Source organism: Larus michahellis, chromosome 8 (genome assembly GCF_964199755.1).
Source record: "Larus michahellis chromosome 8, bLarMic1.1, whole genome shotgun sequence".
Lineage (NCBI taxonomy): Eukaryota > Metazoa > Chordata > Aves > Charadriiformes > Laridae > Larus > Larus michahellis.
In genome coordinates, this window is record NC_133903.1 from 32499804 (window position 1) to 32621699 (window position 121896).

The 121896-nt window shown below is 40.1% G+C and overlaps 2 protein-coding genes and 1 long non-coding RNA gene across 8 annotated transcripts; 2 read left to right on the plus strand and 1 right to left on the minus strand.

Annotated features, from left to right (window-relative positions):
- Positions 1-14895: 14895 nt before the first annotated feature.
- On the minus strand, positions 14896-27779 carry ATP6V1G3 (ATPase H+ transporting V1 subunit G3). The gene is made up of 3 exons (XM_074598586.1): positions 26496-27779; positions 18559-18659; positions 14896-15346 (listed from the first exon to the last, which is right to left on the minus strand). The coding sequence occupies exons 1-3, from the start codon at positions 26575-26577 to the stop codon at positions 15173-15175; spliced, it is 357 nt and encodes a 118-aa protein (XP_074454687.1). The 5' UTR covers positions 26578-27779; the 3' UTR covers positions 14896-15172.
- A 2714-nt stretch (positions 27780-30493) lies between these two features.
- LOC141747817 (uncharacterized) lies at positions 30494-42881 on the plus strand. Its single transcript, XR_012588815.1, has 3 exons — positions 30494-30614; positions 36083-36171; positions 42775-42881. It is a non-coding gene; the product is annotated as an uncharacterized LOC141747817 (long non-coding RNA).
- A 13443-nt stretch (positions 42882-56324) lies between these two features.
- PTPRC (protein tyrosine phosphatase receptor type C) lies at positions 56325-120286 on the plus strand. 6 transcript variants are annotated; one of them, XM_074597802.1, is made up of 33 exons: positions 56325-56432; positions 56518-56635; positions 90041-90136; positions 90973-91068; positions 91434-91460; positions 91918-92055; positions 92868-92954; positions 94328-94360; positions 95088-95303; positions 95893-95997; positions 96848-96994; positions 97887-98030; positions 99454-99615; positions 102431-102624; positions 105013-105073; positions 105816-105924; positions 107138-107169; positions 108327-108442; positions 108985-109075; positions 109168-109244; positions 109475-109511; positions 109937-110034; positions 111004-111129; positions 113089-113246; positions 113736-113871; positions 114551-114700; positions 115143-115233; positions 115598-115731; positions 116641-116775; positions 117098-117220; positions 117637-117815; positions 118495-118630; positions 119404-120286. In XM_074597802.1, the coding sequence occupies exons 2-33, from the start codon at positions 56569-56571 to the stop codon at positions 119674-119676; spliced, it is 3774 nt and encodes a 1257-aa protein (XP_074453903.1). In that variant the 5' UTR covers positions 56325-56432; positions 56518-56568; the 3' UTR covers positions 119677-120286. The 6 variants fall into 6 exon arrangements, with proteins under 6 accessions (XP_074453903.1, XP_074453904.1, XP_074453906.1 ...); XM_074597803.1 differs by lacking the exon at positions 90973-91068; XM_074597805.1 differs by lacking the exons at positions 90973-91068; positions 91918-92055.
- Positions 120287-121896: the final 1610 nt, after the last annotated feature.

Sequence of the window (121896 nt, forward strand, 5' to 3'; positions counted from 1 at the left end):
GCCATGCTGAAGAGAATAGTTTTCTCCTTTTAAGCAGCTAGTTTTAAACAGATTTTGTCCGCGTTGAAGCTGGGAGAAGGGTATATAGGGAAACCATCCCATATCGATAACACGTGTGAATGAATTATGTAAATTTGTTAGTATTGCTGCTGGCCACTTGCTCCTTGCTATGAATTGTGTAATACCAACTTTTTTTTTTTTTCTTTCCTTTAGAGCAGAGCAGCAATCATGCATTGCTGTATTTCAGATTGACTACCAAGCAGGGGGTGGCTCTTGTTTCGTAACTCACTCTTCTGTTATAAGCCGGCAGAGGAGACTACTTTGGTGAAGACATTGCAAATGGCCTGTAGACACTTTGTCACCAATTAAGGATCATTTCTAGTACCGGTGGGGGTTAGAGGCCTCAGGTTTTAATTAAGAGCCCACAGTCCTTGATATCACGCAAACATAAGCTAGTGTCTTGCTGTTGCACGGGAACAGCCCTGTATCCATGGAGAGCATCAGTGGTATGGAAGAACCTCCTTGCGAGCGCAGAGGTTTGGCAATGGGACATTGTTTGCAACCTTTCCTGCCCTGATGTTTTTCATCTAAATAAATAGCAAGGAGAAGTGGGACAATGGATTCATTGTACCTGAAGCTCTTTGTAAAACGGAGCACAGAGAGACTGCCCATTACTGCACTTAGTTTTCCAGTTTTAAATAATTATTATTGTCGCTCCCATTTTACAGGCAGGAGGTGGAAAAACTAAGTAAAAATTCAAGATGAAAATAACGATGTCTCTGGCAGAGCTGAGAGCTGACCACAAGATTTCTGAGCTTTGTACCAATGCAAAGGATGGTCGGAAGAGGCAGGGTGGTGGTGGCTGCTCATCAGCAGGAGGAGGCATACAGAGCTACACAGGGAAATGCATCCAGCATCCCCATGTGCTACTGCATCAGAAGTGACAGGGGACTTCCCCAATCTACAGCCAACCTGAAACGTTACTCCCCAGAAGTAAGCATTTCTTATCTGCTATAATGAAACAGTAAGTTGCTATAATTAGATTCTGAGCTTATTTACCAAGACTTTGAAACCTTGCTGATCGCTCTTGTGCAAGCATTTAGACTTTTCCCAGCACAAATCTGGGAAAGACAATATCAAGGTTTAAATTGTCCATCCAACTCAGACCAGGAGTTTGAGCACAGCTGTCTCCATGTCAGTCTGTGAGGATACGGTAGCCATCGGGCTGCTACTGACCGAGCCCATCAGTTCAGTTTCCCCTGTTCAAGGTCTTTCCTTGCCTGTGCAAAACTTAACTCTTCCCTGGCGCTAAGGCTGGAGCTGAGGTTGTGTCTCTCGGGCGAAACTCCTAAATCTCTCATTACCATCTTCCCAGCCAAAAAATGTTTTCCTGGTCTGTGTAAGCTGGAAGAGCATCCGGAGGAAAAGATGCTCCGGCGCCAGCGCCCGCAGTGATTTGGGCACAATGTTAAGGGCAGGCATTGGCTCAGGGCTCCCTCCTGTCCCTGGGGAGAATGGTGTAGTTACCAAGTTAGCAGTGTGCAAGTACCCTACGTAACCTCCTTCGATTTATGGCAAGCAATTATTTTCCTTTCCTATTGCGACCGCTTGGAAGTGAGCTACGCTATTGCAGCAGGAGGGCAGGCAGGAGTTATGCTGCTGTGCAGAGGGAAAGAGTGAAGGAAAAAAAAAAAAAAAGAAAAAGTTGGACTCAAAGCAATCCTACTGTTGTTTTCCAGTCCGGACTGGAAAACAGGCTGTAAAGTGAGCGTGCGGCCGGACATGCAGTTGCATGGCCCATGATTTTTAAAAGAGCTGCAACTGCCTTTGCAGGTTTTCCCTCAGTGTGTTGGTGCAGGCGGCGAGACCTCTGCAGGGACTCGCTCCAGGTCCTCCCCTGTGCCTCTAGCAGGTGTCACGGGGAAGCCTGGAATATCTGAGCCTCAGGGATGATTTAATTCCTTGATTCTGCACTGTCATTTAATCTCCATTGTTCTGCCTTTTCCCTGCGAATATGGCTTCTGACAGTACGTTTGCTGCCTTCTCCATCAAGCTCACTTGTGCCTTGCTCTAGGGACAAGTGACATAAAGCCCTTCTTGCTCAACAAGCGAGGCCCCTTGTGCTGCCATTACAGAGCTCTGACTGAATGCAAAAACCCAAGCTGGTATTGCTCATACTTAATCAAGTGTGTCACTGCCGAAGGTATTGGTAATTCCTGAGTTGTGTCTGCTAGGCAGGCTGGGAAAATAATAAGGAATGGCCAGGAAGAAAAATCACTTTGCGACAGCCAGACGTGCAGAGCCTGAGATGGCAAAAATTTACAGCATCTCCTCCTTGGGCCTGAGAGGAGATGAGGACTCCATGCAACGCAAGGTAGGCTCATCTTTTTACTGTTCTGCTGCTTTCCCCTCTAAATTTTAAACGTCAGAGTTTTCGCTTCTGTGCCATGGTTGAAACTGTTGATTGAACTCTCTCTTCTGTTGGCAAAATTTCCGTGCTTCACGTGGTAGAGCTATTGCTTCTCAGAGCAATACTTCTGTTACTGCAGATTTTAATTACCACTCATTGAGACCAAGATAAATGGAGCTTGAAGTCCACAGCATTAAAGCTATCCACAGACAACCTGACTGTGCCTGTTACTGTGCTTAGATGATGTCAGCAGCGTACTATTTACTTAACCTATAAATGTCACCGATGTGATTTGTGCTGCTGAAGAAGATTTGGGGAGAAATTCTAACACGCAGCAAAAGAAAGAAACCCTTAAGGAACAGATGGACAGGCAGGATTTTCACACTTACTGTTCATATGTAAGAGCACAGAGAGCCCATATTTGAGGCAGCAGATTTTTTTGCTGGGGGTGAGCACATCTTGCACATCCCTTAGCAGGAACGGGCCTTCTCTCTGCACTTCACACCCGCCAGCGAAGCCCTGCGGGAGGCCGGGGGGCACGAAGAGGTGCCGGGTGGGTGCCAGCTCTGCGCCTGTCAAAATAGTTCTCCTGACAGCGCAGGTTGGGATGAGCGTGGCCGGGCCAGGAGCAGAGTAAACACCCAGACACGCCAAACTGCTCCTTTGAACAGAGCTTGCCTCCTGGCAAGTGTGCGCTGCAGGCAGCGAGGCTCTGCTGCGGGGCCGCTGGCTCACACCGCGCTCCGTCAGGGATGCTGGGCGCCGAGGGAGAGGGTGAGGCTGCCTCTGCCAGCCTGTGCATCCCAAGTAGAAAACTTGCTATTTGGGTGGAAGAAAACAAAGTCTCATGAACTCTCCTCCACCTGTCTGCTCTCAGCCTTCAAGTTGCCAGCGGCCTGTGGTTAGCTGGGTGGACTCATGGACCCCCTGCGCGCGGTTGTACACGTGCTGCAGAGTCAGAACCGCAGGGGGTTTGTCCCTGGAGAAGAAGCCCCAGGTGAGGCTTTCCTAATGCCAGGTCAACCTCTGGGGCTGGCTCCTGGGTCCTCCTGCCAGCCGGGGGAGGCCTTCTCCTCTGGAGGAGACACGGCTGTTCAGAGCAAGGGAAGGACAAAGGAAAAGGTTGGGTATTTTGGGTTTGGGGTTTTTTTTGGGTTTTTTTTGGGTTTTTTTTGTTTTTTTTTTTTTTAAACTCTCACAGGAGGTCATGCGACAATACAGGTCAGTGACAGGGCAGGGCTGGGGACGTTTCGGCTATAGCTGCTGTTTGTGCACAGGGGTGTAACACAGCATGCTCCACAGCCGATTTTATTTTTGGAGGGGTGGAATGGGGAGAAGGTTACACCCTCTGAATTTAATTCCCGATTTATGTATGTCAAGTTGGATGTATGCTTTTTTGCCTCTCTCTATTTTTTTTTTCCTTCTTTTTTTGGGATAAATTTGTACTTCAGTCTGGTCTCCATCCTGTTTGGTGAATTCATGGTGCCATCTACTGATTAGAGATGGAACTAGCGCTGAGTTCTAGCCGCGGATGGCATTCTGCGCTATGTATTTGAAATAAAAATTTAATTATATGATTAAACAGCAGCTTTAAACATGGAAAGCACCAAATACCTGGGATTTTTATTATTATTATTTTTTCCTCCAGAAGAGCTCAGTACCTCTAGATCGCCCTGACTCCTCTGGGATACGTTCCTCTCTCTGCAGGAGCCTCAATAAGAGCAGCGCTTTGGAAATCTTGCCCCAGATGTACAGCAGAGCCCCAAGGATTTCTCCTTCCCCCTGTGCTCAGAGCATTTGTACCCCTCTGCCGCTGCTCTGCTGCTCAAAATGAGAACTAGTTTTCAAAAACATCTTGAGCTTTTTGGAAAACTGGAAGATTATAGGGTTTTTTTTCTTCTTAAAAAATAGCAGTAACCGAAACCAACAGATGAAAATGTTATGTTTTGAGCTTGTTTGTGAAGCAGACAAATTCTTTCCCCTTTTATCTGGAATCGGCGATGTTACACAATCTGATCGCATGACCAAATCCGCAATTTAAAAAAAAACAACAAAACAAACAAACCACCAGAAGGCAGGCGGGGAATTCAACTCAGCCGTCTTTATGGAGGATATTTCTGAATTTCAGATTTCAATAAGCTGCAAAGGTTTTGATTAGAAAATAAATAAATAAATTGGTAAATACTTCGCTGGTTCTGGTGATGGTATGTGAACAGGGATGAGCTTTGCTCCTGCAGATCTCTCCTCCAGCTTTAAGTACTATCTCATGCTATTATTGTCCCTTCCGTGCTGACTGCTCCTTCTCTCCCAAACTATGTTTCTCCTGAAGCATCCTTCTCTTCAGGAGCCTGTTTCCCACCCCCAGGCAGATGCACAGCATCACCAACCTAAGAACCTGGCAGTCAACCTGGGAAACAGGGTATAGGGCTAGAGTGAGAGATCCGGGACATCGTCATCCCCAGGTGGCTCTTGCCTTTTGAAGGACTCTCTATTGAGGAGCGAGCAACAGAAAATCTGTGGGAAAAATACAAGCAAGTAGAAACATATTAAAAAAAATGAGTACTTCAAGGAATGCAAAACAGCTGAAAGGCTTAATTCAGATATATTGGCTTTGCTTCTGAAATACCTAGTTATTTTTCCTTTAGAAGAAAACGCAAAACATATCCTAAAGGGCAAACAATTTCCACATACACCTTTAAAGCGCAGCCCCTTTTCTGTCCTTTTTCTCTAAGCACAGTGATTGCCCGTAATAGCTTGCCGATGTTCCTAAGGTTAATAGATAAAATAGATAAGAGATAATAGTGTTCCGTGTAGTGGTGCTTTAGGGAATACTGTGAATATTGAGGTAATTGGGAAGTCTGAAAGGGGGGGGTCACCGAAGAGGAGTCAGGGTAAGATTAGAAAAGCTGAGCTGCAGATCTCGGGAATACTTGATGAAGGTCAGAACTAGAGGCCGCTGGATCACTTTCTCTTGAAATACTGAGTCAAATAAAGAAAGAAGAGGGCAGAACAAGAGCAGTACCCATTATTTCCGACATCTAATTATTGTATAGATATTGTTATTTTAATAAGATTAGCCAGCAGTAGTGGCAAAGCAGTAGACCCTTTCCTCCTTGGTGTATCTGATATTAGTCTGCCCACCTGGGAGTGCAGTGGCACGCTTAGAGAGAGGCATGCTATAGTTGGGCATGAGAAATCCCAGGTAGGTTAAGAAATAACTTTGATGGTTTCCTTCTCTCCTTGGACAATTAGGTTCAGCTTTGCACAAGCTGTTAATGGCAGGTGGTGGGGAGCCAGCTACAAGTTAAGAACTGGCTCAAATCATGCTGTAAATGGACAACCAGTATTTATATGAAGAAAGTTCGGAATTTGGAGGGTCATTATTTTTAATCCCGGTCAGACCTGTTAAATTAAAGTCTTTGAGTAAAAAGCAACGCAAGTGGGATTTTTTTCTTTTTTTTTGGTTTATAATAGGCCTTTTTTATCCCACCCTGGCGATAAACACAAGGAATATTCTTGCTTTCTACTGAATGTGAGAGGGATGGGTCAGAATGACCCACTGCTTCTCATTTAGAAAGGCTAATGCCCCAGTTCAGCCTGCCCCCCGTTCTAGTCTAGGCTGATTCTATCAAACATTTTATTCAAGTTGTAAGCGATTTGGTGCAGGTCATCATAAGCAGGCTGTAAACAATTGTTGCATGATACTTCAGGGAAGTCAGCTTCACGTGTGCAATATTGGGCAACGCTCTGAATGTCTCCATTGGCGCCCAAACACGTGCAGCGGGCTGACAAACCAGCTCGAGCCAGGGATCCCTCGGTTTGTGTAGGGCTTGGCACAACAGAACCACGAACTCTTTAAGTCAAGATCTGGCCCTCTTACAAACCCATGCGGTTGGAGGGTGCTTGCTTTCCTTCCTAGGTCTCTGTTAAGATTTCAGCTCCCAGCTCTTTCATTGGCGTGCTGAAGCCTGAACTCTGGTAGTAGCCTACAAGCTCAGCAAATGCTTGTGCGTGTGCTACTAATGTTTTTCCTATGGAAGCGTTTGTGACTGCTGCAGTGCCGGTTTACCGGCTGACTTCTGAACTTGGTTGCTGCTAGTACCCGGCAAGGCTCCAGCCTCGCAAGAGCAGCTGAGCGGAAGCAAGGCAGTGAAACACCAACTCGGACACGCTCGCTATGTTATACCCGCCTTCAAACTGATCTTCACCTCTCGCGGACCTGAAGTTTACAAGGCAAAAGAATAGTTAAAAGAGTTGGAACAAGTCGCAGGGGGGTGAGAAAACAAAGAGGCTCATTAAACTTTATGCCTGCATCTCACCTATAAACAGCATAGTGCAGTTTTTGTTAATGCTTTGAATCTTAATTACATGCTGCCTTAACTAGTACGTATCTAACCTTATCTTTTTCCAGCTGGTATTGGAGAACGAATCTCAAGTTTAATTTAAAATCTGCACAAGATTTTCAGGAATGCTGGAGTACGTGTTTGTGCGTAAGATACAAGTTTGCTCACCATTTCAAGGAGTGGAAAGATATTTTCATTCTGAAGCACATCAGGGACTTGATTTTACTATCCACAAAGCAATTAATAATGTATTTGTGTGTGTGTGTATATATATGTTATATATATTATATATATATGTTATATATTTTTTTTATATATATATATGACTGCATTCAGTGTTTGCTGACAAGTCCACATGCTTCTGTGCAGAACATATTTCTTTCTGAATATGAAATCTTTCTTAACCACCAAAGAGTATAAATATTGGTCTTGGTGCTTGAACGAGTCACATCTCAAACAAGTGAATCACATTTTTAAAGCACCATGCTGTATTGTGGAATTACTGGATTCCTGTGCAGATCAAAGCTGTAACAACTTTTCCTGTTGCCTTGCACATGGCCGTATCCACTTGTTCTGCCCAGTATTCCAGGGGATATCACAACGTGTTTCAGAATAAGTTCTTTTTAAAGTTAGTCTCATTGAAGAAGGTGCAGCATCACAACTTAAAGCTTGAGCTGATTGAAAAACTTTTCATGGAAAATTTTCTCAGAAAATGCCAATTTTACTGAGACACAATCCTGCTTTGAAATTCTCTTTAATTCTTCGGTGTACTCTGCAGCCCGTTTCATTGACAGCGGGCTATTGTGGGAGTCAGAGTGACTGCACGCAGGCCAAGCACAAACAGTGACCGTGCTCATCATCCTTATTCTTGCACCCGGTAAGTCTAGCGCCTCCCTCCATCGCAAGGTGTTTTTCCTACTGAATCTGGTTTCAGGTAGGAGCAGAGGTGTCAGCAGAGCTGACATGCTGGGACGTTACGGAACAACACAGCACAGTCATTGCCAGAGATATACGCCGATGCAGAGCTCAGAACTTTTCACAAAACGGAGTTATTGATTGCGGCGCCGTTGGCATTACCTGACTTAGAGTGATTCCCAGCAGCTGACAATCAAGTCTAAAATGTTTTTCTCACAGCAGTTCTACATAACCAAAAGTTTGGGAGGAATATTTACAGGAAACCTGTAATTGCTTTGGAAAGCATTTTCCCCGGTCAGGTCTAAAAACCTTGACGATGAATATTGGCTAGTTTTAGCAGTGATTAAATGGAAACTGATGAACAATTCAGGCTTGAATTTGACACAAACAGGTAGGAAAGTAGTTTTTGTTTATTTTTTCCAAGGTACGTAAATAATTATGGTCAAAACTGGAAACTAAATGAATAATAAAAATTACATTAACTTTTTTAATATAAAGGATATGTATGGGACATATTTGTGCTCCTATACATACGTATCTAAGTAAAAATTGTGTATGTTAGTAGGAATTTGTGTATTATGGAAATGTGTGAAGATGCTGCAGATGCTTTATCTTGGAGTAAGTTATTGTCTCAGTGGCGCTTCTGTGGGTGACTCCAAAGGGTATTTAAGAAATGATATGGAAGAAAAAATGGTTTAAAAAAAGAGAAAAAAGTGCTGCATGTTAATTTGCTTACTCCAGAGCTAAATGGAAAAGTCATTAGGGAAAATAATTTGGACAGGTCTGGCAGCCTGTGCCACGAGAAATGTTTCCCGTAGGCCATGCAGGCAGAGCAGTTAAGTCTTAATAGGAAACAATGCTGGTTCTTTTCCTTAAAATTAATATTAGTAGATATGCTGTTAAGAAGTGTTAATCTGATAGTAGACACAATTATTTAATTTATTAAATGCCCTTCACTACTGCTAACAGCTGGGAAACTACGAGTAAGAGGTGAAATACATCCTCCTGATGCGTGGGGAGCCAGGGTTATAGAGTAGGTTATAAAGTAGTTCCTGAGGTTATTAAAGAGTCGCAGTGTATGCTCCTGGGATGGTAGGATAGCCGTGCTGGTGCGAGGCAGAGGGCAGCCACCGGGTGCAGAGAAGCGATGTGGATCCGAATTCACGGCAGGAGCAATTCTCATCAGCCCGCAATGCCCTGACAGCCTGTCCTGGCTGCCACGTCCCACTTCGGCTCTCTGACTGCCACCACCCTTCACCTCTGCTTTGTTTTAGGCACACATATAAATTATCCCACAGCCAGCAACAGGATCGCTCATGTATTTGCACTATTTCCTCCAACAAGTTAAATCTGAACGGAAAGAGGACTGCCACAAAATGCTAGATTTATTTTCCAATGTGACGCGTGCATGGTTAAATTACCATGTTATATATCTGTTTTTATCTATCCGTTTATTTTCTGTAATAAATCAGTGCCACAGGATTGTAAAATAAATATTTACATGAAATACATAGAGGAGGTTCTACAAATTAGGTTATATTGACATTGCTGATCTGTTTTATATTGATATTTATGCTATTTGGTTTGTTACAAGTGAATTCAATTATAAATACAGTGTTTCTTAAAGCAAAGTCTACTTAATAGCAAGTACTGACGTCATTTTTTCTGGCATGATATTTCATGGGAAGCTTGTTTTTAACCAAACTAGCAGTTTTTGGAGCACAGTTCTTCTCAAAATTTCTGTATTTCAAAAATACAGCCTGGACATCTGGGGCAAGAGGGACTTTCAGGAATCGCCCTGGGTCAGGTAATTCACTTGTGGCATGTCTTTCGTAAAAACAACAAGGAATCTCAGTAAGTTAATAAGCTCGCAAGTCATCAGATTTTCCTCGTGCAGTCATGTCCTGTAAGTGCAATAGAGTGTATTAATAGTACTCCGATGTAACATTTTCCAAGTGTTCCGTAGTAATACTGGTTGGGTCATGTACTTCTAACAAGCGCTAACATTCCTCAGGGAAGACTCAGGGTTTGAAGTGCCTTATACAACCATAAAATGCGGAATAATCAAATCTGTGAAGGACAGGCCACGGTGAACCTGGCAGGAATATATGACGCTTGTGTGTTGTGTAACTGGCGTTTCCTCTATTTCTGTGACGAACTGGAGGAAATTATTTTGAAGTATACGCACGGTATACGTGAAGCACAACATAACTTTACATAACGTTCAAGTTTCCTACTTAATCAACACATGAGTGTGGTGTGTTCCTGGAATGGAAAAAAAACTGGAATTGCTGCTGTCACCCCCAAATCTTTGCCCAGTATCCTTTCCTCCCCTTATGTCTATTTTCAGTAGCACCTGGCTCCCCATTCAGTTGTTGGATGGCCAGGGAATGTTCTTTGTCCCAGGGTATGGAGAAGGTGACGATGAGATGCCACACAGGTGTGATCCTCACAGGTTTGTCTTTTGGCGAGGACATCCTAGAGTTGGAACCTGACAAGTGACCGGGACTGAAGAAGAATTGTGTTTAGATAACATTTGATTAATCTGCATGCTCTTATATGTGAAAAAACAAATCTGTAGCCGAAAGATACAGAACACTGTCATACAACTTTAGTTAAGAGAAATTCCAGTCCAAGGTAATGGCCTCCCATTAAGGGAACCACAGGGGCAAGGGTCATTCTTTCTTTTTTAAGAACTGTTACTATTTCACAACAGCTATATCTTTCATTGATGGCAGTATAACCTGCCTGTCAAGATAGCTAATAGTCAATGCCACTGCAAATGTTGGAAGGTATTGCTTAGTAGCCTAAAAACGTGTTTATATTTCATCCCCAGGCTCGGTCTGATGTGTCACCCTGCCCAGATGTGTACCTGGAGTTCGACACAGCCCCTTGCTGCAGGGATGCTCAATAAATCCTCAGGCATAGATGTTTTTCCTGCTTTGTCTGCAGTTAAGGACGCTTCTGGGCAAGGCTGCTTGGGAAAGTCCGTATCTGCGGGTTCACATCTCCAGTGATCGTACATCGTGGCAGCCTGTCGTCACCTCTCCTGCTGCAGTTCCTGAGCTCTGCAACAGCAGGTCGTCTTGTCCCATCTTAGAGGGAGACATTGCTCATACTCCTTGAACTACAAAACCTTCTAATTCAGGGACCAAAATATTTTGTTCTGTAAAGAGCTTCACACATACACTTATACTCTATATCTGATCATTTACAAGAATGACTTACGTTTTACAGATTATATGAACTTTCAAGTGCATTTTAATATGGAAAAAATAATTGATGCAACTATATACAAGGAATGAAATCTGATTTCAGTTACTATCATAATCCATGTAATAGCTCAATATCTGGTTCTGAGTCTCCAAATCTCAGCTTCCAAACTATTCAGAAATTAATGTGAAAGTCAGTAGAAAGCCTCTACATAGAGCATAGTATTAATTCTTCATGTCTGTTTCATTTTATTTTATTTAGACTTGAAAGATATTCTATTTCACCTGCATGAGTTCAGATATCTTCCCTCATCACCCATGAATGGGAATCACATCACTGTGTCCTCATACATTATAACTCCAAGGAAAACACTCAGGGAAAAGAGCCAGAGAAATTCAGCCCAAATCTTGTCATGAGTTGTATAAAACAGTTCTTGTACTTTCCACTGGTCTGACCTTTTCCACTACTTGTTGTTAGAGGTACTTTAATCAGTGGATTTAGAATTTGTTGTATAACACAGCTCTTCTTTTTCAGACTGCAGAAGCATTGTTAACCCCTCTTGTAAGTCAGTGCGGAATCTGTCCAATGTGGGAAACTCCCCGAGTTTGTTGTTTCAGTCCTGATGTCTCACGCTGTGGGTGTTTTGCAGTTGATTTTGATGGGATCAGCCAGAGACCTTGAATCGTCTCCGTTCGTTTTATTGATTCCTGATTTGTTGATAATTAGAAGATACTAACTGAAATACTGAAAGTGCTAATCACTGTTGCTGTGTGGAGTTATCAGTGGGCAGGAGGATGATAATTACTCCTTCCAGAGTCTGCCTTCCAAGGACATGAAGAAAATCCCTCTGTCTGAAGTGGTGTCATGGTCAGGAAACCGCCGTTTCTAAAGGAAGAACATGGCTGGAAAGATGTAAATTTTCACAGGAGCCCTTCAGGGGTTTGCCAAGACCCTGATTTCAGAAGTGCTTATGAAAATAAGATTTACAACGGTACGCCTGCTATCTATATGTATTTTTCTATTTCTTAAATTTGCTTGTGTTCTGATATGTGAGATGTTCCCATTTTATTCGGCAATTGCATTGGTACACATTAGGTAACTGTGTGTCAGGGCACTGTGAGGGCTGAGGGCTCCCTGGGGCCCGGGGATGCTCCCCAGGGAATGGTGGGGCAGGAGCTGGCAGCTGGCACAGCCCATCCCACCCCAGCCAGGGAGCGGGGCAGGCGGGGGCAGCTCTGGGCACCTCCCTGGGGACTGGGACGGGCTGAAGACAAGCTGGGAACGTGAGTCACCATGAGAAGTCATGATGGGGGGAAAGGGAATGCGTGGTGAGGGCCCTTACGGGCATCATTGAACTGAATGGTTGCTCGCGGGTGATCTGACCGGTCGTTTGTCATCATTCATGGTAGGTGACTGCTAATACAGAGTAAGCATTTTTTACTTTTTTATGCATTGGAGCGCATTTTGAAATTAAACCCCCTTGCTTCTATTATTTCTTTTTCTTTTGTGTGGAATGATTATTTGCCGTTACCCTGAATAGGGGAATGTCACATACAAGATATGTTGTGCACTTGTAAATTCAGCAGGCATTTTCTTGGCACCTCAATATTCCATTGATGCAGCTGGTACTTTACATTCTTCCTGAAAAAAAAAAAAAAAAAAAAAAAAAAAAAAAACAAACAAACAAAAAAACAAAAACCAAAAACCAAAAAAAAACAACCCACGACAGTATCTTGCCAAATTACATGAAGTCTAATTTGGCCTTTACCTCTGCACAGCTAAAAGTGGTGGTATAACCACCCTTTCCCATACGGAAGTAGGAATGAACGTAGAAGAAAGAAAACGCACAGAGTGCTCAAAGCGTTCAGATTTATCTCTCAAAATCAAAGAGCTAATCATAACAAATTCTTTCCTTTTTCATGAGCGCTACCTCTTCATTCTGGCCGCAGTTCAAGAAAATAATCATGTTCCGAAAGCCCGAGCGCTTAAGACCCGATTTATATCTCAGGTATGCAGGAGACAGCAAGGGTTGGGACAGGGCATTGCCATGATCGCGGTGCAGTGGCACTGCGTGAGAGGTGGTACAGATGCACCGTCCCCTCCAGACAGTGCTCGTCCACGCTGCCGGTGACTCCTGCTGTCCCCCACCATGTGCTTGGGTTTTTGTCGAGGAGGGTGTATTCATGGGATAAGGTATTTTGACAAAGATTTAAATAAGAGACATGTTTGTAGCCGTCAGGACCAGAAGGGCAGAGTAGCCTTGAAAGGAAGGCAGAAGCTTTGCAAGAGCAGCAGTTGGTGACAGCAGACAGATTTTGTCAAGAATGAGGGAAAGGGGGAATGTCACAAAATGAAGAAGGGCAATGCAGGAAGACAAATCTTTATTTCACGTAATCTGGGTTGCTGGCCCCCTCCAAAGCTGCTTCTCTAGTTTACTGCCCCGCAGGCTGTGGCAATTCTGCTCTCTCTGTACAGGGGTGTGTATTGTTATCCCCGACGGCTGGTGATGGAAAGCCCACTGCTTTAGTTCTGCAGCTGAACCTGCAGCCTTTCTGTGCGTTTAGAAGTGATAACTGGTGGAAAGGGCGCTGAGGGGGCCCAGAAGGGAAAGCGGAGCAGTCCGGAACACTCTAGTGAGTTCTTGTGAGAGATTAGCGTCCACCTTGGTGACTGGTTAAGTTCACAGAAAACACGTGCTTCCCAGCTCTGCGTCACGCTGGGATTGCGGCCTTGACCCAAGCCGGAGGCCGGTGGCCTGGGCGATGAGTCAATCCCGGCCGCCCTGCATGCGCAGAAGGGTGCCAGCGCCAGCTCCTGCGCCTGGGCTGGGACCCGAGTTCCTTCATCCCCGCAGTAAATCCAAGCCTATCAGAACTTGATTCAAAGCACTCCTAAATAAATGAGCCTTTCAGCTGATGTCAATAGGATTTCTAGTCTCTTTCCCGTTCCTCGGCATCCTCGTGTCCCCAGAGAATACAATCAAGCACAGGAGACTGTAACAATCAGGGCTTGGAGATTATGTAGCATCCAGGCACAGCCTTGAGGAGTCATGTTTGCTGACATTAAGTTGACTACAGCTTTACGGTCATTTTACACATGACAGCGTGTCAGCTGTGTAAACCTCACTGGAACAGGAGATTGCCTATGACTAGCTGCTGTGAAATTGAAATGATTTGTCTGTGTCTACGTGGACTGAAAACCATGGCTATTGTTTGCTAGTCATTGCAATTTCTCAAGCTTCTTTTCTAATGCAGTGTAATTTTGTAGTGGAGACAAGGCATTAAGGGGGTTCCTGATGCAGGTGTTCGCCAGACCCCACTTCATCAGTGCCTCCCTTCAGCCTCCCATCAGATTTAATGGGCTTCACCTTGGAAGCACCAGATCATGTTGTATTTTACTAACTTCAGTAGAATTTATTCCAAGGGAAATCTGTGCCATTGCGGAGAGAAGTATTACTCAAGGTCACTTATGGTAACAGAAGTGAGCTCTAACTGTGAACAATCTGTGGATTAAGGTACCATTTAGCATAACTGGTGTAGAGTTTGAGCCTGTGGATTCCTGCGCTTTGGGTGTAACTGCATAGATAATGATGGAAGTGCTAATCTGCATCTTGAACCAAAGCAATTTTGTAAGTAATGATTACTCCCGTTCTCATTTTTCAGACTTACAACGCTATATAAAGTTTGTGGTGTAGGTAAACAACAGGACAATGCTACAAGTGAGGCTTTTGAACATAATGCTGTATAACTCAGCTATATTTTGCTTTAAATTAGTATAGAAAAAGTGAAAATGTTTCCACCTATTCTTTTTGGCCAAAAGCTACAGAGTTCCCATATGTTCCATAACCTGACCACTCTCTGTGTGACAAGGAAAACAGAAATACTTTATTTTAAGTTTTTGTGATATTCTATTTCACGTGACTTGAAGGCTGGGATAAATAGACTTTATGCAACACCACATCCTAGTACAGAACACTTTATAAGAGAAAAGGAATAAAGACTCCCACTGAAAAGCTGCCGGTGTCAAATAATCATTTATTCTGCTGTTGTTGACTTGTCCCCGTCTAAATGACAGGGGCTTAGCTACCAACAGGAAACAATACTCTAACAAATGCTTGTGAAACCCTCTATAATTCTTGTCACATCAAAAGCCTATGTGGAACTGTGTGCTTTTGACTTTAGCGTTCTTTTTTTTCTCACGCATAGAGAAACAATAAATGAGGAAATACTTATGCTTATCAAGAAAGAAGGCTATTTTTTACGAACATCCTTCCCCAGCACATCAATGGATCTTAAACTGCGTGTCTGAAGTTTGGGTGAACCTCAGGGTTGATGTCACATATCGTGCTCAAAAGCTTTTTCATCATGCTCTCCATGTTCTTGTGGTAGCTGCTAGCGAGGTTTCGGACGGTTTCCTTGGTTTGCTCTTCTATTTTAGCAGAGAGGTTACCTTGGGAGCCCATCACCTGAAAAGCAGAAGTCCTCTGAGCAACATAAAGGCTTATATATGACTATGTTTATTGTACTTTTCTTCATCATCTAGCATAAACATAATGCAACGTATCACAGTGCTTCCTAACAGTAAGGGTATGATCTAGGCTGAACTGTACGCATAAAAACAGGATTAAAGGGAACTCTTTCATATGCTCATTAGCAACGGGAATCTCCCCATGTAATGAAAGATTCCCAGCTCACTGTGGGAACAACTTTGTATGTGTTTTGTCTTTTATATCGCTCATTTTAATTTGTTTTCTATTTTAATGACTAGTCAACTAAGTTCTATCACCAGTGTGCTTCATTTGGCCTCACTGAGAACGAACATGAGCGCAGCTAAGGAGAAAAACATGGCAAAGCCTTCCTGACAATGCATAATTACAGTTTCAGAGTACTTGAAATGTCTTCGTCAGTTAGTGATGTATAACCCTCAACAGGCCTCAGACAAGGTCTTTTAATGTTACATTTTCTTATCTGGCGAAATACCAGACAGCTTCTGGCACAGTTAATATCAGGACATTCGCTTAGAATTTAATTGACTCTAGACTCGCTGAACATTTTAGCAAGGCTCTGTTATAAACAGATGCATGCGTTCCAAATCCGTGACTTTCCTCCCTCCTCCCCCACTGCCCCAACATCCCTTGAATTCTTCCCTTATGGAAAAGTCCTTCAGATAGCAGCAGAGAAATTGGTTTCCAGCTAAAGAATTCCATGGGGGAGAGCAGAAGACATTTCTGCACTCTGACAGAGTAAGAAAGGAATAAGTAACATATTCTTCTTGTTCCTGCCATGGTTCTCTGGGGTGGACTAGCAACTGAAGCTAACCTGGGATGTTAGTGGGATACCTAGAGGTTGACCAGAAACAAGGGAGGAGTCATTAGCTTTATTTTTCCATTGATTTCAGCCCAACTTAGTCCTTAAAAGAAGGAAAAGCAGCTGAGTTAAGATCCTTTGCGCAAATTACCTTTCCAATTCTATTTATCAGTATCTGACAACTTAGTAAGAAGTTTTTCCATAATCCAGATGTAAAACGTTTTCTGATTTGGAAGAAATAGAGGGCTTAGACATAATTGTAAATATCGGAAAAAGATTATAGTTTTCCATGCTAACTATTTTTAGCTGGCATTTTATTTTAGCTTTTAGACAAGTTGTAAGGATCTCATGTGAGAAAGATTGTACAGCTTAGACCAGATTTATGAAGCTGTTTTTTCTCCACTGGGGAAAATAACTTTCTAGAGATCCCAGATGGTTGCATATTATCCAGCTACTAAATACTTTTGAAAAACCTCAAAAAAAGTATTATAGTTTTAAGAAGAGCCTCTGTAGATTGGGAAGCTACGCTCTCTGTTCATGCTGATACTGTAACTGGAGATAGTTGGTTCTTACTCTTCTACATATTTTTTTCCCCTTTTCTTCTTCTGAATTTGAAGACCTTTTTCTTGTCAGAATGCAGACAATGCTCTGCTTGGTCTGTCATTTCTGCTGACCTTAAAGGTCTGTCCCTTATTTTGCCCATGCTGGTTTTACGCTAGTGTCATTCCAAAGTCGCTAAAACATTACACTGACTTGGAAGCCAAAAAATTCAGAGCTAGGCTGCACATCTCCAGAATTCAGTGATCTCAGACCCTGAGTACAAACACCACGAACACGAACAAAACTGGTTTGAGATCTGGGCTTAAATTTTGTGTATTTTTGAAAAAAAGATCTTGCGTATTGTCACTCCAACTTCAAATTAATCATTATTTTCTGTTGCTTCTGTTGTTCATTCTGGACTGATGTGGAACATCTCACAGTATGAGAAAATTTACCCTAGTTTAGATACAGCAATACAAAGTAAGAGGAGGAATAGCATTAAATGAGACAGGGACAAAGAATTAAAAATATTTGTGTCCAAACACTTGAGCCAGTAAACTGAACTGGGCATCAGACTTCCCTCTGCCCTGGCTTAGCTGGAACTCCTGACCGCCTTCCAGGCACAGGTTAATGATGATGACATTTGACTGGATAGATAAATGTTCGACATAATGGAGTCAGGGAACGTGAAGGAGGACTGCAATGATCTTGTACAACTTGCTGTCGTTTGAGGAGCAATATGTGCTCTGTCCTGCCTGTGTGAAACGTTCAGTCGACAAACAGTGCCCTTTCCCTGCAGCTTTAATTTTGCTTGGGATGAAAAACTTGAGTTCACACCAAGGCAACATCTTTTCTCTTCTGCTGTTTCAGACCTAAACCAAGAAGTCTGTCTTGAATGAAAAGGTGTACAAATTTTAGAGGTGTTTTTACTTTATTTTAGTGTCAGTAAACATCTGAAATTGTACCTATGAGACAATTCTACCTGGCCTGGCTGTGTGACAGCGTGTCTGGGGGCTGGCAGCGTGCGTTAGAGACTTTGTGGGAATATCTGTTCCTAAGGCTTGTGATCTCTGCTGGAAAATGTTTTATGTGAGGTGTGACTGAAATGGCAGTTTTGTAAAGCAGTTTTTATTTGACCTCTTTGGCTTTTTTTTTTTGGTGGCTGCTTTTGCACATGTAGTTTCCTTGCCTTTGCACAAAACAAACAGGGGAAAAAACAAGAACAAAAACAGAAGGGGAAGGTTCACAAAGGAAAAAGAGAATGGTTTGTGAACCTTTATGAAAATACTAGAGAAAACTGCAAGACGGCGTAAACATATAAAATGTACTATAATTCAGATATGAAAATATCGGCCAGACCACTTTTACTATGAAAACATAGTGAAAATCTCCAAAGTTTTGGTGATTTCAGTTTATCAACGATGCAGTCTTGTATGCAGTCAAAAAAGTCAGCTAAAGTAGAACAGAAATAGAAAGAAAGATTTTAAATCTTTGCTTTTGCTGAAACCTCCACCTTCCTGAAACCTCCAGGTTCAAGACAGGAACAAGTTCTGTCTGGAGTTAAAGAAAGAGGACCCAAAGGTATTTTTCCTTAAGGGAGATACATCTTCAAAGGACAAGCATGAACCAAATACAGAATCTGGAAAATTTTAGTGGCGAAAGTCCGCACTAAAATGCACAGAATGAAGCCAATACACATCATAGATGATCTCTCTGTTTAATCAGTAAGATCACGTTGGTTTGCAGAAGTCTCCATGTAACACTGAAGCGATTTGTTTTACCATTGAGCAGATTGACACTACAGAAGAACGTATGCAGGTTTCTTACTCACATTTGTTTGCTTGTTCCTAAATTCCTTCTCCCTCTGTAACCGGTAGTGGTCTATCTCGGCTATGGCTTCTTCTTTGGCCTGCCTCAGCCTCTTTCCCTTTCCTAATGGGGCAAGAAACAGGGATTTACTTCACACGTGTCACTGCATCCTAAGAGATTAAACTCTATAAATCAGAGGTATTTTACATGGCACAGTAAAATGGACAAAGCTTTGAGCAAAGTCAACTGCACAAGAATGGTCAGGAGAGCCAAAGTGATTTAGGTAGGGTACTTTTGGATTGAAAGCCAGTCACACAAGTACCCATCTTCTGAGACCAAATCCCTGTTCGAAAGCGTGTTGGTTTGCTAACAACACAAGTCTTTTTGCAACTACACATTTTCTCATAACACAAATGCTTTTTTTTCTTTTTTTTTTTTAAATCACAGCTTGATGTTTAAATAAATATCTATCTTTCCTTCATCAGCAATAGTAGCAGCCAGATAACAGATTTTAGTTGTCACTGATGGGAAAAGACGTTATTCTGTAAGATTTGCTGTATTGATTGGTTGCCAGCATCCTTTCATCCCACACCAACTGGATTCTGCTTAGAGCTGGCAGATTTCCAAAGTACTGCAAGATATGTCTTAACCACCACCAAACTGAGTTACAACCTTCAGGCTTTGTCCTCTTCTCCCCCACCCTTTCCCCCTAACATTGGTTGAATGCAGAGGTGAGTGATTAAGAGGAAAAAGGAGGACAATCCCTACCGATGCATAGAAAATATGAAAGTGATTAAAAAGTTTTTATGTGAAGCAAGTGTTGAATGTGTCATAACTAGCCCATGGTGATGCATCTCTGTCTGCCTGTTTTGTATGAAGTCGGTTAAATTGCATGGATCTCCACAGGACTCTGCTACACTACTTTGTGAGGAAAAAGGCTGACTGATGGGGCGGTAAACCTCTTGTGTTGAAAGTTGACGTGTTGTATTTGAGACACCTGGGCTGATGCTGATTTTTGGAGTCTCTTTTTGCTGTACAGCTAGAACTTTAGGAGTGGGAGGGGATAAGCTTGCTCCCTTTTCTTAACGGGAGAAATGTCTGATGGCTGAAAAAGCTATTGCTTAGCTGCTCAAATTAGGATATCACAAGAATGAGAGAGTGGAAGCTAGGCAACTAAAAAAGGCATCTTGATCTGATGCATGAAACATCCATTTACTTATTGTAAATACATACTTAACACCACTGAGCAGTACGAATATCTTTATGTGTTTATTTTTTTTTAAAAAAATCTTTCAATTCAAGCACGAAAGTTGAAAACAGTACCTTTTCTGAAATCCTAAGGAACATTCTCCAACTAGGCTAGAAGGACAAGCATTAGTAATTCTGACTTGCTTTCTCCAGGCTGCTACCTTGGATTGGTTACACCTGCGCTGTGCTTCTGAAGCCTTATCAGGTGTGGCATATAGCAATCTGGTTCCACTGCACATGGCACAATGAGGAAGCTGAATCTTGGGAGAAAGACTGTTGTTTTTGATACTTCTGAGGTGCAACAAAAGCCTGGGTAAGATGCTTGATCCAGCCATAAATTATTTGCCGAGTTGATGACTCCTTCTGAAGTCATTAGCTGCAGATGGGTGAGTAGAAGCAGGGAGGTGCCTGAAATGTGAATTTCCTTTTAAAGTCTTGATTCCTGGACTGTTTGGTATTGTGGGTGTGCCTACTGTGGGAACTGGGGTGTGTGATTGTATAAAGGTTTTTTACAGGAAGGAGCAGCCCGGTGAGGAACTAGATGGCTTTACCGACTCTCAGTTCCACCAGTGCAGCATTCTCTTGTGTGGTTAATTATATTTTTTGGAGTCCTTCTGCCACTGAGGCACTGTGCTTATGTATAAAGGGGCAGAGAGGCAGTTTAAAATCTAGCACGTACTTTCCCAGAGTTTGTATTTGTTTGATAAGGGCTGATCCCCTCAGCTTCTGCCACTCACTGTGTCAAGTCTTGGGCCCAGTATGTGTGAACTGAGATTTGTGTAAGAGCCTGACATCAGTCTGGACAACAAAGTTTGGTACGAGGTTTAGGTTTGTATTTTGAAGTTTCCCTTATTCTCCCCTCCAAATTTGGATCTGATCAGCCTTTTAAAGAGTTTTCCTCTTGGAGAGGAGCTGTGGGGTGATTCGCTGGAGCTGGAAGTCGGGGGGAGTGACTACAATGAAGCTCTGCCAATTTCACCAGCTGAGGAGCTGGATCTCTATAGCAAATTAAATTATTTCAAAATCAGTGGGATTTTAATTTCAAATTCCATCTGGGGGGCCATCTGTAGTAAATATGTTGCATATTTGGCCACCGGATAGTTAAATAAATCCATTTAAAATGCAGAAAATGGAAAGAGATTAACTGTAAAATAACAGTCCGTTTGCCTCTGACAATGTAGCTAGTGAACCAAAAACTATACGTATACATACGTGTCAGCTCTTGGCAGTGCACTGGAGTAAGCACAATGCACAGGGTGTCGCTGTAGGGTGGCAGCCATTTCATTTTTCCGTGATGCCTTTAGGATTGGCACAGCAGGAACCTGCTGCTTCCTATTTAATTAAGTGGAAAAGCTGTGAGTAAATTACTGCTAGTTCAACAACGTTGTGGACGGAATCGGCAACTGCCAACATATGCGATAGTGCATATGCTGCACCTGATTAAGTTAAGCAGAAACTAGAGCTTAACCTGCTGTTTCACTAGAGACAAACCAAAATTAATTAATCGGTCTGTTATTAACCACTTGTCTGCTACCTTAGTTGTGCAATATGGGATTGCCTTTTCAAAGTCTTCCTGATCTTCTGGATGGGATTCTCTGCAGAGCACAGCCGAGCTGAAACCAAACCTTACACGCCGAAGGGTGGCAGGGCATTGAAATCCATCCAAGATCATGCAAAAAGAGGGCAAGAAACACAGGAGGACAGGCAAACCAACCTGTCCCTACGACGTTTCCTCTAGGATCAGAAAGGTGAGGTACCGACGGCTCCAAGTCTGAAGAGACTTTTGCCCCTGTGGGGGCCAGGTTTGCTGCTGCCCCTTTGTCCCTCCTTCCCATCCTTGAAGATGGGGAGCCGCAAAGCAGCTGTGCTTTGGTCCCGGTCTCCTTGTCCGCTGTTGTCCACGATTACGGTAGCTGACAGTCTATAAATTTCTAGGCAACATGTTAAATTGGCTAAATCTTCACCAATTTTCTGCAACAAGCCAGCCCTGTATTAGATTGTCTTACCTAACCTGGGAAGGCATTATTAGCATGGAGAAAGGTTGTATTTTTCTTTCTAGGCATTACTGTGATGTTTGTGAAACACCTAGATCTGGTTAGATCCAAAAGAACTGGTGAGGTTTTTTAGGTGGTTGAGGGTTTTTAGATCTTGCAAGAAAAAGAGAGTAGAAAGCAAAAATGTTGCATTCTAATTTGCTCAAACACTGAGCTATCTTACTTTCCAAAAGCTGCCGTGCTAAAACTGGCTTTCTGTTTTCAAACACATCATCTAGGCTTCTAGCTGAATTTCTGCATAGAAATCACGTCATATGAAGACGTTGCCAAAAATTAATCATATTTTCTTTAAATAGGACCATTTCAGTCACTTCAAGAGTGTTAAATTTTCTGCAAAATGGGATTTAGGGATGTTCGTTTTGAGAAGACTATTCTGCACTTTTAATAAAATACAACAGAAGCAGCTGATCAGTACGTATAGCTTTTTCAGTAGATAAAATACAGCCTGGATGTTATCCAAGAGAGTGCCATAGATATAATTCTGTTTACAGCATCTTATTTTGATTAACATTTGTTTTTAATCTGATTTCCTGAAATCTTTCATCTGAGTTTTCATTTTATTAGGCACTAGAAATTCAAGCCAAGATATAAAAATCTTTAGGAAAACAAGTTTTGCTACACACAGTGTTCATGACACATTTGTTTCCCTTGTTTTACCCAAAAGGATTTTCAGGAATTGATGTCTTGGCTCTGACAGTGCTTAGTGATTTCTGGGATCTGAATTATGCTTGAAGCAAAAATGACAGATAAAGCAGTTCTGTCTATAAAAGGCCCAAGGATTGCAGACTGTTTTGGCTTGTGTTTAATCAGTTTAATAGTTTCAGCCTTCCATGTGTGCATTTACCAACAAACTATTAATAATTTGTCAGGTATAAATGACATCAGCCAACGATACAGTAAAGGTATTGCAAGCCAGGATAAAGGCTATTGAGCAGGAAGTAGGAAAAAGCTTGAACAGAGGAGCTTTAGTGCTATATTTTTGCTTTGCTTCATGTCCATAAATATAGCTTTATTTATTTGCTAATTTTTCAGTTGTCCAAAGTGGACTTTGCATTACAAACACCTGCACATGTGTCAGCAAAAACTCGGCCCATTATCTGTTTATATACAATATTATGTGTGTTGACCTGGCTATGTGAGTATCAACTGTAAACACTGGAGGGTTTGCATAAGGGCAGTTTTGCCTATCACGGTTCCTTGAAAACAGCTTTTCCTGGTTGTGTCCCATGAGCGACCTGCCTTTCGTTCCTCTCACGTTGCAATGCAAATAGAGTAGTGGGGCTGGTTGGTGCAGTGGTGTCGTGCCGGGGCTGTGTGTGGTGACAGAGGAGGTCACGGGTAGGGGGTAGCAGGGAGGGGACTGTGTTAGCGCTGCCTGGATGGTTCGTTGCTCTCGTTTGCAGCCCGGACCCGCTGAGTGCCCGGCCCCGAGCAGGAACTGCTGCTCCCAACTGGTACCAGGTGGATCTGGGCTGGTGTTTCCCAGGGCAAAGCAGCACGTCCTCGCCTTGCTTTGCTGAATTGCCTGTGCACAGATTAACTGATTGCGCTGGATATATTGGTTACGTTTTGTGTATTTCCTTTTGTTTTAATTTTTACGCTCTGAGACAAACTATGCAACCCTTTATGCTGATCTAACTTCAGAATCACTCTGGGAAGAGACTATTTGAGTTATTCTGACTTGGTGCAACAAGATTTGGCATGAAAAGAATCTCTTTTGTCCTTGTCCCAGAGTATTTAAGTTATGCTGGTATAGTTACATATCTAAGGTGGTGTAGTGACATTGTTATGAAAAATACTAAAATTAAGGGCAGCATGGAAATTTTCAAATTTTTAATTTGTAGATTCACTTGAAAACCTATTGTGATTCTGAATATAATAATTATTTTCTAGGTATAATTATTCTGTTAGATTAGCTATAATGCTTGGTTTGGCACAAAATCCAGGGTGGAGCAGTCCTTAGAAAAACCTGAATCAGGAACGTTAAGGCCTGACCTTGCTCGTGTGATCCATGAGATCTAAAATTCACAAGAGCTTTGCTGTTTGCACCCTAGTAGAAACTGTTGGCAGTATTTAAAGTGAACAAAAAGATCCACCAAAGTCTTTAGGCTACAGATGAATATGCCACGCCAGCAGTTATTTGAACTTTTTGCACTTGATCTGCTTATACCTAGGAATAAAATCTCTTAGGAATGCTTGAGGTTTTTCATGGGATTGTATGGAGCTGCTGAGGCTGGAAGGGGCCTCTTGAGGTCCACCCCAACGCCCTGCTCAGAGCAGGCTCGGCAAGGGCAGCTTCATCGGGGCCACATCCAGTGGGTTTTGTGTGTCTTGGGGTAGAGGAGACTCCACAGCCTCTCAGGGCAGCCTGTTCCTGGGTTTGACCTCCCTCACAGTTATAGAGTTGTTTTCTTACATTTAAATTTATGCCATTGTCTCTTGGCCTTTCAATGGATACCACTGGAGTCTGGCTGTCTTTTTATCCCTCTCCCATCTTTTTAACTTTTTTCTTTTTTTCCTTTCTTTTTTTCAGATTTTTTATATATGAGAAATTTTTATTTTCCTTCATAATTTTTATAAAGGCAAAAACCCAATGTTTGCCTTTAAAAGTAATAGAGAAGAAAGTCATACTGATGACATATTTTTACTCTAAATGTTTTTACTGATAACAAAATTCTAAATAGCTGTTTTTCTGTAGTTGCTCGAGTTACTCCTACCTCAGCACTAATACACTGGTAACGTAGGCAGTGTTTTAAGTCAAGTTTCTGACTCAGAGGTGTCTGGAAGATACTTTGTCTGACAGAAGCCCTGTGCTTATCACAAGCACTCTGTGTGGGGCTGAGGTGATGACAGGGCAGTGTGGGTTTTGCAGACTTGAGTAAAGGCACCTGTAACCACGTCTGGATTCCACAAGACACTCATCTTCGATCGTTACTTTTATGTTATAATGATGGTTTTTGGTTTTTGAGTTTCTTAATTTATGAAACCTCTTTTAACTGGCTGTTTAGAAAAAGCCAATCTGAATATTCTTTTTGTTTTAAAAACAAAAGCAAACCAAACCAAACGAAAAAAAATCAAAACCAAAAGTAAAGGGTGATGAACATCAAGCTATCAAAGCTAGAGGCCTGATTCTGCAGCTGGTGTTCAGACCAAACCCCTGCTCCCTCCACTGGGGGCTCTGCCCTTCCAGGCCGTATGTTTTCTTGCTCCTGGGAACAAAGCGTTTCCTCTGCTCGCTGTGAGAAGGGAACAACCATCCCACTGAGAGTACCTCGTCTGGCTACATAAGGGTCGAATCACTTAATTATTCCTTGCTTTCAAACATCTTTTTATGAGCCTTCTGTTTTATGAAGGTGGGAGATATTGGTTTTCTTCCCCTCACCCCATTCCTTTCGTCAGGCAGTGGCTGGGTGCTCGGGGAAGGGGTATTGCCTTCCTACTTATTTTCTGTGTGCTGTTGTACAAATTAACATGCCACGTTAATAATTAAAGAACACACAGCAATGCTGATTTCTGTGTAGAAGGGATATAGGCACTACACGAATTATTTTTATTCAGTTCCTATTTCTCTGTGGAAAACAAAATATATTCCTTCATCACACTCTTGCAGCACATGACATCTTCTTCATGCATTTTAGTTGAGTCCTGCAGGACAGTGTTGTTCCTGCTGCTGGTTCCTAAATCAAGATAACTCCATGAAACAGTATTAATATTTCACTGGTAATGCAGGTCAGTGACTCAGGTGGTTGGTACCTACGTTCAGGAGAATAAGGTCACCATATTTTGCGTTAAATGACTGGGAGATGAATGCAGAAAATGAAGGAAATAGATAATGGAAAGAGTGCCAGGAGAATTATTTCTTTGATTGAAATTATTCTAGCAGATACCTTAATTTTTATATTATTATTACTTTTTTGCTTATATTTGACTAGAATAAAAATACATGAATTTATTATTATTGGATATCTACGCATGCTTTGCCCTGGGCATTAAGCTAACAAGACATTTATTTTAAATTGAACATTCAATCACTTGCTGATTGCTTGTACCATGTAACAAGGCTTACAGGAGTGACCTATGGCAGTACTGACAGTTCTTGTGATTGTACTGTGCCTTTCATTACTATCATTTTGCTGAAGTTTTTTTTGTTTTCATATAGTTTTTTTGAAGCCCAATTGGGATTAGAAGGCAAGTTACCAAATCTTGTAAGTAAAGAGGAACACTGAAAAATTTATATAAGACCTCTAGAGAGGCACAGAATTTGGAATCTGGTCCTCCAGAGCTGACAGCCAGAGGTGTGTAGGTTTCTAATTTAAATACTTGAGGAAGGCTGTAACGACATTATTGGCATTGAGATAAAACAAGAATAAATCTAGCCGACAGGATGAATATAACAAAGAAAACCTTGTTTAATCTACTAAGGCACGTGTGTGCGCACACGCACAAGCACACACAGTTTTAAGCAAACTCCGAATGTTGAGGTTTGGTGAAATGCCTGCTGCAGTCAAGGCACAGCACCTTGTACAAGTGAGAAGAAAGAGCAGGAACAGCACAGCTGTGATGTACACAGATAAAACAGTGTTGTTTTTCTGTGAGCCACTGTAATTCTGAAGAGCTTACGGTAAAAAAGTACAGTAAAAGCAGGCCAGCTACTCACTTTTTTTGGCTTCCTCTAGTTTGTCCTTGGCACGTTTTTCTGCCTGCAGAAGCTGCTGGATTCCCTGAGACTGGCTGGTCATGCTGATTGCTGGGGCTGGTGCGCTTCTGCGGGGACCGGAGCTCAGAGGGAGTTTTATACAGCCGCCAGGCTCTTCCTCGTGCTTTTTGTTCTGTCTGTTATTACAACAGCCTTCCAGATTGCGCCAAACCAGCCGGCTCTGCCTGGATTGCTGCTGGGCAAAAAGGCCTGCTGGTGTAATCAGAAAAACACAGCAGCGAGGTTGAAAGGAATGTTCTCCCTCCCCAGGGTCACCGAAAAGCTGAAGTGTCCGATTAACACATTGGGAAAAGAAGAGAAGAGCACTCCAAGTGGCTTGTAGTTTAATGGGGATTTTTTTTTTTTAATCTTCTATTGTTGAAGCAGAATAGAGCTAATCTTGTCAGAGGAACCGAGGGAAAAAATAAGTGCTTCTTGGAATTTCTTTTTAATAAAACTTCCTATGAATGTGAAGAATCAGACTCGGTCAGCAAGTAGTTGCAGCTGAACACAGTGAACTGGTTGTAGGCTTCTGTTTGGTGTTACTTCTTAACATTCTTCGTTAGAGTTTTTTCACTTTAAAAAGAAATCTTCATTGGAAATTAATTCGTCAGGGACTAAAGTTTAAAAAAGTATGTGGTGGTTGAGGTGTGCTCTGTCTTTGATACAAGGGAGATGAGTGCTGTGGTGGGAAGCTGTGGGATTGGCTCGACGATACAGACTCTAGCAAGGTATGACTGGTGGTCGAGGTCTTGCTTTCGAGCCACTAACACATACAACAGCCAAACGAAGGTGCGAGCGTGGCCGTAGATGCACATCCTGTTCCCTGCGGTAGGAAAGAGTGTTTTGTGAGCTACTGCACGAGTGTGCACATTCATATTTTGAATCCTTATAAAAAACCACAACAAATCCCATTGTCAAAGATAATTCAGCCATTGCACAGGAGGGGCACATGTCAAGACTCATAATTAAAATAGCTTTTTTTTTTTTTTAAATATTTCATAGCATGAGTGAAGCATATTTATTGCAAGTTCTTCTGACACAGTTATGTCAGGACCAGACATCACATTCTGGTGTAAATGGGTTTTTCTGGATGCAATTACTTATATATATTTACAGATATATGTGTGTATGTATACTATTTCTGCATATATATACTAAAATACATATATATATGTAGATAAAAATTAATTGGTGCACTCTGTGAATGGCCCTTGCTGTAGGGCCCTTTCTTTTCTGGGGCTTCCTAGGGCAGTTGTGCCATGCTACTTGCTTGCTGCAAGGCTGTTACCTGGTTCTTATGAAGAAATGTGTACCGTTGTTATGAAGGTAGTTTCCCCCTGCCACCCCCCCCCCCCACACACAATAGCTGCAGTCATGAGGGAAAATGGAGGGAGAAGCCTCTTGCCCTGTTACTGTCTTCAGCTGCGCTCCGAATGACAGTAGCACTGAGACTTTGAAAAGGAAGTTGTTTTGTTTTCTGCTTTGTGATATTGTGGAGTCCAATTCCACTCGGGCTCCCTCTTGGGAGAACGCCTATTTCTTACAGCATATTAGTCACTGAGTCCCTTCCTTCATCCAGAAACCATGCGAGATGCCTCCTCATCTCCAGCACTAAAATCGGAGATCTGCTCTAGCTGCAAGACAGCAGTCACAGCGCTATTTTTAGAAGATTTTAATGCATAGCCTTGAAGCTTGTTTTATTCAGACATATGAGAGGAAGCGATGATCAATTGTACAGCAAACGTGAAAACTGTAGGGTTAGGAAGCCTGTTGTGCCACTGGGGCTCAGCTCCAAATGATCTGACCGGCAAAGAAAAGCAGAAGTGGAAAATGAAAGTAAAAAAAAAATGAAGAGATTTGGTTTACTTAGGGCAGGAAACTTGGTCTCAGAACTTTAAAGCAGTAGTTACTTAAAAATTAAATAGGAAGCGGAAATGTCAGGCTTGTCTCAGACATCAAAAGTATGTTCCAGGGAAAGGGTCTTGTCAAGCAAATCTCATTGCTACAAAAAATGTTACAAAACTGCTAGAAAACTGTACAGTTTCAGAGTTTCTGGACTTGGCTGAAAGCATCAGACCCTTTGATTTTTCGGAGCAGTTCTCGATGCTGTCATGATGTTACAGGGGCCTCAGTAATGATCTGAATTTTGATATTTACAATCTGTTAATTTTAATTAATATTTCACAGAAAGTAGTTCTAGATGATGAATTTTTTTAGGGAAAAGAATCCACCTTCGAATAGATTGCAAAGCTTTTCCATTGTTAAAATATTCATATATTTCTTAAGCAGATCGTTTGAGCTGTGGATGTCACAGTTCACATATTTCAATGTTTTTCTGAATCAAAACAAATCTCAGTTTATAATTTTCCTACTAGTTAGTTCATGTACAGTGTGGTGGTGTGCCACGCTGGCACTCCTCACAGCATCAGGAGGCACCGGTACACCTCTGCAGGGGAGAAGCTGATCATTTATTTTGTCTGGTGCTTATGCGTATTTTGTTAGACTCCACACAAAGTATTGCCACTTAGAACTAATTTCAAACCTTGCCTGATGATGATGGTGATGATCTCAGACTATGTCGACATGGCACCTCTGTGTGTCCCACTTCATGGATAATTCATTAAAATAAAGTAGGTTAAGCCACCAACTGACCAAACAGGCTCCTACTTCATCACACAAGCTAATAAGAAACTTCTCTGTGTCATAGTTGCTTGCTTTCTCTCCAGGCCAGCTCCAGACCCTATTTAATTAGGGAAGAGAAGCCAATGTGGTGACTGGTGATGGGGGCGAGGAGAGGTTTTACCGGAGGGGGAGAGGACAGAAAGAAGTTTGGTGGTTTCTTTCTTTAAAGATTCCTCTCTTTTCTTCTCAGCATCTTATCCAGCTATCTCAGTCCTCAGAATTTCCTGAGCCTTTTCTGATTATCCCCACTGACAGAAGGGGAAAACCAGGCTCAGTTCTGGCATCCTCGCTCCCCCAAAGCCGTGGAGCAAGGAAATGAAGAGTCTTACAAAGGATGAGAGACCCTGCTGAGCTTCCCCTGCTCATCCACAGCATAACCATCAGAAACACTCCAAATCAGGCATTTCTAGTTTAGACAGAGGCAGTGCGGCTGCTGCCTTCTCTCTGCAGCTGGACGGTCAGGGTTGGTGGGCAAGTTCACCCCAGGTAGCTCAGATTATTTTCTTTGGACAAATGTCTGCTTGCTGTTGCTCAGATTGAGCCTTACCTAGCATGAATATAACAACTTCTCAATCTGTCTGCCACTGAGCAGCACAGGCAGTGCTGTGGCATCCTTTTATTGTGGTTTAAGTGTGCGCAGGCTCTTCTGCATGTAGGAGGGCAGCAGGCAGAGTTTCCGCTGAAATGTGTTTAGGTTGAAGGTCTCCCATGCATTGCCTCTGTGGCTGTATTTCCCAAAGCACATGTGGGGTTTTTTTTTTTAATCACTTTTTTATGACAAAAAATATTCTTTCCAAATGAGCTGCTATGACTGCTAAGTAGTACGCTTTGTTCAGGCTACAGCTTCAAAGCGGTGACATTGATTGAATGATAAAGCGTTAAAATCAGCAGCGCGGCAGGCAGGGCAGCTGGCACGGATGCTTCTGTGTGTCAGTGCGTGCCTTTTGTTTTCTTGCTCTAGAAAGGCCTAAGTAAGGAAAAGCAGGGCACACACCTGCATGGCTTCCTGCATCACGATGGGGACCGCTTTTCTCATGAAAATGGAGCACCTTCAAGCGGAGTAAGATCTATCACGTTGCGAAAGAGTAGTGAGCTCCTGTCAGCATTAATGTCAAAAGGTCTTTGTGCATAAATTAAAAATTATGCAGCGAAAACCACCACACATTTCTCAAAATCATGGCCTTTCCTCTCTGAGTTCAGAAACCATGTTTGCTTATATAAAAAGAAAAATAGTTATGAACTGTGTACTGAAGTTGTAATTATGTCTGCAACCTAGGGTTCTCGCTACAGCATTTTCTGACGGTGACGTTCTCTCTCTGTTGACATCAACGCAGTTGACCTCGGCACCCTGAACTTCACCCAGAGGCCCGTATTTTTCAATATGGGAACAAATAGGTAAGAAAAGATGAATAAATATTAAAATATTGCCAGAGGTGGGTTGCTGCCATACTGTCTGGGTGAGCTTATTGACTGCTGGCCAAGTCTGGCGCGTTCAGCTGGCATAGCAGTCTGCCTACCCTATATTGAACACCTACCTGTAAACCAACTCATATTTTTTCCTAAATTTGGCCTGCGTCTAGCTATGAGTAATTATGTTTGTAACTATACTTGGTTTGGCATTCAGAGAAAACCGGTGTATTTAATTTTATTTTCTTCTCTAAAAATCTCTTCAACTCCCGGGAGAAAAATTTTAAAAAAGTATGTATCTTTATGTATCCCCCCCCCCCCCGGCCATGATAATTCAGGCAAAGTAAATAATAAAAAAAAGTGTGTGGGGAAAAAAGGGCAAAAAAGCGCCACAGTCTCTAAAACTTCCAGGTTAATTTGTAACTTGACCATCAGTATGGTTGTGATGATTTCCTGTTCCCAGTGTACGGTGTGTTCACGCCAGCCAGCATGTAAGTGCCCCCCCCAGCAGTTTGCTCACTCCCCCACAGGGGCATAGGGGAGATACTCAAAAGAGCAAAAGTGAGAAAACTTGTGGGTCAAGATAAAAACAGTTTAAAAAGCGAGGGGAAGGTGTGGGGGGAGGCAAAGTGATGCCAAGGCAGTTGCTCATCACCTCCCACAGGCAGACCAATGCCCAGTCAGCCTCCAAATAGCGGCTACTTTGGAAAGACCAAAATCCCCGGTTTTATTGCTGAGCCTGGCATTGCGTGGCATGCAATGTCCCGTCGGTCAGTCCGGGTTGCTGTCCTGGCTGTGTCCCCTCCAGCATCTTGCACCCCCAGCCTGCTCCCTGCGGGGCAGAGCGAGGAAGAGAGAATGCCTTGACACCCTGCAAGGCACTGCTCAGCAACACTTCAAACATCGCTGTGCTATCAACGCAATTGTAGTCACAAGACCACAAGGTGTGGGCTGCGATGAAGCAATTAACGCCATCCCAGCCAGACCCGGCACGCGTTGTTTCATTTCAAATTATGTTTCCTCTTTTTTCTTTTCCCAGTGTAGCTACTTGCTACCTTCTTTCCCACCCTTCTGCGCAAAGAGCGTGCCTCTTCCCTTACTACAGCCTCTTGACGATTTTTAGTGCTGCCGCCTTCCCCAAAAGAAGCTTGCAGCCTCATCAGTGTATGTGTGTGGGGAGGGGAGCGAAGTGGGGAGTCGTGTCAGTGTATTTTGAACTGTGTAGGCTAACCAACAACTCGCAACAACTCACAGCTCAACATTCTCTTGAAGAAAACCGAATGTGGTAGATCAGAAAATTTCAGTGCTGTCTCAAATTAGATTTACCAAGATCAACAAAGATAGCACAAAGAAAATAGTTCAGCTTTGCAGCCCAGGGGAGCCGAACCTGTAGTCCTCTGTGCTGTACCTATGTGCTGCTGCTTTGTATAGAGCTCAAGGTCATTCAACCAATTTGCTGACCTTTGACAAAATCTTAATTTTCTACTCAGTCATTTCATTATATTTCATTCCAGCTCTCAGCAACACTGGCTTAAACTGAAAGTGAATAAAGGGAATAAGAAGAATTTCCTTTCTTCTATAAAAAGCCCCAATACTACAATAGGAAGAAGGAAAGCTTGTTTTTTTTTTTTTTAGTCCTCATAAACCAAGTGATTATTTGGAAAGGTAAGACACAAAACCTGGGGTGGAAAAATGATGAATACTGGCAATCTGTCTTTCAGACCAGAGCAGACGTTGCCTTAGCTAAGCTAGTCCCTGTAAAATTTCCTGACATTATTCCTGATACAATTATGAAGGTGATGGGCGTGTTTTTCTCCTTATTTTCTGAGACCTGCTTTTGAATTAGTGTTCCTAAAACAAGAAACGCATACTTATGCTAGTACACATGGACATACATAAGCATGTATTTGTGCATTGAGATTTAAAATCTCAATTTCTTCACTTTTCAGTGCCTTCTAGGATTTTTGGTTTAATAAAAAAAAATAGTAGAACTTACCCTCTGTTCATAAAAGAAATCAGAACATTAACTAATTTTAGCCTATTCACCACTTTACATCATGTCGCCGGTATTTCTGTTCTCTGTTTCTCTTGCTCCTCACGTGGCTGCAAGAATAGCAATTCTTGCATGTCAGGCAGTTCCTCATCTTAGAGGGGGAAGGACTTTTCTTGCCAAGCTTTCATGCAGTAAACACACTTTTTTTTTTTCTTTCCCTCAGTAACCCATAGGGGTTTGAGTTTTGCTTTGCAGAAAGTAATTCTGCTGGTAAGAATCTCTGTATGTTTTCTGTAAAGGATTTTGTCCCTCTTCCAGGCTTGGAAAAAAGGTTGAAATTCACCATTAGTGTTGTTTTTCTTTCGAACACTTCACTTGCAATTAATTTCAGAGCTTAGCTAAACTAAGGACAGTTACAGCACATTGAATGTGTTCTGACTTTTAGTGTCAGACTTCTTTAAAAGCTGGTTGATTTATGCTGCTGCGTGCAGGATGTAAAAAATGCCAGCACGTCTGTGCGCAGCATGCTTCATGTTTTCCTACCGTGAGGAATTTTACTGCTTTATAGAGCAAGGACGTGTATCTAAGGCCTTCCTGATAGATTATTCTTATATTTTCAGGACTGCCACTGCAAAAATTGCATCAGATTATTTTCTCTAAGCCAGCTCTGGTGAATATTTTGGGCAATGGCGATGCATCAGATGGCAGAACTTGTGAAGGAAAGCACGGGAACCACAATCAGAGAGTTATAGCTAGCTAATGCCTACAGCTGACAGAAGAGCAGCACTGTCCATGGCCGCGGGGCCTCGTATGTTGAACGTGTTCAGAGAAGGGCAATGAAGCTGGCGAGGGGTCTGGAGCACAAGTCTTACGAGGAGCAGCTGAGGGAGCTGAGGTTGTTTAGTCTGGAGAAAAGGAGGCTGAGGGGAGACCTTATCGCTCTCTACAACTGCCTGAAAGGAGGTTGTAGCCGTGTGGGTGGCATTCTCTTCTCCCAGGTAACAAGTGATATGACGAGAGGAAATGGCCTCAAGTTGCACCAGGGGAGGTTTAAACTGGATATTAGGAAAGATTTCTTCACTGAAAGGGTTGTCAAGCATTGGAACAGGCTGCCCAGGGAAGTGGTTGAGTCGCCATCCCTGGAGGCCTTTAAGAGATGTGTAGACATGATGCTGAGGGACAAGGTTTAGTGATGGACTTGGCAGCGTTAGGTTAACATTTGGACTTGATGACCTTACAGGTCTGTTCCAACCATAACGATTCTATGAAGCTATTGCCACTGGATCCAAAGGCCACCACATAGATTGTCTGCTCTCGGTTAAATGCAGGAGATGACTAGTCTCACAGTAAGGCCCAGCAGAGACCCCCCTTCTCCTTGTGCTACTTGTGCCCATAGGCCACTAGCCCCCTGCTAGTCAGGCATCGAGCTGCCAGGGTAACCCAACAGGGAGGAAGATGTGAGGTGAGGGAGTCAGACAAGGGTTATGGGCCTGGCCTGAGGTAGGGGGATTGGGCTAGGAAGACAAAGCTGGCATGAGGCAGCTGCAGAGCAGTTGGGGCCCTCATAACAAGTTTTCAGAGGAAGGGTGAGGCTCTGCTCTAAACTTTGCTTTTGTCCCAGTGTTTGAGATTGTCCGTTGTGTGGGATGGAAAATAACGGGAGTGGTGATCCAGAGATAGGCCAAAGATGATGTGTATTGTTGTCCTGGAAGTGTCAGAGACTGAAAAGGAACATTTCTATCAGGAGTTGTGCTTTTAACAGTGCATCTTGGAGCAGGGGTCGCCATGGTAGAGCTCCTCGTATGTCTCCCTCGCAGCTCCTGTGTGAAGATGTTGGCTCTGTATTTCTGTGGCTATTGCACAGAAGTTTTATGGGTCAGACTTTGCGTGGGAGGTGCAAAGAACAGAGAGGAACAAAGTATTGTACAGTAGGGAACTTTTTGGAAGTTCCTTGTCTATCCACAGGGAGTATTTTCCGGCTCTGTGGAGAACCACAAGATTTCTGGTATCACGCAGCATTTTAAAGGGGAACGTCTGACCACTGATCTCTGCTGTTTTGAAGTCATCACAAGAGAAAGGCAGATTACTTTTTTTAAAAATTATTTATATTTTTTTAATATAAAATGGAACATCATTAACATGCTGTTAATGTTAATATGAAAAGTTTTCTTTAGTAAATATATTGTCAGACAAGCTGCTGGAAACGACAACAGGGACAAAATATTATCAATAATAATTTGATTATTATCGATCAAATTATTATAGGACTGAGCAGATGCCTAATTCATCTTTGAGAAGATGAATTAGGCAGCGGCTGGAGAAAGAATTGGAATTGGACTACTATGAAAGCAGGAAACTATTCTCTGTATTTCTGTATAAGGATATTGTGAATATTTGCATTGGTCTTTTTTGGCACCATGGGTAACAGCAGAAGCAGCATGGATTAAACCTCCTCTCATAGAGCATGGCACAGGCTACAATAGAAGTCTCTCAAAAGGAAAAAAAAAAAAAATTGCTTTGAAAAACCTCAAAAGATACATTAAAAAAAGAAGCTTCATGCTTATGGTAAGGTAACCCCTGATAAAAGGCTACGCAATATTGGCTCTCAAAACCCTCTTGAAATTAAATTAAATCTATTGAAATTCTTAGTAAAGACCTAACAAGTACTAGCTTTTATTCTGTCAGCGTGCCCTACTGTTCCTTACAAGCCACCTGAGATCTTCTTTTTAATAGCAGAGGTGATTGTAGAGATGTGTCCTAGAATTCAGAATATTACAGCAGTTCATCTGTCCATCTCCCTTATCCCCCTTTTCTAGGTAGGGCTGAACACCTTATGCCAAAGTACTGAGAATCTCAGAAATTGTTCTTTTTCTGCCTCTTTCTGGCCACTTGACTCCTCCTTGCCTTGAGAACAAAATCAACTCAGGCTTTAGGAAACAGCCTGTGATAGTACGGAGAGCACCGCCTTCATTTCGTAGGTGCTGGCAGCTCCCTCTCAACGCTGGCTGTTCAGGGCCTTGTGTCCAGTCCGACCTTCCGTCAGGCTTCTGCGCCCACCTGCACGCGTATCACTGCCAGCCCTTTCGCTTGCTGCTGCAGCTGCGTTTCTATGGACCCCACCTGAGAAGGAGGGGGATAGAAAGGGTGATGAAAAGACAAGGCTTTCCCCTTGCGGGGGGGAAGCACTCACCTGTGTGCATCAAATAACAGCATCAAGCTTTTTGGATGTTGTCCAAAGTCACTCTAATAGCAACAGGTTGATATATTTTTATAAATGTGCATACTATGTCCTATATACTCCATAAAAAAATAAGAATGTGTTATTACACTGGGGACTGTTTTGAAGCAGTACAGGTAGAACACTGTCATTCCTCTGTAACTTCCCAGTATAAATTAGCTCCTCATTGTAATATCTTTGATAGCAGTGTGGTGTTCTGACCCTCTCACGTTTCTGTTTTTGCAGTTCTGCAGTATGTGAAGCGCTTGTTATTGCAGCAGTGATGATACTGAAGAAATAACAAGGCTCTACAGCATAGAAAGTTGTGTCAGTAGGTATGTGAATTAAAGGGTGGGAGGGAAACTGGCGGTAAGAAGTTCAGAAACCTGGTGCTTTACAGTAACTTCAACTTCCTCTATACAAATTTTCGCTGTTTTGAAGTTTGCAGATTAAAAATATAAAGGGAAGACTTGGTTATGGGAACTTTCCCCCTCCCCAGACAGTATCTGATAGGCTTGTTACCAATAAACCAAAGGTTCGTGTGGAAATATACTTACGCCTGTGGCTAGATGTACACTGTGCTGTTACTGGGCTCTCAAATCTTAATAACATCTTAGCAGGTTCCCTTGTCAAAGAATCTGTGTTTACTTCAGAAAACTGACCTGAAAAATAATTTTGCAAGGGGAACCCTCAGTCTTCTCTGCAGAAACATGATTTGAGCATATTGAATCCCAGCAGCATTTGAGGGTGAGGATGCTTTAGTTCCTTGTCTACCAGCAGTTTGCTTGAGCTCTGAAGGACATTAGTGGTGCAGCAAAGAGGCATCCTCAGTCCCCAGAGGTGGGAACTATGGATCCTATGGCATGACAGAACCTCTACCACACAGTCTACAGGCAACCCATCTGTGTCCTGGTCTAGAGAGGATCCAAAGATAACCTAGTCCTTTCCTGTACTGCAGGATGTCTTTCAGGGTGTCTAACAGCCGCAGGCAGCAATGGGGAACAACCAGTGCACCCATGGTACTTTAATGACTGAAGTTCCATTTCTAGTGTTTGTTCAAGGGATGTCAAATGGGAAACTGCTGCATACATCTAGTCTCCAAATGCTTCATAGAGCTAGCATTGTCTAGCTTGTACTAATATCCATGTGGCAAAATGGCCAGGCCACAGTATTTCCTCCTATGAAATCACCAGCTAAATGTTTTCAGGCCTATGTTTTTCAGTAATGTTACTAAATCACAGCCTCTGCACAGAAACCTTGAAGTGTCAGACTTTGAAATTTCAGCAAATGTAAGTCTAAGTATTGGGAAATGGCTGGAAGATTTCATTGCATTTACTGCAGTGATTACACAGCCTCTTAATGCCCAGAGTTTTAGTAGAATATGAGTGGCAGTTGGCACTGTGTTTGGAGGAAACCCTCACATAAAAAGAATGTTTCAAAACAGAAATATTTCAGATTCCCATAAGAATGGAATGGCTGGGGGGAAAAAAGGTAGCTAGGGTCACTCCAGAGTGACATAAATGAAAATCTTTGCCTTACTTTTGAAATCATAAAGTAAAAAATTTCTTCTTCATAGGCTGCTCGTTCCAGAGGTGGGGTTTTTTGTTCTTGTTGTTTGTTTTCTAATGAAATGCCACAAAAATTGAAAGAATTTCTAACAGTTTCAGTATAGAATGTGCCTAGGTCTCTATTAGTGATTGACACTGACTTTAAAGATCACGTTACCTACCTTTACCTACAACTTGATTATTGTCTTGGGCTATTACCTTAGATTATATGCCAGGTTTAAGAGATTAGTTTTGAAAGCCTTTTTTTTTCCTGCTGCATAATTTGGTGTATCTAGAAGTTCCTCTGCTGTTTTTATATTATCATCCATGGTATCATTATTGACAAAATAAAGGCATCAGGAATACTTATATTTTGGAAACAAAATAAATACGGGTAATATTCTTATCTCCAAAACACCATATCAAATAGGCAAGAAATACCTATCCAAAAATCAAAAGATCAAATTGGAGTTTATGGCAAAAAAGAAATGGAAAACATAGTATTGATCATGGACGACAGGCTTTTCAGGAAAAAAAAAAAAAAAACAAACAACAAAAAAATTAAAGTGCCCCAAACAAACTTCATGCACAACTCTGCAAACTGCTTTCAATTATAGGTCTGTATGCAAATCTATAAACTCTAGATATTAAAAGAAAGCTGTATTCAGTTACTGATTCATAACTATCAGAATTCACCATCCAAGTGTCCACAAGAAGTAATGTCACTTCAGAGTCCTCGCATTTCAGAGCTAACTTGTTAATTATGCAGAGAATAATTAGGAGATACTTATGTATGTAAACTTCTTAGCTATGTAGATATTTGCAACTACAGAAGCTGGGGGTTTTTTCATAGCATTTGTATGCTGGGCATGATGTATAGAAAAATGGATTCTTATATTTTTGTTCTTCAAATACACAATGATTTTAAACAGTATGAAGCATTGAGCTAGTGTAAACTGACTGATGGTTAGTAATATTTTAAAATTATTTAAGATAGCTTTAAAAATGAATCAAAATTTTAATTAATTAAAAATTCATAGTCACTAAAGGAGGTGAATGGGGATGAATGCTGATATTGGGTAGCCTTACCTTTTTAGGTGTTCTTGCCACGTTGGAAAGCATTGCCAGATTAAAATGTAAAATATATTATTGTGTGCAGGCTGAACGCTACTACTATGTTCATAGCGGGGAGAGACTCCCTTGATGATGAAATCTAGAGAGCTGCTGAACAAAAATACCAGACACTTGTTCTACCACACTTTGCAGTGTGGAATTTTCTTCAGTCCTTACAGGCAGCTACAGATCAGGGAAGAATCTTCAGTGGAAATGTGGTGGTTGGTGCGTACACGTGCACACATGTGTTGATGAAGACCTCTACCAGTCCTGCAAAAATAGTTTTAAAGTCTCTCCCTATCTCCCTGAAGCATCCTAGGGCTAATTCCAGAGATAATGAGAAACATAAATGTGGGATGCAGAAGGCAGAAATATTTATGTATAAATCAGACGGGGGGGATGGGGGTGGGGGAAATGTTTTTTAAAAGAAAAAACAAACATAAATGCAATGATCGCTTTGAATTGCCTAACTAGACACTACTGCTTATCTGTGTCTTTTATCTTTTCTACCCTTCTCTTCCTGAAATCCAGTTTTAATATGTTCACAAAGTTGATTTGAAACATGCCTCAATAAGAGGCACTATCTCGGGGAACTATTACCTAATGATACCAAAGAGTATGTAGGTTTCAATGCGTTATGACTAAAAATAAGAAGGGGTGGGCTTTTTAATCTGGATAGCTATATGCGGAACAAAGTGTGTGTGCCTACATGTGCATATATGTGCCTGTATAGACACATATAGATAGTTATACAAATGTCAGCAATAGTGTGAAAATTTCAAAGCTTCTCAGATACACTGTAATAGATCTCTAGTGTTTATAGGGTGCATTTTAAATGCGGTGTTCCTTTCCATATGGACTGCATTTTCAAGCTCCTTTTCTTTCTACCCTTCACCTCATTGGAGTATTCATTTTCTTTGTGCAGAAGACCAGCAGGAGGTCTGTAAAATGACCTTTTTTTTTTTTTTTAGTAAGGACTACAGGATTTGGCCTATAGTTTTAGTGTAGATGAAAGAAATAATGGATTTCTTTGAAAAAACAAGGAAAATCAGGACCGTTTTGTTCAGTACTACACCACTGTTTCCAGTAATTGCCTTGTACAGTTTGCAAGTCTTTCCGCTTTATGTAAATACTTTAACTTCTGAAAAAATCCCTTATAGCTGTGAGGTGGGGCCTTTTGAAGGAGGTGTTCTTTTGAAGGTTCATGGGTCTCTTAAACACACATTTTTTTCTTCAAAGTAAATCTTGTAGACTCCCTGTCACAAATCCTTCTTGTTAGGAATTCTGCTTGAAGAACTGTTTGAATTTCAGTATCAGGTGTTTCAAACAAATACGTCTAATGCCTCAATACATTTTTCTTATGGTCAGTCAGTCGCCCTAAATAAGAAAGAGAACCTCTGATAATTTGAAATATATTCCTAGCAACCCTTTGAAGAAAAAAAAAACACAACCAAAACCCAAACCAATCTGAGGTTTTTATAGTTACTCCTGGAAACTAAGAAAGGGAAAGTAACTGTAAAGTAAACTTTAAATTTTTGAAGTTGTTGAAAACAAAAAAAAAACCCAAACAGGCCCACCTTCTCCCCACCGCCATTCTCTCCCCAGATTTCAGAAACCAACTTTTCACCCCTTGGTGAGCACTTGGTGAAACTCTTCTGGTTCAGATTTATGTAATGGTGTTACAGACTAACCTAGGTTAGCAAAGCTCTCAGGACATCATCTGCCTGGTTTCCTTGCTTAGAGCAGGGCTTACTTCAATGTTAGTTGCTCACAGCCTTTTCTAATCCAGTTTTGGCTCCGAGGATGGATGCTCCACAGCTGCTCGGGGCAGCTCATTGCACTGGATGTCTGTCCTTGTGAAATTTTGGTTCTTAATAGAGAGTCATAATTCTGCTCTATGCAATTGGTGCCTGTTCCTTATCTTTTCATTTTGCACCTTTGAGAAGTGTTTGAATCTGTCTTCTCTACAACCACCCACCAGGTAGCTGAAGACAGAGCAATAACATCCCCTGGAGCTTTTTTTTGGTCTAGACTGACAAGCTTACTTTTCTCATTCTTTGCTGCTTCATCATGTGCTCCAAATCCCTATACTTTTATAAATAAGATAAATGAGAGGTGCAAAACTCTGTAGCAGAAAACAATGCAGATAACATATAGGTAGGCTTTTGACTCCTAGATAGAGGAAATAATTCATTACAAGCATGTCTGTCATTATCAGCTTAAGCTGTCAAGTGAATAAGTTGTATTGTAAGTTTTCTATAGTGAAATCCTATTCTAGAAGATTTTATTGTTTGCAGGACAAGGGGTCTGTTTTACACATTATTCAGGAGTGAGGCCATAAGGTTTTAAAGCATTCACCTCTGAATTTCTTTCTGTAGCTAAGAACGGCTATTTTGTTTGATATAATTTTGAAAATTCCAATATGCTATAGTGCAAAGGTTTTGTAGGCTCCAAATACGCAAAGAGAAAAGGAACTTTTAAAGTTGGGTGTGGAGAAAAAGAATATTATAATCTCAAAAAAGCCTCATAATAAAAGCTAGAGGTTTTGCTGAGTGTCTCTATGCAGTTGTTGACATAAGGAAGTACATACCTCATCTTGAATTTAAAGCCTTTAGCTATAAGACAATTAAGGGAGCACACAGATTACTTGGAAGCTTGTCTGGTTTATGTGGAATTGTTGCAAGATACTTGCAGCTCAAGGGCACCGTCTTGTTGGTTGGAAAACCAGAGGGTGAACTTGTGTCTTGAAGTGCAGCCTTGTTTTTAGGCAGGGTCTCCAGGAAGGAGAATCATAAATCTGGAATGTCATAAAATCTTTTCCCAGCATTCAAGGTCAAACTATAAATCTAAGTTACCAGGTCTCCTGCTAGATATGTAATTTTTCTGGGTCTTAGAGCTTAAAGCTTCCAAGAAGTGACCCTTTAAAGGCTATCAACATTAATTTTAGCGGCAAACGTGAACATTAACCTTGCTGAGCTGGGCAATATGAGTTGCTTAAAACTCATATGACCAAACGTTTTTGTGTAAGATGGAACACAAAACGTGTTCCATGTTACACAAACATAGAGCATGTAAAGGATGCCCTTAGCCTGATAACCCTTCCAGCTAAAAATGACAACTATTTTGCAACTTTGTACATGTGTGCATACTCATGTACATGTTCCTATCTACACCTACACACACACTGAGGATCCTGTGCATCATTGCCCCTATGGAACCCTCCTTTGAACTTCCTAAATACTTTTAGAGCTGAGTGTTGGGCACAATAACCTGACACCTAGATGGAGCTGGACATAGTGAAGAACATTGTACCAGCGTTTGTGCGTTCTCTGCTGAGATTATTACCAGCATCTTGCTTTCATCTGCAGTGTTCTGAGTGATCACTGCGTCTTACTTTATGATCTACTTTTCTCCTCTGTTCTCCTCCTCCCACTTCCTTCCCACACACATTTGCATTTTTCGTCCAGAATGTGTGTGCTGCACAGATCTGGATCAATCAAAGTGTGCATTCCCCTGAACAGTGGTATGGTTAGGGGACATCCGGTGAAAAAAGACAGACTCTGTCACTGCTTGTCCCCAGCTTAGGAGGAGGACAACATAGATCTCTGCACTAGTAATATAGTATGTCTTCTAAAGATGAAAGTGTTCAAATTATTACAAAGAATGCTGCAGAAATGGCCATAAAGCAACAGCTATGGCTTTCTAAACATAGAAAACCCAACCTCGTGCCTCATTGGCTGGTAAGGAAAGGAGGAAATACTAGCAATTCAGTAAACAATAGGTAGATTGAAATGTACAGTTAAACTACACGCCAAAACACACTGACATAACACACATGCCATCAAACCTACTGCCGAAAAGGGGGATTAGGGAGGGCTATTTAATGGAGCATTTTGTTCCATACAACATGTTCAAGTCTTGTCTTGTCAACTGGAAGCCATCAACAAGCTGAAAGAGCTGAAAGGCAGAGCAAGAGATGTGCCCTCAGCACTTGGACTGGACAGAACTCGGAATTTCTGCACACTTCTGCAACCCCTCCACTGCCCCAGAGCAGGGTTCGTTGGTCCTGTGGGACCTGGGAGTTGGTGTCATGTATGCTTTAGTTCAGTGCAAACTTCAAATCACCCAATGTATCATGGCAAGAGCCAAGAAACCAGCTTATCAGTTTAGAAGAACCTGGGGCACTGACTGAAAAAGTTTTGCTGAATCTTTAAAGTAGTCTTCAGATGATAAGAATTTGGGTAGTATTTATCTGTTACTGTATTTTTCTACTTCCAGTAAGAACATGCTGGCTCCTGTGGCACTTCAGATACAGCCAGACTTTGAGAAGGAGCTCGGTACGTCTGATACCCTAAATGAAATCTAAGATATTAATTAGATTGTCCCCAAAGGACCATCCTTTTCGCCCAAACAATCCAAAGGTAAGAAGGCATGCACTGACGTGAAGGTTTCAATATGTTAAGTTGAGGTTGGGGAGCTGGGGACTGGATATCAACACTGTGTTTTCAGCTCGCAGAATATTTCTTAACTTCAGGAGCCTGCAGTGGGCTGCATCAAAACGCCTTCACTGATCTCCAGAAAGTCTGTCTTCAAAGAGATCTATGAGGAGCAACATGAGTGAAATTGTGGCTTCACCAATGTAGCTTGGATTTTACTTATCTGGAGAAGAAGGTTATATTCAGGCCCTCAGTTGTGTATTTTGCAACTCTGCCCCATTACTGGACCTTGGTAATTATCGCACAGGAACCAGAAAGTGAAACCAGCTTGGAAAGCTGAGAGCAGCAGCGCTTTACAGGCCAAGCTGAGGCAAAAAGAGAAAGCAGCAGTCAGGAGTTTTTATTGTTTTTCAGTTACATCAACTTCAGTTATAGCTTTTTTTGGGTGTAATAGTCTTCACCTGAGAGTCTTGAAAACACTGCTGCTGATCTTTCATGGCATAATTGACAGTAAAGGCATTAAATGTATCTAAAGTTGCAGTTAAACAAAACTTGCTTCCAATACATAAACTAGTGATAAACACAGCATAAAAACTATTATCAGCAGTAAAGTAGTTTAAGTGGATATTTGCTTGGATTCAAGATAGATAATCTGTTTGACAGGACCTTTAGGTTTTGTTTTTCCTTTTGAGCTTTTACTTCATCGATAAGCAATTTTAAGAGGTTTTGAAGATTGTTGTAGATAGTTATAAAACTGGTTTTACACAATTTAACTATTGTAGATCAGGCAAAGCAAATGATTTTTTTTTTTCCCTTAACTTGAATGGCAATGAAAGCATAAAACACCTTAAAATAGGTAAGTAAGTAAAGGTGCGTGATCTTCAGGGAATTCATGTGGTTGGATGGTTGTACAAAGAATATGTACATTTTCATAGAATCACAGAATGGTTCGGGTTGGAAGGGACCTTAAAGATCATCTAGTTCCAACCCCCTGCCATGGGCAGGGACACCTCCCACTAGACCAGGCTGCTCAAAGCCCCATCCAGCCTGGCCTTAAAAACTTCCAGGGATCATTTCAGCCTGCTCAACTTTCCAACACTGACCTAGGACATATATCAAAACCAGACTTTCTCAAAAACACTTTTTCTGCTTCCCGTTACCCCTTGGACCAGAGCAGAGGCCGCTGTGGAAACAGCAGAGAAAAGCTCTTCCCATCTCATTTTGGAACTTCTCTTTTCTCACACTGCTTGTGTTCCTCATGCAGACAAAAGGGAATGAAGACTGAACTCCCCATCTCGCCCCAAACTCGAGGGTTTGATTGGAGCTCGGTTTCCTCAGGACTAGTATTTGGCACTCTCACTGTCCGAATATCGCAGTAGTGTGCAAAAGATATTATTTCCAGCTAGAAGGAAGTGTAAGCCTGACCTTAAACATTTATGTTTTAAGAAGGCGAGCTGTCTGTGAACAGAAGTGAGAAAGTTTAGACGTTGGTAGGTATTTTTTCAGGGTAATATGGGAAACTTGGAGAAAGGAAGGTTCCAAGGGCAAGGAATAGCACAAAGGATTTTCTGGGTCAGAGACAGTGGAGGGGAGGCTGGTCTTATTTTGTTTACTATCATTTTGTCTTTAAATTATGTTCCTGTTTACAGTAGAATTAGTAAAGGAAAATGAACAGATTAATTTCTTTTCTTAGAAAAAGCTTCTTTGTGAATCCATATTTTTCTATAGCGGTTGGTCTCTTCCACCTAAAATGACAGTGTGCTGGATGAGGGGGTAAAATCCGTCACAGAAACTTCACCCCTCCAGAATGAGTCTCCATACGGGGCAACTTGCTGAGCATCAGCAAACTGAAAATGAAGGTGTGATGTCAAACTGAAATGAGGTTGATACCTTTCTGACTATACTTGTGTCTGAAGGAAAATCCTTATTTTTTGTTTACCAGTTTACAGGCTTGATAGATCGACTTTGCTCTAGGAACTGGCTACATTTAGCTAAGTTTTTCTTGTTGTGCATAAAAGCCGGTTTTAAATAATGCCTCTGTATTTTAACTCAGAACGTCACAAACTCTAAAGCTGATCTTATGAGAAGAAAAGGACAGACAAAGCCTCTTGCCTAATAATTGTGGCATGGAGTTTCATCTTCTGTGATATTTCCTAACTTACTAAGTATAGGAAATAACACTTGCTATAAGGCAGAAAGAGGATGTGCAAATATTTTTTGCTGATCTGGGGAGGGGGAGAGCACATTACCTCAGTTAGTATGTCAGCCTGAGCTTCATGTGGGAAAAATGAGCTGTTCTTGCTATGCCAGAATTTATATTGCTAATGCTTTATCACTTTTTAAAACAAACTGAAGAAACAATAGTGATACTAGGCCTTTTTTTTTTTTTTTTTGACAGAGACTAGATTTTTGGCAGCGTACACATGAGCACAAATTATAAAATTAGCTGTTGAGAAATTGTGATATTTCTTTGTGAGACACATGAGAGGGTTTGGTTTTTTTTCCCTGAACTGAAGGAATCTGATACTGTTTTACTCCTGTTGTGATTCAATTGTTTACATACTCTGAGAATTCCAGGTGTTTGGGGAATATTGCAGTGTGATAGACTCTACAAGCTTTCCCTCCTCCCTGTCCTCTTTTGGCTATTTTTGGCTATTCCATTGCATTGTATGCAGTAAACATATTGTTTGTGTTTATAAGGCCCCAGCAATATGTTTCTTGATCTTTTCTGATGCAATTAAAGTAGCCAATTTGTGCTAAATGTCTTTGAGTGTTTAGTACAAAATATCCTACAGTGAAATAGAAATAAGCTATAAAACAAAAGTAACGAAACAAATCTTTTTATTTCAGAGTGTTTAATTTCCCAGTGCTGCCTTTTCTCTTACCTGTCTTTAAATCGCTCAGCTGTTTCCTTGGCTCTCTGCCACAGTTTGTGTCTCCCACAAGAGCCTACTGATTACCTGGCTATTACTTTAAAAGTATGTATTTCCAATATTTCTGCACCTCTGTTAGCTGACTTTAATTGTGCCCATTATCAAGAAGTGATAGGGGAGCATTTGAAATTGCATAAATGACTTTGTATAATGCTCATTTTAATCCTTTTAATAAAATTGAAATGCTAAATTGAATCTCTCTCTCACTTTTGTTTAGGTTTACCTTCTGCAGTTCTCGTTCAGACTAGACATCTAAAAAGACCAGCCGCGTCCTAACTGCAGATCTTATTTTTCCTGAATAATCTAGCATTGTCTTCAGTTTTTCTCTTCCATTGTGATTTTCAATCTGCAGTAAGCTTTTTCTATGTCCCAGGACAAATAATATTCCTGACTAAAAGAAAGGATAAAATCAGTGTGGTGGTAGCAGAGAAAATGAGAAGGCTGATGGTTTGGTAAATTTGGATTTAACGTAACTACTATTGCAGACAACTAATCAATTTGAAATACTTTGATCGAGAGCTACACAGAACATGCAGCAAGTAACCTTCTTTCCATGCTACTGCAGTGCATCTCATGTATTTTTATTTTTTTTTTTTACTTCTGCCCCTTCCCCCCTTCCCTCAATTATTACCTGTATTGAGAAAATGATTTTATTTTTAACACTGACTCATTTTATGACAGTCAGGCAAGATGGGCGGTAATATCAGATTTTTTCAACACTTTTACTGAAGGAGCAAATAAGCAAGGTACATGGACATACACAAGACTGAATAGAAAGTGTTTCTGGGACAATACTTTAAAAATACTTCAAAAGTGTGTGTCCCAGGATGTGGCTTCATGGGATTTTCAATGTTACAGAAGTCTTCTAATGCAACAGAAATTTCTCATAAAATTTTATCTCCACTTATAGTGAACTATTTCTCAATGTTTCCTTCCAGTTTTGATAACTCTTTTTCTTTAAAGAAGCTTTGAATTTACTGCCTGTGTGAATTACCTTGTTGTGTTTATAGTGTGAGAATAAACAAAGACAACCAATATATCTTTAGACAGACTTTTTTCTGAGTATCAGATAGTGAACTTGCCACGTTTTAAGATGGCTCACAGTGCGTGTGTATGTGAAACATAAATTGAAGACAGGGAGGGAAACTGAGGGACGTAGTTGTCACATAGACCTGAATGTCCAAGGTAAGTCTGTGGGATCAGTCTGGTTTCCTAACTGTTTCAAATTCAAAGATGCATATTATGAGTTAAGATTATAGAAATCTTCTGGACTGTTTTAGTTTATAGCAGCAGTTTCTTGACAAGCCACTGAGGAAGAAGTAATGCCTGCCACATGCTTATCTTTGGAGACGTCTGTCTAACCCATTTGGACAGCCCCAGAGAGAAAAATCATGTCAAAATGTGGAGAAGATATGGGCTATCAGAAGATGACCGACAGCATCACTGTAAGCAGACCAGCCTTCTAGGTAAATATTTGTGGTTTATACTTGTATATGGATTGCTCATGGCCATTTTTGTGCTTCTATATCATAATGACTGCAATCAGCTGTGGGAATACATTTCCACCCAAAAAATAATCATAGTTTGGATGTTAAGAAAGCATTTCGTATAAAGTTATCTTATATCTTCTTGGAAAAATAAACACAAATACTCTTGGATTTAAGCACTGTCATCTGAGAGATAGCAAAACACCGGGAGAACTTGCAGACCACAGCTAATATGGTATGGCAATGAACCATCCTTGGTGGAAGCAGAACACAGTGCTAGAATCAAACAAGTCATAAGTTGACATCACAGAAGATACTCACTTGGGAAAAACCGAAAAATGTACAGAAAATTCGCAGAAAGCAAGATGGTCTACTCATTTACGACACAGACTAACCAGCAGTTAGCTTAGAGCTGTCATGTTGTAGAAAGATAGCCCAAAACACAGGTTCAGTAGCCTATCCTGACACTGGTCTTGGCTTGCTTCAGGTAAAGTTGTTTTTAAAAAAAAAAAAAAAATTTTAAAAAAATTAAAATCCCCGCCCTATTTGGTTATTTCAAGCACTAGCTTTAGAATAAACAGACATGTCTTCAAGTACACTACAGAGCACTCAGGAAACAATGTTCAAGGGATAAGGGAAGGCCCAGTGAACTGCAATGAGGCACATGAGTGCTATTTTGAAACCAGAATGTAAATACTTTGGGAAAGATTGTTTCCGTAGGCATTTTACTTTTTTTTTTTTTTTTTTCTCTCCCCTCCTGAGTGGGCTCTTTTGTGTTATTACTATTAGTAATTAGCAATAGTAATAGTGGTATTACTATTGCTTTCAGTCATGTTCTGTCAGGCCTTCTACAAATATGGCAGGACTATGGCTTTGGCATCTGTGTGGTGCAGGTAAGACAGCATTTACTACAGTGTGTCATATTGTTGTGTATAATTTTGCATATAATTTGGGAAAATTAACTTGCAGACACGGATTAGCTAATAGGAAGCAATCAGCAAGCAAGTAATCAGTTTCGCTAAAGGCAGGGTAGATTTGGTGAAGGTTATTGGGGGGAACGTGCACAGAGGGAGTTTATTTGACACCTCCAGCTGCGGTACAACTCCCGAGTTTCAGTGTGATTGCGCAGAGCACAGCTCCCTGCCTAACATTCAGCTCCCTGCTTTTTAAAGCTGCGGTTGTTCATTTGCTGAGACAAAGTTATATGAGTGTCTATAAGAAATCTAGAGGTTAGCACTAGTAGAAATGGAAATGGAAAACAAAAGAGAACTGGAGTAAGAGAAGGAAAAATCTGCCACGGTCCATGGGTAGCAAATGTTCAAATAAATGTTTTCCTTCCTTTTAATTTTCCCTTTCAAAATCATAGAATTATAGAATGGTTCAGGTTGCAAGGGACCTTAAAGACCATCTAGTTCCAACCCCCTGCCATGGGCAGGGACACCTCCCACTAGACCAGGCTGCTCAAAGCCCCATCCAGCCTGGCCTTGAACACTTCCAGGGATGGGGCATCCACAGCTTCTCTGGGCAACCAGTTCCAGTGCCTCACCACCCTCACAGGAAAGAATTTCTTACTGCTATCCAATCTAAATCTATCCTCTTTCAGTTTGAAACCATTAATGATGATAATGGATAATGATGATAATGATGATAATGGATGATGAAAGGATGATGGAAGGTTACGATGAAAAGACACTGTGTGTAAAAATGTTTATTTGATGTTTCATCATGTGAAATGAACGCATTCATTATGCAATGTTTGAATGCCGTATATCAGGCTAAATCCTGAGCTGTTCTCAGCATCCTGCACTCACTCAAAACCAGGTGGAGGAGCAGATGTTGAGCACAAATCTGGCTCAGTGCTTATGGGTATGCTACCACTGTCATAAGGGTAGCAAATTCTAAGGGGGCATGTTAAACAGAGCTATTCAAGAACACCCATTTCACAATAACTGTGCCTGGTGTTACCCTGGAATGATTTTATGTGTAAGCAAGAAGTAAGCGTCTGGCACTTCTGAGAGCTTATCATAGACTTACTGCTCATTTTGGGCCAGATTGTGAATAGTGCCTCAGGGATACCAAAATACGATCCCTGTCCTGAGCAGGTACAGCGTAGATCATGCAGGCAGCATATGAAGTGAAGATGTCAAATCATCATCGCCTGGGGGTTGATCGCAGCACAGCAGTATGCCTGCACAAAGAGCCGTATTGTTTACTCTTGACCTTAAAATAATTTGATCCAATATGACATATTAAGTAAAAATGTTTTCTTTCTTCAAGAAATCGTTCTTGGCAATTGCCAACAAGCCTGAAAAAGTATGTGCAAAATAAATTCCTTAGCAGATATTCAACATAAATTTAAGAGCATTATAATATGTATTCTTTAGCATGAACAAAGGCTGTCAAATTAAATTTACAGGATGAAATGCATAATGGAGGTACCTCCCTTGATCTAAACAGAGCTGCCCTTGGGATGAATTTATCCTGTGTCCATTAGTGTTTGCTAAGGTGTGTGCCTTCAGATTCTGTGGAACTGTTAAATTCTGATGTGCAGCCGTGGTGAATATCAGTGTAACTGAGCTGAGCCATAAGAGCTGACTTCTATGCAAGGATAATTATGCAAAACAAGGAAAGTGTGCATAACTTTAAATCCAAGCGATGTATGGAGTGTGTAGAGAATTTTTATTGAATTACATGCTCCGTACTTTATTCTTTCAAGGCCTCTGGACAAAAAGAAAACAAAGGTAGCTTCTTAAGAACACATTTCTTGAGAAAACTAGTTTATAGAACACTTTGTAAATATGTTAATGCAAAACAGCAATCAGGTTTAGGTACCAGTGGAGAACACCATTTCCTGAATTAAAAAAACAAAACAAAATAAAAAACCTCAAAAAAATGCAACCCAGTTAAAATTCTTTCTGGCGAACACCAAAGTGTCGCCATAATGACTTTGAGAATCAGGACTTGAAAGTTGTGTTGGTTGAGGAAGACAAATACCCCATCATTATTTGGCTAAACTGTTAGGGAAATGACCACGGTGAAACCAAGAAGCACGAAATCATATGAAGAGAGAACAAAAAGAGTGTGGTTTCACTGGCATCTTTTGGTCATGGTTCCTATGGCATTGAATGACAGTTTTTGGGTGGCACAGGCCCTGTAGGTGTTAGCGTGCAGGGTAAGCATGGCTATTACTTGATACCTGATGGCAGATACAGGGTCCGATCCTCTGGGGGCAACCCGTAACAATCCAACCTGAGGCACAAATTTATTTGACTTGTGACTGTATGAAAACGCTGCTCATACCCTAGTTAGTGTTACTCTTGCTTTCCCTCCATCTTTCCAGTCTGTTTCTTCCCAGCTCTGCGGTACCAGGCAGAGGTAGGGAACGGTTTTGGGAACGGTTTTGGGAACGCTGTGAGGTGGAAGAGGGGAGTCTCAATGTCTATGTGGATGAACAGTTTGTGCTCTCCCTGCCTCTAGGGTAGATAGTGCTGATTTTTATGGCTGTTCTCTACTTTCCTCTACCCTTCATTGGAATAGGAACCAGCTCCTTGGCTTTTCCCCTGAAGAACAGTAAGGGATTTTTTTAGCTGCATTAGCCTATGATGGAGTTGTTCAAGGGCGGAGGTGTCACGCATCCGTACTTTCTCACACACACACGCAGACAGATGTCACTGTTACTTGGGGGGAGGAAATAAGGCAGGAGTCTGTACTGAAAAGAGCAAGACGCCACACACCCTGAACTGTCCCCCTAGGAAAGCTATTGTAGAGCAAGGAGCTATGGAAAAGTGCTTGTGTTTATCTGGCCTACACGGGTACCTTTTTACTCCCCAGTTGTCGCTCATCCTTCTCTTTTCTTTGATGTATTTGAAAGTGCTGTGACCCTTTTTTGCAGGTTTACCACTTGAGTACAATTGCCTTAATGGGTGACTTCATTCCCCGTGAGCTCCTGCACAAGCAAGTACAGCCCAAGCTGTCCGTTTGGTTTTGTTTGAAAGTCAGTGAAATACTCTGAGAAATGAAATCTGCTTATCCACAGAATCAAGCACGTTCAGATGATTTTTTTCTTTCTCTGCCTTGGTTCTGCCTACACACCGTGATAAGACCTGGCCAAGCAGGACCACCGCTAAGCAAAGCTGCCTTCAGAAGCAAAAAATGTGAAATGCTTTGTGTAGTAGTGTTTGAGGATCACACCATGCCCAGTGCGCTCTTTAATCTGATGCCTTTGTGCAGCACAACTTACAAAACAGAGCTGCAGAAACGCCTTCTGGTAGAAAGGAAGCCGGCAGCGACTGTGGAGGCTATTAGAGATCTTGGTCTTTCTCAGCAAGCTCTAAGATTGTTTGAGGTCTGGGCAGAGCTTTTGCACTATTAGGACCAGTCACTAACTAGAGCATTTTTGCCTGATGTGTTATGAGAGATTGCACAGGAGGATGGGCATGTGTAGCGTTTTGAGGATCACAACTCCCTGCTCTGATGCTGCAGTCTCATTAGCAGTGAGAGAACCAGACCTCCCTCCTGGCTTAACCAGGAGAACAGTTGCCTAGGCCCAGACCTAAGACTCAGCCCTGGGAGCAGGAACAGTTGCCCTTCCCCTGTTCAGGGAAACAGTTTAGGGCTGGCACTGAAATGTCCATCTGTGCTGAGCCTCCTCTTTGCATCTAACTCAAGTCACTCTGCCAAGAACAAGGATATGTGGTTAGAAGGGAAATACTTCCCTGCCAGAGGGGGACTCTTGCTTCAAGGGCTTGTATCAAACGCTGTGAGCATTTATTAGACCTGGCCAAGGACACAGAGGTGGGAGAGAAAGAAAACTGGGAATGAGGGTTGATGATATCTTTATCATCATCCCCTTATTCAACAACTATTATTCTCATGTGGGACATCTGGGTCATGTGTAAATCAATGCAAATCAAAAACTGTGGGAATTTTTATTGCTTCTTTCCATAAAATAACTTGATTTTCCTCCCTCCTTACATTATCTATTTCAGAAATCTATTGCAAAGGTAGAGTATCTGAGTATACAGAATCTAATAGTATGTTTCTTTGAGACTCTCACTCTTTCACTCTCACAGTAGAGCCAATCATTTTTTTGGTGATTGTCAATCAAACCCAGTTATGTATTTTAGAGGTTGAAGCTGAATATAGCCTGCATATATTCCTCTAAACTACTAGCTAGTTCTGAAATGCAATTCATTTTATGTTTCTGTTATTTCTTGTGAGTTTTTCATTTGTTGTTTCTTTTTCCAATTTTTTTTTTTTAAAAAAGTTTAGGTCTGGGATGGTTAATTTATCTGCAGATGTATGGTAGCTTCAGCATAGAAATATTTTCAAATGTAATAATTAGTGGTATAACAAACATTTATGTCACAAAACACTTGAAATTAATTAGAATGACTAATTATTTTATGATTATGTTTTCAATGTATTTTCATGCAAATTTATGTGAATTGCTTCATAACGATATTTGCAACTCATCTGGAGCAAGGACATATTGCTTTAATTCTTTCTACTTTGAATTCCCTTTTTTCCTCTATATTTCAAGGGCTCTATTCTATAAATTTTTGGTATGAAGCAGGAGACATCTATTTGTGATCTTTTCCAAAAGTTTCAGATGTAAATTGAAAGGAAAGCTGATTATTATTTGCACTTCATATTTTTAGAAATTTTTTGTAGTAGCGATATAATTGCCTTTTGAGCTGGTGTTTAACTGCACGTAATATGGAGATGTTTATGGTAATTTAATAAATGTACCGTGTTGCAAGATAGGTGAATCAGAGAAGGAAAGATTCGTTTCTTACAGTGTTTTTTGTTTTGTGTACTTTGGCTCTTTTGATAACTTACAAAAGAGAGAGACTTCCAAACAGATGGGTAACTTAAGTATCTACACAGATTTTTTTAAAGCCATTTTAGAAATCCTTAATAGTAAAAATTGATGGTTCTGGCCTTGATTCTTTCCAGCTCAGGGGAAGCATACCACTATAGTCACATACTGACATAATCATTTGGCTGATTGAAAATTAAGGCCGTGTCCTAAGACAGGATTTATTTTAGTAGCCCATTGCTTAATCTGCAAGCAGAGTAAATGAATACCTTCCACTCCCCCAAAAGTGGCGTTTTGGGTTTATCCTTGGGAAGAAGACTGCGGTTTATATTTGGGAAAATACTTCATTTGTTCTAGTAGCCTTAAACACATTTGTGATTGATTCTGTCCGAGCCATGTAATAGGAAATAATATGTAGGCTGTTAATACAGCGGTGTAGCCCTAATATATTAATCTATAGAAAGCTGCAGACTGAACCTATGTGATATGGAGCACAATATAAGTTGATGAGCGTAAAATCCAACTATAGCATCTTTAGAGTATCGCTTTCAGCACAGGTCTGAACCACACTGGAACTGAAATTTCCATACTTTGTAGTCTGTTCTTTGGCTTGCTCACAACACAGTGATCTTAGCTAGCAAAACCAAGCAATCTCTCCTTGACAGAAGAATGAAACAGAAAGGCTTATATCCTTTCCATCAGCCAACCCAACACTGTAGTAATTTCTCTTTCAAACCATCTTCTTTTCTTTCTTTTACCGGAGCAACTGCTTTTATGGACCACGCTTTCCACTCAGCAAGTCTGCAACAACCATTTCTTGACCTCCCCCATGGCTGAGAAGAACTAAACTGCCCTCCGTTGTTAACCAGTAGAGCTGAGACTGCTCTGTCAGTTCTGACACTAGCAGAGTATACTGATTCCCTTTGTCTGATTCTGTGTTTTTTGCTTAAATTTGAACTTTCTTTTGAGTAACTTCTAGCTTTGTGTATGTAGTTGACAATTACCTGCTTATTATGAGGGGAGAAATCTTGAGTTTGCTTCTTGTCACACAGTTCCCTGGAAGTTTTTAAGGCCAGGCTGGATGGGGCTTTGAGCAACCTGATCTAGTGGGAGGTGTCCCTGCCCATGGCAGGGGGGTTGGAACTAGATGATCTTTAAGGTTCCTTCCAACCAGAACCATTCTATGATTCCTGCCTCCTTCTTAGGCCAGCTTTGCAGCTGTTTTGAGGACTTTGTGACTAAAATGCACATGGTATCTCGTAGTAAAAATATTGGCTTCTTAATTAGAGTCTTTGAAAAGCCATTGTTTTAGTACCATGATATCCTTTATTTCTTCCTCAGTCATCCATATAGACAAATGTCAAATAGACAGATTACTGAGATTTGTATTTCAAATGCGCTGCAAGCTGATGGAATATTAAAACATCTGAGATTAATCTGAAATCAAAGATGCTATGTAATTTCTGTGAAGGTGTTCTCTCTCAGTTACAGGGCAATGGTTCATTGCCAGAAAATGGCACTGAAATAATTTGCTGATTGAAGGATCTGCTCTCAGAAAGAGATATTTTTCTTCTTAGCAGTTCACTGAGACTTACGATATACGGTTCAGGTCTCTGAATCCTCCACGAATTTCATTTGTAACTTTGGTCCATAATTTTAACAGTTGATGGTTTATGGTTTCTCAACTGTTAAATAAGTATAATAATATTATACCCAAATTGCATGATAGCTAGAGTGTGTGATGTTATCGCTAAATAGTATACATGATATGTTGTAATATTTAAGTGCTATGGACACTTTGTAGATGTCACACAGCCAGTAAAAGTCCACTGTGCAGGAATTTGTCTTGGGGACACAGCTTGAAAAGTTGAGTGGAGGTTGTATAAAACTGCTGGGGAAGGGCACGTACAAATGGAGCCTGGCTCTTTTTGAGAGCCTTTATGTGAAATTCTCCACAGGATCTCATGCACTCTATTCATCAGAGGGCACACTTCAGCCCTTCTGTTATCCTGGTTTTGTCTTTGGTCTTTGGGACTAAGGTGCTGCAGACGGTGTATGGTTATAGTCCAAATTCAATTTGCGGCAACGCCAGGATGGTGAAGTTATTGTATATCAAAGTTGGAGTCTCTGGAACGTCAGAGTGATATCACTATATCAGTTTTGTTCTGAACACATTAACAGTATAATTATTATTACAGCCAGTTCGTATAGAGGCATACTGCTTAATGGAAGCTAAGATTTTGGCCTGTGTTATAAGACTTAAAGTTAGACTTGTAGAAGCTGTGTTTAATCTCATGAGGAGTTTGATTCACTCACATCATCTGTGAATTATTATGTGAATTTGTGCAACTTTTTCCTGTGTGATGCTTAGAAAGTCTCTGAAAGACTTATGATACGAAGAATAAGCACAAATATATTCTCTTCCCTTCTTTATCTGTCTTGTGACAGGGTTCTGCTGGTTCTTTTAAAGCCTTCGAGACCTCCAATAAGAGAAGCAATCCCAACATTTATTCCCTTTGTAATCTACTGTATAATGAACACTTGTTATCAAGTTGTTGAGTACTGTCTCAGTGCACGCAGCAAGGGAAAATATCTTTAGTGTACCTTGCATCAGCTCCAGGAAAGGGACCACAATCGTCTGGTACTATCATGGTAAAGAATTGCATTGAGCTACCTAACTAGGCACTGAATATTACAGAAAACAGACTGTCTCTATCCATTTGTTATGTATTACTGTCATACCTTGAATAGCATTCTTGCAGAAAGTTTCAGAAGTATATCCCATGTTTAAAGGGTTTCCCTTTAATCAGCAGTCACTTCACTTCAGGATGCATCTTTTAATGAAGGCCTGGTTGCCAATATAAGGGTTTTGTTGACTAATGGTTTAGGTTTCTCTTTCTCTCAACAGGAATCTCAAGAAGCATCCATAACACAGAAGTTGGTGCATGTGTGCAATAGAAAGGTGAATACGAAGAGAAAGAATGACTGTTTGTTAAATCCAGTCCTTTGAAAAGTTAAGTCTTGTTGAGCTCCTCAGTAGAAAGAAATGGCTGAAAATGATCTATTTCGTTTGAATTAAGGAAGCTGAGCGTTACTGCAGCAACTTAAGAAAAACCCTCTTGACTTCCTGGAAACTGAAAGAATTTTTTTTGAAGAAGTAATTGTCTCTGACATCACTAAACTGCATAGCGAGTTTGCGAGTGGTTAGTTCGGGGTAACAGAGGAAGCAACTCCCTCACAGATAAGCAGGCAGTGCAATGTACGTGCCTAGTTATTCTCCTTTTTGGTTCAAGTATTGCTGAGAAATTCTTTTGCAGACAGATAACACTTATTTTGCTTTCCAGAGAGAGACACATGCTGTTTCATAAGGATACGCCTGATTTCCAGAAGTAACCATGTTTTTGTGGCTTAAACTCTTAGCATTTGGTGTTGCATTTCTGAGACAGGATGCTTTTGTCAAAGGTAGGTACTAATTGATATTTCTTTCTCTCATTTTGATCCTTTAACGTCCTCTGTACAAGTAAAACAAATGAAAAGTTTTGCAAAGTGGAGAAATAACATCTTTGTTGAGAAACTAGAATACAGTTGTATGCGATGGTGTCAGACCTAGATCAGGAAGATTGATGCGTAATGTACACGGCTAAGATGTCTTCCGCACGGTCATACGCGAGAGTTATAGGAACCATTTGAAAAGAAGTATTTGTAGTTGTATTTGAAAAAGAATACACCTGGATCTCTTATGTGAACCTATTCAATACAGTTTTTATGTTTGGTTTCATCTCATGATGCAGTACTCTGTTTTCTGCGTTTAAATCCTTCAAGAAAAAAAATCTTTCCATCCATTTCAGCCACTCCCTGATCTCAGAATCTGCTTACAGTTCCTCAAATTTTGATTTTTACTGCAGTGGGGTTATCAAAAAAATCTAAACATCGTAAGTTACCCTCTACAGTTGGGAAATTACTTATTTTATATTAACTTTATAAAATACAAATTATTTATGTTATAAAAACTGCTTCTTAAAGAGCCTTCAAAATTTTTAATTGTCTAATTACCCCACTGCAGGTTAATTTGTTGCTTGACTTTTTTTAATTTTATAAGAGAAAGATAGAGCCCAAGAGGCTGATGTTGCAAAACGTGCTAGATGTGTCAGATAACGTGAGTAGCAAGAAAAGCAATTAATTTTGAGGTAACACTTTATACAAAGACAAAAAAATGGATATATGTTTAAGAAAATATTTTCTTGAAAAGAACATGCAGCATTCTACATATCTGTACTTTCCATCAGTTTAGCTAGCTAATGTAATTTGGGATAGTTAATGGCAGACACAAAAGCTGTTCTCTTAAGTAATGTTCACCCTAAAAAGTCACTTGAAACATATATTCTGAAATGGCAGCAAATTATATGCAGGGCTGAAACCTCTTTTCACATACGTTGAATTTATGCATGCTTCTATCATCATGTCACTGTAGTAACTCCAGGTTTACACTGATGTAAGCAAGAAAATGATCTGCCTTTGGTTGATAACCAGCTAAGAAGACCATTTGAAGCCTGAGCATTGGTTCTCTTGTCCTTCAAAGTCTCTGAACAGAGGCAACGCTGAATAAATCTGGTTGGTAGCTGTTGGATATTGTAAGAAAACAAGTGAATGCTATACTGTAGAGGAAAAAGAAAAAATCCCTTGCTTTTCCTGTACTTTTTTTTTTTTTTAATCTGCTGTCCTACTTTCCATTTTTTAAGTCTTTCTGAGACTTCCCACCGCTCCCTTTTCTCCAGAAAGGGCAGGTTACTGTCTGCTCTCTCAGCCACCTCCACAGTCAGTCGATGTGTTAGCTGACAGACAGGGCTGGAAGACAGAAAGAGGCGTAGCAGTATTTTATTTCAAGTAATGGTTATTTTCTGTGTCCACACACAGTCGTCTAGCTCAGGCAAGGTCCTCTCTACATAATTCTACTAAACAGAAGAGCCTCAAGGAAATGATAAGTTTTGACTCCTCTCTAGTACACTTAAAGCAATTAGCAGTCTCGCGCTGGAGTATCAAGTACTCAGCCTCACAGCCCTTGTTTTCACTGTGTAGTTTGGCATAGGGATTGATTGCCCTGTCAGGGCGACAGAACCATTGTACTTCATCTTTGCTGTGTAGGTTACTCTACCTCGTAGTCTGCCTGGGCAGCTGGGCAGTCTTCTAGGGAGGAGTTTGTTAATGGAGGAGCAACATTCGGAAAAGGTGGCGTAGGCTTTGGTTTTATGGCAAGAACAATTTTCAGGCACTTGTTAGTAAGTGTTGGGTGGACTTCGGGATTTGTTTTGTTATTGCTATTATTATTACTATTGTACCTAGTGATTTTGAAGACCTAGCAGGAGAAATTTTAAGGTTGTCTGACTCCCACCACAAGCACAGACATCCTATAAAACATCTTTAATTTCTTGTAATCACCGAGCCACTTTTAAGAGCATCAAACTACGTTAAAACAAACAAACAAGTTAGGAATATCTAGAGCCTCTACAAAGGCCTTTTCACTATGCAAATCCCCCAAATAAAGGAAATGTATCCAGCTGGTTATCCGGGTAAGAAATAGAAGACTAGTGGTATTTGTGGATGTAGCCATACGCACCAATATATGGTACCAATAAACACCAGACTTGGAGTTCAATCTGTCCTTGTAAACATTCGCGGTTCTGAAATATGCCATTAAATTCATCAGTGTTTTGTGCACTATTTGTTAGTCTTTCATCTCTGCCTACATGGAATAGCTATCTTTACTAAAATCTTTAGTTGCCAGATGTGTGCTTCTTAAAATCTTTAGTGTAAGATTGATAACATAACACCTTCTAATATCCAGGCTGGCTTCCCAATCCAAAAAGTTATGCTATTATACCTGCTACAATGCATCAATTCCTGTTTGTGGGAAAAAAACCCACAACCCAGAACAAAACACCCCCCCCCCCCAAAACAACTCAATAAAAAAGAAAAAAAAAAAAAACACCACCAAAAAAAACCCCCAAGACCCCACCCCGCAAAAAAATAACCCAAAAAACACAACAGGAAAAAACTTTCGCTTCCATTTAGAAAAAAGAAAAAGAAATGCTGGTAGGAAAAGCCCTTTTTTTTCCATGAGATCATTAATTCATGTTCCTTCCCCACCCTCCACAAAAGTATTAGCAATTTGACAGCTTTCAAAAGCCTTCACCCACTTCTGAGCCACTTCCTTTATTTCAGGAAACCAAATAATTGCTTGGTAGTTTGGGGTGTGACTTTTTTATTTTCCAGGTTAAAAGTACCAAGCTTTGGCAGGCACATGAAACCTGATGCCATGCAGTCTCCACGCCCAACAGCTGTGGAGGTTCCCACCTGGAAGTGTTATGTTTTCCTCACACAGCCATCAGCGTCAGTATAGCTCATCCTATGGCTTCTGCTGTCAGTGAAAAGCTTTTTCACAGATTGGTCTATCCCTTTGGAAAGAGTCTGGCAGACCTAGTTTTTAAGTAGCGTAACTTAGCAGTCTCGGCTCGTTCTGTGTGTAGGATGAAGGAGAAAGGGAATTTTTCTGGCAGGAGGATAGGTATTAAGGTAGAAGAAAGTGAACTGAAGGCTTTAGAGTACTGCCTCTGGTGTATTCCTCTTTTGGATGCCCCACTGCAGGTTCTGTTTAGGACCGTATCATATTTTTTTTTTATTTTTTAGTGATGTACTTAAGGCTTTCTGAAATATATACAACGGAGTTCCTGCGCTCAAAGGCCTCTTAATCATTTGAAACAAAGTGCCTGCTTTTCACACCTTGTGCAGTCCCAGTATTTTAACCAAAACCAACCGAGGCAGAGCGTTTGTGTATGGACCTGGCTGCAGGCAGTCCCGCTTGCTGCCTGGGCCGGCCGGACCCACGCCAGTTCTAAACTGGAAGCCGTTCTGTTTCATTTTGGTGGTGTACTTCAGCCACCAGCAGGACACACGTTAATGGGAGCACAGCAGCGCATCAGCGTAGCTACATGATTTCTGGACTACAATTAGCTACTGATTTGGACCAAACGTGTAATTTTCTTCACCCATTCAACTAGATGTGTACAAACATAAGGAGCAGATGGCCAGGTTGCTGATGTGGTATATTGATTGTAACTGCAGACAGGGCAAGAGACATTGGTTCTGGACTAATGGGTCTTTCCTACATAGAAAAGACATTTGCTAGTCATTCCGTATTCACTCGCATCAGTGTATTAACATACTGAGAATGTTTTACAAGTATGGACCTAAAGCTGTAAAACTGCCATGCAGAGACCAGTTCTAAAGAAAATCCAGCTCTCAGTGGCGTGGTATGTTGGAACCAGTTCCTTTAGTTTTAGTTTTATTTTGGTGAACTGACATTTATATATGTAGGTTCTGAAGCGCAAATCCACAGTGAGTGGGTTAGAAACATTGCACGTATAGTGAGATAAGACAGAAGAAGCCGGGGGAGGATGCAGGATGAAGTGACTTCAAAATGTTCCTAGTATCAGGAATCAAGCTCTGTTTTTCTGACTCCTGTGACCTATCTGCAGAACTGCCCGCCTCCCCGGGAGCGTGTGTATGCATTAAACAAGTAGGCAGTCTACACACTGGAATTGTGAATGCATTGTATATAGTGCACGAAAATTGTCCTGTTTTCCTTTCCTGTGCAGCTGCATTGTGGTATACACTGTACCATGCTGGGAGCAAGGAAACGAGAACAGCAGGCCATGAAAGTGTTCTGGCCTCTGTTTACGTTCTTGATCTAGTTTTAAGAGTTAATATTCATAAGCATACCTCTGGCCCACCAGGAAGGCAGAATAAATTAACCCACAACGAGCTCTCTGCTGTCATGGCTTGACTTCCCTTCATACTCGTTCAACTACCTTGTTTAGAGTTAGCTTGGGTGTCTCTGCGTTACCCCATGTTGTGCCCTGAGCCTTGCCACTGTTGTTGCCCTTTGGGTGGCAGTTCCTCCCGTGCTGCCAGCCCTAGGAGTGAGGACGGGGGAGCTCAGGGCGGTGGGGGCTGCAGACCTGGACCCGAGACAGTGGAGGACTGGGAGGCACTGCAGGAGAGCATCATGTGCTGGGCAAGGCTTGCTAGCGTGAGTTCAGCTCTTTGTGGCTCCTTTCAAACCCTAGGAACAACATGTGTATTGCAGGAATGTGGCAGCTTAGATGGGGCTGTGCTGGACGTCCGTGCCCTGCTTGGGACAGACGTGACCTTGGAGGTGGCTGCTGGGGCCATGACTGCCAGCCCTGCCGGGGACACAGCGATGGTCCCTGAGCTCTGCTGCTTTCTGCACCCTGCAGAGATGTCCGTTGTTCACATTTGTTCATTTATAATCGTACATAACTAGAAATTAAGCAGTTACTTCTTCCAGGTAAAATTAGCAAATGCTGAACATCCAAAACATTTTTGGGGGAGTAGTTTACTCTCTTCAAAGCCCAATTTAGGCCCCGAAGCACTTCTGTGCAAAAAGTGGTAAAAAGCTTTAATGTGGCAAAACTCTGACTTCCTCCTGTAAATATCAAGATTAAAATAACAGATACAGTTGCGAAAGCTGTTTTTTTTCCCCTGAAACTTTACTGTCTCTCAGGCTGTTGTGCTGTGTGTCCTGACGTATTTCCAGGCTGTCCATACACTGGCAAACAGATCTTGTTCACTGCTGTTTCAGTAACTGTTACAGCATTTTATCTATTTCCAGGCTTCTTTCCCTTTCAGGTAAAGCAGTTTGGGGCCTCTAGTGCCAGGATTTTAGAAACTAGCTGTGAGCACTTCAGTGCCAGCTTATATTATCCATAGCGTTGTGTAGCTAACAGGATCCACTTCTCTTATTTTATACCACTACTTTGCAGTACTGCTCTTCCAGTTATTCCCTCTGTGTCAGTGCCTCCTCGGCTAGCCTGCTTGCTTAGGTTTCTATTCTCTAGTTTCAAAGACCTCTCTTACAATCTGTCTGTTCTTCATTCATAATCCCACCGCCCTGCACAGAGCTCTGGAGGTATCTTTTGTTGTGCATGAACGACTTTTTTTGTTGTTGCAAAAATGTGGATTCCATGGAGCAATATTTTTAATTCCCTTTCAAAATAAATTCTTTTCCTAAAACAAAAAATAAAAATAAAAAATACCAAATTATCTGTCTTAAGAGAAAAATGAAGCCATACAATGAAGCTTTGTGTACAACATATAAGGAAATTGCAATCTATTAAATGAAGCATATACGTCCTAGATGAGCTGGAAGATTTTACACTCTGGGAAATGGAGTACAATACAGAGCCTCAGTTGAGATGGTACAAAAATATAGGGCTAGTAAAGCCTTTCCAGGTAGTCTTATACATTGCAGAAGCTGTGAATGAATATTTAAGATAGTATTAGTCCCTGAACTGTTTCTGGATCCTTGAGAGTTAAGACATTTGTAGGTGGAAAAAAGCATAGGATAAATGGCAGAGCAGAGTCGAGCTTCTAGAGTAAGATCTAAGAGACGGAGGTCAGCTGCAGTCTAGGCTGTCTCAGAAACTCATGGTGTGAAATGTTCATTTCTCTAGATCTCAGTTTCGTCATCTGTTAAGTTGTTGCAATATGTAGTCATAATCCTTCAAACATTCTGAGGGATGCTTGCTTCTTGCAACCTGTAAACTACCAGACATTAATCTGAAGAAACTGGTTGTGCATTAGAGTATTTTGAATCGTGTGTCTGAGCAAAGAAAACTAAAAGTATGAAACAAATGACTTGTGCATAAATTACTGCCTTGTTCTCGCTCCTGAAGCACAGGTGTTGTCAATGGGGAGCTGATACCTTGTGCTGAGTAAGAACAACTCATACTGTGCTTAACGTCAGCAAATCTGAAATTCTCTAAAACACGATCACATCAACTGTAGTCTCCATTTTAACCAATTTTGGGTGAGGCACACAAAGAGTGCTGCCAGCTTTTTACTTTCCATGTCTGCGGATGAGATGAGAAGGTGTGCTAAACTGACCATGGCTGCAACAGGCTTCATATTACAAAGCATCCTCCACACCTAGGGGTAAATATAATAGTGAGCCTCTCTAGTAAATTAGGTGGTTTAGGAGCCTGAGTGGTAGCATTTATAAACATAAACCAACCGTTCTAGAGAAATGCAGGCCAAGTTGATTCTATCAGCACACGATTTAAAAAGTATGCTCGCACATCGAGGGAAAGATAATCAATGTTGCTACTGCAGCAGTTTAGTTAATCTTCTTGAGATAGACCTCAGAGGTCTAAAATGAATGCAGAATCACATACATATACACCTTAGAGACATCTTTTGATTTTAATGAGTTTTGGATAGAGAATCTGGAGGATTTCTTTATTCGTATCACTCTTCCTTGGAAGAATTTAAATGATACTGAAACATATATTTTTAAAATTCTGTGTATTTTTTTTTCACTTGGTCCCTGATGGCAATGAGAGATTGTTGCCCTAGGTCTCTTGTAAGCAATATACAGTTCCCTCATCCCCAAATAATGTGTGTGAGTGTACGTGCCTGTGCTGTGTATCTGAGTGTGTGAGTGGAAGGCTAACTTTCATGATACTTGAGACTGCCCAATAAATACACAAAAGTGCTCGGCCTTGTTTGTAGTTTCATTAATGCTTCTGTACTCAACTGTGCTGCCTCAACAGAACTGAAAGACTTTTCTACATCCTCCACACACCTGCAGTCTAGTGTGCTAGTCTGAAGTATGAAATGTGGTTGAGGTTTGAGGGAAAGATATGAAACAGCAGTAAGAAATATGCGTTAGTACAACTTAGTAGCATTTCTGATTTTGCTGTCCTAGTCTGCTAATCAAATGACTTAGAAATAAATGTTTCTGACAGTCACACAATGCACTCACTCACTTTTAGAAAATGTTAGGAATAATAACTGCTTAACCAAGTGTCAGTTTACATACTTGCAGTTCAGAAGGTTTACAGTGGAATGGTGCTGAACACAAGGCAGGCAGCTCAAGGAAATGAACAGGAGAACTATAAAGAGTTGATGTTAATGGATCAAGGTTTTGTTATACGTGGAGGTTTTGTAATACTCGGAGGTGAAACTTTCATAAAATCCAGTAATGTTTGGCCTCCCTAATTTAGCACTTCATGCTTTTCGGAAGGTTGGCCAGTTTGGCCGTGAGGATTTAGAAGTGCTAAAATAGGTAAGTGTTAATCTGTAGTAAGATAGTATTTATAGAGGGATACTGTTTGTGGAAATCTTGCCTACAGATGCCTTTTGAATCAACACAGGATGTATTAAGTTCATTAGAAATCACAGAAGAGTTCAGGAAGAATTCCAGGATTCGAGGATCAGATTATTTCAAAAGCTAACAAAAAAGTGACGGCTGCATTTTTCTTCCTGCTGCGATCAATGCTAGGCTTAAGGGCCTGCTAAGATGCAGTTTTGCACCACCCTGAATAAACAGACAAGCGTTTGGCGCAGTAACTGGTTCAAGTTTTTGCATTAATGTTGGGAAAACAGCCATTTACAACGTGGAAGTGATTCTGCTCCAGGCGTGTCAACAAGTGTGTCGTCATTGCAGAAGCGTGCCTTAAATGGCAAGGGAAGGATTGCTTGCAAACCACAGCTGCTAAAAACACTCTTCACTGAGCAATGAAGACATTTTAATAACGTGGAACGTGTCAGATAGGCCATTTTCAGCTGCTCTCTCTGTAGTTGATGCTCTCTGTTTCTCTTCGCAACAGAACTGCTGCTTGCCTAAGTCTCACCTCAGTGGTGACGTCAGTGGAAAGTCTGAAAAGGCTTTCAAGTGTCTTACAGGATTTATTTTATCTTTGTGGGTTTTTTTTTTACTGTATTTTGTTGAATTTTCTTTGGCTTTATAGTAGAACAAGAAAATAAAGTCCACTTTTTTTTTTTTTTTTTTTTTTAACTAACTGGGGGTCTTCATCCTGAAAGTTCTGCTTCCCTGTTAGCTGTCCTGAGAGAGCTGTTTGGAGAAGACACCCCCAGTTTTTACTGTAAGCTCCAAAACACTTGAGAATTGTTTTTTCATGGAAGAAAATGATCAGGTTTTCAGAAGACCTCCATGTGTTGGTCACTGAGATGGTGTGAAAAATTGGAGTGTGCAGCCACAAGTTGATCTTTTCTGAAACTTTTTTCTGAAGTTGTGACTACTGAGCACTTGGAAAGTCAGGAAGGAGCTGCTGCTGTGCACGTGTGACTGCCTGACCTGTGTGTACGGTAGGGCTAATGGTCACAGTCATGACCATGCATTCTCATTGGGCCACATGCTGTACAAACGTAGGATGAAATATGGTCTTGTCCTCAAATGGTTTAGGATCTGACTCTGGACATCACGGATACTTCTTAAAAAGGAACGGTTTAGAGGTAGGAGGAAAGACAGATAAGGCAAAAAGTAATAGTAGCGTGTGTGCCCAGCCAAAGAGCTTGCATAAGCCCCTGTGCTATTTATTTCCTTTTCTGAGAAAGGGACATACAACTTCTTATTCAAAGCAGCATACAGCTGAATAAATTATTCCCTGGATCCAAAATAAACTCTCCTACGTAGGTCTGTGTATTGCAGGTCTCACGTTGTGTTCTTATAACTTCTTTACGTGACAACAACTGAGGCACATCTTCCTGGAAGATAACTCTTCATGATAAAACTGCTGCAGGCAAAAACTTACAGTGCTGCAAAGCTCCTCTCTTGCTATATAGAAACAATAAAGAATCAGGTCACATACAAAGGCACTATATTTATTTGCAATGATTATTTTCTCCAGCTGTTTAATCCTTTCATTAACATATTGCATTCTCTCACCAGTGAGTGAAATTCAGTAAACAAACAACAGAATGTGTAGATGATGTGTTACAAACACACGCGCACATTCACTCTGTTGTATGGGAGAGTGTATAATCTCACCCTTCTGATTCTCAATTCTTGTAGCAGAGACTTTATCTTCAGGAGATGAGCTAACATGAACACCATCTGTATACGAAAGAGAGGGACCACATTCTGGTCAGTTCAGTTAAGAAAATTTGTATGTTGTGTTCAGCATTCTCATAAATAGTAATAACAATAACAAATTAATTTTAACCTGTAATTGACCTAAAAATTTATTTGGACTAAAAAAAATAAATCACACTATAACTCTCTTCTCTTGAAAAAAGCAAGGAGAAAGAAATACAGAACTTATATTCAGGATTGCAGAGAATGACATTGTGTTTCCTGAATATCAGACAGCAAACTCTGTAGATGCAAGGTCTGGGAATTGCCTGCAATTAATTCAAGTGTGATCTGGATCCATATTACAGTATAGAAAATTTTTTGAAATATTTATTGAACTCTACAGAAGGATTTTTTTTTTTTTCTGGAATTGGTTGTGATTCATTTGCTGAGTTGGAGTTCAGGGTCATGAGGACTTTTGGGTTCTAGATGGCTGCAAGTTTAAAGGAGAAGATTTTGTTGTGAAAAGCTAAGGGTTTGGAATGGCTGTATTTTCTATTACAGCAGTTGATCGTAACATACAGCTGTGAGTAGAGTCTTGAATGAAGCTGACGTATTGTGTAATAACTGTTTAATAATATTGTCTTTTGGTAAAATCTGAGCTCTGTCTGGTTTCTCAGCTTGTCCTTGTGTGGCAATGAGCAACCATAGGTAGTAGCAGGAAACAGGTACGTAACTCTACATCCTTTTAAAAAAAATCACTTAAAGTCTTTATGGTAGTCTTTGAAAAGCACTGCACTCATTGATAGTGTGATGAATCTTCTAATTTATGTCTGATACCAGAACTTTACAGTGTTAGTGGATGCAATACGTATGTCTCTACTGAAATTTTCTGCAGTTATAAGAATTAACATTCAGAAAGAAATTCTGATCAGATATGAAGCTGACTGAGGGGAGATCAATGTTGTGGGACAGGGAGTTAGGATGTGATGGTACAGCTATTGCTACCCCAGAGCATCAGAGGAAGGATGATGAAACTGGTTTAAGAGAAGAGATTGGATGCTGGGACTGAGATGGCAGCGGGGAAGAGAGCAGCTGAAAGGATGGGAAGAAAGACAGGAAAAACTGATAGGAAGCCTCTACATCTTGCTGCAAAGCCTGAAATAGCAGCCAAAGACCGTGCGTTTCACCACTTCTGTGCTGTCAGCAAATATCTGCAAAACTCATTGATGAAAGTCTTCTGGTGCTGTCCTACACAGAAGATGAAAATGTCGTAATGCTATCAGCACTCCCTTAGCCCCAAGGGGCAGATCCGAGCAACGAATACACACACCCCAGTCCTGCTGATAAAGCCTGGGGAGAGCAGCACTGTGCCCTCTTGTAGAGTTTCTGTTGTTTTTTTTCTGGAGGATGGAGGATGTTTTTGAAAACTAAGAAATCACATGTGCGGAGTGGCATGAAGGTTATGAAGCTAAGTATCCAATTTTCAGGAAGCAGCTTTGTCTCTATATCTTATAGTAGTTTTTACTGTCACATAGCATTTTTCCACTACAGGATTCTCTTCTCTGTGTAGAGAATAAAAATATTTTCAGGGTATTATTATATCTGTGTTTCTCAATGTATAGTTCAGGCCATATTTACAGAATTACTATTCAAAACTTTCTACAGCTAGAAATATTAGTTTCTTCTTAAGTTTTTTGATGATGGTGCTCGTCTTCTGTAGTTAAGTGCTACACACGTACGGATTTTCATATTTGTGATGACAAAATGATCCAAAGAGAAACACAATCTATTGATTCAGAAAGCTTAATCTGAGACAAGCACCATGCTTTTTAAAGCACCCCTTACTTCAGTTAATTTACAGTTTTGAAAGGTCACCACTTCTTCGAATCAGATTGATATAATTAAGATAAGAACTTGCTAAATGAAAACCAATTATTAACAACTGCTGTATGGAAAATTAGTATATGTAGATTTTGTATCATCATCCAAGAACTCTGTGACAAGAGCTGGAATCCTGTTACCTAAACCAGCGTTTTACTATTTATCTGTGAGATCTCCTTTCTTGTGGTCCTCTGCCTCACTAACTCCATGTCAAAAGGTATCTTCACCAGATACTCTGGTGCGTTTCTGTGCTGAGCCAAAAGAGCATTCTATGATCACAGAATGAAAGATCTTGGCGAGTGTTCGTAAGTGTTAGGAAAGGAAAATAACTAGGGCTTTGCACCAGCAACACAAATGGATGTTGGTAGTAAATTTAAGTGAAAAAATATTGTATAGAAGTATGTGACACTTTTTCTCAGGTGTGAGAGATGTTTGGGGAGAAAAAAGAAAGCAGAAAACAGATTTGTTGACTATTTAATCTTTCTATGTTAAGATGTCAAGCAAATTTTGTGCTACTGCTGTAATGCCAAGCTAAGAATTAAATAATAAAAGAAAATGTTTTGGTCTCTTTAGATCACATTAGGATCCCTGCAGCATAAACTGATTTTAGTCTTTCTGATAGCCGCTAGAACTAGGGCAGAGCTTAGCTCTGCTGAGTAGTTGGCCTCTACTGACTGATTTGCCACTTGGTCCCTTGTCTCCTGGCACTAGCTCCAAAGCCAGGGAAGAGCTAGATTTGGGGCCCACAGTAGAAGCAGCTGTGAAATCTGATAAGATTGAAATTCCGAGCATGCTTATAGTCATGGAAATAATGTCCTTCATTTTCTTAGTGATTATATCTGATTCATTTTGAGGGAGAAGCACTAACACTCTTGAACTGATTCATCAAGATAGGTAGCATCTTTGTCTCTAGATGAGTATGGAAAATTACCTGACCTTTGATGGATATTTTGATAAAGGCAGACACACGGACTAGGCTGAGTTTCCAGGAAGTGTAGGCAGAATACTATCATTCTTCCACTTATAACAAAGACTAAAGAAAATTCTTAAAGAGGAGAGGGAGGAATTCTTGCTCAGAGAAGTCACTGAGAATATCTCTCTTCTCTAGGGAGTAAGCATATTGTGCAGAACGAATGCGAGGGGAAGAAGCAATGTCTAATTAAGAAAAATACATATTTTTTTTTTTCCAGTCAGGAAGGCATCTCATTCATATCTTAATAATGGTTAGAGCTGCATTACTGAAATGATTGTAGTGTTCCTTCAGAAAATTCTTACCTGGAGAAGCTTTCAAACTCTGTTTGTGAGAGTTTTGCCTGAGAAAAAATAGCTTGCCTTTAAAATAAATGTTACTAAAATTTTACTAGTTTTACTTATTTAAATCTGTGCCTTCAAGAGAGCAGAGTTATTCATTAGTTTAAATTTGAGCCAACTTCATTGGGATTCTTTATAGTGAAAGTAAAATACATCACTGTCAGGCTAGACACACACGGCTTGATCCCTTAGCCGCTACACAGCCACCATTCCGGTTTCCCAAACAGTTAATGGGATAACAGTTCTTTGTAGTGTGTGGCGTCTTTGTAGCACCTTTCTAAATGCTGAATGGAATGTACCTGAACCTTGATTATTCCATACACGTCAGCAGAATGGCAGGAGCCTGTATATCCCCTCAGCTAGTTGCAGAAATTCCGGGTTAACCTTCTGCAAAAAGTAGTTGTCACGCTGCCAAAGGGTGGACACAAAAACTGAATCTGATATTCAGCAAAGACTAGTGGAGAAGACATGAGGGAAACCATTAGTCCTTCTTCCTGGGAGAAGATTGGTGTCAGCTTCAAAAGAAAAATTCTGCCTACTTCCAGGCAGGGGTATCAAATTGAAGTACAAATAAAGGGGTTGCTTGGACAGTTGGGTAAGATCAAATGGTGGCACCTTTCAGGTGTTCTGGAGCATAAGCAAGAGTAAATCAAGAGCAGGGAAATGACAATAATGCACTAGTAATTTTGCAGGAGGGGTTGGTACATTTAACAGCTGCATTTAATTTTATGATCAGGAATTACTGTGGTACTGCAGGAGGCAAAGGCAAATGAGAATTAACACGATCAGGACTATAATGATAGGTCTTAGTGAGGCAGATTTCTATAAAAGTTGCCATTTACTATCCTTGTAAAGAAATCCAAACCCAAAATCAAACCAGTTCAGCCTTGCTGGTGATGCAGGTTCCCAATCTATGTCTTGGGTCAGAGCGACACATCTCTTTGGTCCTGTTTCAATCTGCGCACGTATTATAGCGTCTGCGCTGGAGGTGGAAGGTGTTGCAGAGTGCGTGTGGTTGCAGTGTTGGTGCAGTCATAGAGGCAGATGAGAAGCCTCACAACAGGAAATGTGATCATTATGGAAATGATCTGTCACAAAATTCATTGTAATGCCACATTTCAGAACAAAAAGCGCTTCAAAGCTTTTAACTCAAAAACAAACTCAAAACCAAATCCCTATGACTTCTTCTCATACTGAGACAGGAGATTTCGCTCATAATGAAGAACGCTGGGAATGACTGACAGTGTGTGATGCTGAGTATTTGAAGTGTTAGATGTTGGTTTCTTGTTTGCAGATTCCATCCTGAAGCTTCACAATGCAGGTGCTGGAGAAGAAGCCAGTTTGATTGCAAATAGATCCTAGCTTGGTCTCTCTGCTCGTTATCTTTATGGTACACTCATTTTTCATGTGCCTGCTGCTGTTATGATATCCAAAAATACTTTCTGAATTTCAGTTCTTTGATTCTTTGCTAAAAATTATTAGATTTAATATTATTTAAGCGTCCAGTGTTTACAGTCTTACTGGTGCAGGTTTTTAATATTGGTTTTGATGCATTTATTAATGTAATTATCCGATTAGTGAGCACCAGCCCAGCTCCTGCCTTCTTCATAGATGAAGCCTTGCTACGAGGAAAATAGAGGAAGTCAAAAAGATTCCTTAGAGTTTCTCAATCTGGACAGGAGTTGTCTGCATGCTACAGAAAAAAAAAAAAGGTTTAAACAACAGTAGAGATTCTCCAGGTCTGGGGGATTCATAGGATTCTCTGGAGATGCAAGGGTTGTTCATCTCCTGCAAAACCCAATTCCTGACACTTTCTTGGCTTACAAGGCCAGAGGCATTTCAAGGACGCTTCCAGGTCCATTGCACTAGCTTTGTACTGTTGGCAGACTAGTAATTATTTGGGTTTTTTTTCTTTTTATTTAAAGAAACTGTTTGTATTGACAGGAATCTTTTTCAAAAGCTTAATAATGCAAGCTATGAAATAATAATAATAAAAATCCTTAAAAGTTATATGGTAGATAAGAAATATGATGTCAAATGCCCAGGTGTGAACATCTTTGCCTGGATCCCTACTGCAGGTGGTAATATGCTCTTAAGCTGCCCCGTGCAGCCTTGGCCCTCTGTCTGTCCAGGGGGATGTCCTGGCACATGTCGCTGCTCCCTTCCCGCCTGCAGATTTAGGCTTCCTTCGTGTAGCAACCAGAGTATGGAAGATGGAGGTGCGCCACCTTTAGTGTCTGGTATGCTTGATCTGGACCTGTAATCTTGGAAGAATTTTAGGTTTGTTAGTATAGAGATAATAATCCATTTGTATTGATGCACTAAAGATGAAATCTAAGGCCACTTGGGTATCTCTTATCAACCTGTTAGGCAAAGTATAATTTTTCCAGTGATTGCTCTCCTTACAGCGTCACCACTTTTTATCTAAATACAGACTTAGTTTAATGTCATGTTGTAACTGACACTTTTTTGCAGAGAATATTTTCTACTTTAAGAAAAGCACAGGTAACAATATGCAGATGTGGTAATTTGTCTTTACCTCTGTCAATTTTAAAGTTGGTCTGAAAAATCCTTCTCCATTTAATTCCCAGTGCTTTGGAAATGCAAGGTAATCGAATTGGTATTCTTCCTTGTGAGGACAAGGGACACATTCATTGAGTCTCACTGCAACTACCAGTAAGTTAGACTGTAAAACTGGCATACGAAGAAATGAAATTAATTCATTCAGTTGTACCAAGCTGCCAGTATACCTAACCAAAGGACTCCTCACACAGTTTTAAGGCATTGGTACAGATTTATCATGAAGACCTCCTGTCATATAACTAGGTATTTGGAGTTACTCTTATAAAAATCTGTGCACACTTAGTATTAGAAAGTGAGAGATGTGAGGATGTTATATAAATGTAATGTCCTGAAAATAAATATGCTATCTTCTAGGTATAATTTAAACAGACTAGAATTTACATCTCCTCTGAAATCCCCTGTGCTATTTCTGCAGAATAATGTTCTCCGACACGAGTGTTTGGAAGTTAGCTCTAGGAGAAAACATTTTAGAATGAACTGAAAGAAAATATATAAAAAAACCCCAAACCCAAAATGCCAGAACCTGTAAGGAAATTATGTTAACACACTGTGCAAGTGTGTGCCTGAGCCTAAATGGAGAGGGAGCAGTAAAGCCAGAGACAAAAATAAAAGCTGGGTTATGGGTGTTTGTTTAGGTACTAGAGGTGTTCTTCTGAAGCTGGAAATCCACCTGAAGTGACGCTGACTAAAGTTAATATCAACTGCTGTCCTTACCAAAATGAAGAAGAAATTAATTAAGAAAATAACATAAACCATAATAAACTAACAAATTATTCCAATGTATGAGAAAAGTTATGAATAACTCTGGGTCTGCTCGATTGTTAAAAATAATAGGATCAATCAAACGGAAGACTGCATCTGCCTTTTTTACAAAGTTTTCATGCTATTGGCCCTGGAGAGATTCCGCTTCACTGCTTGGAAGTACGAGGCAGTGTTGGAAACCAGGGTTGGCTACGATCTGTCAGTGGTGTGGGAAAGGGGGCACAGTGGTGTAATAGCACAGGCCATTTGCCTCTGTGAGCAGTGGGGAAGAGAAGAAATGGGACCCGTTGCCTTTTTTTTTTTTTTTTTTCAATGCCAGATTTTCTTTTAGTAAAGAAAAAGCATAAAGTTTGTTTATGTTGTCTTTAGGAAGTAAGCTTCAGAGCCGAATGATGTGGGATTCACCCAAAATTTCCTGAAGGACTAATGAGTATGAGCTTACAACAAAAACAAAAACCAGGTCCCTAAGCATCAGTGGCTAAGGTGGAGGTAGTCAGTGTACTACTGTCAACATCTTTTTAAAGGAGGCTCTTTGGGCTTTAGATCAATCAACCTTCAGTAATTAAAGAATACTTGAAATAGCAATAGCAGAACTGTAAAAGGAAAAAGTACGTTGGGTGTTTTTACTGGGCAAATCAGATCATCCTAATCCAGGGCAGCCACTGGATCTCTGTGTACAGTGTAATGCTCATGCAAAGTAAACTACAATCTTATTTCTTAGATAATAGCTGTCTCGTACCGTGATGTACCATGAGGCTTGTGTCATTGTAGAGGCTGCTTGTGTAGTGCTTTGTAGCTAAAGAAGAATGCTAAAAATGAAAGATGAGTCATTAGGGCAACTACACCTTCTGATAGTTTACTTTTGCAGAATTCTGTTTTCAAACGATGTAGGCTGAAGTGTTAGTATTTTTCTGCACTTCACTTTACCTCAGTGAGGAAGTTTGCTCACTTGTGGGTTGACAGGCAGCCTTGCCATGGGAACGGGTAGGCTCTTGCTTACAACGCAAGCTGAGCGCTGGTTTGCTAAGTACGGACCGGTGCTCTGCAAAATGGAGATAAAATTAAGGCACCCACATCCTGTGACACCACATGGTTCTTGCAGGCTGCCATTTACCAGGAAACTGAAAGAAGTCCATTAATTCCAAACACTGTTAAAACACCAGAATGCTTGAAAAGTTGTGCTTGATTTCCCTTACACTCTGTACAGTTGTACCTAGCCTCGTGAGCTCCGTCTGCTGATGCAACACAGGCTCTTCCTGGGGGTGTCAGAGGAGAAGCAAAAACCAGCTCTGGCTACTCGCCTGCCAGATTAGTTTTGCAGGTGAACATGAGTACATCCCCATAATTTGTAGCTAATGCAACTCTTCTTGTACATCTATAATCATTATTTGCTGATAGTTCCCGTGTCTGTTCTTATCCTTGTTCAAAAAATGCTAAAAATGCTAAATACGCATTAAAAATGTTCAACTGTGTTCTATTTCTAGAACACATATACCTTTCAGTTGAAGTTACAGACTAGGTGGAAATGGACATTTTCTTTTTCTTCTTGTGTTTGGCAGGAATAATGGAACTTAATTTTTTATTTATCTTTAACAATAAACTATTAAACGGAGCTGTCTATTTTGGAAATTCTTCTGAAATGAGTAGGTTATCATCTGAAAAGAAACATAAATTTTTATTAAGCTTGCTAGTTTATCTGAAGCCAAACAGTGTTGCCCCAGTGAAATCTGGTCAAGACTAGGAAGATAAACATAGTGTCATGGTCACACATCACAGGCTTGCTGGGCACGCAGATCTAAATTACTGTCTCTGTAGAAGACTGAACAAATCTCTTCGATCTTGTCACCTCTGAATCACAGAAATTCTGATCAATTTGGCAGAGAGATCACAAACTGTCAAGGCATCCCAAAATAGGCAACCTGTTGCCTATTTTTGAATGCCCAGGTTGGCAATTCTGAAGAAACTGCAAGTTCATAGTGAAACTCTGGTGTAAGAACAGGTCAGGGTTGAGGCTATGGATACCGGACACATCTTTTAGATGGGGATATTTGTGCTGTGGAGGCATCATTGGAGTTATGGACCAGTTTCCTGGAGCGTGACATAAGCAGATGCATGATGATAAGATAATGAACAGCACCAGACAGGAAGGGATCAGCCCCTTGAACACAGGACCGTTGCAGTTTAGAGGTAGGCTGCTGAAACTGCTTCAGAAGAAGCAGAGAATCAGGAACTTCTAGCCATCTGGGGGGTTGGGGGGAAGGCAGAAAAAAAAAAAAAGGCAAGAAGTAGCCAATCACATACGTCTTTTGCAATTTCAGTCTTCCCAGCAGAGAGTAGCATTGTCTGGTGCATGTGCGGAAAGCAGTGGAGCCCTGCAGGACCTGCAGCTAGCCCCAAACCCCTCTCTTAGCCCACTGGTGTATCAGCACTGCATCATGAGCTGTTGTAAGTGTCAACAGTAATGCAGAGCCTGGGAAGGAACACATGAAGGCATTTTCTTGGACAAAGTTAACTACTAGACACCAACCACATTTAACAACAGTTTTGTTTCTTTTAAGTGTTAGAATAATTCTTCTGCCCCTTCCTAGTGAGGCGGTGGATTGCAGTGGGTTTTATTTACTTTATGTGGTATCTCTATATCTCTGTCAAACCAGCATATGAAGAGTAAGCAAAACTTCAGGCTGACTAATGAGTAAATACCAACATTGACTTCTCAATTTTGTCCCCTGAGGTCCAAAGGCAGAACCTTAACAAGACAATGGGAACCCTCCCATGGTTAAGCCACTCAAATCTAAACTGATTTATACTGAAATGGAAGTTTGACCATGTGCCTGATTAACTGTAATGACTCATAGCCAAAAAGGATGTGACTACGGGATACAGCAAAGCAAGACGGAGAACAAGCAGTAGCACAACTAGTTGCAGAAGCAGGATTTTCACAACCACGTTTGGTAGCATAGTGTGAAAGTCCATTAACGTGGATTAGGTAAAAGATAGCTTTCATTAGCAACTGCCAGTAACTTAAAACTGAAAGACAAAACATGCTTGGTGATTAAGCCATTTTAGCATTGTGTACCTTTGCACAAGTAAAAGCACCTGCACTCCTGGCTGGAGAGCAGATGCTCTGTCAAGAGGCCCACATTCCTCATGTAATGTAGGCCTTTGTTCACATGGAGAAACCCATGGTCAAATAGAGTGTAATTGGCCTGATTTGAGAAGTTCCCCACGATACCAAGTGCAGTGAGATCCCACTCAGCCATCAGCCACTCACCTCTGCAGAGCCAGCTCCTCCTCTACAGCCAGTTTGCCAGTCCCCCATGATGGGGGGTTGAGCAGGGGGATGTCAGCTCATGCAGGAGATGATAGGGACCTCAGTGCCATTTCTTGCAATCTTTGGAGAATGCTTTCATAAAAGTTCCATTTCCATTCATCAGAAAACCATATTCCTTTGTGGCAGCTATCTGCCCCAGACATCTGCCAAAATGAATTGACAGCCTTAATTCAATTGTCTTTTATACCATCTGCTGTGGACCTAGAGGATTGGCTACTCATCCCCTAACAGAAACACATAATGTCCTGGGTAGGGAGTTCCATTCCCTGATAACTGTATTCCTTATTTTCTTGAGAGTTCATTAATTTTTGTAAAGATTTTATTTGGCCCTGTCAACTTAAAGAAGGCTGGTGATTTACTGCCTTATCTTTCACTACACTATTTCAGATTGCTTTACATCATCATCGCTGCAGGTGCTGTTGGTCTATCCTAAATTTCTTTGGGTCTTGGTTATGTAAACGAACATAAAGAACATAATTTATTTCCAAATGGAAAGACAGACATGGCATTGTGTTAACAATGCACAAATGATTGATTTTGCAGCAGGCTTTTCAATGGGCAGAGCATCATGCGTTCTTGACTATGGAATTTCCTACAAAACAACCTTGTTTGTTGGGAGTGGGAACCCAGAAGCCAGAATTTTACTTTTTTATAGATTTTTCCAACTTTCTGGATGTGAGGGTAATCTTGAAAATCACAACTGCAATGCTGCAGCCTCTTTGAGTCTTCGGGTAGAATGGTCTCAATTGCCTTGCTAATGCTGGGCACCATTAGAAATTGTCTTTCATAATTTTAATATGAGTGAAACTGTCTTGAAATTTTCAGTTTGCAGTATGAAGTGTTATTAAAACAGAGAAATTGACATAGAGCTGTGGGTGCTATAGATCCTGCAGGGTTTTGGCCATAGTTCGGTTTGTCCAAGTACTCCTAACAGCATGCACGTTGGTGCAGAGCAGCCCGTGGAAATCCAGGTGATTCCACACTGGAGCTGGTCTACGTGCACAAAGGGGCAGGCAGAGAAGAGGCTCACGTGCCTTCCTGAGCCAGCAGAGCTGAATGCTGAATTAAGCACTGTCAGTCCCCACTTCCTATTTGTAGTTGTTGCTGAAGTGGTGTTGGGCATCTGTTACACGCTTACATGCCGGACTCTGTAGCAGTCCTGATTCAGAACGTTATCTTAATTCAAAATATTGGCTTAATTCCTACTGAAGTCAATGATGAATTTGTGTGCAGAAGTGCTTTCTTGAACATCTACCATAACTTTTTATCTTTTTTGTTTTGTTCATATTTTTAAATTTGTGTGGCATATGTATGAAATGCTGTATTGGTGCTAAATAATATCTCCAAGTGTATTAATCTACGCAACTGAAAAATTTCTCATATGTTCCCTTAGTTAAATATGAAAGAGCAGTTAATATTACCAGGTCACATGCTTAGAAATTAATCAGTATTTCAACCAAATGCTGTTATAGACCTCAAAAGAATAAAATCTTACCCACGTTTGCACATACTGTGTCTTTCTGCTTCAGCTTTTCCATCTGTCCTCACAGAAGACGTTGCACATGGTACTTCTGAACTGCTCTATCTATGTGTATGTGTATATACAAACTGGTACTTGTTTTACAGATCAAACTGGGTTTCTGACTTGCCACTTCCAAGTGGGAGTTGTTCTTGCTATTGTCGTAAGATGTGTAATGCCACTATGTACATCTTTCTTATTATCGGACATCAGAAATGTTTACAGGTCTGCTGAATTTCCTGACTTGTGCACTGCTGTGCCTATATAAAGAGCGCAAAATTATTTGGAGCATGAAATTGGATGTTCTCTTAGCTTTGGCCTGAGGGCTTTCCCTTGGTCCCTATACTTTGAAAGGTCCATAAAATTCTTTTCCTAAATAAATTCTTTTCTAGCATCTTTATCTAGTATCTTTTATTTTACTTTTCTTTCCCAGAATGCTCAATTAATATTCTTTTAAAATAAAAAGGTATAATGAAAAATGGAAAAAAAAAGGAAAATATTTATGAAATGCTATTGAAAATTGCTTGTCATGTACAAAAGATGGAAGCACAGACTGTTTGTGTTCCTTTTGCCGTGAATTATTTAAAGCGATACTGAAATTAGTCTTGTTCAAATCCTGAGGAACACGAGCTTTAGATTTCTCAGGTTCTTTGCTGGAATATGGGGTACCACAGTCCCTGTGAGCAGAGTGGAGTCCTTCTGTTCGGAGCCTTTATTTTCATCTCCTGTGACATTCTGCATATACTGTCTTTCAGAAAAGATTGGTAAGCACAGGATTTAAAGCAAAATCAGATGAACTGTTTTCCTCTCTTTTTGCTTATGATTATCAGATAGATTGTTAGTTAAAGTCTAATCTCACATCTCATGTTTGTTATAAAGAAAATCGCAAATGGAGAAAGAGAAAAAAAGCACGCATTTAAAACGCAGCTAACTGCCCAGAGTTGGGCACAAAAATTGACGATCTGGTTTTCAAAAGAAAAATAAAGAAGGAAAGGGGATTGAGAAACCACTTTCACTCAACATTTTTATTGAATTCAGGAGTTGTGCATGCTCAGCTCTCTTCTGAAATCTATTCATCGTTGCTTCTGGCATGACATGAAGTACAGATCCCTTCTCGATAGCGTGGGCTCAGCTTCCCTGAAGGGTCAGAGCCCAGGTTTTGCAATCCAGATTTTGAGGTAGCGAGAGGCTTTTGCATGTGCGTGCATGGCATTCCGGGCAGCTCGAGTTCTAGGAGTTTCTCTCTCTGCAGCCCTACAACTGTTCCTGTTTATGCAATCAGACAGATGTGAGTGTTTTTTGGGGTTTTTTAATAGCACTTTCAGATCCCTTGTCTGCAAACTGTAAAATTTTTAATGAATTTCTAATTGCAATATGCCAGTTCAGTAGAATAGTGCCATTACCTCCACTTTGCAGGGGATGTTGCAGAGGCACAGAGATGGAGGTGTGTCCGACCACTCACACACTAGTAAAATGTGGAATCCCTGGGCAGGATTTGGTCACAGTCCCAGCTTCCCTCATGCTGGCCGAGTACAAGATGGATTTCAGGTTATACATCAAATACATAAAATTTTGGTTAATGTAAATACTGGTAGTTTTTGCTTTTTGATAAAAACATGAATGATTCCGTATTCATTTATATAGGAAATATACATAAATAATTTTTAACAGGCAGTTATTCTAAAACATATTGATGCGCTTCACTGAATGATTTACTTTTCCAATTATTTTTGCGTGAGTAATGGTAGTAGAATCTGACCCTTATATGGTGCTTCCTATCAACATTTTGTGTGTACATTTTACTGTGTTTTAAATTGCACCCTAACAATTATACCATTGATTTAGCTGTTGATCAGTGAATAGTGTTTGTCACAATATTTTATGAACAACAAAAATGTTATTCAGTAGCATTTTTGATGAATCATATTCAATTCTGATCATTTCTGGCCTGAACGTCTGGAGGAAAAAATAAAATAGAATGAGGATAGTAACCAAGTAAAATCATTCTCCCTTGAAACACAAAGAGTTTGCTGGCTGCAGCTGGCAGCCCCAGGAGGGCGAGGAAGCTGCCCAGCAGGCAGAGTTGGTATGGGAACCGTTCTCCACTCAGCTGGCTGATTTTTATTTTTTTTTTTCCCCCTATGTACTCCCTATCCTTTTAAGAAACAGAAGCTAGATGTCTGTCAGCCAGTGCTGGTTAGGATCTTCTCTTAATGCTGGAAGAAATCTGGGTCATGAGAGATGGCTGAGACTAGCAGGATAGTTTAGAGCGATGCTGCTCGGAGATGTGAGGCTGGGACTTTGGCTCATGGAGCGCAGGGACTGCTGAGGGTCCTGTTAAGCTTGGAGCAAGCAGCTGTAGGAACACAAATGACAGATCACTGGAAAACGAAATTTTTGTGGAGGGTTTGCTATAGCCACATCTTTATTCTGATTTGTGCCCCTCTGCTGTGGTTTAAGGGTCTTTCAAAGGCTGGGGCTGTGCAGGCAGAGTAACTGAGCGCAGTAAAAGCCAGCGCTGCGCACTGGAGGTACGGAGCGATGGCACGTGCGTTACTCTGCCGTGGAATAAGGCACCTAGTTTTCTTTAAGGCTGAACTGCACAATCGTCAGGGAATTCAATTAAGCAGTCACGTCATTCTTGTGAGCACATAACGTCAGATCCTCACTCTGACTCCAGTGTGCTCGTCTGAACCACGGGACCTGTTCTCATCACAGACAGCAGCTGACTCCCCCCAGCCCCGGCCTTGGGCTCTGTGACTGGGATGCTCCAGTAGCAGCAAACAGCACTGCAGTCCTCAGGTCACCACTCCTGTGAGCCACTCGGCATCTCCTGCAAGTGTGAGAAATTCTGTATTCAGGGCAGTATCTGTGATTTTTGCAGCAATGCTGAATTACTGGGAGCTTCACCTTGGTGAGAGGGGAAGAACTGTCCTGTGGGAATGGTGCAGTTACTCCCTGTGCATTCACCTGTGTCACTACACCAGAGGTATTCTGTGACTGCAGCTTTGGGCTGTGTCTGTCCCCAGCCCCTACTGGTGAGGGTCTCGAGAGCCAGGTGCTGTCAGAGCAGTCCCCAGGAACAACCCGCTGCACCTTTGCAGCAGTGCTGAGTGTTGCACTCTGGTGGATCGCTGCTCTGTGGTTCATCATACTCTGGTCTCTCTGGCATGGGGCCCTTTGCCACCACTCAGCCCTCCTTGGCCTGCCCTCAGCCCTTGGCCAAGGTGAAGTCATGGCACTCCTGTGGCACCTTTATATGTCCTTCTTCATTACAAAAACCCCACCAAACCGAAATGTGATGCATAGAAACCAAAGAAGTGGTTTGTTATGGACTAGCCACTTGTGATAGCAAAAGGATGGATTTGTGAATTTACCCAATGCTAGGTTGTTGTTTGGGCATCCTGTTTGTAACATAGACTTTGTCCACGAATTTGTGAAAGCCTGTCTCAAATTTTGTGGTTTTCTGTTTAGTTTGTTTTTTAATCTTAGTATTCCCTTTCTAACACTGGAAATGTTGCTGTCCTTTTCTCCATCTTGTCTGACTGAAACTTTTCCAGGCCTAAGTTGTCTCATACAGCATCCATAGAACATAGCACCAAGCAGTTATGGTTAGGATTGAGGAATACTGATATTTCTGCATTATAAATAAAATTAAATTAAGAGGAAGCAGTCTCACCTTGAAAGTCAGACTTTCATCTAAAACTCCTTACTGGCTTAGAATACAACACGCATCTAAGCTGCCCCCCAAAAAAGAAAAAGATTAAAGGAAATGTTATGGTCTCTTTTCAGAGGCTATGTTTTCTTTCCATTTGGATTGTGCTTTGATCCTATTTTGTAGAAAAGCTAAGTATTTGCAAATCCAGGTGATGTCAGTTGGAGACATAGATGTTCAGAGCACCTGAATATCAACTGTTTATCTCCGTCATCTGCACTCCTCCTTCAGCTCCCCCAGGCCTGTTAGCTACTTTTGTTTAGGTCTTTAACATAGCAGTAGATCAGAGAAAAATATTATTACGAAAATGAAAATCTCATAGACAGATGTCATTTCTTCATAGAAAAAAAAATGTTCATTTCTTTTTAAAAATCACTGCCTGCACCTCTTTGGAAATCACTGATTACAGTCCCCGCTGACATAATGCTCCCAGTAGGTAAAGAGCTGTTGATCTAAAGACTTCATGCTAATAGATCTCTACCAAACAGAAAATATTTCTGATTTCAACAGCCTTTATATTATCAGTGGCTAAAATACTGTTATTCATGCAGTACTAAACTGATTATGGTTTGACATTTGAGCTGATTCCAAGTTGTCTCTGTTTTGCAGAGCAAAGGACCCATTTTCTATTGCTGGCAAAATTATGTAAAAAGTAATGTGCAGTCAGGAAGAGATCTACAATACCAGATAATGCTTTTATCTTGAAGGAACTCAGAGATAGGTAGAGAAGCAAGCCAGATATTTAAATGAACCATGGTCCAATGAGATAGTCTGAGATGAAGAAGTTTGCCCCTGTCTCACACTCCCACCAATAGTCAGTTCTCAGCCGCAGCATTATGGCCAAAACTCTTGAGAACTGTGCTGCCTTCAGCTGTGCTCTGTAGCTCCCCAGCACGAATAGAGGTGGAAACTGCAAAAACATGTGAGTAGGGAATTGAGAGGACAATGCAAGGGCTGCACGTTCTTTCCTCCTTCTGTTTATCATAAACAGTATGTGTTCAGCAAATCCAGAACCAGCCCGTTGGTACCATTAAGCAGGGCAACATGGAGCAAGTGTTTCTATCTGCTCGTGGTGGATGTGGGAAAGGACTATCAAGGAAGGTATAGCAGGGCTAGAAAAGTCATAAATAAAGTTAGGGACCAGCCCTTGAGGACAGACAAGTTTATCACGGTATCTGTCTCTTGACTTTATACATGCACAAATACTGAAAATGTACAAAAGGCAAAGCAAACACAGCTTTTCTTTTGCAGGAAGCACAAAATTGCCAAGCAAATATCACAGACGGTCTTCCGTTCCTCATGTATAGGTGTTTCTTAATGACTGTGGATAGTAGCCAACGTTTCACAGTTGAAGTAACTGCTACATCGGGGTTTGATATTCTTCCCTCTTGGAGACAATTCACGTGGTGAAAAGTGCTCCCCACAAAAGAGTCTGGACTGTATCCCAAAGATTGCCACCACCCACTGTACAACTAAAAATAATTACAAATGCAAATTTGGTGAAAAGGAGTTTAATAGGGAAATTTCACGACTGCACTAGAGAAGTTGTGGTTTAGCACGAAGATAGGTCTGATTGCTTGAGCATGTGGGTGCTATGGTAACTCCGTTTCACCATTTGGAAGCACTTAAGCTCTAAACCACAGTATGCTGCACCCTCTTCCTTTTGAGTAGGGTTCTGTAGAAGAAAAACAGAAGTAAACAGCATGAGAGAAACCACAGAGCAGCAAAGGCATCGTTAGCTGTAGTTGTACAAGTGGGTTACTGTAGTTAAAGTCCTCCTATGAAGACTGAGGATGTTATTTGAAGTGCAGTGCAATTGGTAGAAATGCCTGCCTTCTGCCTGCTAAATACACAGTATTCCTGGATATTTATTTTAAGTTTGCACAGACTGTGTATAAGGCAAAAAGTATTTGAATTGCCGCTTTTAGTTTTTGTTCTACTTCAGGTCTATGGTTTTGAGAAATTCTAGATATCATGAAATCAATATTTCTTGAGGGAAATTTCTGTTTTTCTCTGTGTTTTTATTTTTCTCTGGAAAAAATTAAACTCTTACATTTATTTTGCATAATCAGAATAAAAAAAGATTTATATTTTTTTTACATGCTCAGAAATATTTAATTTGATTTCAGGTTAGTTGAGAACATATACTGTTTCAGTATTTTTCTTGTGCTTTTCTTTTTATCCTTTCCTTAAGATGGGCTCTGTATGTTAGTAGAAGTTATGCTTGGTATTAATTTGTTTTAGCTGATGAATGTTGACAAACTTTGGTGTTTGTACTTCCTCCTCTTTCCTGAGCCTGCAACATTGTGTTCCTCCTTGTATCTGACGGCTATAAATTCTTCTTAATTCCACCTCTTTCTTCTGGATGCTGCCCTTGTACTTGATATTGCTAGTTCGTTTTTTGCCTTCTCCAATGCTGTAAATGCTACTTAACGCTTATAGTGGACTCTGAAATTGTGGAGGTGAGAGACAACTCCCATCCTGGAAACTGGACAGCAAGGAGAGGGTCTTGGATGTTAGGAATCGAGAACAAGCATTAATTTCAGCTGTCAATTTGCATTAAAAAAAAAAAGACTGCATCCTCTTATATTTAGCTGCAGTGTAGACTATGCCTTCCACAATGCAATTCAGGTCTGAGCGCTTGTAGGTGTCTTGGGAGCGAAAAAGCCTTTGGCTCCCCAGGTATATCCTTCAACCAAAGGTTAAAGGTGGCAGGAAAGAGTGACAGGATCAGGCTCTTAAGCGATGTTTGCAGTGTGTTAAGGAGCTACTACGGGGGGCAATTATTAACGGACTTGTATAAAAGGAAATATTTTCAGAAATTCAAATGGAAATTATTTTAATTATCATTTTGGACAGTCAGAATGATTATTACATCCTGATGCCAAAAGGAAACAATTGGCATTTCTCAATCAAAACATTTTAGAATTTCTGTCAAATTAAAATTTACAATTTCAACATTTTATCACTAATTTCTGGTGCGAATAAATATTGTAAATATTGCCTGTGGGAACAGAAATTCTAAAACTTATTTAGTGTTAATTCTCAGCTACAGTAACTGTATAGCATTCCTATGATTGCTGTAGGACTATGAAGATTTTTACCAATTAGATTATGGATTACATTGAAGTGATTTTGTGGCGGCATCTTCAATGACCAAAAGCATAGGCATTTTTTTAGGACCCTCTGAAATGTCCAAGTTACCCGAGAACTTTCTACAGATTAAACTCAACTGAGTAACTTGGTTTTTGACTCAGAGCATGAAAAAGTCACGTTTTTTTTTTTAATGTGAACTTTATATTTTTTATAATTTTCAAAAAGCAGGAGTTTGTTCAGAAACTGGAACAGTTTGGGTTTTTTTTTTCCCCCGGAGGTAGTGATAAAGAATAAAGTGTAATTCTGCAGTCTGTGATTATGAAAGCACTTCAGCACACATGATCCTACCTATAAAATTTGAGGGGTCCTCTGTGGTATAGAATTACTCAGATGTTTAAGTGTTTGCTAGCCTATTCATAGGTCTGCCCAGATGTATTTATAAAGTAGCAATGGATCCCTTTATTTCGTGTTTGCAGGAAAAAGAAGCAGTAACATCTCTGGCCCTGATGCTCATTTACTTTAAGGTCCCTTTAGCTGGTTCTGGCAGCACAAGGGAGCCTTAAAGTAGGTGTGAATTACATCCTATCCCACTTGAAGTTTAAAAATAAATCAAAGGGCAGCTGGCAGCATTTTGTAAGGCTCCTTGCCTTACTCACCCTTCACCTCCCACCAGGAACTGTTCTTTTTTTCGCAATTTAGTATTGGCTTGCAGTGGAGCTGACTAATGTCCGTGCTGTTTGCTAGAAGACCCCCTCAAAGAGCTTTTACTCCATCTGAACAAGTAGACCACATCCTGTTGCTTTCTGTGCAGATGCGAAGAGCCCTGACCCCGCTGAAGAGGTGCCGTTCAGCTGTAAAAAGAGGGAAGGCAGAATCTGGACCTACTCTAGCTGCTTTGTGTGAAGTGCTGCTCGAGTGGGGGTTGCTGGGGTCTGTCCAATATGCCGAAGGGTGGAAAGAGCCTGGGAAAAGGGCAGCAGCTCTGCAGAATCACTAAGCTTTTTTCCTGGCAGAAAAAAAAAAACCAACTGTCTGCCCCTGGTTTTGCAAACCTGATGCTGAGAGAAAGGATTACTTCCTCTGCCCCCTGCCCAGCTCTGGCAGAGACACGCTGAGCGCAGGTGGATGTGAAGAGCCAGCTGGTGTGGCACCAGGCTGGATTAAACACCAAACGCACTATTAGCAGAAAGGGATCCTCCTTTCCACGTTTCTCTGTGCTGTGTGGTCAAGGAATGCAATAGTGCAGCACTCCTGTGCTCAGAGGGGACAGCCGGAGCTGCTGGCGTGCAACTGCCCTCCCCTGCCCAGCCCAGCAGGAGATACAGGCCCCGGTCCGTTTTACCCACTGTGCAAATTAAGCAGCAGAATGGAGTTAAAAGGCACATTCCCTGTCATCAGCTAATGTATTTTTGCCCATACAAACAGGATCGTGTTTTTAGGCTCTTAACGTAGATTCAACAGTATCTACATCTTATCAGCTGGAGTTTCCTTTAATAACATGCAGGCACAGGAAATGTGCACTGGCACTTCCTTCTGCTCGAGAAGATCAGAGCCTGGACTTACTTGGAACACAGTGTCTTTTAGCATATCCTAGGTCTGAGTTGTCTTCTGTTGAGTCGCTTGGTCCTACCAAAGGGAAAGCACTTTCACTTTATTCTGTCTTTCCTGAGAGGACAGTTGCGAGCCGTAACTTCTTATATGGGTGCAACCGCAGTTCGTTACTGCAGCAGCGATACAGCAGCTCCGGTACCTCCGAATGTGACCCGTACAGCCTGCCGTCCTTGGGGTTTGAAGTGTTTGGATTTTCTTTGTGGCCTGGCTTCTCTCGCAGTTTTTCCATTTACTCTTCTTGTTGAACATTGAAACGTTTCTTCAAACTATGGTAGTCCCACATTTTGCTCCCAGGCCCTGTTTATCTTTGAGCTTTCAGGAGAAAGGGTGGTCAGCTCATCCGTTTTAGGTGTATTTCATTGACAGCCTGTCACCCCGTCTAAAACCTTTCTTTCAAGCAGCAGCTGCACTCTGTCTGCCAACTGGTAGCCAGAGAGGAAAGGGAACGAAAGCCTTAGCCAAGCTCTCATCCCCCCATGGGATGTGCTGGTTGTATCTTTTTGCAGGGCACCTCAAACGTTACTGCTGGGTTGCAAATCTTTCGGGTAAGTGAGCAGGAACCAACTGGTGGCCAAATCAAAAGAAGGGAAAGGGAAGCTTAGTAAAGTAGTAGTAGTTCCTTCAGTAGTAGGAAATTTTTGTACACTTTAATTCTTCCACTTGGGTTGTCTGAGCCTATTGTATGCATATTATCTTAAAAATGTCTTATGGCTGGATGCAGTTTAAGATTTGAGAAAAGGTTTGGGATAGCTCCTGTTTAAACCCAGATCAATTTGCTTAGTTTGGTAATCACCAGGCCTTCCTACCACACAGCATGTTTTTGGGGGGTTGGACATCCTTATTAAATTTTAAAGACAGGCTTAGATTTCAGCCTTCAGGATTCCAGAGATATGTTTTGGAATATAAACATGAGCAGACAGGTTTGACTTTGAGGTTAACTTTCTTAACCCAAGGTGAACTCCGACATATTTGTTCACTGCGGGACATTTTTTTGAAAAATAAGTTAATTGTAGCAATATGCCTATTAATATTGGAGTAACACAGTCTGGTGTGTTGGGATCCTTCTTTATTTTCTTTCCGCTTACCTCTCAGTAAGGTTGGGGAAACGTAGCCGCTTTGCTGTTTGAGTGGAGTTTTTTAGTGTTCTGGTGCCACCTATTGAATTCTTTTCAACTGCATCTTATTCCATTGCTATAATAAATCATATAATAGAATGGTGTCATAGAAGAGCAGGAGACCTTTAGAATGCTTATAAGGACATAAAACTGCCATGAAATGTTAAAATGTCGGTAATTATTTGGAGGGAAAAAATGGGAAATCCAGGACTATTATTTCCCAAACTGTTTTAAGAAGTGATCTGCTCTAGTTGACGCTGGCCTGAGCAGGGCAGTCGGACTAGACAGTCTCTTGAGGTCACTTCCAACCTTGAGTTCTATGACCATGTGTAACATTTAGCCTCTGTGACTGGGAGTGAGAAGTAAACCTCACGTTATATTTAAGCTGGTAGCATTTTTCCTAACTTTACAAGGGAGAAGACAGGGAAATGACTTTAACAGGAATCTTAAGGAATTGAATGCGGCAATCATAAATACAACACTGTGACAGCCTTTTGAGCCCTCTTTTGCTCATGTTATATTACTTCACTTGGAAGAGGGACTCTTGAAATATGTATTTTTGTCTCCATCACGTCTGCATTAGAGAACAGTAAATAGAACAGGTATTTCTAAATGTTTCACTGATCTCTGAGCAGTGTTTCATTTAGGAATTTTTCTGCAACTCCTTTTATTCTTTTCTTGGAAACAGTTATTTAAGTGAAAGTTGGTCTGTGTAGATGCTCACAGAAAGTTAATTTTGAGCTTGAGGTACATTTAACGTGCTCAACCAAAGTAAGATTTGGGAAGGAGGGGGAATAATTGATTCTTCAGCTGATAAGCCAGATGAAGAAAGAAAAATATATTACGGAATTTAGAGTGACCAACTGCCTGCTTTAAAACAATGAATTTAAAAAATCATGAAGATACATTGAAAACTAATTGCTCGTGGGAAATATGAATGAATACACAGGTTAGCTTTTACAAGATTCCTTGGCAGTTTAATGTGTACTGTTACATTATACAATTGCTGTTAATAAATGTTCCAGTCCTTACCGGAGATTTCAGATGCTGAAGATACATTGATAATTCAAAAGATCATCTATGTTTTTGTTTCTTATCTGTAACATCTCTCAGGTTAGGAAGCTTCATCTGCTAACGTTCTGTAGCTCTGAGGAATATAGGTGGTCCTGTGTTTCAGTGGAGATATACATAGATAAATGGGTTAGGATACTAGTGCTGTTACTGTAGTGGCTTCTTAACCCGTGGTATTCAGTCTGCTGTTAGTGTACTACATTTTTTACGGGTTATATCCTTACAATTAAGAGCAATTTTATTTTGACAGTTTCATATGATTTCAGACAAACTGTAGGCAGGCCTGTATCCTCATCTCATGGACCAGGTTTTAGGCAACACACCTCCCCACTCCTATAAATGAAGGATGAAGTAGCTAGCTCTGCATTACTAATTTTAGCCGAGCTTCATGTCACTTCTGTTGGTACTTTTTCTTTAAAATATCAGACTACTGGCTTTTTCCAATTCAAATATGTGGGAAGATATCTGAAATAATGTACAGTCCACAACAAATTCAACTACTCACTAGAAAAGTATTTACAAGACTTTAGCTTTTGTTTACATTCATTTTTATATCATGCCTTATACACATTTCATGTCAGTTGGGAGTGTAAAGAAATTGCTCACTCTCTACAGGTGACTTTGTTGTCACTGCTCGTGCTTTTTTTAATGGCTGTTGTTGGTCTTCTGAACTGTCCATACGGGGTGCAGAATCCGTGGTGGCTATTGACCAGCCAACACGTGTGCTGCTGCTTGTTAGATCGATAAGGAGAAAATCTTTGGAGTCCCGGGAGATCTGCCTATGTTGAGCTTCTGTGTCAGAGATGAGAGACATGGTTTTGACCCTGGCGCGTGTAAAGGGCAACAGAACACGTATCCTTCATAAGTATTGCAGTTTTCCACATGAACCTGGATTTTTGTTTTAAAGGCTGAAGGAGTTCATTTTCAAAAGCGTAGAGCTACAACAGTTGTGAAGTACCATGTAGGGAAGCGGAAGTAACAGAGAAATTGTAAACAGTGAAGTACTGTCTGAAAAACACACATGACAAAAAAAAATTAAAAAATTCCAGGAAAGCCACATAGTGGGAAAGAACTAGTAGAAAAGGGGAGAGAAAGGAAGAGCCAAACAGGTGGATGGAAGTTTGTGGACAGTCACAACAAGGAATGTGTGAACAAGTGGAAGTTTATTCCTTGCTGCAAGTGTAGCAGGCGGTGTTAGAGAGAGACATCTTGAGGGAACAAGCATGCTTTTGGAATGGCTTTCAGGATTCTTATGCCAAAATGGAAGCTTCTAATCCTCTAAATGAGTAAAGGATATAGTGATGAGAACAAACTCGTGGTTCCAGCCATTGCCATTTATTTTTGTCTCTCTTTCTCACAACAGAAATTTTACATTACACAAATGCAAAATGTTTTGGGTCAGGATTTCATAGCAGAGTGTAAAAATGAGGCTTGTTTTTATAGGTGTGAAAAGATAATAGTTCCCAGCTCCAGTCAGGAGGTAATTTATAACCTGGACATAAGAGTTGTTTGGAGAGATTCTTAAATATCAGCAGGATGGTCCAGGAAGGGTGCTGCCATTTAGAAATTAATATTAGGGAAAGTAAACAGTTTTCAGGAATGCCTAGGCCTGGCTTTCCAGCTCTTTTATAGTGAACATTATAGACAGGTAGGATTTTTCTTGACAACAGAATCAGTGCTGGTAGCTCTTCTTACCAATATGGTCATTCTTCATTCAGCAAAAAGCCACACTCTATTTGTTGATATTGCTTGTACTTGTACACACTGCTGTGTGATGATGTGAAAGACTTTGAGGGTTTTAGCTTCTTGGTATTGCAAAATACATTGTTAAACATAAAAATGTATCCCCCAGTCAAATCTGTCCTGAGAAGCATGGTTCAGAGAAAGCCATACAAGCCATTGGCCTTTTTCTGCTATAGATGAACCTCTCACCTTCACGCATTGCTCACCTGATGATATTTTTTCCCCACTGTGCAGCAGGAGAAGAAAATCTGGCAACTACCAGCTCTCCCTCCCCTCTGTCACCTCCACCTGCACGCTCCACATCACTCTCACCTCCAGGCACTGCTGAAGGTAATGGTGGATTCAGGACCGTGGCATTGCTGCTCTTCTCCTGTTTCAACTCAACTGGCATCTACTTCTATCATACATGGGTTAACTCCAAGACTGTTAAAGCAATATTGTGATTTATGTTGTGTGAGGTCAATTATGTTACCGCAAAATTTGTTGATGTGATGGAGACTTACTGAGTTGCGTTTTTTTTCTTTTAATCAAATCAAAGGTGGGGATTTGAAGCACACTTTTCAAAGAAAGCAGTTAGAATTCAAGCTATAACATGCTGCTGTTATGAGTTCATGTTTTCCTTATGGACACCCCTTCCCCTTGTGCTCTCAGATGAGAGTTTCAGGCTGAGCTGTCACAGTGGCGCTTTCCTGCAATTCACACAGAGCTCCTCAGGCACCACAGCAGTATCCGATGACTGCGGGAAGAGGGTCCTTCCTGGGTCAACAACACAGAACAAAAACACCCCAGTCGGTCTGGGCTTTTTGCGAGCTGCACATTAATTCACCACCTTCAGCTGGTGTTTTCAAACAACTAAAATCGGTGCAGCCCCCACACCTTGCTAAAGGATGATTAAATCTCTTCGCCACAAAGGCGTCCTGGACAAATTGGTGGGAATTTGGAATTAGGGTCTTGCAGACCTAATCGCAAGCTATGCTCTTGCAATACATCCAAGCAGATGTGTTGCACAGCCTGTGCGCAAGCTGGAGAGCAATGTCAATGTGTTCTTTTTGCCAGTGCTGGAGGGAGAAATACAATTTGGACAGCAGCTGGCACCTTTCGGGTTCCAATGAACTTCTCACTTTCATGCATTGCTCACCTGATGATATTTTTTCCCCACTGTGCAGCAGGAGATGAAAATCTGGCAAATACCAGCTCTCCTTCCTCTATGTCACCTCCACCTGCACGCTCCACATCACTCTCACCTCCAGGCACCGCTGAAGGTAACAGTGAATTTGGGAAAACGGTGGCATTGCTGCTCTTCTCCTGTTTCAGGTGAACGGGCATCCACCGCAGCCTTCCTGATGCTGTCTCCACCCCGAAGGCTGCACAGCACAGACTCCTGGCTCAAGGAAAAGTGATTTTTAATGTGGCCAATATCAATCCGCATATCATATGCTTGGTATTTTGAGCTTCCGGTTGTTGCTACATGATACTAAAAATTACTTAAGGATGTATAATTCCCTGGGGAAAGCTTAGCTGATAGTTGGGAGGAAGGCATGTTTCTTTTTTTTATTTTTGACACATGATTGTGTTTAATTCCTTGAAAGTTTAATTTACACTTTCTCCCTCTCTTTCTCTTTTTAAGGAGAGAAGTCATCAATGACTACACCTGGTAAGAAACTTTTAATTTACATGACAGAACTGCATTGATGGTTTTTTTCTGATCATTTCTTCTTTCCTTTTCTTGTACACTGTTATCTCGCAGAGTATGTAATGCCTTTTCATTCAGCCCAATGAAATGAAATACGCTGTCTTAAGAGGCAAGAATATCAGACAAGTCTGGTTTTGAGTCATGAATTTGAGTATATTTTGAAACACAACATTTAGCATTAAAGAAGTGCAATCAGTGCCAAAAAAAGGCTTATACTTACACATAAGGTGTCAGCTGACACCTGTTGGACCCCCGAACACCTTGAGTGTTTGGTGTGCCTTTGCTTGGTGACAGAGTCACAGTGCCTCAGTACGAGAGCGCACCAGCACAGCAGCCCTGTGTTGTCTGCAGCTCTCTGTCCCTCCTTGACCGGGCGGCCTCCAAAACATTAATGAAAATGCTGTACCTCTCGCCACAGGTGTCTCTCCTGCAGACAGCACACACCTCTCCACGCACGCAGGCTCCGTCCCTGCCATGGGACTCAGCAACCCGCCACGCAGCAGCACTGCTGCCCTCACCACACGCACTCCCATTGCCTTCGAGAATGCTTCATCAGGTTTGCCGTCTTCCTTTAGATGCCACTCACTGCTCTCTGAACTGTAGGGGAAAACTAAGTAATTACTGTAGGGGAAAACTAAATAATTCATCCTCAGGATAGCTTTGCCAGCTTGTGGTCCATCACATAGAAAAGGTATCTGCAATTTGGCATAGTGGCAATACTGGATTTAATTCCAGGGTCTGATATCTGATGGCCAAGTCTTGTAGTCATCACAGTAGTGTCAAAAAGCTAGCTGCTGTCAATGAGGCTGTTGCCAAAGAGCAATAGGAATGGACCTAAAAGAGAACGTTGAATCCTGTCAGTGGTTTATAAGCAGGGAGGTAAATACTGAGATATAGTCGGTAATATAGTGAGGAAGTTATGTGATCTGGCAAATGAACGCTACTGGAATGCTTGTTCCTGAAAGAGCACAAGCACTATTCGTGATTGTGTTTTCCTGTAAGAACATAGTAAAATGTTTTATATTTTCTGAGTTCACAGTTATTAACACCGTTTTTATGTTGACTCCAACCTGGATTATGCATAAATGACAAAAAAAACCCCAAACTGTCCTTGTACATTGCAAAATTCATTAGTCAGTGGTATATTCCTAAAATTTTGCTTTCTATTTAAATACTCATTTTCTGTTTTATTTGATGTATTTATGTGATTTTTCTGTCAGCACTCTTCTCTAAATACAAAATTCCCAGAAGAAAAAGAAAAAAAAGCAGAGAAGGGAGGGCTGTAGCGTAAGACATTTCTGATGGCATAGCCATACGAAATAATGAATTTTACTTTTTAATGCTGATATGTTGTTTATTTCCTTACAGATGATTACAGTTCAGCATCCTTGCACAGCACCACCTCACCAGTCAGCACGCCACCAAACACTGGGACCACCCCCACTCATGCAATAGGTGACAAACTTGCACACAGTTATCGCAATTATGATGATACTGCAACCACGGAAAATGTGTTAGAATGACGGAATTCATTTCAAATTTCATTTATCAAACTTAAGCATACAAATTAGGCATACAGCTGCATTAAACTTAAGGGTGTTTTTAGGAATCTTATTAATAGTTTATGAGTAATATTAAAGATACCAAATTTGCTACTTGTCAGGCAAGTGAAAAATAGAAATTATTTCCACACACTGGCATAGTAGGAGGGTAAATCTGTCAATTACTATGTCAGTACTCCTCTTGATATTCACAGAAATTTGCCCAAGCAGCAAAGAAGTATGAATACATCCACAGATCTGTGTGCTTCTCTGTTTTTCGGTGGCTTCCCTTTCATTTCAGTCAGCAGTAACGTTTTCTTGGGATCCAATATTGCAAGCACATTATTATTGCAATTGGGCTGTAAGGAATTACTCAGGTCAGTAATATGTGTGTGCTTGAGCAAAGTACGTCCAGGTGTTGGACTCTTACCGTCTTTGTAACTGCCCTTCAAGTAGCTGTAAGCTGCTGTCAGCTCTTTGACAGACTGAGCTTAGCTTTTACTTGTGGGTCTTCTGCCCCTAACCATCTTGTTAAGTCTCCACTGGACTCATTTTACCCTCTCATTAGGGGCACTACTCAGCCAGATGACTCCCAACCCACAGGCATGCAATTCTAGGGCCTGTCTTTTATGAAAAAAGAAAAATCAGATATCAGTCTCTTTTGGTAATACTTATACCTCAGTATATTTTAAGTAATTATTTTCAGGGTGAAGTTCTTTGCTCAAGCTTCTGTGCAGGTTTTCTAAATACCAGCTTGTAATTTCTTCTGGCTATTTCAGTGTAAAAATAGTTGTAAAATGATCTCTGCTCTTCCGTAAATCTCCTTCCAAAGGTAAGAGTAGCTGTGCAAAAAAGTAGGTAAATTTTGTGTCTTTAGTGACATTGCATACTGTTCAGTTAGCCGTTCCAAAGGATATGTATTCTGGGAAACTGCTATAGATCAGTATACCTCTATAAAATAGTGTGATTTTGGAATATTCTTGTGTAACTTTGTATGCAGAAATTCTATTAATAACCAGCTCGATTTGTAGTCAGTGATGTCATTGGAAAGTGACGAAAGACATGTGATCCCTAACATAATTAGTTAAAAAATGGGGTTCTATGTAGCCGATGTTTTCTTCCCCTTTTAAAATTTAAGTGGGGCGCTAAATAACATTCCTTGTACTGAGTATATTGAAGAAAGAGTTTTGGGCAGCACCAGTCACCCTCCTCTAATGCTCTGTGAAAAAAACCCCAACAAACCAGACCTGCTGACCTACAACTTTATTTTGTTTTCTTTTCTTACAGGATCTTCCACAGCAACAACTGAAGCACCTTGTGGTAAGAACCAAACCCCTTATTTTTCTCAGTCCTGACATCTGAATGAATCAGTAAACTCAAATAAAGAAAACTGATCAGTAATACTGATTAGTTTGCATCTCAAGTTATTTTATAAACTGTCTTCTGATTCTGGAAGAGTAGGATTAAACATATTACATTTCTGGTCCGCTCATGTCCACTTACAGTTCTGTCAAATCGCCCTGCACTAGGCTGTTGATATCAGGGCTGCAGAAAAGATCTGCCTTCATTCCACTAGGCCCTCTCTAATTTTTCCCCATCATGCTGATAATGACATGCTGCAAACTGCAATTCATAACTAAAGTAAAACTGAAGTTTGGACATTGGTTTATATCTCTTCAGAATTAGAGACCTCTCCTTTCTAATTTTCAGGAATAGGCTATAGCCATTATTTACTGGATGGTTGTGAAATGCTTTGAATGAGAAAACTTGACATTTCTGTTCAAACAAATGATCCAATGTGTCAAAACAAACTATTTCACTTTGAACTGACATTTTAAATTAAAGCATGTTTCTGGAATGTTCATCTTCTTAATTCTTTATTTTCCCTAACTAGAGAATTATTTAAAATAATATTTTCCTAAGGAATTTTTCTGTTGTATTTTCTGATTCTTAAAACACATACGGTGCTGGGGCTGTCATAAACCATTTAATGGTTCTTAAAAAATGCCATAAAATAATTGTTTGATATTTTATCTTTTTCTTTTAGATACTCGTATTGAATATGAGTCAATTCAAAGTGTAGAAGATGAGGAAAACATGGCTAACGTTACACTGAAAAATCTCAGAGAAAACAGAGAATATTTTATTTTGGGGGTTAACAAAACCTTCAGTGTGAATTCCAGCAGAATAAAACTTCAGAGATGCAAGAGATATGAAGTTGAAGTTAAAAATTGCAGCAATGCTTTTCTTTGTATTCCGCCTGGTAGGTATAGAAGGGCTGTAGTAGATTTTTTTGGGTTTTTGTTTTTTTTTTTTTTTGACATGCAGTAATTCAGTTTTCCAGGATTTCTTAGTCTGTTCTTGTTTCTTGTCAGAGAATCAGACAGAAGGTTTTCATACTTTGTGCTTGGTTTGCAAGATACTTTGCATTTTAAAGTTGCACCTTAAAACGTCACAGTATATTTTTAAAGTAGAATGTAAAAAAAAAGTAAAACATGTAAAACATGTTAAAAAAATAAGGGAGCTTTAACTACATTGGCCATATGCAGCGTGGTTAGCAATAGCAAGACCAGCCAGCACTTGAAAACTACTATTTATGCTGGATGTTTTGTTCACTAAAGAGATTGTTGGATTAAATTTTCATTTATTATTTGAATAGCAGCATTGTCTTTATCTCATGTAGGCTTCTTCAATTTTTACGTTCCATTTATTGTTAAATTCTTTGTATATTATTCTCTGCCAATTGTATCTTCATATTGCAGAATAAGTCAGCAAATATAAAAGAACAAACGTATATTTAAAGAATCAATATAGCCAATGTCACAGTCACATATAATATTAATCCTTTTCAGAAGAAAACAATCCTTTCAAAGTTGTGGAAAATACCAGTACATCTGCAAAGTTATGTGCTGACGAGTCATTTGGCTGTGCTGATATGCCTAAACTTTTTTGCGACGGTAAGACACTTCTAAGATATTTTAAAATTTATTTATTTATTTATTCATTTGTTTTTAAAAGCAATGTTGATGTTACCTTTTTGATGAGAGATTGGCAGATTTAAATTAATTGTGCCAGTTTGAGGGAAGGGCTGTTCAGAATTTCTGGGATTGCCAGGTTGGGGACTACCAGCCCCACGCGCTGTGGGATCTGGGGAGAGTTCAAACCCGGAGAGCTCACTTCCTCTCTTTACCAGCTTCACAGATTACAGACTTCTAAAGGTTTTGAGGTTCTGCTTGATGGTCTGAAGGGGAGCTAAGAGTTTGGAAATCCGTCAACCTGTGGGTCTGCAGTGAGCTGACCCCCACTTGCAGACTACCCAGGCAGCTGTCTTTGCAGGCTGCTGGATGGCGAGAGTCCAGGCTCTCTGCTCTTGGAACCAGCCAGTCAGTGTGGTAATGAAGGAATGATATGGATGCTGGATGTCCGCATGAGTCTCAGAAAAATGCATGATGAATGTCTGGGGCTGGAGATTTCATGTTTCGGGGAGCTGAAGAGCTATGAAGCCACTCCAGGGTTCTGCCAGACTCCCATGACATATTTTGATTTCTGCAGGAAAACTGTTTTCCTAGAAAGTCAAATCATATGAGTTTTACTGGTGAAAAGTAAAGATCTACGCAAACTAAGTTAGTATAAAAGAACCTAAAACCTAGTCATAGGATTAGGTTGTACACTTTTCTGTTCAGAATTTTATGATAGCATATTACATATTATATTGAATAAATATGGCAGAGAAAATCCCAGTTAAAATGGTACCAGGTACTTTTGGAGTTATGAAAAATATTGATATAACTCTTTCTGTGTCTACAGGTGTAACAAACATTATAAAATTAAATGAAACCTGTTTAGAGCTGAACACTTTATCACCCAACCGTGAGTACAACTGCCATGGTAACATACGGTTTTGTGAAGAGGACATTCGCACCCCAAACTTCACAGTAACAACAGATTATGGTGGTAAGTGTAATTCTTATTTTTGCTTTATGTTCCACATATTTCTGGAAGAACTTCCTAGGAATTCCACTATCTGTGTTTCCTGGGGTTGAAGATATATTTTGAGCAGCATGCTCAGCCACCTTCAGGTTGTCCTCCAGCTCCTCCCACCGGCAATCCTGCCCTTGTGGTTGTTCTTTGGCTGCAGTCATAGTCTTCCTTTTACTCTCCAGCCCTAGTCTCAGTCTTCCAGTCCGATGCCCTCCTCTCCTTCGCTCAGAGATTGGGATTATTATTTTTTTTTGAGGGTGAGAAGATGGCCAAATGTAAGGTTGTTTGAAAAATTAAAAAAAAAAAAAAAAAGTGCAGGCCTAGCCAAAAACAAGTGTTAAATTCTTGATTTGAAGAAATGTGTGATAGAATAATTGCAAAGAATGTCTCCAGATAAAATGATGTGTTATTCCAAAACATTGGCCTTTGAAATAGCTTAGCTTTTTTTTTTTCTGAATTAAAAAGGAAATCAACCGATATCAAGTAACCTGCAAATAAAAATTCCGGCCAAGCATTTAAAGTTTGTTAAAATTATAAAGAAATCAAAACAATGTATAAAATTTGGAAATGTTGGACAATTTTAGTAATATGTGATATTGCTGTATTCACCTTGTCCTGATTAATTAATTAATTAATAATTAATTAAATTTATGAAGTTACTCTAATATGAGGCTTTTACATATATTCAGTTTATACTGATGTAAAATTTCTTTGAATGAAATAGACTACAAAAAATATTACCTATTGTTGGTGTCTTGCTTTAGTACTCAATGAAATTTAATTTAATCAAAGTAGGTAAAAAGGAATATTTTGCATTTTCATTCAAACGTTTCCTTCCCTCCCCATTATTTTTCTTTTACAACAGATCCAGATGCACCAGAAAATCTTACAGTAGTTTGTGGTGCCAGAGATGTATTTGTTGAATGGAAGAATCCTAGCAACACTTCAAAGGGTCCTATAGATGGCTATAACGTGACATGCAGAAATGCAACAGGCAAAGAGCAGACAGGTGATTACAAAGTATATGCCCCTTCATTATTAAATAATTCATTGCATGTTTTAATATTTACAGAGCACCAAGCATGATGCACTGTCAAACCTTATTGGAATCTCTTCAAACTGTGCGGATTTTTTTTGGTTAAGTTTCTTTCCTTTGATGTTCTTCCAGTTGAACCATGTGGTTATTCAGTTAACCATTTCAAGGCACAGCTCTGTCACCCTTCATTCTTGTCTTAAGAAAAAGTTATGACAACATCATCAGCTGTCTGATCAGTTTGTGGCATGGCGCTCTGTCTCAGAAAATGCTGCAATGGATGGTTAATATATCCTCTGAGAAGGCAGGGACCTGCCTTCTGAATAACTACAATGTACGTAAAAGACAGGGGTCCCAAGTATGGCAGTTAACATATATGCGTTTAGATAGGTAAAGCCAGGTGGTTGTCTCCTAGTTAAACAGTCACTCCTTTAAACTCCTGCTGGTTTAGGCCACCTTGCATTTAGATAGCTAAGGCTGCATCCATTATACTGGGACCATGTTTTCCAGGTGTGAGCTTTTCTTCAAAACAAGGACTGGAAAATGATGTTTTGAAAATGAAGAGCCTGATACATGATTCCGGGAAATACATGTCAGGTTTAAGCTAGTCCTGGATTAACTCGTTCTTTCTGCTCACATACTGCATGTTTTGTAAAACTGGACGGTTACAGGATGTGGTCCCCAGATACAAATAAATCTCTCCCACTCCCCATGCCCCGTATTTGTCCGCTACCCACAGGGGTGGCAGCCCCACGCACCAGTTCCTGTGGTCAGTTCGGGGTGGCCAGCGTAGGAGACCGAGGTAGTGTGCTGGGGTGTGGGAAGATGTGTGTCCCTCACATCTGAGGCAGCCAGAGGGACACAAGGAAAGGCCATTGCTCCCCAGTTCCCCAAGCCACCAAAGCCCCAGCTGCAGTGTGGGTAATAGTCTTGCCCATGTTGCTTCTTGTGCAATTCCTTTCTGTCTTCCTTGCCACTACCTGCCTGCACACGACGTCTCTCATGTCGTACCGTAACAGACTTGCTCAGTGTGCAGAGTGACTTTTGTCAGCTGTCTACTAGCCCCTTCCCAAGCAGAACACAGAAGAATCAGCCTCTCTTTATCAATACACTTTATGTTAGTTTTTAATTATACCCGTTTTAATGACACACTGAGAAAGTAAAAAACAAAACAGACAACCCCTCAACTTTCTTGCTTTTTGATCGGGGAATATATTTTTTCCTCTTCTTGAGCCTTCACTTAGCATTAGTAAGCAAGACAAAATAGCCAAGTACAAAGTAATTAAAATTGAAGTACAGATGACAGTGGTTTCAGGTAGCTCTGATGAAGTGTAGGAGTTCCTGTGCTCCTAACATAAATTTCATTAATTTCAATAATTAATTTCAGGTTTTCTTACAGGGACTGTCAACGTGACAGAAGGTTACATGAGCTTTAATTGCTCTGCATTCAAACCTTTCACCAGGGGTGAGGTAATTGTGATTCCATATACGAAGAGCAGATATAATAATAAAACGTTTAAGGGAAAACCTGGACAGCAGATCTTTATAACAAAGTCAGCAAGTAAGTCTCTTGTTTGCTAACTGTTATGAACAAAGTTGGTACTAACACAGGGAATATATACTTTCTTATTGTACTTCATTGTATTTTATATATGTTATTACTATTAGCCATTAATATTAAACTGATTAACATTAAAAGAATTTCATTGAAATTCATATAATTAGTGTTTTTTTAATTACTTAATGTTAATCTATTTTTAATTATGTATTTAGTATTAGTATTATGTTATATATACACATTTTTTTTAAAAAAAACCCTGCATTCATTTGAAATTCTTGATAAAAGATTTTAGAAAGCATTATGTCCCAATCTGAAGGAAAGATTCAAATTAAATAAAAGGAGAATGAAAACCATCAGCTTTTTCTTTGTGGCATGACAGCCACAAGGATGTGCAGAACGTACCTACCTTCTGTTCTGTAGTTGCCTGTTTGCTCAAAGCAGAGTTGAGTTACCCAGGCTACACCAAGACTGATGGCTGTACTGGGCTTCGGTTAGCTTGGATGTACATACACACGGTCAGCTTCTGAGACTCCACATTAGGTCAAAGCTAGATGTGTGCCGACCCTTGTGCTGTCAGAAAGGTCTGTGCACCTTTTTGGCTACACATTCAAAAACTTACCCCCATGGTCCTGATTCTTTGTTTGCCGTACATGTTCAATTCATAGAACTACAAGAAAAGTTAAAAAAACCCAACCAAACCCAACAGACTTTTAATCTTCAGATGTAGAGCATTATACTGTTTTAATTTCTTCTTTGAGAGATAAAAAACAAAATGAAAACCACCCAAAAAACCCACGTTTATCTAATTTCTTCCAGTACTTTTTTAGCTCTAGTTCCACCACCTCCAGACTCAGCTAGTATAGAGATACAGCTATAGGGAAACTATAATGGTTTATACCTGGTAAGATACTAAATTAATATTGCCTTTAATTTCACTGAATAAGCAAAAGATTTTTATTTTTTTTTAAATAAAATATTATTTTTGTGCTAGTGATGTAATCATAATTTAAAGTGGTGACTTATTTCCCCAATAGCAGGAATAAGTAAATCTTTCTTTGCTTTTAGCACTCTGAAAAGCATGCAGAAACGGATATATAAGAACATTAAATCTGACTGCTTGTTTTAGTAAATGTTTTTCTGTAGAGCTTGGGGAAATACAGGGACTTCTGTCAGACTATTGTTTTGAATTTGAATCCTAGCTTTCAGTGGAATATACAGAGCATTTGTATGAAGTTTTGTAGGCAATCCGTTAAAACATTGGCTTCTCCCTACTACTCTGGGTCATTGAGCTAACAGAATTTAGTTTATAGTTGGAAGAATACAGGAATTAAAATTATCACCTGAAGCCCCATGGAAAAAAAAAAAGCTGGTAAACGAATTGGTTGATCATGTAAACCACTTGATCAGAGACTTAAATGTAACACAAATTGAAAAATGTCTTTAAGTTTTAGACAGCCCTAATTTGAGCATGATCATGGTTTTTCTTTCTATGATAATCTAGTTTGAGCACATCAAATTTTGGAGCTCCCTGCTTTCTGCGGCTCCACTCATGTGTTAATAACTCAGGTGAAGATTACAGTCCACAATATAAGATTAGGGGTCTGGAAAAGGGAACCTCAGTTCCCTTATTTTTTGAAAATATAACAAGCTGCCTGCCTTCATGAATTAATGGTATTTGTTAAACCTTCTCCAACTGTTACAGCAGTTGATGACATGATCAAGCAGATAGTGGAAGAGTTTTATGGCTTCTTGAACAAGAGAATATATCAGTAGAGCACAACTCCTCGGAAGTACAAAAATCCTACATTTTATAACGTATTTTTTCATCTTCAACAAACACATTGCCTCCAGAAATGTTCACTTTCTCCCTGTCACAGCTTTTTCAGTATTATGCTGAAAAGGAATCTAACAAATCTGCCCTCTGGATAAAAATGAGCAGATACGTCGTAATCACACACTCAGACAAGTAAAATATCCTGCCACTCCCCAGTGGGATATTTCATCTGCTCATAAAGCCTCACACATCTTAGCTCTTCATATGAAGAAAAAAGCAACTGCTTTTTACTTTTCTTTTTTCATATGCTAGCTTGCAAATTGAAGTGACTGTTTTGAAGAAATTTCCATGGTGGTGTTCTACTGAAACGTGGCTAATGGAGCTGTCTTACCCAGAAGGTTATTTACTTTCTGAAAGGTTTTATAAACTCTCAATAAAGGTCCCTTGGGCTGTGCCCCAAGGCTGAAACCCATTTGCTACAACATACAGAATTAGAGTTAGAAAGCACAGATTAGATTTCACAGATTCCTGATAATTAAAAAGTAAAAAGTTTTTGTGGTTTTAGGCCGACTTTAAGACAATGTGACAGTTTAAGCAAAAGGATACTATTGCAAATATTAAAATATACTAGTAAATCCTGGTAGGAAATTTCATTTACAGAAGTTTTGAAACCTACACTCACACAGAAAACTGTTTGCTCCCCTGTCTTGCCTATTGTCCCACATTCCTCAAATGAGAAAGTGGTGTCAGACACAAAAGAGAGTTGCCATCGCATTGTCTCTGCAGGCTGGCTGTCAGTAGAGCTCTGGTCTTCCCAGCTTTTTCAGTTCCACTTCACATCTTTTCCAGTTCAGATAAGCCTACGGTTAACTCAAAATTGATTTTATTTATCTTGTTAAATAGGGACTAAAATTTTTAAGGCAAAAAATGTATGAAATTATTACGAGAGAAGGTAACAAGCAGACATGAACACATACAGCTGTTGAAATGTTTGGGTTGAAATGATAAGAACGGAACCAGTAACGCTTCTTTTGTGAACAGAACCGGAGCCAGTGACTGATGTTAATGCAGCGCTGACAGCCGATAATGCTGTCCAAATTACGTGCAAAAGCCAGGAAGCGCATGGACCAAAAAAAATATTTGAATTGTTTTGGGAAAATGATCAAAATATGACTTCCGATGCTTGTAATTTTAAAAAAGAAAATCTCTTGTACTTGACAAAGTATACGTTTTCGGTAAGTAGGCTTATTAAATTAAATATATAAAATATTGCTGTATTTTCATTGTTTAAGCATATCATACTTGATTTTAGGAAAAAAGGCAAATATGGTGGCAGAGGAGTTAATCTATGGATCTGCAGGCGCAGATGTAAAGAAGTAGCAATTACCTCAGAAATAAAACGCACATGTGCCTAGCCTATCAATCAGTCCCTTGTGTGCTATTCCACGTAGGCTCTGACAGCATGGAAAATACAAGCTGAATAGGTTGTTTGTACTTGGGACAGAGAGAAATTTGGGGTTTCCATAAGTTTTAAAATAAGTTTAGTGTTTAAAGCACACCTCATTTAATGAATATGTGTCTGTCCATCAGAGGATAACAGTGGGATTTAAGTCTTGAGATAATTGCTCAGAAAGAAATTGTTCAGAATTTTTCACTGTGAAGATTTTGAAGCCTCAGGGGCTAGTTAGTGTAAACCCCTTCAGATCCTTTCACATGTCCTTACATCAGCCTTTTACAAGGCTGTTTCCATACAAAATATATCATCCTCTGTTTCTGAGCTTCACTTTCCTGAAGGCCTGCTGCTACCTTCTCTTCCTACAGGCATTTCACCCTTTGGACATTTATTGCTTGCAAAGCCAATGATCTTGTGTGATCCCCTTAATGTAGGAATATGTTTTATATTCTGATAGCTTCTCTCAGTAAAGTTTAGGTAAGAAAGTAACCAGAAGGAATGATGGAGTTTTATTACTTTTAGGAACCAGATTCACTCATTTTCCACAGTCTTTTCCTCTTTTCTCTGTGTCTTTCTGAGGAAATGCAGTATCAGAGAACCTGAGTAGTCTGGGTTTTGTTCCAAGGTTTTGTCAGTATTTGTCCAACAGATTCTGCTCAGAAAGCTTTGTATTTGGAAAATAAAGATGAGGTCCTGCAGGAGAAAAAGACACTTGGATTGCCCCTATAGTATGAGTCCCCTCCACTCCAGCACGCTTTTTGCACACCACTTGCGGTGAGCAGTTTGCCGTACAGAAGAAATTGGCTGCTGCTCGGCTCTAAACCCTGGCTTCTGCTTCAAACTTATCTTGCCCAATTCTTACTGGAAAAACAGAGAAAGCTTTATGCTCTTAACTAGTAATGAAAGGATTCTGGGTCAAGTTAGGGAAGGCTCAAGAAAAAAACCCAACCAGATCACCTGTGAGAGTTGGCAGATGTCGCAGTTCCCTTCTGTCTGCACACTGAATTGTTCAGGGAATAAAGAGGAGCCTACCCAGCATACTTTCTGGTTTGGCGATGTTTTGACCGTGACTGCTGCACTAGGTTTCTGGCTTTTGCTATTTGAGAAGCTTCTTGCTAATTTCTGCCACCTCTGCTACTCCTCTGGATGTTGCCACCGACCATGGCTGTCTTCCCAGGTGCAGAATGCAGAAACCACCAACCCCCTGAACACATCGGCCTTTTAGAGCAGAGGCTGGGAGCTGGGGCACAGTCCTCAGAGTCTTCAGGAGAGGTTTCTCTTAAGGGATCGGGTAGGCTCAGTAAGAACTCAGCCCGCAGTCATCAAGGGTGCTGAAAGCCCTTCTCCTTCCCTTTTGGATGATTTGCAGCAGGAGAATATTACTATTAAAATTGCTATTATTCAATCCTGTTAGTATTCTCCACTGTTTAGTATTAAATTTTTAAGTTTAATCCTAAGATTAATTTTTCTTCACAAGAAAAGTGTGAAATATTTGACGTACAAACTTCAAGCTGCCTATTAGATCTGATAGGAATTTCTATTAAGGAAATTTAAAAGACTGGATAAATGTAAAATATATTATGAAATATAAACACATCTAAACAAAGTTAGTAATTTAACACTAGGTAAAATAGTTAATGTTGCAAAAAAGCAGCTTATTTAAAAGTTTATTTTGGCTTCTATAATTTAACCTTTTATGGATTACTTCTCACACAGGAACTTGCATTCAAATATCCAGTTCATTTGACTATTTGTGTATTTACTGTTGAAGCAAATAAAATAATGATCTTTTATTACATATTACATGGTTAATTTTTTGATTTGAGAAATTTGATTTAGATCTGGTAAGAGATAAATTTGATTTTTTCCTTGAGATACATCAGATTTTGATTTTGTAAAATGCGTCTCCTATTTCACTAACTTTTTTTTCAGTCATCTACTCTTTTTTTGGATCCAGATCTTGCTGTAACTTAGGTGAAAACCTGAGCTGCATTATATGTGCCTATACAAAGACTGACAGCAGATCCTGCTGTAAATGAGGCCGATTCATGGAAAATAGATGGATGTATTTCAAGGATCCATTGTGTTTTGCTTTTTTAAAAAAATATAATGCAGAAATTTTTACTTGTTAAATCTTAATATCTCTATTATTCTCACCCACTGTGTGCAGATCTTAATGTCTAATGGAGTCCATGAAGGGCAACCAGTAACGAAAAGTATAAAAACCAGATGTAAGTAAATATATACACATTTTTACTTTTAGAATTTAACATAGTATAGAGTAATACTGTAAACTGTGAATTCCATTACAGTTGCTCCTAAGTAAAAATCATAACTGCCTCTTTTTATAGTTAATAGCTTATCTGCATTTGCAAAAATAATATTCTCATTCAGCATTAATGTAACAGATCATGTTGACAAGTCATTGACCATAATTCAGAATTATTACACAGCTGTGGTTTCTTCAGGCAAAATTCGAATGCCACTAGAAATTAATTTCTCTCACTTAAATTTTTCACTTTAAGATTCTTTTCCGTTGTTCAGATCCTGCATTTCAGGAGCTGAATATCTGTGACTTGTCAGGGGTTCCCAGCTCTCAGATCAGGAGCAGCTGAGAGCTCCACCGCTCAGGTGTGCAGGCCACACAGAGCAGGAGACAACCACGGTAATGCCCAAGCAGTGAGTGAGTTGTGGCATTTTGACAGGTGGACCAAGGGAGTTGAAGTGAAAATTTTCTTAGTGAAGAAATAAATTCCCTCCTTTGCTTTAAGCTTAAAAGTTTTTGGCACTTTGGAATAAGAAACTTAAACTAAACAATTAAAAAGAATTATTTAGTTCTTTTACAACAAAATCAATCAGCCTTGGCCCTAGGAGGTATACAGGTTAAAAGAAAATAAGGGAAAAAAGAATTGTTTAAAATGCCATTAATTACGTATTCAAGAAATAATAAATATTTTCTTTTTCTGCTGCTAGATAATTCTAAAGCCCTGATTATATTCTTGGCATTCTTGATTGTTGTGACGTCAATTGCTTTACTACTGGTTCTGTACAAAATCTATGATCTTCACCAAAAAAAGCTTGGGTAAGCTTCATGTTTCTCTCCCTCTCTCATGTAAACGGGGGAGAACGGGGGAGGAAGTTTTCTGGTTTTCCACAATATTTCCCAGTGGGTAGTGCAAAAATGTTACAAGTTTGATATTTCATTAATATTGGGAAAAGACATCCTTTTCCCTTTTAATCCTTTTGAAAGAAACTCAATTTTTGGTGTTTTGTCTGGAAATGCAAATACAATAAAATAGATTTAAAATCTCTCTGCTATACCCTTCCTCAAGGCACAGAAGAACTGATCTGATGATAGAACAAAATGTTTTGTCACTAGTTTGGTGAAATAATATTCACGAATATCTGGAAAACCTTTCCTCCCTGATTTAAGTTAAAAGCAATGAAATTAATACACACTTTCTTGGAAGGCTTTCAAATGCTTATTCGCCCAAAACAGCATCTCAGGGAGGCTTCGTTTATTATAGTCATCTCTAGGTGACTTGGCAGTTCTGTAGGACAGTGGATTGCCATAAAAGAACGGTCAGTGCCAGAGCCCTGGAAAGCCAAGCTGACTGTGGCTGTTGCCGCAAAGGGAGGTGATGCAATGTGTGAGGGGGCATTAGCTGCTGGTAGAAGTGGAGAAGTTAAGGCAATTTCTTTAGAAACCTCTCAGCCCTCTGGCAACAGCAGAACTTGGGGACTCGTCTCGTCCAACCCCTCTTCTCCCCCTGCTCTTCCCCTTAGGGAGACAAGGAGCTGCTCATGCTCAGATTGCAAACTTTTCTGCTTAGAGAAGCAAAACTAATTTTTCTTATACAGCTCCAGAGAGTCTGGCTTGTTCTCAGCTACTTAGCATTTAAACTTAATTTCATTATATTTTATGTGCGTGTTAGTTTTTTGTCACTTATTTAGCAAGAGAAACAAAGATAGCGTGAGCAGTAACTCCAGTGAAGAAATTAAAGACATGTTTGCTGCAGGTGGTATGGACAAATTAATGCAAGCGGTAAAGCTGTTTGATGTGGTTCCCTTGCTTCTCCATCTCAATAGTGCCCAGAGTAGGAAGACAAGCGTCCCAACCACCTCTGCGTAGGGCCTGTAAGCCCCAGTTGTAGCATTCTTGTTTCACAGCGAGCTTCTAATGTGATCATTATGAGCAGTCTTGGTGTTTACAGATGAAACTGCTTTTATTTAACTGATTACCATATCTGTGTCTTACTAGTCAAAGCTTTTACAGATGCTTTTGCTTCTTACAGCAATTCTTCTGAAGGCGTGAACCTTGTTGCAGGTGAGTGTCTTTATATATTTGGCAAGCAAATAAAATTAGTCATACGTCTCACTGCCACCTTTGGATTGATTACATTCTAGATTGTATATATAGAGTACAGATATCCACATGATAACACCTCATTTGGAGAAAAAAATACTTCAGTAAATACATAGCAGAAGTATTTATACTTAAATGAACTGAAAGGTTGTCAGTGTTTGAAAAACTCTCATTTATTATTTAATTACAAACACAATTGTGTTGTCCCAGACAATGGTTGCAATATGTTTAGACCTGAGAGTAAGTCCAGAGTCAAATACAGCTTCAGCCAGAATTTACTTCTCCTGTGCATCTCTTTCAAAGCAAGAATTTAAACGTAAGCCGATTGTTTTTTACAGAAAAATTTTGAAGGCTTTCAAATCTCAAAGACTGAAACCAAACATTATATGCAACTTTTTGCACAAGATTTCAAAGCCTACAAAGAAAGACAGAATCAGTCACTATCAGAAAGCTTCAAGAAAAAAATAACTTATGACATTCAAGAAATTAACTACATTAAATGGAAGTAATACTGTGTTGGTATTCAAATCCAGTTGCGAAAAAAAGAAGTCTTTTCAATGTAAATGAAAAATGAATAAATGTCTAGTTAGAGATGTTAAAACTTGTTCAACCACTGCTTTATCATTAAAGATGGTATCACAGATTATTCCAACTCAGAGAATAAACTGGAGAAAATTTGGGAAAGTAGGCAATACATGTTTTTACATTTGTAGGCTGTTTGCACAGTAATCCATTTTACCACTGACGATAAATGGTCAGAATTGAAGTAGAGGGCAAGACTGTGTAACTGTTGTGGGTGTTGGGGCTGTTGCTGTGACCTGAATGTGACAATGGCCACTTGGTACAAAAGCGCTATGACTGCAACGTCCCATCACATGGCCTCCTCCTGAGGTGTTTCCAGTCGGGCAGCAGAGGTGAACAAGTTCTTTTATTGCCAGGCCCTGTTCACTCATAACTGGCTCAGGCAACACCATTTTTTTTAAAAATAAACATGTTTAGTTCAAATAAAGAGATTTGTCCTTTTGGTAATTTATCTGACAATTTGAGAATCACGTTTACTGAAATGTAATTTACATTTTCAAAGTCAGTCGTGATAAATGTTCGACATATTTACACAGTTAAAGATGATGACAGGCAACTTCTGAACATAGAGCCAATTCCTTCGGAGCACTTGCTGGACACGTACAAGAGGAAGATTGCTGATGAAGGAAGACTTTTCTTGGATGAATTTCAGGTTTGTCATTAGCTCAAAATATATCAAGATTTGTAGAGAGGTGGTTGAAAGAATTCTGTTCAAGAGCATGATTGAAGTATATGTACTGGTTATAAATAAATAAAAAAAAACAGAATCTGGAAAATTGAGTGAATTCTCATCTAAGGTCAGAAAGACTTCAGTTAATTTTCCTAACAAGGTCTCATTCAAAGATGATGGTACGTTTTGGTTTTTTTTTTCCCTGAAGGTGTTTTTCAGCAAAAGCATAAAATACAGTCTAAATACTTCTCATTTTAAACTACCTTTCAATGCATATTTTCAATACTCTCTCTTACTGCATAGACATGGGGATATAAATAATACATAATTGTGGAGATATATATTATTTATATTAAAGGAAAAGAAATTTGTTTATTTTAGATGTAAGAAATACACGAAATAGTATCATATGAAACAGAGTGTCATCTTCCAGACTCAGTAGTATCTTCCATATGCGTTTGACTGTCAGCAGAAGCTATTTTAAATATATGCTTGCCTAATAAAAGAAACATTGTATTTTACAGAGCATTCCTAGAGTTTTCACTAAATTTTCCATAAAGGAAGCCAAAAAAAGCCATAATCAGAACAAAAACCGTTACATCGATATCCTTCCATGTGAGTATTTGTTACAATTTTTGCATGTTTTATAAATACTTTCTCAGTGCCTTGAGATAATATAATTATTTTGTTTTAAATTATTTAAACAGATGATCATAACCGTGTTGAGCTCTCAGAGATCCCAGGAGACCCAGGATCAGACTATATCAATGCAAGTTATATCGATGTGAGTGACATCTACTTCAAAAAAAGTCTTAGGCACTATTGAAGAAATTCTGTAGTCTCTACATTTCATGCATCAAACACCTTTGAGGATTTTCATTTGAGTTCTTTCCATCTTTGTCATGTGTTCGGTGTTATTGGACTGTTGCATATTGAATTTATTTTTAAAATTGCAAGTCTTTTAAATTGTTCATGCTTCCTTCCTAAAAGTTGATAACATTGTACTTTTTATAGGGCTTCAAAGAACCAAGAAAATACATTGCCGCACAAGGTAATTTTTAACCTCAAAAGAGTATGTTTTATTCATTCACCCATTTTTTGTTAGAGTATTAGTAAATTTAAAGAAAAACAGAAAATCTGACATTTTGAAATTTAATATGAAAAAGTTACCAATGAGCTTTTTCTTAGGGAATTTTGTGAAGATGAATAAATTTTACTTCAAAGGCAGATTTCTCATGTTGTATAATTTTATACTAAAAGTTTTCAGATTTCACAGCTAGGCACTAAAGATATATAGGAGGCCTTTAAAATGCTGTAGCCTAATGGCAGCAGTCATAATGAAATCAAGTGTGTGGCTTTTATTTGCGTGATCTCTGGTTAGCTTTTCAGACTGTATGGCTAAGCATGTCAAGAAGGCAGGTGTTTTTTCATGCAGTTGCACTCTTCGAAAAACTCCCTTAAAATATCTCCCGTTAGGCCCCAAGGATGAAACCACAGACGATTTCTGGAGAATGATCTGGGAACAGAAGGCAACAATTATTGTCATGGTGACTCGCTGTGAGGAAGGAAAGAGGGTGAGAAATATCCAACCATCCACCCACCCATCCATCCATCCATTCATACATCTTTCCATCCTTCCATCCTTCTTTTGTCTGAAACAGAATGGGTTGCTGTGCTGTGGTGAATTACATTTTCTTCTTAGTACTCTGTTGTCGTTCTTTGTTCTCCTGTTGTGGCAGAACCTATGTTGGAAATCATGCCAAAACAGTGTTGCCTTGTGGAATTACCACTCTTATCAGAAAATGTCGCTTTAGTCACAGCTGTAAGTAGCAGAGGATGAGCTTCCAAATTACAGCTAATAAACACAGAGAAAGGCTCAAGGTAGAACTCTAGCTCTTTACAGACCTGTCATAAAACATATGGTTTGTATTTTTCTCCTGTCTATTATCTTCTGATATCCTGGCAATGCCCTCAGTAAATCCTAGGCAGAATATTTTTATCATCTGTTGTCTTTGCCCTTTAACTGGAAGGTTGGGTGCTTCTGGCTTGCTTTTGTTCCTTATTCCAGTTACAGCAGGAAGAAGGGGAACTAGTGTTTTAACTGCTTTTAAAGGTTAAAAGGTTGGCAGCATGCAGATTTACGGTATCCCCAAGTCGATGTTATAGGCAGGCCGGAGCAACATCCCTCATGAAGACTAAAGAAGTAGTCATAGAAGTAGCTGCAAACTTTTCTACAGGCTTCAGGCAACAGCAACAGTAGCTGTTCACGTTTTCAACTAGTGTACAGGATTTTTTTGCCGCTTTATGTTTCAAGTTAAATTCAGTGGGCATAAACTTCAGGTCAGAGACCTGAGTTGTTGGGTATTTGGAATTATTTAGCATTGACATCCTAACCAGTTACAGCCTTTTCAGGAGAGGACAAGGCCTGTGAGAAGTTAGGAATACTACACCGAGTTGCTGTCTATTTTAAATCAGCCTTTCTCATAGCTCCCAGCTCTCTGCCACTTCTGTCATGCCGCTCACCTAACTTCCTATCTTCATAGAACAAATGTGCCCAGTACTGGCCATCAATGGAGAACGGCTCTGCAACATATGGGGGCATCGTTGTGAAGATCAACGAAAGTAAAACGTGTCCAGATTATGTCATTCAGAAACTACACATCACGAACGTAAGTTGATTTAAATGTGCAAGACTGACTGGAATTGGAGTGTCTATTTGGAGTCTGTAGGTATCATTGAGAGATCCTTTTAAGTGGCTATCAATGGAAGATACTCTGCTGCTTTTCCCTGACCAACATATAGTTTAAGAGAAAACTTCTTAGATATAGGTGTCATTCCTTAAAAGAAATAGGAGTTAGACATATATTTCCCAACTTAAAAATGTATTTTCCTTAGTACTCTGGAATCTACATTTAAGAAGAAACTGTTAATATGCTGTTAAGTATGGAAAACTTAATACACTGTGGTTTCCTTAGGTATTTAGCTTATTCTTCAACACAGAAATTTTGTGGTTTATGTGTATCTCAGCGTAACCTTCTGCAAGTAAAATCAGTGTAACTCATAGAGCACCATTATCTTCCCTCAGGATAATCGTACAGTTACAATTACAGTAATCGTACAGGGACAATTACAAATTCTGGTAATCTCAAGTGCATTTATAAACAAAAGTGTTTTAAAATTACTATTTGGCTACGTGTAGAATCATTCAGGCTGGTTAATTCTCTTTTATACATCTGAAATCACATTAGTTGCTCTATGTGTAATTGAGAACAAAATTTGCTGTCTAAGGCTAAATGCTCCTTTCAGGCCCTTTGCAAAAAGATTTCAGTGAAGGTAAATGGAGCATAAGTCGTAGCTAAAAGCATTAAGACTCAAAGAGTAAATCTGCTGACAGATCTTCGGCAACATAGTGAATCAACAGACCTTGATCTATGATTCCAGCTGGAAATTTCTGTTCTGTTTCTTTCCTATTCTTCTTCCTATTAATGCATGTTGTGTTAAAATTTACTCAGGAAGTGGTCTGATTAAAAGACAGTTGTAACTTAGCGTGAAGACAGTGAGAATATCAAGATGTTAAGAATTAACTATTAACAGACATTGCTCTGTAACTAGGACAATCTGACAGTAGAAATGAGAGATTTCTGCAGGTTGAGGACTGATATTTTTAGAGCTGTCTGCTCTCTGTTCGGCTGACATCATATTAATGTAGACAAAACTGATATTGGTTGTGGAATTTAAGAGTGATCCCTAGTGAGAAAGTGGAGACCTCTGCAGTTCTGGTGGAATAGCGATGTATAATTACTGAAAAGGTGGCAAATAACTCTGTGAATAACTGTGGCACAACTGGATAATTAAATTTTGAGTAAGAATTTGGGGGTTAGTTGCTGGGGAAGTGCCTGTATAGTCATACTAAAACTTGGCCAGCAAAAGAATGCCATTGAGATGTCTTTCTCATTTTGTTTTATAATCATGGTTATCAAAATATATGTCCTCTCTTCTAATCTAACAGCAACATTTGAAAGTAGGACTCAAGATTAGAAATGCTTTAAGCTTTAATCGAGAGACTTAAGAGGGTCACTCTCATTGAAAATCATAGGTTTTCTTCTGTCTACTTCTAGACCATAGAATTCTGAGTTACAGTTTAAATGTTTGTTGTTTGTTAGTTTGTGTTTCTTTTTTCTTAAAATCTGTTGTACCCTCAGCAAGCTACTGCTAGGAAACATAAGAGAATTACCAACCTGTCCCCTTGGAGTAAGCAGAGCTATACACTGGCCAAGTTGTTTATAAGTACAGTGGAGAGACCTATTATTCTCTGGATCCCAGGCCAACCTGAGAAAAAAGTATTTTTAGCAATGCTTTGAACCTCCTGCTCATCCTCTGTTGGAGTCATTGTGTATTCCTGATTCATGGATAATTTTTAATTAAAATTGAATATGAAAACTGTTGTAACCTGAGAGGCCGTTTGGATTACATTATAACACACTGTTTGAAATTTCTATTTCACCATTTGAGGACTGTTGCCCTTATTTTTCTTCTGCTTTGTCCATCTGCACCTCATTTTGGCTTTGTGTGTATGTGTGTGTGTATATATATATATACATATATAAACCCCACTTCACTTTGTCTAGGCAAGAGAAAGGACAGCTGGAAGAGACGTCACTCATATCCAGTTCACAAGCTGGCCAGACCATGGAGTCCCTGAGGATCCTCATCTCCTTCTCAAACTCCGACGCAGAGTTAATGCTCTCAGCAACTTTTTTAGTGGCCCAATAGTGGTTCATTGCAGGTAAATATATATTATTTTTTTTTTAAATCTCTTAATGTTAAATGAACATGAAGTGAACCTATTCAGAAAAGGGACCTGGCAAACGTATTTGCCTGATCCCAAATTTTATGACTTGATTACTTGAGAGTGAGGCAACCAAATATGCATAATAAAGCCTGTTTTCTGAACGTTATTCAGGTTGTTAAAATCTGAGGATACATAGACCTTTGGGCTTTCAGAAAGCAGCCGGGTAAATGTCAGGCTACACTGGCTATATGCAATATTGGCCTTACTTTTATTAAAAGATATTCAAAATACAAACTCCTCCTTGTTTCAGTGGCCAATTAATTTACAGCAAGAACGGTTTCCATATCCCATTGTTACACATTTTCACTTTCGCTCTCTCACTGGTCTCTCCCTCTCTCTCTCGCTCTCTCACTGTTCCCCTCCCAGACTGGGACCGGGAGATGCCATTCCCTCTCCATAACCAAATCCCTTTGTGCTTTGCAGTGCGGGTGTTGGGCGCACCGGGACGTATATAGGAATTGATGCCATGCTGGAGGGGCTGGATGCAGAAGGCAGAGTGGATGTTTATGGCTATGTTGTAAAGCTGCGTCGGCAGCGGTGCCTCATGGTTCAAGTAGAGGTATCTCACTAAAACTCCTCTCACTTTAGGACTCTCCTCTGCTAGGGCTTCTTCAGTATTTCTCAGAAGTGCACTGCTCTGTCTTGGGTACTGCTACAGTCCAATGGAAGTTGTTCATAGAAAATATAGCTCGGAAAAATATTAAGAGAGAGAAAAACTTCCAACACAGTTTTTCAGTTTTAGTAACTTCAACTTTTTAAGTTTAGGCTTTAAAAAAAGAAGCCAAGACGAACATTATAGATTTGATAATCCAGCTTTTGGCATAAAATTCACAAATGCAAAATTGAGCTTGCATAGTCAAACTTAATTTTCAAATTCTAAAAACTGTCTGTCTACGTGAGATTTTCAGTTGTGTTGAGGGTACGACGAAAGTCACGCACTGCAATGCCCGTTTTTAATTTATTTAACCATTTTGCAAATCTTTCAAATCTCAATTGCATATTTCTTGAATGACATTACATTTATTTGCAGAACACTTCCTCCAACACACTAAATGTGCTCTAAAATGTCTAATTTGTGTATATTTAATGTCCATTTAATGTTAATGCTTAATATTATTAACAGTAATAACATCATGGGAGTAATAGTTTCTTATAATGGTTTTAAAAAGTGATATGACTTTTTTTTTTTTAACTCTTTAAAAACTTCATTTTTAAACCCTTCAAATGGGAAACACCAGTCACAGTACATCCTTATCCATCAAGCGCTAGTGGAATACAATCAGTATGGAGAAACAGAGGTCAGTCTCTCGGAACTGCATTCCTATCTTAACAATCTGAAAAGAAAAGATCCTCCGAGTGATCCCTCTCTGCTGGAGGCAGAGTTTCAGGTAAATAAGCATTGCATTCTAGTGCCTTTACCTCCCACTTACATTAGAAAGTGCCTTGCACAATAGTCATAAGGCAGAGATACCATGCACAATAGATCACTTCTGTGCTGTTTTTTTTTTCTGGCACAGAAACAGTTTCTTTGCTTTCATGAAAAAAAGTTGTAAATTAATGAGATTTTATTCCTGCTTTTGATGTTAATGTTATTTTGCAAAGATGGGGAGCACACAACAATTACTTGTGTCTATGTGCATGATTTCCTGTGCCATTGTACATGGTATAGCAGGCATTTTTAAACTATAGTCCAGATGTGACCAAAGTTTAAAGAATTAAAGTAAGAAGTGAGGCGCTGAGAGATGAAGACTGGGAGTGGGTGTCCAGAGGGAACAATGATCCCAGGAAACACTTTCATCAAGAATAATACCAAACGTCCTCTTTCTTTAGAGATTACCTTCCTATAAGGGGTGGCGGACACAGAACACTGGGAATCGTGAGGAAAATAAAAGCAAAAATAGGAATGCCAACATAATTCCATGTACGTATTTTCCATTAACCTTCTTATTTTATCTGTTATCTCCTGTAAGGAAACCTAGTAAATTTTTAAAAAATGAGGACAGTAAATAATAACCTTAATGACATTTATTTTATTAATTTTCTCAACATTAAAATTAGAAACTTCTCATAGTGTTTTTAAAAAAGAAGAGATGAGTTTTTAAAAATATTAATTATTGGGAGTACTTAAGTTTATTTCAAATGAAGTGGCCTTCGTTCTGCAGTCTGTTGTGAAAAAACTGGTCTTTTTCTATCTCTTTTCCCCCCTGCATGTGCAGGGACAGCCCCTCTCTAATGCTATCCCTGAGCTGCAGTGTGGTGTGACAGTGACACTTTGTCTCATGCAGATGACTTTAACCGAGTGCCGATCAGGCACGAAGATGAATGCAGAAAGGAGGGTGAACATGATTCAGATGATTCCTCAGATGAGGACAGTGACTGTGAGGAATCAAGCAAATACATCAATGCTTCCTTCATAACTGTATGTATTTAGGGGATCCAATATAAGTATTTCACAAGCTTTCCGCTAAAACTGTATTCTAGCTTGAGCTCTGATTCTCTCATTTGCTTCACAAATAGAATAGGATTTACCTGAATAAGGGAGAAACATCTGACAGTCGACTGGCGAATCCATTTGTAGTTTTAATCATGAAAATCTTCTACCTTTTGCTGCAGTAATAAATCTTTTCCCCTTACATGGTCTTAGACAGTGCAATCTCAAATAATGACACTAAACATAGAAACACTTTTTTTTTTGCACATGTGTGTGTTATGATTAAAACCACTAGCTTTCAGACTGGCCTCGTGATAACGTGTATTTCTATCGGTAAGCATCTGCCTGTGTACAAGTTGATCCATATTAATTTTTTCCCCTGCTAGTGAAATGGGGGTATAGTTATTCACATATACAAAACCCTACTAGTGAAAATTGGGGGCATCAGGGTTTTTTTGTATAATATATACCTCCAAAAGGAGAGAAGGTATCGGTCACTAATGAAGTAATTGATTTTAATGGAATTAGTAGTTAAATTCAATATACGTGAATCCTTTAAAATGCTGCACAGTTAGGATATCTATTCAGAGTAAATGTATTTTTACTTTTGGATAGCTTGGTGTGAAATGACTTGTGCACCAACTTTGTGTGGTTTGAAGTCAATTTCTTACTGGTCAAATTAGGCAGCTGTGTAGAATTAATTTTTGAGTTTAATGTCATTTGGCTAATAGAATTCCTGTAAGACCATTACGTACTGTGGTAGGCATGTTTTCCCATAAAGTAAAGGGTTCATTAGTTTATTTCACTGGGTATTCTTTAAATGACAATGAGTTCTGTTGCATGGAAATCACATTTCAAATGAATTTAAGAAAATAATATTGAAAATTTCTTTTATAGGGTTACTGGGGTCCGAAAGCCATGATTGCAACACAGGGACCACTGCAGGAAACTATCTCTGACTTCTGGCAAATGGTCTTCCAAAGAAAAGTCAAAGTCATTGTTATGCTGACGGAGCTGAAAGAAGGAGATCAGGTGAGGGCACCATCTTGACGCTGACGTATTAAGGGTCCTCTATATGCAAAGAAAACTCTGCACTGCACTCTCTCATTCCCTTCCTCCAGTTAAGCGTGTTTCATAGGATGAGGAATTTGGATTTCCAACATCATTTGTTCTATTATTTACCTCTTTAATTTACTTCCTAATGAATTTTTGAGGGGAAGAGTGTATGCTATATTTTAAAATACAGTGACAATCCTGCTACTTTAAAGTCTATACATTCTGTAAGTGCATGTGAAAGATAAAATAAAAAGAGGTTTGAATGGCATACACTGACTTGTACTTTTATCCATTTTAGGAACTCTGTGCACAGTACTGGGGAGAAGGAAAACAAACGTATGATGGCATAGAAGTTCAAATGACAGATGTCAACTGTTGTCCTAGCTATACCATACGTGCATTTGATGTTACACATCTGAAGGTAAAAGCTTCTTTTCAAATTCTAAAAGGAAGTTTTAAATTTGTTTCCCTGTTATAAACTTAGCCTAAAGAAAGAGAAGGGACAGTTCCTACTGCATTTACCTCCTGCTCTAAGAAATGGAAATATTTTTATCTTCCAGACCAGCAGCCAACCACGATAAATGCTATAAAATAGCTCAAATTTCCCATTTAGTGAGTTGCTGAGATGGTGGTAGTGGAGTCTTGGGAGGTCAGCTGTCTGTTGTACTTTGAGGGAAGTTTGGATGCCTACCTACCTCATATTCATGAGGTAGAACTCACATCACCATGTGCAGTTCCTCAGGAATACAGTTTTTCTTTTGTAAATTAGCTGCAATAGACGTATTACATCTTTATTTTAACCTGAATATTGACTACATCTCCACTGATGTTTTTCAGACAAAAGAAACACAGAAGGTGTACCAGTATCAGTATCACAAGTGGAGTGGCTTGGATGTTCCAGAAAACCCCAAGGATTTAGTCAGCATGATTCTCAACCTTAAACAAAAAGTCCCAGCCAGACCAGTCACTGAGGACAACAGGAGTACCCGCAGCGTCCCGCTTGTTGTCCACTGCCGGTGGGTCTGAAGTCAGCGTATACCTTAACCTATCTCTAAGGTCTGGATATACGTAACAATCACAATTTTGGGATGCCTACCTTTTCCCACAAGCCTTTCCATATGTCTGGAGACAGCTCTGCCTGTCGGAGGAGAAGATTCCTCGAACTGTTCAAGCTTAACCTTTTTGGTTGTGGTGCTGAAAAGTGAGCACGCTTCTCTTCAGCAAGCGTGGGTGCGGAGCAGATGGTCAGAGCTAGCTGCTCTCGCCTGGTACACATGTTCTGAGAAGAAATGCTTGGTCCAGCTGCTCTCGTAGCATACTACTAATGAGGATCCAGCAGAGCTTTTAGGTTCATCTCTCACTCCAGTACCTAAGCCCACTTTTTTACGACAATTTCCAGGAACAGCCTTGCATAACATCTAAACTAGAGGATAATCCAATTGTTGAGACTGTAACTCTGAAGTTTCTGGTTTCTCTCTTACCCCTTAAATGGTCACATGGGATCCAGGTAGCCTCTAGATAAACTGTCTTGTGTGTGTCCTAGAGATATTCTTAATTGTAACAATTTCAGACCAGTAAAAAATGTTTTGGAAATGTAATTCATTATGTAATCTTTGAAATGAATCTAACATTTAATCAGAAGACTCACCGATTTTACATTTTAAATTTACATGTACATTTTACATCATCTTCTAGTGATGGATCACGGCAGACTGGTGTATTTTGTGCTTTAATGACCCTCTTGGAAAGCGCAGAAATAGAAGAAGTAATAGATGTTTTTCAAGTAGTAAAAGCTCTTCGTCGCACCAGGCTGGGAGTGGTTTCCACCTTTGTAAGTAAATCTTACGAATTACCAGAAAAAACGTTGAGATTACTTGTCATGGTCACTAATATCCTGATAACCTTACCCCTCATTTCTGCATAGGGAACACTAATTGTAATCAGGACATTCACAGCCGCTCACTACTACTTGCCAGTTGGCTGTTGCTGATAAGAATGAAGGGGTCTGTGAGATGTCCGGAGCTGCAATTCTGTAACACCTTTGTGGAAGGGTGGATATGATAAAATTACAAATTGCATAAATTGATGTTTCTGCAGTTGCTTCAGGGATGTACGTGTACAGTGTCCCTTAACTTCTGCAGAGTTAGGAGGTTAACTCCATTTCACAGGCTTGTTTTGTTTAACTCCTTCCAGAGGAACTGCGTCTTTATGGCATACAAACACACACTGATAAACCAGACCTAAGTGGCATTGATGGCGGGCAGGTTATTAGACGACTTTCCTAGACTCCTTACAACATGTGTTGTTTACAGCTTAGGTACTGTAAAAAACATATTTGGGGGATTTTGTGAACCAAGAGGGTACTGAGTGACAACTTGGAACTGTCTGATGCAGGCAGTTACAGAGACTTTCCAAAACATGAAATCAGAATAAACCATAAAAGCAACACTCCGTACACCAAAAATTCTGGAAGCTACTTCATATGCAGTCTTCCGTGTTCAACTACATGTTACATTTTAAAATTTAAGAAAATGGAGAAAGAATGGGTTTATTCTTGAGCTCTGAGGGTTCCATTCATGCTAACCTCTTTTCTTTATATTTAAGGAACATTACCAATTTCTGTATGACACCATCGCCAGTATCTACCCTGCACAGAATGGTCAAATAAAGAAGAACAGCCAGCAGGAAGATAAAGTTGAATTTTGCAGTGAAGTAGAAAAAACTAATCCGGAAACTGATTTGATCACTATTGATCTTACCCCACCAACGCCAGAGGGAAATGAGGCTTCTGAAGTATGTGATGATTCTAAGGCTGCAGACGGCATTAAGGGAACAGAAAGCTCTACAAACGGGCCCACAACTCCAGTTCTAACTTAGAGGCTATACTAAAAAAAAAAAAAAAGTGCTTTGTCATGTGCAAAATATCTAAGGCAAATAAGAAGTATAAGGTTTCTTCCTCTTCCCACCTTTTTTTTGGAAAATGTTTACTTTTATATCAGTTTTTCAAAGGTACAAATTTAAAGGAATACTTGAAACTTGTAGAGTGCAACAACGAACTGTGAAAGTTTAACTTTTGTGTAGATTTGCATTTAATACTTCTTCAGAAACCTTTTCACTATTTTTATACTTTTTCTTTTAAAAATATGTACAGTATTATACTATGCTGAGCAGTGGGAAGAAAGTTTTTTGACTTCTGTGACAAGGAGAAAAGCAACTCAGAACAAGATCAGCGTGTTGCAAAACCAGGTCTGTCTTCAAAACTATTAGCAAGTACATTAACCTAATTGGTAAGCATACACTGTAGCATTTCAGGAGTGATGACCAAGCGCTGCTTTAATAATACTCTGTGGAACCTGTGGGACTTTGGCAAACAGTTTTAAGAGCTTATCATTTACATCATGTGGCAATTCCAAGGAATTCAGATTTATGGAAAATCTGTGAATCCTCCCATATCAATGTGGAATAGAAATTTTTTGCATTTTTCTGACTCGCCTCAAGGTGTCCTTGTTGCTCCACGTATATTAATCTGAGATTTCAATGTTAGACTCAAAGAAGAGTTTGGAGATGGGCATTCAAATGATTGCAACAATTCTGATAGAAAACACATTCTGTTTACTCTTAGAGCTTAAAATACTGCATGCTTGCACATCTATTTCTTATGCTTACTGTTATTTAAAGGGACTGCTTCCATGAATGCATCTGACCTGTTTTCAGAATTGGAAAATACTTAGAGGTTTTTCCTCCAAACCTTGTAGATTTTAATTGGTACAGGATTTTTTTTTTTCATTATGCAGTGTTGTAAGTTACAGTTGTGATATTTTTACTATTTCTTGCTGGATTTTAGCCTGCTGTCTCAAGAACAAATAAAAAGATAATTAATAGTCGACAAGGTACAAATTATTTTCTTCTATTGGACTCTGCAAACTGGTAATTTTCTGCTAAATTAACAGAATATCATCCTAGCCCATCTGTTGATAAAATTTACAAATTTCAGTAGGAAAACACCATTGAATTCTTATGAAACTGTGCATGAACCCAGGTAAGTGTCATCATTCTCTCATAGAGGAAGGAAATTTCATTTTTATTTTGCTCGAAGTCATTAAAGAAAGAGTCACTCAACAGATTCAGTCCTCCTACTTTATCACTGCATACTCCTCACGTCTCTTTACAAAACATAATTGAAAATGCTTAGAGAGCCATGTAAAACAACACGTACAGTCACACTTGGTTTAAACATTAACTTAATTTTGCTGTTACTCTAGATCAAATATTTCACTTACAATTATCAGCTCAGACAAGCACTTCCTGGCAGTATTGCTTGAGTAAGTGGCAGCAAACAGTGACAGAGGCAATGAGTTCCCCTCGACTACCAGCCGAACTGCCTTTTCAGGTGAAGTTGTGCTAAGTGATAAACTAAAAAAGCTGAGGGGGTCACCTGTGGAGAAAAAGCTCTTGAAACTAAACGTGAACATAATCAAAAAAGGTTGTAGGCCCAAAGCCTGGTGGGTATTTTTAGAGCAACATGTCAAAATTGCAAATTTTTTTTTGGAGATCAAAAGAGCCTTGGATGCAGATCCACTCACTGGTGCTCACTGGATGACAGAGAACAACTAATTTCTTTTTCTTCTTCTAAGACTTGGCTGCTGTAAAGCCTCTCTAGCTCATTCAGGTAGTAAAATAAAGCGGGCAGTGCAGCTTCTAAGAGTAGCTTAGTAGTGGAGACAGAGAATAGTCACACTTTTAGGAGTAACAGAAAATGTTTCCCGAACCAAAAATTAGGCACAAATTTTCATTTGTGTAAATCTGAGGGCACTCATGCACTTCACTTCCTTGAAAACTGGTTCTGCAGCTTTTTAAGATGCTGCAGCACCTGGGCTGTAAAAATTCTGGAGGATTTTGTTTGCTTAAATTGTTTTCTAGAATAATTTCAATGTTTTTTTGACTGCATATTTTTTTTAAAAATGCCTGACAGGTTAACACTTGATTTGTGAATGTATTTTGAAAGAAAAGTCCTGAACTATGTTAAATTTTGCCTCATGCATGTCTTAATTATTAGCCCAATCAGAGAAACAGAGCCTTCCATTAAAACTGCCCTCA

Coding starts and splice junctions, on each gene's coding strand:
- PTPRC (XM_074597802.1), top strand. CDS start 56,569: ATGTTTTTGTGGCTTAAACTCTTAGCATTTGGTGTTGCATTTCTGAGA. Junction 95,304..95,892: donor TTTTCTTTGTATTCCGCCTG/GTAGGTATAGAA, acceptor AATCCTTTTCAG/AAGAAAACAATCCTTTCAAA. Junction 109,245..109,474: donor TCAATGCAAGTTATATCGAT/GTGAGTGACATC, acceptor TACTTTTTATAG/GGCTTCAAAGAACCAAGAAA.
- ATP6V1G3 (XM_074598586.1), bottom strand. CDS start 26,577: ATGACCAGCCAGTCTCAGGGAATCCAGCAGCTTCTGCAGGCAGAAAAA. Junction 18,660..26,495: donor ACTAGAGGAAGCCAAAAAAA/GTGAGTAGCTGG, acceptor TTGCCCCATTAG/GAAAGGGAAAGAGGCTGAGG. Junction 15,347..18,558: donor TTAGGAACAAGCAAACAAAT/GTGAGTAAGAAA, acceptor TCTGCTTTTCAG/GTGATGGGCTCCCAAGGTAA.